General features: G+C 44.0%; 3 protein-coding genes across 7 annotated transcripts; all 3 read left to right on the plus strand.

Moving 5' to 3' along the window:
* The first annotated feature begins 31,521 nt into the window (after positions 1-31,521).
* LOC115184101 (THUMP domain-containing protein 1) lies at positions 31,522-37,793 on the plus strand. 4 transcript variants are annotated; one of them, XM_029745091.1, is made up of 6 exons: positions 31,522-31,624; positions 31,890-32,114; positions 32,448-32,619; positions 33,229-33,314; positions 33,482-33,644; positions 37,329-37,793. In XM_029745091.1, exons 2-6 carry the CDS (start codon positions 31,911-31,913, stop codon positions 37,733-37,735), a joined length of 1,032 nt encoding a protein of 343 aa, XP_029600951.1. In that variant the 5' UTR covers positions 31,522-31,624; positions 31,890-31,910; the 3' UTR covers positions 37,736-37,793. The 4 variants fall into 4 exon arrangements, with proteins under 4 accessions (XP_029600951.1, XP_029600952.1, XP_029600949.1 ...); XM_029745092.1 differs by having other exon boundaries at positions 31,533-31,624; positions 31,874-32,114; XM_029745089.1 differs by having other exon boundaries at positions 31,546-31,735; positions 31,874-32,114.
* Positions 37,794-67,655: 29,862 nt separating this feature from the next.
* On the plus strand, positions 67,656-97,619 carry LOC115184100 (axin-1). 2 transcript variants are annotated; one of them, XM_029745088.1, is made up of 14 exons: positions 67,656-67,791; positions 71,475-72,072; positions 72,473-72,587; positions 74,648-74,844; positions 74,983-75,123; positions 82,694-82,837; positions 82,923-83,019; positions 85,148-85,285; positions 85,405-85,753; positions 88,136-88,346; positions 90,694-90,873; positions 91,165-91,416; positions 92,467-92,628; positions 93,840-97,619. In XM_029745088.1, exons 2-14 carry the CDS (start codon positions 71,552-71,554, stop codon positions 93,964-93,966), a joined length of 2,634 nt encoding a protein of 877 aa, XP_029600948.1. In that variant the 5' UTR covers positions 67,656-67,791; positions 71,475-71,551; the 3' UTR covers positions 93,967-97,619. The 2 variants fall into 2 exon arrangements, with proteins under 2 accessions (XP_029600948.1, XP_029600947.1); XM_029745087.1 differs by lacking the exon at positions 67,656-67,791 and adding an exon at positions 68,491-68,703.
* A 1,037-nt stretch (positions 97,620-98,656) lies between these two features.
* LOC115184103 (general transcription factor 3C polypeptide 1-like) lies at positions 98,657-101,075 on the plus strand. Its single transcript, XM_029745094.1, has 3 exons — positions 98,657-98,899; positions 99,418-99,965; positions 100,596-101,075. Exons 2-3 carry the CDS (start codon positions 99,745-99,747, stop codon positions 100,819-100,821), a joined length of 447 nt encoding a protein of 148 aa, XP_029600954.1. The 5' UTR covers positions 98,657-98,899; positions 99,418-99,744; the 3' UTR covers positions 100,822-101,075.
* The last annotated feature ends 27,743 nt before the right edge of the window (positions 101,076-128,818 follow it).

The following is a 128,818-nucleotide window of genomic DNA, read 5'->3' on the forward strand; positions in this document are numbered from 1 at the left end:
AGCATCCAATCATTCCTTTGTCAAACCCAGACCAGGCCTCCAGAACTCCAACCTCCATGCTACACTGTCAAGATCGCTCACAACAAAAAACCCTGGTAACTCCTTCACATCCATGTCCTCTACTACAAACCTTCCCAATCCTTCCTTCACTAGACCCAAACCAGTTACCACCAGCAGTGATTCTAACCTCTCTGTTTCACAGACACCAAACGGCTCTGCATCCAATCTTTCATTTGCCAGGCCCAGACCTGTCATCCCTAACCCATCGACTTCACGTTCAAGTCTGCACGCAGAGACGCCAAACTCATCTTTCATGATCCACAAGTACTCCTCTTGCCTCTCCTCTGTCTCTCGTCCTTCTGTCGGTGGATCGTCCATCCTCTCCTCGTCCGTTATCCTGGTCCTTGTTGCCTGCCGAACCGCAGCACCAAGATCACGGCCCCGCTGTGTGACTGTGGGCGGCGAGCCAAGCGTCTAACGGTATGTAACGGCGGTCCGAACCAAGGCCGAGCGTTCTACTGCTGCGTGGTGCGTAAACACGGCCCTGGGGGGACCAGGAAGGGAGTGAGTTATTTAAGTGGGAGTCTGCTCTCCTCCAGGCTAAATCACCAGCCTCCGCTGCCGCCTCAATCGCTCTGTGTTTTGGTCTCAACTCCAGTGTTGTTCGTCCCCCTGTCATCATCTAGGATGAGATATCAATTAGCTTGAGGTCATAGGGAGACTCTCAATAGCATTTCCTTCTCATCCAATGGGTTTGTGAGGCGGCGAGGAGAGGACACGAGGAATCAAGGAAATGCAATTGAGATTCTCCTCACAAAGGTCTCATATTTTAAACTGTACTTTATGAAAATGTATGATGTGTGTTTTGAGTATATGATTTATGTCCACATACTAAATCTGGTGCATTCGTTGACCAATATCCTGTACAGTTTCTAAATAGAATTGATCCTCATAATGACGTCATGATGAAATGTAAAATACTTTTTAAGTCGGTATAGTCATAATAAAATATGTCATGAATTTTATTACATGGGTTCTATTGTTGTAAATATAACAGTTGAGGTCGGACCAAAATGGAAATTCTAAATGTTTTGTGTTCTGACATGAGGTTGGAATTGCACATATTGCAAATTGTCCCTCTTGGCGCCCTGTACTAGAGCCACCAATATTTTAAATGCGCAACAATAGTGGAATCGGCGGTAAGCCTTCAAATGAACTGTGAATAATGAGTGAGAAGTTAGTGGGTCAAAGATCATACCACCCAAGACATGCTAACCTCCCGTTATTGGTAATGGTGAGAGGTTAGCATGTCTTTGGGGGTATAATATAATGTTAACCTCCCCTGTTATTGGTAATGGTGAGAGGTTAGCATGTCTTTGGGGGTATGAATATAATGCTAACCTCCCCTGTTATTGGTAATGGTGAGAGGTTAGCATGTCTTTGGGGGTATGATATATAATGCTAACCTCCCCTGTTATTGGTAATGGTGAGAGGTTAGCATGTCTTTGGGGGTATAATATAGTTAACCTCCCCTGTTATTGGTAATGGTGAGAGGTTAGCATGTCTTTGGGGGTATAATATATAATGTTAACCTCCCCTGTTATTGGTAATGGTGAGAGGTTAGCATGTCTTTGGGGGTATGATATATAATGCTAACCTCCCCTGTTATTGGTAATGGTGAGAGGTTAGCATGTCTTTGGGGGTATAATATATAATGCTAACCTCCCCTGTTATTGGTAATGGTGAGAGGTTAGCATGTCTTTGGGGGTATAATATATAATGTTAACCTCCCCTGTTATTGGTAATGGTGAGAGGTTAGCATGTCTTTGGGGGTATAATATAATGTTAACCTCCCCTGTTATTGGTAATGGTGAGAGGTTAGCATGTCTTTGGGGGTATGATATATAATGCTAACCTCCCCTGTTATTGGTAATGGTGAGAGGTTAGCATGTCTTTGGGGGTATAATATATAATGCTAACCTCCCCTGTTATTGGTAATGGTGAGAGGTTAGCATGTCTTTGGGGGTATAATATATAATGTTAACCTCCCCTGTTATTGGTAATGGTGAGAGGTTAGCATGTCTTTGGGGGTATAATATTAATGCTAACCTCCCCTGTTATTGGTAATGGTGAGAGGTTAGCATGTCTTTGGGGGTATAATATAATGCTAACCTCCCCTGTTATTGGTAATGGTGAGAGGTTAGCATGTCTTTGGGGGTATAATATATAATGCTAACCTCCCCTGTTATTGGTAATGGTGAGAGGTTAGCATGTCTTTGGGGGTATAATATATAATGCTAACCTCCCCTGTTATTGGTAATGGTGAGAGGTTAGCATGTCTTTGGGGGTATATATAATGCTAACCTCCCCTGTTAATGGTAATGGTGAGAGGTTACCATGTCTTTGGGGGTATGATATATAATGCTAACCTCCCCTGTTATTGGTAATGGTGAGAGGTTAGCATGTCTTTGGGGGTATAATATATAATGTCAACCTCCCCTGTTAATGGTAATGGTGAGAGGTTAGCATGTCTTGGGGGTATAATATATAATGTTAACCTCCCCTGTTATTGGTAATGGTGAGAGGTTAGCATGTCTTTGGGGGTATGATATATAATGCTAACCTCCCCTGTTATTGGTAATGGTGAGAGGTTAGCATGTCTTTGGGGGTATAATATATAATGTTAACCTCCCCTGTTATTGGTAATGGTGAGAGGTTAGCATGTCTTTGGGGGTATAATATATAATGTTAACCTCCCCTGTTATTGGTAATGGTGAGAGGTTAGCATGTCTTTGGGGGTATAATTATAATGTCAACCTCCCCTGTTAATGGTAATGGTGAGAGGTTAGCATGTCTTGGGGGTATAATATATAATGTTAACCTCCCCTGTTAATGGTAATGGTGAGAGGTTAGCATGTCTTTGGGGGTATGATATATAATGCTAACCTCCCCTGTTATTGGTAATGGTGAGAGGTTAGCATGTCTTGGGGGTATAATATTAATGTTAACCTCCCCTGTTATTGGTAATGGTGAGAGGTTAGCATGTCTTTGGGGGTATGATCTTTGACCCTCTAACTTTCTCACTCATCATTATTCACAATTCATTCAGGATTATCCGTAATCATGGTAGCATCCACATTAATGTTAGTGTTTCTTTTTGTGACTCCAAAATGACACACTGCGTTATTTACCATTAATTTCTATTCGTTATAACATAATCTGAAACACAAAATGCATATGGAATATGATATTTGTAGAGGTGATATAATCATTGCGTGCTAGGAATATGGGACCAAATACTAAACTTCTGACTACTGTATAAGAGTCTTTAGGGGTGTCAATTTGTTGTTGTATTACTTGTTAAACACAATCTTTCTCTGAACGATTGTATAAAATAATAGAAGTTACCCATTTATTTTTTTTGCATACAATATATCTGTGTTTGAATTATTTTATACAGTCATTATTGCTCATCTTTATTAAGGGTGTCAATAATTTCACACCCCACTGTGTATATGGTGTTACTTCATGGTGGACTGAGGTCTATAGGCCCAGAAAGGAAGCACTCAGTAGGGTCTGTAGAATCTATATATATGGTGAACTGAGGTCTATAGGTCTAGAAACACTTTCTACTTCAACCACTCCATTGGTCCCAATGCAATAGACCATATGCCTATAAATTACACATTGGCTTATAGAGAACAAATGATTCCATGTGCCTTAGTAAAAGTGTGGTTGGGATTACTTAGTAGGGTCTGTAGAATCAATGTACGGTTGACTCAGTTGGTAGAGCGTGGTGCTTTCAACACCAGGGTTGTGGGTTCGATTCCCACAGGGGACCAGTAGCCTATGGATATGTATGCACTCACTACCCTAAGTCTCTCTGAATAAGAGCATCTCCTAAATGACTCACTACCCTAAGTCTCTCTGGATAAGTGTCTCCTAAATGACTCACTACCCTAAGTCTCTCTGGATAAGAGCATCTCCTAAATGACTCACTACCCTAAGTCTCTCTGGATAAGAGCATCTCCTAAATGACTCACTACCCTAAGTCTCTCTGGATAAGTGTCTCCTAAATGACTCACTACCGTAAGTCTCTCTGGATAAGTGTCTCCTAAATGACTCACTACCGTAAGTCTCTCTGGATAAGAGCATCTCCTAAATGACTCACTACCCTAAGTCTCTCTGGATAAGTGTCTCCTAAATGACTCACTACCGTAAGTCTCTCTGGATAAGAGCATCTCCTAAATGACTCACTACCCTAAGTCTCACTGGATAAGTGTCTCCTAAATGACTCACTACCCTAAGTCTCTCTGGATAAGAGCATCTCCTAAATGACTCACTACCCTAAGTCTCTCTGGATAAGTGTCTCCTAAATGACTCACTACCCTAAGTCTCTCTGGATAAGAGCATCTCCTAAATGACTCACTACCCTAAGTCTCTCTGGATAAATGACTAACATGTAAATGATAGATGGTCTATGCCTACAGTGTATTGCATTGGAACCAAGTGGGTGGAGTAGAAAGTGCTGCTGGGTATTTAGACCACAGTCCCACAAGAAATAACACCATATACAGATTCTACAGATTCTACAGTAATCCCAACCCAAGCTTTACTTCCACACACACAATTGTTTTTTCTCCCTCTATAAACCAATTTGTAATGTTATAGGCCTACAATGTATTCCAGTGGGTTGGGTAGAAAGTGCTGCTGGGTATTTAGACCACAGTCCCATAAGAAATAACACATTGTATAGATTCTACAGACCCTATACAGTAATCGCCATAGATTCTACAGACCCTTTACAGTAATCACCACAGATTCTACAGACCCTTTACAGTAATCACCACAGATTCTACAGACCCTATACAGTAATCGCCATAGATTCTACAGACCCTATACAGTAATCGCCATAGATTCTACAGACCCTATACAGTAATCGCCATAGATTCTACAGACCCTATACAGTAATCACCACAGATTCTACAGACCCTATACAGTAATCGCCATAGATTCTACAGACCCTATACAGTAATCGCCATAGATTCTACAGACCCTATACAGTAATCACCATAGATTCTACAGACCCTACAGAGTATTCCCAACCCCACATTTATCTCAGCACATAGAATTGTTTTTTTTCTTCTCCACAGCCCAAAATTGTGAATATACCAATCTGAACATTGTATTTTTCGATAGGGGTCTTAACCTGTTATGGACAGGGGTTCCACTCGCCAACAGCCAATGGAATAGCAGGGCGCGAAATACAAAACAGCAAAAATCTCATAATTCAATTTTCTCAAACATACAACTATTATACACAATTTTAAAGAGCATCTTCTCGTTAATCCAACCACATTGTCCGATTTCAAAAAGGCTTTACGGCAAAAGCATAACATTATATTATGTTAGGACATCAACTTCACAAGAAAAACCACACAGCCATTTTCCAAGCAAGGAGAGGCATCACAAAAAACAGAAATACAGCTAAAATGAATCACTAACCTTTGATCTTCATCAGATGACACTCCCAGGACTCAATGTTACACAATACATGTATGTTTTGTTCGATAAAGTTCATATTTGTATAAAAAAATAACATTTTACATTGGCGCGTGGTGTTCAGAAAATGTATTGCCTCCCAAAACTCCCGGTGAATGAGCACATCAATTTACAAAAATTCTCATCATAAACATTGATAAACTTTACCACAGTTATTGAAAGAATTATAGATACACTTCTCCTTAATGCAACCGCTGTGTCAGATTTCAAAATAGCTTTACGACGAAAGCACATTGTTCAATATTCTGAGTACAGAGCTCAGCCATCAAAGCAAGCTATACAGTTACCCGCCAAGTTCTGGAGTCAACTAAACTCAGAAATAGTATTATAAATCTTCACTTACCTTTGCTGATCTTCGTTGGAACGCACTCCCAGCACTCCCAGTTGAAAAACTCCATATTTATGTCCAAATACCTCCTTTTGTTCACACGTTCAGATCACTATCCAAAGGCAAAATGCGCGAGCGTAAAACCAGAGACAAAAAGTCAAAATGTTCCATTACCGTTCGTAGAAACATGTCAAACGATGTTTACAATCAATCCTTAGGTTCTTTTTAACATAAATATTTGATAATATTCCAACCGGACAATAGCGTATTCATTACAGAGGAAAAAGAAGGAGCGGCGTGCCTGAGCAGTAAACAACTCGCTGGTCCCAGGCAGTCCACTGGTTGACTGGGCTCTTATTCTCTGCCCAGTAACAGTAGAAGCATGAAACAAGGTTCTAAAGACTGTTGACATCTAGTGGAAGCCTTAGGAAGTGCAATATGACCCCACAGACACTGTAGTTTGGAAAGGGATTAGATAGAAAAACTACAACCCTCAGATTTCCCACTTCCTGGTTGGATGTTTCTCAGGTTTTTGCCTGCCATATGAGTTATGTTATCACAGACATCATTCAAACAGTTTTAGAAACGTCGGAGTGTTTTCTATCCAAATCTACTAATAATATGCAAATATTTGACTCTGGGCCCGAGGAGCAGGCAGTGTACTCTGGGCACGCTTTTCATCCGAACGTGAAAAACTGCCCCCTATTCCTAACAGGTTTTAAATGTTTTTTGAAGCATGTTTGTAATTGTTTCCATAAAGTACTCCTTGCGTTTGCTTATAAATCACAATAAAAATGGACATAGATTCAAATGTAATATTTTAATGTTTTTGAATGAATTCTACACATTGCAGTGTTTTGAAATGCGGGCTTTTATTTTGAATACTGGTCAGAATAGAGTTTTTGAGAGCTAAAGAAGACCATTATGATAGCCTTAAAATATACTATTTGGTTTGTTGTTGAACACAGCATCATTTGTCCTTGTCTTTAACTTGTCTCGAATTGTCCCTTATCCCGTCTTTCACATCATTTACTAAAGAATCCCGAAGTCTTCCGGCTCTTCTCCCCACCTCCCCGACGTTTTTAGGCAGTCCCGAAGCCTCATGTCGTATCTGGCGAACTGTTTTGAACTTCAGCAGTTTGGTTGTCGCATCTTTTCCGGCAATTTTTGCCTTCATCCAGGCATAAGCGGTGAGCTGTGCGGCCCGTCGTATAGGTCGCAACTCGGCCAGTTTTCCACCACTTGCGCTTTGTTGAGCAGAGCGGATAGAAGACGACTCACACCATGTTACAACGATCTGTTTGGGAACAATACAATAACCTGACTTTATAATGTATGCAATCGGTAGGTATAGAGGAATGTGAAATGAGGATACATGTAAATGCAAGCTACCTTAGCTGTCCCGTTCTGCACTCTGCATTGCTTCTTCTTCGATAGCCCATCTATATGGAATGTGAAAGGTTTTTAGGTCCGTTTCGCCATCTTGTGTCACGGAGGTCCTGAAACATTTCTGAAAAACTCATAAAGGTCGTTCCACTAATTCGGTGCCTTTTGAGATGTGGAGAAAAAAACACTTATATTTCACCTAATTTTAACATTGCCAAAAAGAGCACACGTTCAACTTAAAAAAAAAAAACCCACATCCCATCTCGAGGTTAAATAAGACCTATATTAAGTACCAAAAAAAGTAGCAGGGTTGACGATTTCATCTTAATTCAGACATAAATCCCCATGTGACAGGGGAAATGGAAGCTTGAGTAACCGGGTGGAAGCGTTACGCTCGACCCACTCAGTTTCCACCACAAAACACAAGAAAATGCCCCAAAAGTGCAGAACCAGCTCACCTTCTTTTACACTATGATTTGACTATTACATAGATGGTCAATGTTTTCTTTTTGATATTTATTTTATTAAGGAATAGTTTCTCCATATTAAGACGAGAGTTCAGTTCACGTAACACGGTTGACCTTAACACAAGGGACAGATTATTTTTCTTTACCTTTAAAATTAATCACTTTAATCAAATGAAATGAATAATAATAATAATCAGAAATGACTGTCAAAGCAACAAAATAACGAGGGTTTTTACAATGATGGTGAAAACTTGGGAGCCGTGTGGCTTAAAGGTAAGAGGTCGATACAATCGGTCGTGTGTTAAGGAGGACAGTTTTCTTGTAGTTGGACACTGTCCAGTAACTTTGACATACTCACTGTGTCTGCTGATCTACTGTGAGGCTCAAAAAGTATTTGGACAGACACATGTTTTGTTGTTGTTTTGGCTCTGTACTCCAGCACGTTGGATTTGAAATTATAGTGCGTGATGATATAGTGAACGCAAAAATGTACTTTTTCGATTAAGTTTTCATGTACCGAATAAAAATGTAAAGTTCAGCGTGTTTCCATCGTATTATCAACTCTACCGAAAGTTTAGTCACAAACTGTTGTGTTAAATAGCAAATGTAATTACTCTGGTCTTGGTACGTGCGCTCTCGCCATCAACTCGCAGATACAGTGCGGATAGGCTGTGCGGGTAGGCTAGTCTATGGGATAAGATTATTATGGATAAGAGAATATTTTTATTTGTCAAACAGCAGTCACTCATGTCACCAGAATAAGACCCTTTGATATTTATTGTAAAGGAGCATCAAGATCACCGTGCACTTTCAGCACCTTGTGAAGTAAATTATTTATTTCATCTTTAGCCTAATAAACTGCATGGTTTCCCGACGAGTCGTAGTGTGAGGACCACACACCCATATCATCGAGTGACTTCCAACTTTACTTCGATATGATGGTTATTATATCAATATGTCAATAAAGGCGTTTCCACCGTCTCTCGCATATTCAGTTTTACCGACACAAAAATATCCCACCATGTCGAACTAACACATTCTGTTGGCATTTATAAAATTGTACCGAAACGTAATGTTATTAATTTGTACGGTACGATTTTACTCGCATAAAAACTATGGATGTTAACGTGGTTGAGAGACAATGGGAAGAATTGGAATTAATGTTAACTTCGTGAATTGACTGAATTGAAAATGAATTTACCCCAATTTAGGACCAAGCTCATGAAAAGGGACAACCTGAGAAAAGGACCAGCCGAAAGACATGGAGGTAGGGTTGCCAACTGTCCCGTATTAGCCGGGATGTCCCTTATATTGGGCTAAATTGGTTTGTCCCGTATATTCATCCAAACACAGTAAAGCGTAAACGTGCAAATTCCTGCAAAGCAATTTCTGTTATTGTTCGGTCGGTTTAGCATATCAAGGAAATATGGCTAAACCTGCAAAAAAGATTGCAGCTACAACAAACAATGTGAAGCAAAAAAGACGTGGGTTAAGCCCGTCAGTGGTGACTCGACGAAAGCTTTCTGTACTTTATGCGTCGGGAATTTTCAATTGGCCAAGGAGGGGATAATGACCTCACTCAGCATGCATCCACAGAAATGCACTAGGCCACGCGAGCTAAAGGTGCTAGTAATATCGGTGCATTCTTCTTGACGTCTACTGCGGAAACACCTCTCCGTTTACCAGTTATTGAGCAGTGCCAACAATCGCGTTCGGAAAGCTAATTGCCCAGCTCACATAGCTCATAATGCCTGCAAGCACGCCTGCGATCAGCTGTCAGTGGATATTGAGACAATTGTTTTACAGATCTACAGCCACTTATCAGTATCTGCTTCCCGAAGAGAGGAACTGCGTGCATTTTTTGCCTTAGTTGACATTGAGTGGCGTGAAATTCTGCGACATGTTTGCTCACGATGGCTCTGTCTTGATCCATCTGTCGATCGTCTCCTGCAAAGCTGGCCAGCTCTTACTTCATACTTCAGGTCCCTTGGGGAGACCTGTCCTGTGAGTATATTTGAGTATGAAGAAAAAACAGAATCTGCCGAGATTTATCTGTGCTTTTTCCACAACGTGGGTGTGTTTTTGACCAACTCGTAAAAAGCTGGAGAAAACAACGCTCTGCATCGAGGAAGTCCAAAAGTTCAAAATGAAGATGCTTCAGCTGAAACAGGACCGTTTGTTTTGGATACCAGACCAAGCAGCTGATGGACAAACAATTGTCAGCACAAAGGTCCAAACAGCAACAGGACTTTGAAGTTCTATGACACTGTCATTACATACATTGACAGGTGGTTGATTTCTCACCAGAAAATGTAATGGTGAAACTGATCAGCCTCTATGAGGAGCTCTCCTTCACTGACCTGGAGTGGGTGGTGGTTGCCCTCAAAATGACAGACAGTCAGTATGGACCAACTCTATGAAGAGTTTTGTGCTAGCCTGGAGGAAATACAGAAAGCCAGACAGGAAAACAGAATATGGGGTGGAGGGGGAAACGGAGAGTTGTGAGGGCAGTCGGTAGATAAAGCTGCAGAAACAGAGAAGAAGACAATGAGAAGAAAAGAAAAACCGTGTGAAGAGAATGACGACAGAACCGTGTTTTCACGACATACCCACCTCTGAGTGGTGTAAACACAATGGTTCTCTGACACTACATACCCCACACAACAACAACCAATAGACACCATTTTTGTTGTTAGCCAAATGGAAAATGAAACTGTTTTGAAATGTCTTGCACGTTGGTCAGTCGGTGCATTACTAGTGTGCAATATGGAATTAGTTGAGAAGCTCCCGTATAGTTTGAATAGCGTGCCTTCTTTTGGTTTTAGCTAGTAACAGTACGCCACACTCATGAAGAATGAATGTGGCTTTGGCCACATCACATCCAAGGCTAACGAAGTCTATTCCGTTTTAAAAAACCCTCTTGTAGTTAAAGCAGAACTCGGAACCACGCTACTGTAGATGAACCCAATGAGGCCACAGAAGAAGAGAACCATGTGACCAGAAAACAAACGAAAAGGAGGAACAGAAAAAGAAGTGGATTAAAAGCAATGGTTCTGAAACTAAAACGAGGACAAGCGAAACAGGACGTTGTTTTGAGAGCTTCTACCAAGCCTTATTTATCCAAGATGATAGCGAAACAGAAACGTTGTTTTGAGAGCTTCTACCCAGTCCTATCTATCCAAGAGGACAGCGAAACAGAACGTTGTTTTGAAGCTTCTACCCAGTCCTATCTATCCAAGAGGACTGCGAAACAGAACGTTGTTTTGAGAGCTTCTACCCAGTCCTATCTATCCAAGAGGACCAGGCGAAACAGAACGTTGTTTGAGAGCTTCTACCCAGTCCTATCTATCCAAGAGGACTGCGAAACAGAACGTGTTTGAGAGCTTCTACCCAGTCCTATCTATCCAAGAGGACAGCGAAACAGACTGTTGTTTTGAGAGCTTCTACCCAGTCCTATCTATCCAAGAGGACAGCGAAACAGAACGTGTTTTTTGAGAGCTTCTACCCATCCTATCTATCTTCACCAAAGTATCTTATTAAAGGTGCAATCGCGAGTATAGTAAATGCAGTTTAATGGTCACTTTAGTTAAAGGTTCAATGCATTAAAAAAGTGATTTTTCCTGTGTTTTATGTTTCCCACACTATGAGGTTGGAATAATACTGTGAAATGTGAAAATGATGATAATGCCCTTTTAGTGTTAAGAGCTGTTTTGGTGGGATGGAGTTTTGCCCTAGCTACCATGACAAAGAACAAAGCGGCGGGAAGTATCCGTTGAGGACAGTGGAGTCTATCGCACGTGAAGGACTTTTAAACAAACAAAAATTTTATACAAGCAGTTGTTACAACAACAACCAAATAGGCTTCAAGTGTTTTGTCCAAATACTGGTGGATTCACTAATAAAAGAATGACCTGACCAGAGAGGACCAGGACCTGACCAAGGAGGACCAGGACCTGACCAGAGAGGACCAGGACCTGACAGAGAGGACCAGGGACCTGACCAGAGAGGGACCAGGACCTGACCAGAGAGGACCAGGACCTGACCAGAGAGGTCCAGGACCTGACCAGAGAGGTCCAGGACTTGACCAGAGAGGTCCCAAGACCTGACCAGAGAGGACCAGAGAGGTCCAGGGACCTGACCAGAGAGGACCAGGACCTGCCCAGGACCTGACCAGAGAGGCCCAGGACCCTGACCAGAGAGGACCAGAGAGGTCCAGGACCTGACCAGAGAGGTCCAGGACCTGACCAGAGAGGACCAGGAGGCTGACCAGAGAGGCCCAGGACCTGACCAGAGAGGCCCAGCACCTGACCAGAGAGGACCAGGACCTGACCAGAGAAGTCCAGGACCTGACCAGAGAGGACCAGAGAGGTCCAGGACCTGACCAGAGAGGTCCAGGACCTGACCAGAAGAAGTCCAGGACCTGACCAGAGAGGTCCAGGACCTGACCAGAGAGGACCAGGACCTGACCAGAGAGGTCCAGGACCTGACCAGAGAGGACCAGGACCTGACCAGGACCTGACCAGAGAGGCCCAGGAACCTGACCAGAGAGGTCCAGGACCTGAGCAGAGAAGTCCAGGGACCTGACCAGAGAGGTCCGGACCTGACCAGAGAGGACCAGGACCCTGACCAGAGAGGTCCAGGACCTGACCAGAGAGGACCAGGACTGACCCAGAGAGGCCCAGGACCTGACCAGGACCTGACCAGAGAGGCCCAGGACCTGACCAGAGAGGACCAGAGAGGTCCAGGACCTGACCAAGAGGACCAGGTGCTGACCAGAGAGGCCCAGGATCTGACCCAGACAGTCCTAGCAACATTCTAGCTTGAGAAATTGTTCTTTGCTGAGAAGCAATTTTTGACCATTTGAATTGAAACAATCACAGTACTCATTTGTTACCCAAGAAAATGATTGGATTAGTAAGATAAAAAATTATTGTGGCTTTCAATCATTGTGGCTTTTATCATGTTAATTCAGCCTGTCTCACATGACATATGTAACTGCCAAAATAAAGGAAACACCAACATAGTGTCTTATTATTGGTGTTGGGTCACAACGAGCCAGAACAACTTCAATGCACCTTGGCATAGATTATACAAGTGTCTGAAACTCTATTGGAGGGAGTGTGACACCCATTCTCCATGAGGAAAATCCATAATTTGTTATTTTGTTGATGGGGGTGGTGAAAACGCTGGCTCTGGCCCTGCTCCAGAATCTCCCATAAGTGTTCAATTGGGTTGAGATCTGGTGACTGAGACGCCATGACATATGGTTTACATCGTTTTCATGCTCATCAAACCATTCAGTGACCACTCATGCCTAGTGGATGGGGGCATGTCATCCTGGAAGAGTATAGCCATGGTAGCCAAAATAATTGCCTGGCCAGCATTTATTATACAGTACATGACCCTAAGCATGATGGGATGTTAATTGCTTAATTTAACTGTTATCCCTCATTGACTCACGTGTTCCATTATTTTGGCAGTTACCTGTAACAACCAATACCTTAAGAATGATTCCCACAGAATAATAATTTCTGTACAATGGATGTAAATTCAGAAACTGTTGTCGATAACTTTTCACTAAGACAGATCGGGGAGAGAGGCCAAATGATTCATTTTGACATGTTTTTAACCGTTCATTACAGGGCATCGTAGAACAAATTGTAACATACAAAAATGGAAAGATGACAAAATTGAGGATAATGCATGGGTTGCTGTTATGTTTATTACAATTCTTCTAGACATATAGTTGCAGTTTTGTAAAGGATATATACAATTGGCTGTTTTACAAAGCTAAGAAGTTTGTAATTAAAAAAATAAACATTTTAACAGATTAGATTATTTCATTCAATAAGGAGAATTCAAAATTAACTCATTCAATAGGGATAATTCAAAATTAACTCCATTCAATAGAGATAATTCAAAATTAACTCATTCAATAAGGATAATTCAAAATTAACTCATTCAATAAGGATAATTCAAAATTAACTCATTCAATAAGGATCATTCAAAATGAACTCATTCAATAAGGATCATTCAAAATTAACTCATTCAATAAGGATCATTCAAAATTAACTCATTCAATATGGATCATTCAAAATTAACTCATTCAATATGGAGAATTCAAAATTAACTCATTCAATATGAGAATTCAAAATTAACGCATTCAATAAGGATCATTCAAATTAACTCATTCAATAAGGATCATTCAAATAACTATTCATATGGATCATCAAAATTAACTCATTCAATATGGAGAATTCAAAATTAACTCAAAGAAGCATTTTTTTTGTGTGGAAAAAGTAAGAAGGGGAAAATGTTGTCTAATTTACCCGACAAATACATCTGGTTAGTGTATATCACAAATCCAAAATGACTAGTGCTCTTTCAGAGTGTGGCTGAATATGAGTTTACTGGCACAGGCCCCAGTATTCGACTTCTACACATGTGCCTTTGAGAACTGGGCAGTAGGCATCATCCTCCCCAAAAATTCACCCAATGGAACATTGCCCACTGAGAGATCTGTTACAATAGCATTTTACTCAGCATTTTCCGTCTTCAGCGATGTCCTCGAATCAGACATATTTTATCTCCTCTCAGAAAGTTCTGGATCGTTGCAATAAGACAGCCATGGACAATTGTGCAAGACAAAGAAATGAACATTCATGTCGTACTTATAGGCCTTATTTATGCGACGGGTGGAATAAGGTCTATTGCATTTGAAACATCCTCATTGACATTGGTCTAATTAGGCTAATCTGATAACCTCATCAAAATAGTAAGTTGAAGTCTCCATTCCAAACCGTCTTGGAATGCACCTGTGGCACTTCCCATGGCGTGCTTAATGCTGCTTAAGACAAACGGGAAACTGGGAGCAACGAGTTGAGTACTTCACATGCTTTGAACCAATTTAGAAAACGCCCGATTGGCTGATGGCAAAGCTGTGTCAACCATAAACTGAAGTACAGCAAGCCTGCTCACTAACAACTTGTTTCAAAAAACATATTCATAGATTTATTTATTTTTATGATAATGTTTTGTTGTTGCATTTAACTGCCAAAAATGCTGTTATTAAGGTAATTTCCTTAATTAAATTTCTTTGTCTGGGACGTCAAAGTTCAGCATGTGGCAGAAGTCGGAAGCTCAGAGATGACAGACCAGTTTTCCCCCACTAGTAATTACCAGTTGAGAGGCGTTCAAGTGGATTCTTTTTCACAATCGATTGCTGGTATTCCCAAATTTACCAGATGTATGAACGCAGGGTAAGACCGGAATTATAACATGTCTGAATACTGACAGACCAATAAGAAACTCTTTATCTTAACTCTTGAGCCAAAAGGCAACTAGGAACACCGAGCTTGATGTTGCCTTCAAATCGCCTTTCTGTCTAAAGCCCTTCCCACAAAGCGGACATTTAAAGGCCTCTTCCCCTGTGTGACACATCATGTGCAGTTTTAGATGCTTATGGAGTGGTAAAGCGTACTTGACAAAGAGTACACGCAAATGGCCGCTCTCCCGTATGCAATCAGTCGATGTTGTGTCAGGGTACCCTTACGCTTAAAGGTTTTCCACACAATCCGTGCAAGAGTATGCCCGCTCGTCTTGTGTGCACACCGTCGGGTGATTCCAATGCACTCTGAGATGGGAAATCCTTGCCACACGTATCACATAGATAAGGCCTGTAACTATGACAACGAATATGAAACTTTTAATTGATATGTCCAGCAAACATTTTGCCACAAAAGATACAGGAGAACCCATCTCCTTGTGACATACCATGTGGGATTTCAGTTTCTTTTCGCTTGTGAACTGTTGCAGACAATCGGGGCAAGTGAAGACCGGCGTGTCTTTTGTGGGAACGATTACGGTGGTAAGATTACGGCGCATTGGCCCACAGCCTGATTTGTTGGCCAGGTGAAACTTTAAATCCCTGTTGCGACCAAAGCACCTTGAACATATGGGACACTTAATGGCCCCTCACCGTGACGTCTCAGATGCAAAATCAGGGATTGTTTCCTACGAAAACTCTTGGAGCACACATGACATGTTCTAGAATCTAAATTCACACCAGGGGGCAGCGTGGGGGAAGCGTCGCAGGTTGTTGGGTTCTGGGATTCAGTACTGTGGGGATGGGGAGTCTCTATCCCGTTCCCCCTTGAAGGCTGAGATGTGCTTCCACCTGCTGGGTCAACCTCCCTTAGGGTTGGCTTGCATTGACTTCCTCATTAAAGTCTTGCTGTGTCTGAATGTCCCTCTCATCACACTGGTTGGCTCTTCGGGGTCTAGACCGGCTTCCTGTAAGAGCAGTTCGCTGATCGAAAAAGCACCTTACAAATAAGTTTGATTGATTGACTGATTGGTTTAGCTGGTTTAGCTGGTGTTGCTGAGAGTCATTTGAGAAGTCAACGTCTGTGCTGCTGGACTGTGGGATCTCCATCTCCTTTTCCCCTGTATTTAGTGGCCAGGCTGTCTGGTGTCTTTTAAGGTTCACTTCCTGACTTGTCGTTTCCTGTGCTGCTGCCTATATTGAGAAGTCCTTGTCCTGCACCCGGGACACTTTCTAGAATCTGGAATGTTTTGACCGGAACACTCGTCTGAGTGTTTCTCCTGATCAGATGTGCTTTGGAAACTCTCCCCACATTTGGAAACTCTCTTTGGAAACTCTCTTTGGAAACTCTCTTTGGAAACTCTCCCCACATTTGAAGCACAGATGAGGAAGTACACCATGTTGAAATCTCAGATGTCTTCTCAGGTCATCTCCGTTATCAAAAGCTTCTTTACACAAAAGGCATTTTCTGTATGATTAGCAAGCTGAAAGGGTAGAGCATTGGAGGTGGTTGGGTTTGGGGTGTTTGTGTTTTGAGGGCTGAGGTATCTCTGGTCCGCATTTTCTACTGCTGCTAAAAGCGCCGCTGGCCTCTGGAAGAGCCTTCCTCTGAAGTTGCTGTGGGTTCACGTCCCTCACGCTTGTTTGGCTCAGAGAGATCAAAGGTGTCCCCGCACAGAGAGCAAGAGAGACCTTCTTGGTCTTCAAGCACACTTTTTATGTTTCTTCAAAGTGGAGTTCTCAAAAACCTCCCCACCAGTTGAGGCACAGGAGCTTCCCATGTGTGTATCCATGTGCTTTTCACATGTGGGATGCCTTACTGAAGGTCCTGTCACACAGGGAGCATTTGGTGACTTTGGAAGACTTCTTGGTTTACCCATGTTGGATTGTTCATGTGCCTTCTCTGGGGTAAAGTGTCGTGGGGCCTGGGATATCTCTGTGCAATCCTCCGTAGGATGTCGCAGACGGGTGTTATCCTCTTCTGGTTGAATTGCCACCTTCACACACAGTCTGACGATGTTTCTGTAAGTCCTCATGGTGTTCAACATCTTGTCCTACACATGGTGTACTGGTAAGTCCTCTGCTCAGTGTGAGATGTTATGTGTGCTGTCAAATCCTTTGCTTCCCTGAAAGTTTCCCCACACAAGGAGCATATTTTGACACGCATGCTTCTTTTAGGCGCCCCTTAGTATGGCATGGGCCAGGGACCAGAGAGAATATTGAGGTTGGCTATCGAGGGCTCTACGTCGACATTCCTCTCGCTCTTTTGTGATATGAACCTGTCCTTCTCTCTGTCCTTGGGTTTCCACATTGTCAATCTGAAGCCTCTCTCTGCTCGGCGTGGAAAAACCCTGACACAGGTGACAGCATATCAGTAATGTCAAGTCTGTGCAGCAGCACCGTGGGCTCACGGAGCCGACAAGACGTGGACAATTAGAAACGTCCTGCACTTCCTTTTCGAAGCGGCGGAGCTCCTGGTGGATTTTCGGCCCACTGTCAGCACGAAGGTGAAGAAAAGCATGATCCATTTCACTCTCTTTGATCTCATGATCCATTTCACTCTCTTTGTCAAGAGTTTCTTTGTTTACACACTCTACCTCTTTATTCAAGGCAAAATGTCGACATTTGCAGTGCGGTCTAAATTCATCCCTCGTTGACTCTCCCTGTAATCCAGCGAAGGTGTCATTTCTGACTCAAAGTAATATGATGCAGGGCTTTGAATGTCATAAATGTCTGTATGGGTTCTGATTGGATCTCTGGGTCAGCTTGGTCAGTGAATGACTCTCGGGGAGATTGGAGACAGGATGTTGTTGTCTCCAGATGACAGAGCCGAGGACAAGAGAAGAAGAAAAGGCAATATCAAACATGAATGTCATAAAAAAAACCATTAAAAAAACATTACAATTATCATTCCTTCATTTTCAAAAGTCTTCTTCTCCTACCATTGGCCTCAATATGTGGGACTGGAGAAGGGTTGGTGTTGGTACTGGAGGAGGGTTGGTGTGGTACTGGGAGAAGGGTTGGTGTGGGACTGGAGAAGGGTTGGTGTTGTACTGGAGAAGGGTCCTCAAAGGTTGAGGGTGACGCACCGGACTGCTCACATTCCTCCAGGACAGAGGGGTCAGGTAGAAACCCACGATGCAGTCTGGGGGAAAGAGAACGGCTTGACAATGACAATAGATCCAGTTATTAATATCATAACCTCATTGCCCTAGAAACTCACTTTTTGATGGACTATTATTTGTCTTTTTTTACATGAAAAGAAGTGTTCTGATTTAGATTTGAAAAGCAGGAAAGTAGACTAGGATTTCATACACTACGTTTTTTGTCTAACTTGTTGAGAAAGTAGGTCAAACTGTCAGTTATAAAAATAATAAAAAAGAGAAAATGTATACTGAACAAAAATATAAATGCAACAATTTCAACGATTTTACTGAGTTTAAGGTCATATAAGGAAATCAGTCAATTGAAATAAATTCATTAGGTCCTAATCTATGGATTTCACATGACTGGGCAGGGGCGCAGCCATAGGTGGGCCTGGGAGGGCATAGGCCCACCCACTTGGGAGCCAGGCCCAGCCAATGAGAATGAGTTTTTCCCCACAAAAGGGATTTATTATAGACAGAAATACTCCTCAGTTTCATTAGCTGTTCGGGTGGCTGGTGTCAGACAATCCCGCAGGTGAAGAAGCCGGATGTGGAGGCCCTGGGCTGGCGTGGTTTTACACTTGGTCTGCGGTTGTGAGGCCGGTTGGACGTACTGCTAAATTCTCATTCCTGCAGTCAGCATTCCAATTGCACGCTCCCTCTAAACTTGAGACATCTGTGGCATTGTGTTGAGTGACAAAACTGCACATTTTAGAGTGGCCTTTTTATGGTCCCCAGCACAAGGTGCACCTGTGTAATGATCACGCTGTTTAATCAGCTTCTTGATATGCCACACCTGTCAGGTGGATGGATTACCTTGGCAAAGGAGAAATGCTCACTAACAGGGATGTAACAAAATTGGTGCACACAATTTGAGAGAATAAGCTTTTTGTGAATATGGAAACATTTCTGGGATATTTTATTTCAGCTCATGATACATGGGACCAACACTTTACATGTTGCGTTTATATTTTGTTAAGGTTTAGTTGATGCGATTACTAAACCAGCTGTACTTTTGTTTGGAAGAAGATATTTCTGTTCTGATTTCAGATTTTAATAGCGGAGACTTAAGGCTTGTGGTCTATCGACATGTCTGTAGACAGTTGTCACAGTGACATCATGAACATTCTATTGTCATCTGACAGCATCGTTGTCGTTATGAAAAAATATAAACACAAAACGCCAGGCTGCATGATATCAACAGCATGGTGGTCCAAATAGCATAAATGCTGTATTTTAATTGAACCCATCCGTCTAAAAATGTATTAGTAGATGTCAATATATCAAGCCAGGCAACTAAAAGCAACTTCCCTAAAACAATGTTTGGTTTGTTTGTTAGCTAGCTGCCTAGCCAGTTAAAATAATGACCAGAGCATAGCTTACAAAACGTCTTTAGCTAATTTGTATCCTTCATTACAGGAAGATAAATTACAACAAGATCTAAATAATGTGACGAAATAAAAGCAGGGCATTCTACTTAAGATTTTTAGAACGTGTGCGTTCTGGTTTCTGGTAACCATGACAACGAACGCTGAAACAGGGTCCAAAGTTCAATTTTCTGTCTGCGACATGAACATGGAAACAGGACAGTCGCAGCTACGGTCTACAGACATTCCACCGGAGTATAAAATGAAATGTCGTTTTGACCAACGATACTTGTCGAATTGTAATTGTCTACAAACACGTCGTTAGGTCAAATATAAAACAGCCTTAAGATGTTGTATGCTCTAAGTTTTTGGGAAAGTGGTCAAAGTCGCTGATCAAAAGTGACAATTGCATCAAAGTGACAATGTTTACAGTGAATAGAATGTTAGAAGTTATGGGGAGTATTCAACAACGGAAGCTTTAGAATGTTGAAGAAATTCCATTAAAGTGGATGAAGTTTTATTTATTTAGGAGGAAAAAACATTTAATAGTTTTAAAAGTATAAATGGTTTCAAAAAGGTGTATTTAAGCATACTATTCCAGACCAGTCTGCACGTTTTAAAGTTTTGAATGGCATTTCTCGCTCGAACGTTGTAAAACGAGTAGCATTCCAAAGAATAACTACAAGGTAAAATGAAGTTGTACATTATTTAAAGTGTGGTTGCTGAAGTATACCACATTAATACATCTGAAAAGAAACCGTGTTTATCCAGGACGCTGACAAAAGGCATGAATGGTATAAAACGCACAATGGTATAGAATAAAATATACATTTTATGCATCTATTCATGCACTTAATGGATATTTTTGCATTTGTGTAAAGTCCCCGTTGGGTATAACCCTGATGTATGAAGGCTAGCCTCAGTCCGATGCTGATGAAGGTAGTAAGATGTTATGGTGGTACCTGTTGAAGGGTCGGTGTTGGAAGCAGCTTCTCCAGTCTGGAGAGGAACTCCCACACCAGAGTCTGCAGTGCGGAGTGATACTTTGGGCCGAATTCCTCTGGAAAGACGTTCTGAGAAACAACCAAACAAGTAGAGAATAGGACAGTGCTTGAATCTAAGCATTGAACAACACTACCTTGTCAAAGCATTCAACACCTTGGAGTTATTATCCTCCTCATCACCATCATCATCATCATCAACAGAATCAGCTACTTAGTCACTGACCTGAAAGAAGCGTTCTCTCTCAACTCGGTCTTCCAGCAGCGTTTTAATCAGCTTCAGGAAGTTGGATTCTGATGCCTCCACCTCAGGATCACAAATCTACAGGAAGTATGGATATCACAGTGAATAACAGGAAATACAAATAGCACAGTGACTCACAGGAAGAATGGATAGCAGAGTGAATAACAGGAAGAATGGATAGCAGAGTGAATAACAGGAAATACAAATAGCACAGTGACTAACAGGAAGTATGGATAGCACAGTGACTAACAGGAAGAATGGATAGCAGAGTGAATAACAGGAAGTACGAATAGCACAGTGACTACAGGAAGTATGGATAGCACAGTGACTAACAGGAAGTATGGATAGCACAGTGACTAACAGGAAGAATGGATAGCACAGTGACTAACAGGAAGTATGGATAGCAGAGTGACTAACAGGAAGTATGGATAGCAGAGTGACTACCAGAAGTATGGATAGCACAGTGACTAACAGGAAGTACGAATAGCACAGTGAATAACAGGAAGTACGGATAGCAGAGTGAATAACAGGAATATGGATAGCACAGTGACTAAATCAAAGACCCAGCATCTATAACACCTTGCCTGGTTAACCAGAGCACGTGGCACAATCGCAAGCTGTGTGTATGCCGTTGACGTACCTTTCTTATTTTGCTGTGAGCGTTTGCCCAACTTTTGTAGAAAAATGCATTGAAAGTGTAGGGAACGTTACATTACTACCCATGAATGAGGATCAGCATTTACCCACCTATTTCTCCGTTACATAACTAGTTATCGCAAACCCTTTTCCCCCGAGGGGTTGAGACAGCTGTAATGATTTGAAAACCATAGAGTTAAAATGATGGCTCTGGATGGATTATAACCCATTTTAACATGGATAATGACATTGAAGGCTTCCACCATTTTTAAGTAGTCAACTGGGTGGGGATTCCTATGGGGTTGGGAGCGATCAGCCAATGATCAGAGCGGTGTCTTCTTTTTCATATAGAGTGCTATTGTTTTTAAATGGCTTTATGTTATATGACTGTCATCTTGTGGCCACAATAAATGAATGACACACTAGATTTGGTTCAGGACTCCAGCACTGCAGGTGCTGGTACATCACCAATATTAGCTTTACACTACGAAGAAAATGGACTTCTTTAAAAATGGAGACAGCGCTCAATAGCGCTGTCCATGCTGTCCCAGAAGCCATTATGGCACAGATACAAAAGTGAGCCGTGTTTCTGTCGCTATGGTTTGGTATCAACCACTACAAATAATACCAGCAGAGTTACAATGTCACTGAGTGACACTCACCTGGTTGTCCCTATGGGTGATGCTGCAGGTCTTCATCCTATTCAGGTGTGACTGGATGGTGTCAGAGTCGGCTAGTTGTTCTGAGTGCAACAACTTCAGAACCAGCTGATAGGAGTAAAAGTTAGATTATTTTTTAAAGAAGTCCATTAAATTATACTGGTGCGTGAGCCAGCAAACAAAACCAGTGTATTGACTGCAGCTGAGATGAGCCTGTTTCCTATGGAGCCATTTTAAGCACGGCGGTGTATGCATCATGTCTCAGAAAATATAAAAACTGTGCCTTTGGGAGAATACTTTTTCATGGGACTATATCAATTTCTATAGCAATGCACAGTGGTATAGCCTAGTTCTCAAGCTAATTACTTCATATAGAATTACCCAGATTATAACCAAACAACTACATGCATCTAATAACCTCACCCCCCGGTGTTGAAACAAGGGGTTCTCCTGAGTCTCATCTCTCCTTTACCCTCTCCACCCATCAGCCCCATCTCTCACCTGTGCTCTCAGGCCCATGATGAGTTGGACTTTCTCTCTGTAACTCATCAGATCTGGGACTATGTCCAACACAGTGATGACAAACTCCTCCACCAAGCCGTAGTCCATGATGTCTCTCCGCTGAACAACCTGCCATAGAGCTGCAGACATCAGCCACAGTGGAGGAACCAAAAGACGCAGAGACGCTGGGGGAAGAAAGGGACCTACGGGCACAAATTCAGAAAAGGAGACATCGTTTGTGGGTCATTCCCTGGAGAAGTCAACCTGAGCGTACAGAAAAAAGGTTAGTCATTTCCAAATGATACCATGTTGCTAATTATCCCTGAGGTCTATATGTTAGAGTGCAGACTGAATCAGTGTATGTAGGAGTCTGCATGAATGTTGGCAAGTGTCAAATTATGCATTTCAGTCAATTATATTCCATGGCTTTTGGAAAGGGCTCACAGATCTTTTTTTTCCATTCACAGCTGCCTCACAGTGTTTGTTATGAAGTTGACACTGGCTCTGACGCTCATCGGATGTGGCGGGCTTGTAAACTATTACAGACTACAAAGGAAAACCTAGGCGCGAGCTGCCAGTGCCTACCAGACGGGCAAAATGCCTTTTACGCTCGCTTCGAGGCAAGCAACACTGAAGCATGCATGAGAGCACCAGCTGTTCGGACGACTGTGTGATCATGCTCTTTGTAGCCGATGTGAGTAAGACCTTTTAACAGGTCACATTCACAAGGACGCAGGGCCAGACATTACCAGGACGTGTACTCAGAGCATGCGCGACCAACCGGCAAGTGTCTCATTGACATTTTCAACCTCTCCCTGACCGAGTCTGTAATACCTACATGTTTCAAGCAGACCACCATAGTACTTGTGCCCAAAAAAAGCGAAGGTAACCTGCCTAAATGACTACCGACCCATAGCACTCACATCAGTAGCCATGAAGCTAACAGACTGAATTTCAATATCCACCCTCCAAAGATAATCTGTTCCTGTTTTCATTGCGTTTTTCTGAGACTTTCCCTTTAAATCGCCATAGAAACAGCCATCTCAACGTAGATTGACCGCGATTATAGGCAATTATTATTTTTTGTGGTTATAGGCAATTAAGAGAAGGATCTGGAGATGGCTCTCGAGTGGTGCAGCACTTCATCTCAGAACTTGAGGCGTCACTACAGACCCTGGTTCGATTCCAGGCTGTATCACAACCGGCCGTAATTTGAAGTCCCATAGGGCGGCGCACAATTGGCCCAGCTTCATCCGGGTTAGGCCGTCATTGTAAATAAGAATTTGTTCTTAACTGACTTGCCTAGTTAAATAAAATGTAAAAAATGTTAGCTAAAATTGTATGGTGGTATTTTACATTTTGTGTTGTGGATATGTGGTGGTGTAGGGGATGTCATATGATGTACTGTTTTATCTTTAGTTCATTCAGTACAAACATAGTTCACTGTTTTATACGTAATGTGGGTGCTTTGGTGTGTTTGGACCACAAGAAGAGTAACGTTAGCTGCTGCCTTGGCAGGAACTAATGGGGATCCCTAATAAATACAAATACTGTTCTTGACATAACGTGAGGCTACCACGGCAAATGACAAGATAAAGGTTTTCCTGCCGAATTCATAATAGGCTAGTTTATATAGCTCGCTAGCCTAGCTGTCACTTGATCGCAACTTAAATAACTCACTTTAGCTAGCTAGTTAGTTAGCTATGAGACAGAGGCCAAAGAGAGATCAATCCTAGGAACATTTCTCTGCAGATGCTACCACACTGCAACGATAGCAAACTACTAGCTAGCTACTAGTTACCTTTTTCCTTGAGATGTTGCATTTCAAGCTTTGTTAGCTAGCTACGGTTCTTGCCAGTTGCACTAACAGGTCAAATCCGGGTCACGGAATTAGGGTAATTTCAAAATAAAGTCCCCCATGCAATAGTAGAAAAGTGTCAAACGATTAATATACAGCCACGTCCATAATTGAATCCTACAGACGAAGAACCGTATATGTGACATTTTTCAAAAAAAAGAGATATACATGAAAAATCATTATTGGACACCCCTTTTCTATAGTGGAACCGGTTTCACAAGCTTTCCACGCGCTAATTAAACAATATTTTTTAATTTAAAGATAGGCTCTCGTGGAATAACCGTTATGTGCACCACTCAGAATGGACGGATAAGCGCACACCTTTTCTGTTGCTGATGAAAATCGCCGAAATGTGGGAAAGAAACGTAAAACAAAACTAAAAGAATGGAAAGACAGGCAAAGGAAGATCTACGGAATGCGGGAAAACCCTATACAAATCGTAAGGGGTCAAGAAAAAAATGTGAAAAGCTGTCCAAAAGAGGTATGTGGAAGAACCGTATATCAAACAATCAAGCTAGCTAGCTATAGAGTACAGTAACTAACATGTATGTTCTGGGTTGTCTAATTTGTAACTATAGAGAAAATATATTAGCTAAAGTTCGTTGGCTACTAATTTATACACTATCGTTACAAATGTTATTGCTAGATTATAGAAGAAACATAGCTAGCTACTTTTTGTCCATCCACCGGATGATTCGACATGGCTACAGTAGCTAGCTAGTTATATGTAACGTTACACTGTATCCTGCAGGGAAGAGCGTGTTCCACGACTTGCAGAAGGATTGTGGAAAGTTGACTGATGAGCGCAAGCTGCATCTGTTCAACAGTTTCTACACTGTCCCATACGAGAAACAACAAGCGTTGATTCTCTCCGGCTTAGAACAGGTTAGAAAACAGGACAAAACTCATATTATAATAGCTATATTGAACACTTTGCATAGTTTAACTTTGACAGTAATGATACGTACATTAACGTTAACTCTAAAAGTGCAGTGTTACACAATGGTGGCAATACAAACTCATTCTGTGTATAGGTTGGGAGTGTGTGAAAGATGGGGGTCCTGATCAAGCAATACCCTGAATGTGCTACAGTATATGTTTTACTATCACTAAATGTATATGTTCTACAAAGAGAAGAATACCACATCAACTGCAAAATTCTGGGTTTATAGGGACATTTTCAAACAGCAGTCTCAATTTCGGCCAACCCAGGAGTGACACCTGTGGCAAATGTGACCATTCTTCACTAAGATGTCAGCAGCAACATCTGAAGAGGAGAAGAGGAAGATTGCAGTTGAAAGTGAGTTGCACCATCGAAAAGCCGAAAAGGCCTACACACAGCTTCAAAAGTGACACTGAGTGGGCTAAAGCCAATGCTGACTGCCATGTCATTTCTGTGGATCTATAGGGGGTGATGTACACCCCTAATCTGACCCACTCCAATGTCTACTATCAGCGGCAGCTGTCAAATTTTAACCTTTGCATCCAGGAACTTGGAAAAGAAGATCCTGCATACATGTGTGTTTGGCATGAGGGGATTGCACACCGAGGGTCCATTGAGGTAGCAAGCTGCATATTGAAGTGGGTGAAGACAAAATTCACATCACTCACCAACCAGAGGTGCACAAGTTGATCATCTTCAGTGACAGATGCTGTGGGCAGAATAACAACTGGCGGATGCTCAATCTGATGTCGATGCTCATCTCTATGGGTTACTTTACCCAAGTTGAGCAGAAGTTCATGGTCTCTGGTCATTCTTTTCTTCCTTGTGATCGATCTTTTGCCACCATCGAGAAGAGGTGCAAGGAGTCAGTCCTTCATACACCTGATGATGTTTCAAAGATGATACTTGAAGCACAACCAGCGAAACCATTCAAGGTGATGAGGATGCAATGTGAAGACTTCAGGCACCTTCCAGATTCTGTCCTCAAGCGACCAGCTGGACTACAGATCACCTCAGTGAGGTGGTTAAAAGTCACAGGTATTGCACAGAAAATAGTTTACTAACATCCCATCAACATGCAACATGTTGTTCTAACAATAAAATATCCTAATGATTCCCTTTTTTTATTCATTACAATATACAGTACATCTCTCTGTCACCACATTTAGCATTAACTCTAAGCAGTTAACTTATTTACTGCTGTCACCTCAGTACAGAAGGACATTTCTTGCCTTTAGCATGGGTTTTAACGCAATTCAAAACTTAATTGCTGATCATAGTGTTAAACGCAAAGAGAATGGTTTTCTGAATGTTTTGTAATATTGGACCTTAGGGACCTGCATAATGGACATGCATATTGGCACATCACATTGATCCATATTTGATATGTACAAGTTGTGCTTCTTTTGATTGAATTAATTAATTGTATTCTATTTTTGTAGTTATTCTATGTATGTTCACATTGAGGGTTTCATTTTAAATGAGACTAAGATTTCATGACTCAACTTTTAAGAAAAGTCATCAGTGCTAAAGTTGATAGACCACCTTTAAATGAACCTCCATACAAATGAATTAACTATATATTGCATTTAAGTTATTTACATGAAGGGCATCTGTACTTGAAAGTACTTAAAACATCATATCAGGTGTTAAAAAAGGGACATCTTACAAGTGTCATGCAAAATGTCACATATACTGTTCTTCCACAAACTGAAATCATCGCTGGAGATATACTGTTCTTCCACATTCTAAAAATTAAAACAGCAATAAAATAAGTATTTTTGAAATAACAAAAAATATCAATTGTTGTTGGAAGATATGAGTATGGTGAATTATTTGTCAACCATAAAACACCTAATGTGGTACACACAATTAATAATATAAAAATAACTGATTATCTTAAAATGGAAAAATTGTCACATATATGGTTCTTCGTCTGTAGGATTCAATTATTGGCACCCTTGATAAAGATGATCAAAAAATACTGTATCAAATAAATAATACAAATAATGAGCTATATTGCAGGCTCAAAAAATATTGAAAATTAAATTATTTTATGCCAATACAATTTATCAGAGAAAGAGATTTTGTTTAAAGGTCCAATGCAGCCGTTTTATCTCAATATAAAATCATTTCTGGGTAACAATTAAGACAGGGGTGCACTTTGGTTTTAGAAGAGGGTGGGGGGCATAACCTGGAGGGGGGGTCTGGAGTTCCTGCTCCAGATTTTTCGGATCTAAAGCTCATTTCCTGCCTTTCTACACAATCCAATATGACCCATGGCCCTTCTAGTCATCTCTATTTAGAACACAAAAAGTAAGCAAAAATGCCCACAGTCATCAAGCTAGGTAAGAGATTATTACATATGTATAGGTGATTGATAAGACTGAAGTAGATCAAAGGTAATTCAAAAATCTATATTGTGTTGCACCTTTAACCAAAAAGCCTAACAAATTAACTCTTAAAAAATTACAAAGTACAAAGACTTGATGTCTTTATTAAGACATCCTCTATATCAAATTTCAGCCAGTCAGCCCAAGCTGGCCGCACGCCCAACCCCCACAGTTAGTCAATAACTCAACTCACTCCCAACACAATTTCCTTCCCACCTATTTTTTTTTTTATTCCCAAGGGAAAGGTTTGGAAACCAAAGTAAAAAAAAAAACACAAAAAAACACATGCACCTACACATTATTATAATTATTTAAAAATATATATTTAACCTTTATTTAACTAGGCAAGCCAGTTAAGAACAAATTCTTATTTACAATGACTGCCTACCCCGGCCAAAACCAGACGGCACTGGGCCAATTGTGCGCTGCCCTATGGGACCTCCCAATCACGGCCAGATGTGATACAGCCTGGATTCGAAACCAGGGACTCTAGTGACACCTCTTCCACTGAGATGCAGTGCCTTAGACCTCTACGCCACCCGGGAGCAGCACATTTTCCATATAATTAACCTCATATGCCTAATAGTACTGTAGAGCTCTTTTTACTTGCACCCAATATAGCTGGGTCACCCAGTCCTGCCGCTAGGGGTCCACCACCCTGCCCCTAGGGGTCCACCACCCTGCCCCTAGGGGTCCACCCTCCTGCCCCTAGGAGTCCACCACCCTGCCCCTAGGAGTCCACCCTCCTGCCCCTAGGAGTCCACCACCCTGCCCCTAGGAGTCCACCACCCTGCCCTAGGAGTCCACCACCCTGCCCTAGGGGTCCACCACCCTGCCCCTAGGAGTCCACCACCCTGCTCCTAGGAGTCCACCACCCTGCTCCTAGGGGTCACCCTCCTGCCCCTAGGAGTCCACTCTCCTGCCCCTATGGGTCCCACCCTCCTGCCCCTAAGAGTCCATCATCCTGCTCCTAGGAGTGCACCACCCTGCCCCTAGGAGTCCACCACACCACCCTGCCCCTAGGGGTCCACCACCCTGCCCCTAGGGGTCCATCACCCTGCCCCTAGGGGTCCACCACCCTGCCCTAGGAGTCCACCACCCTGCCCCTAGGGGTCCACCACCCTGCCCCTAGGGGTCCACCACCCTGCCCCTAGGGGTCCACCACCCTGCCTCTAGGAGTCCACCACCCTGCCTCTAGGAGTCCACCACCCTGCCCCTAGGGGTCCACCACCCTGCCCCTAGGAGTCCACCCTCCTGCCCCTAGGAGTCCACCACCCTGCCCCTAGGGGTCCACCACCCTGCCCCTAGGGGTCCACCACCCTGCCCTAGGAGTCCACCACCCTGCCCCTAGGGGTCCCCACCCTGCAGCACACCAACCTAACACACCCCGCTCACCTTAAGGATCTTAGTGAAACATTCATTTTGGTTTCGGGTGTGTTAGGCCAAGGCCAGAGTGACAACACACAGGACGGCAGACCCCCCAGGACCAGGACTGAGTTGCCCAGCAGCTAGGGATTGCCCTAATAGACTTGGTATCTCCCCTGACCTGGGCATGTTTTCAATCCTGACTCCTTTAGTCATACTGTATTCCATATAAGGCATCCAGACCTTATAAAAGTTGCCCAGATACCCTTAAGCTTGTAATAAATCAAATCTAGTGATATATAACTGACATTTCTGCCATCCATTGTGACATTGTGGGTGGATAACCAACATTCCAATTAATGGCAGTGCATTTTCTTAGTGCTAAAAAATGCTTGGTTACACAGTTTCTTCTGATAACAGACTCCAGTATCGTCATTTTCCAAGCAAACAAAAACAGGGAGATAAAAGAACATACTCTTTTCCAGAATTCAGCCAGAATTCAGCCATACATATGACCATAACATATGTAAATATGTCCCCTTTTGTCTTTTACACCTCCAGCAGAGGAATGACATTTCTGAGTGCCTGATATTCAGTTTCACTGGCATATAGTACGTTCTATGAATGGTCTTCAACTGCAGCGATTTGTATTTGAGATGATATGAACATGACTGGGTATTCTAACATATCTGTATTCATTCATCATCATCAATAGCGTCTACCAGGTCTTCCTCACATTTTTGTTTTACATGTTGTGTCATCGGGAGAAGCCTTGATCAACCCTTGAAACAGTTTTGAAATCAACTTTGGAGCATTGTCAGATTGCCTTAAAATAGTTTCAGATAAGAGCTACAATGCTAATATTTGTGTAAACTCTTCAGAATTGTAATCTGTGGGTGTCACTGAGTAAGCTGCCCATCTGGACCTCAGATCCATAGGTAAGGCTGTACATTGCAAGATAAGTATTCCCCAATGTAAGAATGCTGTTCATTGACTACAGCTCAGCATTCAACACCATAGTACCCTCCAAGCTCATCATCAAGCTGGAGGCCCTGTGTCTCAACCCCGCCTTGTGCAATTGGGTCCTGGACTTTCTGACCGGCCGCCCCCAGGTGGTGAAGGTAGGAAACAACATCTCCACTTCTCTGACCTCAACACTGGGGCACCACAAGGGTGCGTGCTCAGCCCCCTCCTGTACTTCCTGTTCACTCACGACTACTTGGCCATGCATGCCTCCAACTCAATCATCAAGTTTGTAGACGACACAACAGTAGTGGGCTTGATAACCAACAATGACGAGACAGCCTATAGGGAGGAGATGAGGGCACTCGGAGTGTGGTGCCAGGAAAACAACCTCTCACTCGACGTCAACTAAACAAAGGAGATGATCATAGACTTCAGGAAACGGCAGAGTGAGCACCCCTATCCACATCAATGAGCCCAATCCAAATCAACAGGACAGCAGTGAGAAGGTGGAAAGTTTTAAGTTCCCTCGGAGTACCATAGTACCCTCCAAGCTCATCATCAAGCTGGAGGCTTGCGACTTCAACTGTACATATTCTCATTCACCCCTTTATATTTGTGTGTATTGGGCAGTTGTTGGGAATTGTTAGATTACTTGTAAGATATTACTGCACTGTAGGAACTAGAAGCACAAGCATTTCGCTATACTTGCATTAATATCTGCTAACCATGTGTATGTGACCAATAAAATTTGATTTGATATTCTGAAGTTCAAATCAAATCAAATTGTATTAGTCACATGCGGCGAATACATTTCACCTTACAGTGAAATGCTTAATTACGAGCCCCTAACCAACAATGCAGTACCAATAAGAATAAGAAATAAAAGTAACAAGTAATTAAAGTGCAGCAGTAAAATAACAATAGCGAGACTATATACAGGGGGGGTAACGGTACAGGGACACCGGTTAGTTGAGGTAATATGTACATGTAGGTAGAGTTATTAAAGTAACTATTAAAGTAAGACTATGCATAGATGATAACAACAGAGAGTGGCAGCGGTGTAAAGGGGGGGGGGGCAATTCAAATAGTCTGGGTAGTCATTTGATTAGATGTTCAGGACCCATGCCAAGTCTTTTCATTCTCCTGAGCGTGAGGAGGTTTTGCTGTGCCCTCTTCACGACTGTCTTGGTGTGCTTGGACCATCATCCCTAAATTTATACATCCACAGTGCGATCAACGGATTTTACATTTTTGTTGTCAAATTGTCTTTTGTTTCATTTTTATAACAACATTCCAAACTTGTTTAGCATTTATAGTCCAATTGTGTCATGATTTCAATATTTGTATTAGTTTGCATGTTTCAACGGGGACTTTTATTTTGAAGGCGATACGCCGATTCCACTTTTGCTGCTCACAACACTCGCTTGTTTGAATGAACGAAGGAGCCCACGAGTACCTTCAGATTCAACTTGAGAAGAGTACGATAAACGTTGACTAGTATTTCTATAACTTAGCAAATTAAACGATACATTGTTAGCATTTAATCCAACGTGTACGGTTACTGATTGAGGTTTAGTACAGTAGCTAAAGTAAGCAATCCCGACTCGTGTCGTTTGTTGTGCTAGCTTGCATGTTAGCTAGCTAGCCAATTCTGCTATACTTGCTAGTGACAAATAAGAAACTAGATAGATAACGTTATCCAGGTAAATGTGTTTTTTTTCTAACAGTTAAACTATTATCCAGGAGTCCTGTATATGATCAAATATGTCCGAAGCACAAGACTTGAGAAAGCGCAGTAAGAAACGCTACGGCGGCGGACACCGGAGTAAGAAGTACAAGGGTTCCCGGGAGCTTGAGGTGGGCATGCAAGGTATTCTCATCACCTGTAATATGAACGAGAGGAAATGCACCGCGGAAGCCTTCAACCTGCTCAACGAATACGCCGATCAACTCTACGGACCTGAGAATGTAAGCAGTACATTTAGCGAGGCCATGTACGAATACGTGAAGAGGTGTTTCCCTTAATTCCTGCCTTGAAGTCATCGCTGGTGAAAAGCCGTTGAGTTGAACGGATAACTGTCCAATCATGTCAATCAAATCCGGGATCAACTGAACGTAAATAGGAGTAGGAGAAAGGAGTCATTTCTGAAGTAACTGCGCCAACTTTACGAAATGTTGAAGTGTGAATTGTTAGTAGATATTATTTGTACTGTACATCTTTATTGGTAGTTATCTTTGTTAATAGTTATTAATGTGTCTTTTTGTTTAAAGTAACTTCTCTAAACTCTCCTGACAACCCAGTTTAAGGAACCCGAGGAGAGCAGTAGTGAGGAAGAGGAGGATGAAGATGTGGAGGCAGCTCTGAAGAAGGAGGTGAAGCAGCTCAAAGCATCGTCAGGGAAACGGGAGCGGCGCTTCCAGGCTATGGACAGTGGAGCCAACAACGTCATCTTCATCAAGACGAAGAACCTCGGTGAGGAAGAGTTTGACAGACAGCATCCCAGCTCCTTAGACAGAGATGAAGCATGTCTCAAGACTCCCAGTATATATTTATATATTTTTTAATTGATCCTTTATTTAACTGGGCAAGTCAGTTAAGAACAAATTCTTATTTACAATGACGGCCAACACCGGCCAAACCCGGACGACGCTGGGCCAATTGTGCGCCGCCCTATGGGACACCCATCACGGCCGGTTGTGATACAGCCTGGATTCGAACCAGGGTGTCTGTAGTGTCACCTCTAGCACTGAGATGCAGTGCCTTAGACCGCTGCGCCACTTGGGAGCCCACTACTTTGAACCAGCGCCCTGAGTGGAGAGTGAGACCACTCATTTAGCAGACACTTTTATCATAGTTCTTTGAAATGATTTGTGCCGTCATGCCACTACTTGGCATGACAAGGAGCTGACATGACAGCAGAAACAGTTCTGGGACCAGGCTAGGTTTTATCCTTAGTTCATTAAAGAACTGCCAACATTAACAGTTATACCTATTCAGAAGTCCTCAAAATAGTCTGTTTGGTTTATAACTAACTAGTCTTTTTATTCTCCCAATCCCCCCTCTTGCTCTGTCTCTCTCCAGACCCTGATAAGCTGGTGCATCACATCCTGTCAGACCTCCACATCACCAAGAAGAACAAGTCACGAGTCATCCTCAGAATGCTGCCGGTGAGCACATGTCATGTGGCTGAGTATCAGGTGGCATGGAGGTTTCCTGACAGTCCAACCAGAAGAGAGAGGGAGAGACTAGCTGGAAGAATTTCTCTTTTTGGGAATGTGTGGGTTTTTTGGGTTGGGGGGGTTCCTTGTCGTTCTGATGGTTCTGTGTGTTCTAGGTGAGTGGAACGTGCAAGGCGTTCCAGGAGGACATGGATAAGTTCCTGAGTGTGTTCTTAGAGCCGTGGTTTAAAGCCCCCAACCAGGGCAGCTACCAGATTGCCTTCAAGGCCCGGAACAGCTCCCACAACAAGAGGGATGACATCATCAAGGCCCTGGCAGGTAGGCTACATGGACACAGTACTGGGAAACATCTCTAGATACAGTGTGTTCAGAGACAAGAGAATAACCCAAAATCAAATCACATTTTATTGATCACGTGCACCGAATACAACTGGTGTACATTGAAATGCTTGCTTACGAACCTTTCTCAACGATGCAGAGTTTAAAAATCAAATGGTAACTAACACGAGGAATACAATAAAATACACAATAATTAAGCTATATACAGGGAGTACCAGTACCAGATCAATGTGGAGCTATATACAGGGAGTACCAGATCAATGTGGAGCTATATACAGGGAGTACCAGTACCAGATCAATGTGGAGCTATATACAGGGAGTACCAGTACCAGATCAATGTGGAGCTATATACAGGGAGTACCAGATCAATGTGCAGCTATATACAGGGAGTACCAGATCAATGTGCAGCTATATACAGGGAGTACCAGATCAATGTGGAGCTATATACAGGGAGTAGCAGTACCAGATCAATGTGCAGCTATATACAGGGAGTACCAGTACCAGATCAATGTGCAGCTATATACAGGGAGTACCAGTACCAGATCAATGTGCAGCTATATACAGGGAGTACCAGTACCAGATCAATGTGGAGCTATATACAGGGAGTACCAGTACCAGATCAATGTGGAGCTATATACAGGGAGTACCAGTACCAGATCAATGTGGAGCTATATACAGGGAGTACCAGTACCAGATCAATGTGGAGCTATATACAGGGAGTACCAGTACCAGATCAATGTGCAGCTATATACAGGGAGTACCAGATCAATGTGGAGCTATATACAGGGAGTACCAGTACCAGATCAATGTGCAGATATATACAGGGAGTACCAGTACCAGATCAATGTGGAGCTATATACAGGGAGTACCAGATCAATGTGGAGCTATATACAGGGAGTACCAGATCAATGTGCAGCTATATACGGGAGTTCCAGTACCAGATCAATGTGGAGCTATATACAGGGAGTACCGTACCAGATCAATGTGGAGCTATATACAGGGAGTACCAGTACCAGATCAATGTGGAGCTATATACAGGGAGTACCAGTACCAGATCAATGTGGAGCTATATACAGAGAGTACCAGTACCAGATCAATGTGCAGAGGTACAAGGTATTTGAGGTAGATATGTACATGAAGGCAGGGTAAAGTGACTAGGCATCAGGATAGATAATAATAAGGTATTTGAGGTAGATATGTACATGAAGGCAGGGTAAAGTGACTAGTCATCAGGATAGATAATAATACAAGTAAAATAAAGAACAGAGTAGCAGCAGCAAATGATGAGTGTAAAAGTGTGTGTGTGTGTGTGTGTGTATACTCCCCTCGTTCTCCTGTAGTCCACTACAGCCCTGTTGATGTGGATGGTTCTCCTGTAGTCCACTACAGCCCTGTTGATGTGGATGGTTCTCCTGTAGTCCACTACAGCCCTGTTCATGTGGATGGGACGGTGCTCTCCCCTCGTTCTCCTGTAGTCCACTACAGCCCTGTTGATGTGGATGGGGGCGGTGCTCTCCCCTCGTTCTCCTGTAGTCCACTACAGCCCTGTTGATGTGGATGGGGACGCTGCTCTCCCCTCGTTCTCCTGTAGTCCACTACAGCCCTGTTGATGTGGATGGTTCTCCTGTAGTCCACTACAGCCCTGTTCATGTGGATGGGACGGTGCTCTCCCCTCGTTCTCCTGTAGTCCACTACAGCCCTGTTGATGTGGATGGGGGCGGTGCTCTCCCCTCGTTCTCCTGTAGTCCACTACAGCCCTGTTGATGTGGATGGGGACGGTGCTCTCCCCTCGTTCTCCTGTAGTCCACTACAGCCCTGTTGATGTGGATGGGGACGGTGCTCTCCCCTCGTTCTCCTGTAGTCCACTACAGCCCTGTTGATGTCGATGGGGACGGTGCTCTCCCCTCGTTCTCCTGTAGTCCACTACAGCCCTGTTGATGTGGATGGGGACGGTGCTCTCCCTTCGTTCTCCTGTAGTCCACTACAGCCCTGTTGATGTGGATGGGGACGGTGCTCTCCTTTCGTTCTCCTGTAGTCCACTACAGCCCTGTTGATGTGGATGGGGACGGTGCTCTCCCCTCGTTCTCCTGTAGTCCACTACAGCCCTGTTGATGTGGATGGGGACGGTGTCTCCCTCGTTCTCCTGTAGTCCACCATCAGCTCCTTGGTCTTATCTACATTGACTGAGAGGTTGTTGTTGTCGTGGCAACACATTGCCAAGTCTCTGACCTCCCTGTAGGCTGACTCATCGGTGTCGGTGATCAGGCATACCAAGCGTTGTGTCGTCGGGTAAATTTGATGACGTCGTTGGAGTCGTGCGCGGCCACACGGTCCTGGGTGAATAGGGAGTACAGGAGGGGACTAAGCATACACCCCTGAGAGGCCCACGTGTTGAGGGTCAGCGTGGCGGAAGTGTGCCTACCCTCACGACCTGGGGGCGGCCCGTCAGGACGTCCAGGAACCAGTTGCAGAGGGAGCGTTTCAGTCCCAGGGTCCCCAGTTCTATGATGAGCTTGGAGGGATCTTTGGTGTTATTTCACCTCTTGTTCAGGTGAGAGAGGGCAGTGTGCATTTCAGATTGCGTCATCTGTGAATCTGTTGGGGTGGTTTGCAATTTGGAGTAGGTGCAGGGTTTCTAGGACGATGGTGTTGATGTGAGTCATAACCAGCCTTTCAAAGCACTTCATAATTACAGATGTGAGTGCTACAGGACGATAGTCGTTTACGCAGGTTACCTTGGAGCTCTTGGGAACAGGGACAATGGTGGTCAGTTTGAAACATGTTGTGATTACAGACTGGGACAAGGAGAGATTGAAAATGCCCTTGAAGACACTTGCCAGCAGGTCTGTGCATGCTTTGAAAAACTTGGTATTCCGTCTGGCCCGGCAGCCTTGCTAGTTTTAACCTGTTTAAAAGTTTTACTTACGTTGGCCATGGAGAGTGAGATCAGAGTCATCCTTAACAACAGGTGCTTTCATACAAGACTCAGTGTTGTATTCATTGAAGCGAGCATAAGAGGCATTTAGCTCATATGGGAGTTCTACATCGCTGGGCAACTCATGGCTGGGTTTCCCTTTGTAAAACGTTATCGTCTGCAAGCCCTGCCACATACGATGAGCATCGGAGCTGGTGTACTAGGATTCCTCCTATATTGTCCTTCTGCATGTTTGATGTCGTAGCTTTCTTGTGTGTGTCCATGTCCCGTTCCTTATAAGTGGTAACTCTAGCCTTTAGCCCAGCGTGGATAGCCCCTTTAGCCCTGCCTGTAATCCATGGTTTTTAGTTTGGATACATTCTTATAGGCACTGTATGCACTTATTGAGGAAGCTCATGACTGTTGTGGATGAATCCCGGAACATATCCCAGTCTGTACTAGCAAAACAGTCTTGTAGCCTCATGTCTGCTTGGTCCGACCACTTCCATCCTAGATGTTTCAGTATATCTCACCGGACCAGTTTCCCCAGACACAGATTAAGCCTAGACCTGGACTGAGACGCATGCTGGATAGAGATTACATGCAGGGAACTGTCTCTATATTGTCCTAGTGTATTCATATCTCACACACCTGTCCTCTGTCCATGGGACAACCCCTGTGTGTGTACTGTGCTCGCTCATATAACCTCTGTACCTGGCCACTCTCATTATGTTTATGTCCCCCTGCAGGCCTGGTAGGGAAGATGAATCCTAAAAACAAGGTTGACCTGACCACCCCTGAGCTCACCATCATCGTCGAGGTCATCAAGAGTGTGTGCTGCGTCAGCGTCGTCAGGGACTACACTCTATACAGGAAGTACAACCTGCAGGAGGTCGCCAAGGAGGAGGGGCCTAAAGACAGGAAACAGGAAGAGATAAAGTCGAACCAGGAAGAGAAGGATGGGAAACAGGAAGAGATCAAGTCGAACCAGGAAGAGAATGATGGAAAGCAGGGAGATGACAAGTCGAACCAGGAAGAGAAGGATGGGAAACAGGAAGAGATCAAGTCGAACCAGGAAGAGAAAGATGGAAAGCAGGAAGAGGGAAAGGATGCCCCAAAAACAGACAAGGAAGGAAAGGGGGATGAAGAGAAGTAGATCCATGTACCAGGAGGGAGAGAAGAAGAGGGGAAGTAGATCCATGTACCAGGAGGGAGAGAAGAAGAGGGAGAAGTAGATCCATGTACCAGGAGGGAGAGAAGAAGAGGGGAAGTAGATCCATGTACCAGGAGGGAGAGAAGAAGAGGAGAAGTAGATCCCTGTATCAGGAGGGAGAGAAGAAGAGGAGAAGTAGATCCATGTACCAGGAGGGAGAGAAGAAGAGGAGAAGTAGATCCATGTACCAGGAGGGGGAGAAGAAGAGGAGAAGTAGATCCATGTACCAGGAAGTGGAGAAGAAGAGGGAGAAGTAGATCCATGTACCAGGAGGGGGAGAAGAAGAGGAGAAGTAGATCCATGTACCAGGAGGGAGAGAAGAAGAGGGAGGGGAATGAGGGAGGAAGTGAAATGGGACTGATAAACGACTCAAAGGCATCTCACAGTGCAGGTGATGCAGTCAATGTGTTTTAGATAACTTTACTGTAGAACAGGTCCCATTCCTATTGTCCGTTCCAAATGGGACCCTAATCCCTACATAGTGCACTACTTTTGACCTGAGGCCTATGGGTCCCGGTCAAAAGTAGTGCACTATAAAGGGAGTAGGGTGCCATTTGGGACATAACCTGTATGTTATTTTTTTTCCTTGTACCTCCAGCTGTATGGTGCATAGTTAACTAGTACCAGGGTTGGGGTCAATTCCCTTTTCAATTCCAGTCAATTCAGAAAGTACACTGAAATTCCATTTCTCTTCGATGTGTTTTCAATTAGGAACCTTTTGGAATTTGGGTTACTTTCTGAATTGACCTCAACCCTGACTACGACAAAATCCTTTGGTCCTCCATTTTGTATTGTCTCCAACATGTCCTCCATTTTGTGTTGTCTCCAACATGTCCTCCATTTTGTGTTGTCTCCAACATGTCGTCCTCATCACTGACAGTCCATTGGTCTCCTCTCCATCACCGAGCAGTCACTGGAAGCTGATGGGTACATTTTTTAATTTCATTAGATTTTTTTAAAAGATTCACTTTTATTTTTTAACATAAAAGGTGTCATATATTGTTTTCGAATATATATTTGTTGGTTTTCCAGAAATCCTGTTCGTAGGGTTCCGAGTTTCTTGCGTTTTCCCTCTTTATTCAGGAAATCCTACATCTGGGATTTCTGTAAAACCAGGGAATTCATTGAAAGTTCACAGAATTTTTCAACCCTAGTCAGCCGACAATCTTTCCTCTGTAAATGAATGTTAGAAGAATCTCTAGTCTTCTAAGTTGACCCAGTTCTTACAGGGCTGGTTTCCTGGACCCAGATGAAGCATAGTCATGGACTAAAACACTTTTTTTCATTGAGAATCTCCATTGAAAGTGCTTCTTAGTCCAGGGGCCGTTATCTATCATGTGTCTCAGAGTAGGAGTGCTGATCTAGGATCAGGTCCCCCTGTCCATATAATTGTATTTGTTATAATCTTAAAGACTGATCCTAGATCAGCTCAGACCATTGATATGGCCCCAGGAATGTAGCCCTGATCTGAGTGCAGGACTCTTATATACTGTTCGATAATGGAGGTGTACTGTAATATACCTTTTTGTTTTGTAGAACAGAGTAACTTCCCAAAAAAACTGCTCCTTGAAATAAAGTGAATTTTTTTTTTGGTGTGTTTTTATATTCTCATTCTCGCTCCACTTTGTTTTCAGAGTAACTCACTAGCTCGGTTTCCATCTAACTGATGAGAGATTTTCCATACGAATATTGTAAAATCAGCATAAAAATAATATGCACATTTTCCCACGAGAGTGATTGTGACGGATACAGGTATCCTGTGTGTGTATCCGGTGTGTGCTTCTTTTCTCTCCTCCTCCTCCTCACAGGTGACAATCATCACTCCCCAATCAGAAGACACCTGTTCCTTTTCCCTCAACCTATCACAGCCCCTTGGTTTAGAAACCCAGTCAGTTGTTTTCTCCCCAGATCAATCTTTGTGTTCATTCTCTCAATCTCTCTCTGTATTGATCTCTTTAGTTTTTTCAACTACATGTCACATTTATCTGGTTATCCTGTGAGTATTGTTTTGTTAGTGTTTTACTGTTTGTTTGTTTGGTGGGAAAAGGGGGTACCAAGACAAGTCGCCCATGGGCATACATTACCCGTAGGAATACTGTGTCTAAGTACCCTAGTTAGAACTGGGCGGACCACCCTCTGTATTTTTGGTTAGTTAGCTAACTGTTCTTGAAGTAGGCTAGTCTATCTTAGGGGTGTTTTGGCTTATTGTTTATTTGCTTGGGTCCAGCTCAGCCCCTTTTCTCACACCCCATTACCGTGTGTTTAGCAATAAACCTTTTGAGTTTGACGGTAGATTTCAGTTGTCTGTGGTTTTTGGTTCTCACTGTTCTTTATCACTATTATAATTTATGTTACGGGTCTCGTGTCCATCCCCCCCTAGACAGCTGGGCCAAAAGGATTCGTAACAGTGATGTTTCCATCAAACTAACTTGTTGCAGATAAAAGACTGTGTGATGACGTAGGGCACATCAAATATATTTTTTTTAGTGTTAAATTACCACGTAGCGAATAAATCTGTTTCCATTGCATTTTCAACTCTTGATAGTTGTCTCACAATATATGTTGCGTGGTATAGCGAGTGATGAGATTTATGTACTAAAGAGAGAAATCATTTTTATTTGTCAAAAGGCAGCCGAGCATCGACGATCATGTCAGCAGAATAAGACCCTCAATATTTATTGTAAAGGAGCATCACTTTTCACCACCCTGTGAAGTTCATATCTTATTTCATCTGTAGGCTAATAAACTGCTTTACCGACGAGTCGTAGGGGAGGACCACTCACCATGTCATCGCGTGACTCCACGGTTACTTCCATATGATGGGTATTATATCAATATCTCTACGCAAAAGCCTTTTCACTGACACAAGAAGATCCCACCTTGTCCGCCGTATTTTGTTTTGTCGACATTTGGAAAGTTTACCGAAAACACATTTTTGTTTCCGTCAGGCCTGTCATGAGATTTTTACTTAACTCAGATAAACAATAATAATTAAAAGTTGGGTGGAAACCTGCTTCTACATCTGCATTGCTTGCTGTTTGGGGTTTTAGGCTGGGTTTCTGTACAGCACTTTGAGATATCAGCTGATGTAAGAAGGGCTATATAAATTTGATTTGACTTATTCCAATTTAATTTTGATGTTTGCCATTACTGCTCTGTAACACAAGGTGGTGCTGTATTGCACGGTAAACCCAGCCAGTAGCACAGGTGACCAAATCCTCTTCATATAGAGAGCTACTGACAGAGCAGGCTTTTGCTCCAGACCTATTTACATTTTTTTTACCCCATTTGTTTTAGTAGTTACGGTCTTGTCCCATTGCTGCAACTCCCGCACGGCGAAGGTCGAGAGCCGTGCGTCCTCTGAAACAACCCAGTCAATCCGCACTGCTTCTTGACAAAATGGCAGTTTAACCCGGAAGCCAGCCGCACCAATGTGTCGGAGGAAACACCATAACCTGGGAACCGCGTCAGCGTGCACTCGAGAGGCCCTGCTCCAGACCTATTTTACACAACACACCTGGTTCAGCTTATCAAGGTTCTGAGTATCAGCTGATTAGTGAAATCAGGTGTCACAGTAAGGCTGGAACAAAACCTTGCTACTGGTGTGTATCTCTGGCCACTCCGACTCCTGGGTCCAATTCATTAGGGGCACACCGTAGCGAAACATATTGCAACGGGGAAAACGAGTATTATTGGGCTAGTGCAGGTAGTCCCTCCCTGTTTTTATACCTGTTATTGACCAAAGTAACTATTCACTGCAAAACAGCTGAAGATGGCCAGGTTCAGTACATCAGCCATCGGTCTCTTCATAACTCTCCTTAATGAGCAGGTTAGGATCATTGTCTGAACACTCACCATCTCAGGAGTGTTAGAATGCTTCCCTAATGGCACCCTATTCCCTATATACTGCCCTACTTTTGACCAGAGCCCTATTCCCTATATACTGCCCTACTTTGGACCAGGGTGCATAGGATAGGGAATAGGGTGCCACTTGAGTGTAATTTGAGCAACAACTCATTGACTTCCATTATGGATCTGTAGGCAGAGTGAAATGACTAAGACAGACAGACAGAGACAGGGGGGATGGCTTGTACTAATTGGCTCATAGACTTCCAGTGATATTGACAGACAAACGGATAGGAGAGACAGGTTGTCAATGTGGAGACAGAGGCTTCCATTAGAATAGAATAGAACAGAATATTTTCATATTGAATTCTGTCTTCCATTTAGGAGGAGCTGCACTTAGGAACAGCTGACTCATTTGTAGAGCTAATTTAGAACACCTCTCTCTCCCCCCTCTCTTTCTCTGCTTCCCGCCCCGTCTCTCTCCCTCTCTCTCCCTCCCCCTCTTTCTCCCTCCCTCTCTCATTTGTATGCCATATTGACCTCTCTCACACACATCTCCCCAAAGTGGCAGTTTTCACTGTCCCTTATTAAAGCTAATTACCTGGGCAGGGAGTGTTTCTAGCGACCCCGTCGATCGTTAGTCCCGACAGCCGGTTCCGTTCCTCCTCGTTGGAAAATGAGCTGCTACCGGCTCGTCTCAAGCGCCCCGGTTTGACATTTTACTGGACAAGGTGAGAATCTCAACAGCGCCCGAGTAGAGGATGATTGGAGCGCGTTTTAAAGCCTAGAAATACAACGGCCATTAAAATTATACCCCATTAGATATCTAATGTCATGATGACCAATTTACAGAACATGAGTCATCGGAATACGGTCTGCCTGTTAGTCTATCCTAACCTGCACCTGATGGGAAGGAATTAACCAGTTAATACTGTTACAATAATATGGTAATTAGGTAACATAAAATGATTCCTCCATCAGGCTACAGGGGATAAACATTGTCGCCATTTGAAGCGGTTAAAGCCTACAATATTATCCATGAATTCAGTTTGTACTTGGTCGTCTCTTAAGAAAACTCACAGGAGTCTCACACACCCTCTTCCTGTCTCTGTTGTTTTAATTGGCCCTCTGGTCCTGTCTAATTGCTCTGTGTTTCTCTGTGGGACCTGAGCCCCCTGCCACTCAGACCTGACACTCACACACCCGTCACTCAGGATTGTCCGATACCCCTCTCGTTTGAGTGGAAAGGTCAGAGGCCCCGGAAACAATGGAACATACAGTACACATACACACTCCTACACACACACACACACTCATGTGCACGTTGTCCCTGAGGACATGGGGATTATCATCCACTAGCATAGCCCTATGGCTGTGTTCCAAATGAGACCTTATTCCCTATGTAGAGCCCTCTGGGCCCTGCTCGTAGCCCTATGGCTGTGTTCCAAACGGGACCTTATTCCCTATATAGAGCCCTCTGGGCACTGCTCGTAGCCCTATGGCTGTGTTCCAAATGGGACCTTATTCCCTATATAGAGCCCTCTGGGCCCTGCTCAATAGTAGTGCACTACCTAGGGTATAGTGTTGCCATTTGGGAGCAAGGCATATCTGACCTTCACCGTCAGATGCTAACTTATCTGTCTCCTGGGCCTCCTTCCAGACATCTGGCCCTGACACACACACACACACACGTACTCTGCATGTAGGCATCACACTGTGCTGAAGAGTTAGCTCGCTAATTATTGAGTTCTGCCATTCAATTCAGCATTTAAAGGATGTCAGACTGCTGCTACAGAGGTCAGAGTTCAACAGGATGTTAGACTGCTGCTACAGAGGTCAGAGTTCAACAGGATGTTAGACTGCCGCTACAGAGGTCAGAGTTGAACAGGACGTCAGACTGCTGCTACAGAGGTCAGAGTTGAACAGGACGTCAGTCAGACTGCTGCTACAGAGGTCAGAGTTCAACAGGATGTTAGACTGCTGCTACAGAGGTCAGAGTTGAACAGGACGTCAGTCAGACTGCTGCTACAGAGGTCAGAGTTGAACAAGACGTTAGACTGCTGCTACAGAGGTCAGAGTTGAACAGGACGTCAGTTAGACTGCTGCTACAGAGGTCAGAGTTGAACAGGAAGAAGTGATATTTCAGGGTGTGATTCTCTAGACTGTTGTGTGCTGAGTGGTTTTGTGATTCTCATGCCACACACACTTTCCCCTTCCCACAGTCGCACACACACACACACACACACACTTCCTGAACTCCTCTCTGTATCACTCACCACAGGTAATATAAAGTCCCACTTGTTATTCACACCTTGTTGGGAGATGTAGTTACATCCATTTACTGGTGAGATTACCTCATAATGACTCTCCCCTTCCCTCTGTATGGGTGCGAGCGTGTGTGTGTGTGTGTGTGTGTGTGTGTGTGTGTGTGTGTGTGTGTGTGTGTGTGTGTGTGTGTGTGTGTGTGTGTGTGTGTGTGTACGGTGTGTAGTGTGAATGAGTCTTATAATGAGAAACTCTTATCATCACTCAGCAGCCTGTCAGCTGAATGCTATTAGCTGTAACCACGGCAACACAGCAAAACACAGCAGGTAGAGCTGTCTCAAGTGGCCCGTGTTGACTCTGAGCACCCATTGGTCCCCTCGGACCCCAAAGCTTCCTGTGGGAATGGAAGTCATCAGACTGATGGAACCCAATCCCCCCTACATAGTGCACTACTTCAGACCAGGGCCCATAGGGAATAGGGTGCACTACTTCAGACCAGGGCCCATAGGGAATAGGGTGCTATTTGGGCCCTAGATATGGAGTAGTTTGAGATGTGATTGGAGGAGATTATAAACCAGGAAGGGAATGGAAATGGGAAGATGTGTTTTTATAATGATGTGTTAATTAGTGATGAGAAATGAGTTTTAACACCTGACTCAGGGTAATCTGTCAATGTTACTCAGTATTTATTACTGTTAGGGGAGAGAGAGAGAGATGAGAGAGAGAGAGAGAGAGAGAGAGAGAGAGAGAGAGAGAGAGAGAGAGAGAGAGAGAGAGAGAGAGAGAGAGAGAGAGAGAGAGAGAGAGAGAGAGAGAGAGAGAGAGAGAGAGAGAGAGAGAGAGAGAGAGAGCAGTATGAATTAAAGAGACAAAGTGAGAGAAGAGGAGGAAAGGGGGAGACTGACAGATTGAGAAAGAGGGAGAGAGGGACTCTGGTCTGGACTAAATGACCTTGACAGCAGTGTTCTAGTTCTTTGTTGTTCTGCTGTCGGCGGTTCTACATGGCTGATTACCATACCGCTACAGAGGTCACATGACTAACTGGACTCTGGAGGACAGGTGGGCTCTAAAGCAGCAGACATATTAAAATGGTAATGTCAGAGGAGGGGATGAGGGGAGAGGAGAGGATGAGGGGAGAGGAGAGGATGAGGGGAGAGGAGGGGAGAGGAGGTGAGAGGAGACGAGGGGAGAGGATGGGAGAGGAGAGGGGAGGAGGGGAGATTGAGGAGGGCTAGTCTGTTGTGGTGTGAACTGTGGAGAGAGAATGAAAGAGACAGGAAGAAGTAGAAGAGGGGAGGAAGGAGCTGCTTCAGAGTATTGAGATATGTCCCATCATGTCTGCTTCGGAGTATTGAGATATGTCCCATCATGTCTGCTTCAGAGTATTGAGATATGTCCCATCATGTCTGCTTCAGAGTATTGAGATATGTCCCATGTCTGCTTCAGAGTATTGAGATATGTCCCATCATGTCTGCTTCAGAGTATTGAGATATGTCCCATGTCTGCTTCAGAGTATTGAGATATGTCCCATCATGTCTGCTTCAGAGTATTGAGATATGTCCCATGTCTGCTTCAGAGTATTGAGATATGTCCCATCATGTCTGCTTCAGAGTATTGAGATATGTCCCATCATGTCTGCTTCAGAGTATTGCGATATGTCCCATCATGTCTGCTTCAGAGTATTGAGATATGCCCCATGTCTGATTCAGAGTATTGAGATATGTCCCATCATGTCTGATTCAGAGTATTGAGATATGTCCCATCATGTCTGATTCAGAGTATTGAGATATGTCCCATCATGTCTGATTCAGAGTATTGAGATATGTCCCATCATGTCTGATTCAGAGTATTGAGATATGTCCCATCATGTCTGCTTCAGAGTATTGAGATATGTCCCATCATGTCTGCTTCAGAGTATTGAGATATGTCCCATCATGTCTGCTTCAGAGTATTGAGATATATCCCATCATGTCTGCTTCAGAGTATTGAGATATGTCCCATCATGTCTGCTTCAGAGTATTGAGATATGTCCCATCATGTCTGCTTCAGAGTATTGAGATATGTCCCATCATGTCTGCTTCAGAGTATTGAGATATGTCCCATCATGTCTGCTTCAGAGTATTGAGATATATCCCATCATGTCTGCTTCAGAGTATTGAGATATATCCCATCATGTCTGCTTCAGAGTATTGAGATATGTCCCATCATGTCTGCTTCAGAGTATTGAGATATGTCCCATCATGTCTGCTTTAGAGTATTGAGATATGTCCCATCATGTCTGATTCAGAGTATTGAGATATGTCCCATCATGTCTGCTTCAGAGTATTGAGATATATCCCATCATGTCTGCTTCGGAGTATTGAGATATGTCCCATCATGTCTGCTTCAGAGTATTGAGATATGTCCCATCATGTCTGCTTCAGAGTATTGAGATATGTCCCATCATGTCTGATTCAGAGTATTGAGATATGTCCCATCATGTCTGATTCAGAGTATTGAGATATGTCCCATCATGTCTGATTCAGAGTATTGAGATATGTCCCATCATGTCTGCTTCAGAGTATTGAGATATATCCCACCATGTCTGCTTCAGAGTATTGAGATATGTCCCATCATGTCTGCTTCAGAGTATTGAGATATGTCCCATCATGTCTGCTTCAGAGTATTGAGATATGTCCCATCATGTCTGCTTCAGAGTATTGAGATATGTCCCATCATGTCTGCTTCAGAGTATTGAGATATATCCCATCATGTCTGCTTCAGAGTATTGAGATATGTCCCATCATGTCTGCTTCAGAGTATTGAGATATGTCCCATCATGTCTGCTTTAGAGTATTGAGATATGTCCCATCATGTCTGATTCAGAGTATTGAGATATGTCCCATCATGTCTGCTTCAGAGTATTGAGATATATCCCATCATATCTGCTTCAGAGTATTGAGATATGTCCCATCATGTCTGCTTCAGAGTATTGAGATATGTCCCATCATGTCTGCTTCAGAGTATTGAGATATGTCCCATCATGTCTGCTTCAGAGTATTGAGATATGTCCCATCATGTCTGCTTCAGAGTATTGAGATATATCCCATCATGTCGGCTTCCAGTGAATGGATCAGATAGACGTTTCCAATATGGCTGCTTTCTGCGGCGTCATCTTCTGCTTTCCCCTTTCCAACTTACCCTCTCTAAAGCAATACATCAAACTATATAGATTAAACACACACACACACACACACACACACACACACACACACACACACACACACACAGATAGCATGTCAACACAACTCTAAAGGGATAAAAAAAATGTTGAAAGGAGGAACATGAATAGTGATTATATATGAAAACTTCAAAGAGAAGCAGCTGCCATGGTTGATGATCTAGACAGAAGGGCTCTCCAACACACACACACTCACACACACACACACACACACACACACACACACCATGCAGCATTAACAGGATTTGAGAAGGTATTGAACATGGAGAGAGTGGGCGAGAAAGAGAGAGAGAGAGGAGAGAGGGAGGGGGGTGAAAGAGAGAGGGGGTGAGAGAGAGAGAGAGAGAGATATGAATGAAGCTGTTAAATACAACATCAAACACAGGGTAAGCCCAGCAGGGGGTCTTCTGTCAGTCTGACGTCCTTTCTACTGAGGGTCTGTCTGGTGTGTGTGTTGGTGGCGGGGCCCCCCTGCAGAACGGAGAAGGCCTTCGTTGCTCCTCCATATCGCTGCAGCGTGATGACATCACAACACGGAAACAAGAGAGGGAGGGAGGGAGGGGTGGGATGAGAAAGAGAGGAGGAGGAGAGAGAGAAGGGCTGATAACCAAGACAACGACACAAAGATGGCGACAGATTCCACTGCGGGACGCCAACAGGAGTCCAGATTAACAGATCGTCCTGCGGAGTACCAGAACCGTGTCCGTTACAACCGTTACAACGGGACGACGACCGGCCTGACACCACGACACCACCACCACCGACCCATCATCGCCACGGTAAGAATCACCATTTACCGTATTACTGCCACCGCCCTCCCACCTTCCATATGCCAACGGAACCTCCAAACAACAAAGCCCGCTGTGCCGTAACATCTCCCCGCGGCGGCGTCGTCGTCGTCCGACCCGTTTGTTGTCGTGTTCGTCTTCTAATCTAATAACAGTTATTTTTTTTCTTCTCTTTCTTTCGCTCCTTTCATCCTGGTCCTTATGTCCCTCCAGAAGCCCTTTATCGACATCAAAGGAAGCACATCAATTGGTTTGACTGCCAGGAGAGTCTCCAGGAAAAAGACCTCGTAGCAAAGATCACCACACGCTTTCCTGACGCATTTATTTACGTCTTCGCCTTGCTGGGGTTTGTCTCCCCATCCTGCTCCATCCTGCCCATTCTGCTCCATCCTGCTCCATCTCTACCCTCCATCTCCTTCCACCCCACCCGCTCTTCCTTGGCTGCGGAATGCCTCAGAACTCTCCACCATTGTTTTACTAACCCACGACGTTCCGATTCCACATTCTCATTCCCCAGTCACATAGAACTCCTTTGTAGATTGTTATAGAGAGGAAATATTTCCCATTTCTAAACTAGGTTTAATGTAGAGTTCTTTTTTTCTCTACTGGGCAGTAGGTAAAGTCTCTATGACTGTTGATGACAATACGTGAAACAATATTTGAATAAGCAGCAGGAGGTAAATCTTTTAATCCAGTGTGGCTAATCCAGCCTTGCAGCAGGAGGAGGAGGAGGCCATTTTGGTCTCTCTATATTCACACTGTCTCAATACACATCAGTAGGAAGCCATGGCAGACATGCTGACACTCCTCTTTATGGGCCCAAGCCGGGCTGAAAAAGAACAGGGGATGAATGAATGGGTTTATACACCTCTCAGACATTGTGGTTCCTATGCTTTTTTCTTTCCATTTTTTTTTCTTTTTCTGGTTATTACTCGGTAATGAGCCTTTGTGGAGCTCTGAGAAGAGAGAGACATATCTCAGCCTTTCTCTCGTTAGCTGTTAGGGTTGTCTGTGTGCTATAGAACCCACAGAATACGGATGATAGCTACTATTCTACTATCTCAAGACAATAAACCAACAAGTCGTGCTCGTCTCCTTAGTTTGATGCTTCGTGACTCTTAACACACATTGTGGGCTGTTTAGCTACGACCCAACCCTCTCCAAACAGCCGTCCTCCATGGCTGTTTAGCTACGACCCAACCCTCTCCAAACAGCCGTCCTCCATGGCTGTTTAGCTACGAACCAACCCTCTCCAAACAGCCGTCCTCCATGGCTGTTTAGCTACGAACCAACCCTCTCCAAACAGCCGTCCTCCATGGCTGTTTAGCTACGACCCAACCCTCTCCAAACAGCCGTCCTCCATGGCTGTTTAGCTACGACCCAACCCTCTCCAAACAGTCGTCCTCCATGGCTGTTTAGCTACGACCCAACCCTCTCCAAACAGCCGTCCTCCATGGCTGTTTAGCTACGACCCAACCCTCTCCAAACAGTCGTCCTCCATGTCTGTTTAGCTACGACCCAACCCTCTCCAAACAGCCGTCCTCCATGGCTGTTTAGCTACGACCCAACCCTCTCCAAACAGCCGTCCTCCATGGCTGTTTAGCTACGACCCAACCCTCTCCAAACAGCCGTCCTCCATGGCTGTTTAGCTACGACCCAACCCTCTCCAAACAGCCGTCCTCCATGGCTGTTTAGCTACGACCCAACCCTCTCCAAACAGCCGTCCTCCATGGCTGTTTAGCTACGACCCAACCCTCTCCAAACAGTCGTCCTCCATGTCTGTTTAGCTACGACCCAACCCTCTCCAAACAGCCGTCCTCCATGGCTGTTTAGCTACGACCCAACCCTCTCCAAACAGCCGTCCTCCATGGCTGTTTAGCTACGAACCAACCCTCTCCAAACAGCCGTCCTCCATGGTTGCATCCCAAATGGTGCCCTATTCCCTACGTAGTGCACTACCACCCTATTGGCTCTGGTCAAAAATAGTGCACTACACACTCAGTGTACAAAACATTAGGAACACCTTCCTAATATTGAGTTGCACAACCCCCTTTGCCCTCAGAACAGCCTCAAGTCGTCGGGGCATGGACTCTACAAGGTGTCGAAAACGTTTCCGCAGGGATGCTGGCCCATGTTGACTCCAATGCTTCCTACAGTTGTGTCAAGTAGGCTGGATGTTCTTTGGGTGGTGGACCATTCTTGATACATTCTTGAGCGTGAATAACCCAGCAGCGTGGCAGTTCTTGGCACACTTAAACCGGTACCCCATTCAAAGGCACTTAAATCTTTTGTCTTTCCCATTCAATGGCACACATACACAATCCATGTCTCAAGTCTTAAAAATCCTTCTTTAACCTGTCTCCTCCCCTTCATCTACACTGACTGAAGTGGATTTAACAAGCGACATCAATAAGGGATCATAGCTTTCACCTGGTCAGTCTATGTCATGGAAAGAGCAGGTGTTCCTAATTATTTGTCCACTCAGTGTATTGGGAATAGGGTGCCATTTGGGACGCAGGCCATATGTTCTCTGAGCCCCGAGGTTCCTCTCTCTTTCTCCGGGTGGTATATAATGAAGATTTCACTCATCCTTTCAGCATTTAAATGGCTCTTTGTGTGAGAGGAGGTAAGCCTGTTTCAGTCAGGCCCGTGCGGACACTTAAATCCGCCATGGCAGCTGCAACAAAGGACCCCTAGACCAGGACACACAGACAAAGGGTGTATCTCAATACTCTTGACTAGACCCTCGTCTAGGACACACAGACAAAGGGTGTATCTCAATAGTCTTACTGGTCCCTAGTCTAGGACAAACAGATAAAGGGTGTATCTATTTGTTAATTTGGACCCCCATTAGCTTCTGCAGAAGCATCAGCTACTCTTCATGGGGTCCACAAAAAACATGACAAGTGACAAAACACTGATACACTGATAGACAAGGACAGTCCCACAACATTCAAATACAACGATATACAATACAACAACAAAAAATGATGTCTGTGTGTGTGTCCCCTCACCATCCCCGTTTTGGACTTGGGAAGAGACCCCTGGTAGCATGTCTTGTGGGGTATGTATGGGTGTCTGAAGAGACCCCTGGTGGCATGTCTTGTGGGGAATGTATGGGTGTGTGAAGAGACCCCTGGTGGTATGTCTTGTGGGGTATGTATGGGTGTGTGAGCTGAATGTGATTTGATTATGCAGACAATTTGGAATTTTTGCCACAGTAATATTTATCATAACTAGAAGAGAAGCAGTACATCTCTGGTCAACCCTCAACCAGGAAAGACTGGCAAACACGTTGTTCATATTCATTTTGGATGTGCAGTTTATTTATTTTATTTATTTCACCTTTATTTAACCAGGTAGGCAAGTTGAGAACAAGTTCTCATTTACAATTGCAACCTGGCCAAGATAAAGCAAAGCAGTTCGACAACATACAAAAACACAGAGTTACACATGGAGTAAAACAACATACAATCAATGAAGTAGAATAAAAAAAAATAAGTCTATATACAATGTGAGCAAATGATGTGAGATAAGGGAGGTAAAGGCAAAAAAAGGCCATGGTGGCAAAGTAAATAAAGTATAGCAAGTAAAACACTGGAATGGTAGATTTGTAGTTTGAAGAAAGTTAAAAGTTAAAATATAAATAATATGGTGCAAAGGAGCAAAATAAATAAAATAAATAAATACAGTAGGGGAAGAGGTAGTAGTTTGGGCTCAATTATAGATGGGCTATGTACAGGTGCAGAGATCTGTGAGCTGCTCTGACAGCTGGTGCTTAAAGCTAGTGAGGGAGATAAGTGTTTCCAGTTTCAGAGATTTTTGTAGTTCGTTCCAATCATTGGCAGCAGAGAACTGGAAGGAGAGACGGCCAAAGGAGGAGTTGGCTTTAGGGGTGACCAGAGAGATATACCTGCTGGAGCGCGTGCTACAGGTGGGTGCTGCTATGGTGACCAGTGAGCGGAGATAAGGGGGGACTTTACCTAGCAGGGTCTTGTAGATGACCTGGAGCCAATGTGTTTGGCGACGATTATGTAGCGACGGCCAGCCAACGAGAGCGTACAGGTCGCAGTGGTGGGTAGTATATGGGGCTTTGGTGACAAAACGGATGGCACTGTGATAGACTGCATCCAGCTTGTTGAGTAGGGTATTGGAGGCTATTTTGTAAATGACATCGCCGAAGTCGAGGATTGGTAGAATGGTCAGTTTTACGAGGGTATGTTTGGCAGCATGAGTGAAGGATGCTTTGTTGCGAAATAGGAAGCCAATTCTAGATTTATCTTTGGATTGGAGATGATTGATGTGAGTCTGGAAGGAGAGTTTACAGTCTAACCAGACACCTAGGTATTTGTAGTTGTCCCCAAATTCTAAGTTAGAACCGTCCAGAGAAGTGATGCTGGACAGGCGGGCAGGTGCAGGCAGCGATCGATTGAAGAGCATGCATTTAGTTTTACTTGTGTTTAGGAGCAGTTGGAGACCACGGAAGGAGAGTTGAATGGCATTGAAGCTCATCTGGAGGGTTGTTAACACAGTGTCCAAAGAAGGGCCAGAAGTATACAGAATGGTGTCGTCTGCGTAGAGGTGGATCAGAGATTCACCAGCAGCAAGAGCGACATCATTGATGTATACAGAGAAAAGAGTTGGCCCAAGAATTGAACCCTGTGGTACCCCCATAGAGACTGCCAGAGGTCCGGACAGCAGGCCCTCCGATTTGACACACTGAACTCTGTCAGAGAAGTAGTTGGTAAACCAGGCGACGCAATCGTTTGAGAAACCAAGGCTACTGAGTCTGAGGATGTGGTGATTAACAGAGTCAAAAGCTTTGGCCAGGTCAATGAAAACGGCAGCACAGTATTGTTTCTTATCGATGGCGGTTACGATGTCGTTTAGGACCTTGAGCGTGGCTGAGGTGCATCCATGACCAGCTCTGAAACCAGATTGCATAGCGGAGAGGGTGCAGTGGGATTCGAAATGGTCGGTAATCTGTTTGTTGACTTGGCTTTCGAAGACCTTAGAAAGGCAGGGTAGGATGGATATAGGTCTGTAGCAATTTGGGTCGAGAGTGTCACCTCCTTTGAAGAGGGGGATGACAGCAGCTGCTTTCCAATCTATGGGGAATCTCAGACGACACGAAAGAGAGGTTGAACAGGCTAGTAATAGGGGTTGCAATAATTTCGGCAGATAATTTTAGAAAGAAAGGGTCCAGATTGTCAAGCCCAGCTGATTTGTAGGGGTCCAGATTTTGCAGCTCTTTCAGAACATCAGCTGAATGGATTTGGGAGAAGGAGAAATGGGGAGGCTTGGGCGAGTAGCTGTGGGGGGTGCAGTGCTGTTGAATGCAGTAGGGGTAGTTAGGTGGAAAGCATGGCCAGCCGTAGAAAAATGCTTATTGAAATTCTCAATTATAGTGGGCTTATCGGTGGTGACAGAGTTTCCTATCCTCAGTGCAGTGGGCAGTTGGGAGGAGGTGTTCTTATTCTCCATGGACTTTACAGTGTCCCAGACCTTTTTAGAGTTCGAGTTGCAGGAAGCAAATTTCTGTTTGAAAAAGCTAACCTTGGCGTTTCTAACTGCCTGTGTGTATTGGTTTCTAACTTCCCTGAAAAGTTGCATATCGCGGGGGCAGTTCGATGCTAATGCAGAACGCCACAGGATATTTTTGTGTTGGTTAAGGGCAGTCAGGTATGGGGAGAACCAAGGGCTATATCTGTTCCTGGTTCTAAATTTCTTGAAAGGGGCATGCTTATTTAAGATGGTGAGGAAGGCATTTTAAAAAAATAACCAGGCATCCTCTACTGACGGGATGAGGTCAATATCCTTCCAGGAGACCAGGGCCAGGTCGATTAGAAAGGCTTGCTCGTTGAAATGTTTCAGGGAGCGTTTGACAGTGATGAGTGGAGGTCGTTTGCCCGCTGACCCATTACGGGTGCAGGCAATGAGGCAGTGATCGCTGAGATCTTGGTTGAAAACAGCAGAGGTGTAATTAGAGGGCACGTTGGTTAGGATGATATCTATGAGGGTGCCAGTGTTTGCGGCTTTGGGGTTGTACCTGGTGGGTTCATTAATATTTTGTGTGAGATTGAGGGCATCAAGCTTGGATTGTAGGATGGCTGGGGTGTTAAGCATGTCCCAGTTTAGGTCACCTAGTAGCACGAGCTCTGAAGATAGATGGGGGGCAATCAGTTCACATATGGTGTCCGGAGCACAGCTAGGGGCCGAGGGGGGTCTATAGCAGGCGGCAACGGTGAGAGACTTGTTTTTGGAGAGGTGGATTTTTAAAAGTAGAAGTTCAAATTGTTTGGGTACAGACTTGGATAGCAGGACAGAGCTCTGCAGGCTATCTCTGCAGTAGATTGCAACACCGCCCCCTTTGGTCGTTCTATCTTGTCTGAAAACGTTGTAGTTAGGGATGAAGATTTCAGAGTTTTTGGTGGACTTCCTAAGCCAAGATTCAGACACAGCTAGGACATCCGGGTTGGCAGAGTGTGCTAAAGCAGTGAATAAAACAAACTTAGGGAGGAGGCTTCTAATGTTAACATGCATGAAACCAAGGTCATTACGGTTACAGAAGTCATCAAAAGAGAGCGCCTGGGGAGTAGGAGTGGAGCCAGGCACTGCAGGGCCTGGATTCACCTCTACATCCCCAGAGGAGCAGAGAAGAATAACTATGAGGGTACGGCTAAAAGCTATAAGAATTGGTCGTCTGTGACGTCCAGAATAGAGAGAAAAAGGAGCAGGTTTCTGGGGGCGATAAAATAGCTTCAAGGTATAATGTACAGACAAAGGGCAAGGCGTGCTGCTCTGTTTTGAGCCAGCTTTGCTCTGTCTTTTTTTTCTGCACCTGACCATATAAACAGACAGTAATCAAGATGGGACAAGACCAGAGTCTGAACAACTAGTACAGTTGATCTTTGTGTCAAAAACACAGACACACCCCTCCCCATCTTCACAACAACTTAGTCAATATGACTTGACCATGATAACTTCACCCCATCTTTACAACAACTTAGTCAATATGACTTGACCATGATAATTGACCATCCAATGTTATACCTAGGAGTTTAGCTTCCTCAGCTTTCTCAATGCTCACACCCTTTATACACCACACCAGTTAAGGTCTTAGAGAATGTTTAGAACCAAATACAATGCTTTTAGTTTTAGATATATTCAAGACCAGTTTATTATTACATCCCCCATTCTGATAGTGACCGTGACCAGTTTATTATTACATCACCCATTCTGATACTGACTGTGACCAGTTTATTATTACATCACTCATTCTGATACTGACTGTGACCAGTTTATTATTACATCACCCATTCTGATACTGACTGTGACCAGTTTATTATTACATCACCCATTCTGATAGTGACTGTGACCCGTTTATTATTACATCACCCATTCTGATACTGACTGTGACCAGTTTATTATTACATCACTCATTCTGATACTGACTGTGACCAGTTTATTATTACATCACCCATTCTGATAGTAACTGTGACCAGTTTATTATTACATCACCCATTCTGATACTGACTGTGACCAGTTTATTATTACATCACCCATTCTGATACTGACTGTGACCAGTTTATTATTACATCACCCATTCTGATACTGACTGTGACCAGTTTATTATTACATCACCCATTCTGATAGTGACCGTGACCAGTTTATTATTACATCACCCATTCTGATACTGACTGTGACCAGTTTATTATTACATCACCCATTCTGATACTGACTGTGACCAGTTTATTATTACATCACCCATTCTGATAGTGACTGTGACCAGTTTATTATTACATCACCCATTCTGATAGTGACCGTGACTACTCATTTAGAATATCAGTGAGCTCACTGGCTTTGGGTGCTGCCATGTAGAGTGTGGAATCATCCGCATGCATAGCCATTCTAGCTTGGTGTAAGACCAGTGGTAAATCATTTATAAACATAGAGAAATGTAACGGCCCAAGGCAACTTGCCTGAGGGACACCGCACTGTACATATCTGATGTTAGAGAAGCTTCCACTGAATAACTCTCTGGGTTCTATTGGTTAAATAGCTCTCCAATCATGTGATGTCAGGTGATGTAAACCCATAGCAAGGTAGTTTCTTCAATAACATTAAAGGCTGCTCTGAAATCTAATGATACAGCTCCAATATCATCCTGTTATCCATTTATTTGAACCAATCATCAGTCATCTGAGTCAGTGCAGTATAAGTTGAGTGCCCTTCTCTATATGCATGCTGAAAGTCAGTAGTTAGGGGCGGCAGGTAGCCTTTCGGGCCAGCAACCGAAAGGTTGATAGATCAAATTCCTGAGCTGATAAGGTACAAATCTGTCATTCTGCCCCTGAACAAGGCAGTTAACCCACTGTTCCTAGGCCGTCATTGAAAATAACAATTTGTTCTTAACTGACTTGCCTGGTTAAATAAACAAAATAGAAACTTGTTCTCTGAAAAATAGAACTGTATTTGGTCATAACAGGCAGCAAACTGATTGGTTGGCTGTTAAAGCCAGTAAAGGGTGCTTTACTATTTTTAGGCAGTGGAATGACTTTAGCTTCCTTCTTCACCTGTGGACACACACACTCCTTTAAGCTTTGGTTAAATATATAGCATATAGCGGTAGAAATACAGTCTGCTTCCATTGTCAATGGTTTCCAATCAAGGTTGTCTATACTTGGTGACTTTTCATTATTGATGGATAACAATAGTTTCTCTACCTCTCCCACACTAACTTGACCAAATACAAAACAGCAATCCTTCTCTTTCACTATTAGATATTTTATATATTAGTATGATGGTTCGCTGTTCAATACTGTCATTTCATTTCTGGGTTTTTCCAGTTTTAGTAGTGAAATATCCATTTGAAATGATTGGCTGTATCAAAAGGTTTTGTTATAGGTGACCTATCAACTTCAAAGAACGATGGAGATGAATTGGGTTTTCTGTCCATTATATCATTTAAGGTACTCCAAAGTCTTTTCCCATTGTGTTTTATGTCATTTATCTTGGTTTGGTAATATAATTTCTTCTTATTTTTGCAAAGTTTAGTCACAAAATGTCTCAATGTACAGTATGTAAACCAATCAGCTGCATCATGTCTTTGAACCATAAAATGTTTCAATTCCTCATCAATCTAACATGGTTCTAACATGGTTCTAACGGGGCTCTAACAGGGTTCTAACAGGGTTCTAACAGGGTTCTAATGGGGTTCTAACAAGATTCTAACAGGGTTCTAACAAGATTCTAACAGGGTTCTAACAGGGTTCTAATGGGGTTCTAACAAGATTCTAACAGGGTTCTAATAAGATTCTAACAGGGTTCTAACAGGGTTCTAACGGGGTTCTAACAGGGTTCTAACAGGGTTCTAACAGGGTTCTAATGGGGGTTCTAACAAGATTCTAACGGGGTTCTAATGGGGTTCTAACAGGGTTCTAATGGGGTTCTAATGGGGTTCTAACAAGATTCTAACAGGGTTCTAATGGGGTTCTAACAGGGTTCTAACGGGGTTCTAACAGCGTTCTAACAGTTGTCACAGTTAAGGTATTAACATGTTTGTCAACAATTGGCATGAATCATTTTACAAATACTTCCAGTGCTGCATCTGGATTTACTTCCTCAAACACATCAGACCAACATGTACATGTTGTACATCTTCAACAAAAGAGTCCTGAGAAAACATATTGTATGATCTCTGATGAATTTACTTTAGGCCCAACCTTTGGCACTTTCCTTGTTATTGACAAAAGGTTATGGTCACTACAGCCAATGGGAACTGATATTAGTTTGGAGAAAAGTTCTTCAGCATTAGTGACTATATGATCAATACAAATGGATGTCACAGATCCAACACTTATTGGTACACACTCTAGCTGGGTGAGTGATAATCTGGGTTATATTACAGGCATTAGTCACAGTTAGAAGATTCCTCTTGAGAGGACAGCTAGTTGCTAACCAGTCACTGTTCAGGTCACCCAGAAAATAGACCTCTCTGTTAACATCACACACACTGTATCAAGCATTGCACACATATTATCCACATACTGACTGTTGGCACTTGGCCTATAGCAACACCCCAAAAGAAGAGTTTAGTCGAGGCAGGTGAACCTGTAGCCATATTACTTCAACAGCATTTGACATGAGATGCTCTTTAAGCTTAACAGGAAGTAGTAGCTGTTGTCTCTGAATATAAACAACTACACCTCCACCATAGGAATTCCTGACTTCTCTGTAGATGTTACAGTATATCCCTGTACTGCTACTGCTGTATCATCAAAATAATTATCTAAGTGAGTTTCAGATGGCCAGTATATGAATTTATCCGATATTAGCAAGTTATTCAATTCATTAACCAGATATAAAGGGTGTATCTCAATAATCTTGACTAGACCCTAGTCTAGGACCCACAGATAAAGGGTGTATCTCAATAATCTTGACTAGACCCTAGTCTAGGACCCACAGATTAAGGGTGTATCTCAATAATCTTGACTAGACCCTAGTCTAGGACCCACAGATTAAGGGTGTATCTCAATAATCTTGACTAGACCCTAGTCTAGGACCCACAGATTAAGGGTGTATCTCAATGATCTTGACTAGACCCTAGTCTAGGACCCACAGATTAAGGGTGTATCTCAATAATCTTGACTAGACCCTAGTCTAGGACCCACAGATTAAGGGTGTATCTCAATAATCTTGACTAGACCCTAGTCTAGGACCCACAGATTAAGGGTGTATCTCAATGATCTTGACTAGACCCTAGTCTAGGACCCACAGAATAAGGGTGTATCTCAATGATCTTGACTAGACCCTAGTCAAGGCCTTTGATCATAAGGAGGAGACAATGACATCATAGATTGTTCAGCATCATCTCTCATGGCAACCGCAAGCCATGGGTCACGTCACGTATCCCGAAGTCGCCACGGTTACCAAGCCAGGCTTTATGACAAAGGAACTGTCCTTGAGTCAGTTTATACAATACCACACACACACACACACACACACACACACACACACACACACACACACACACACACACACACACACACACACACACACACACACACACACCTAGCGCCAGACAGTCTGGGATATGTGGGTCTATATTGTGATTGTTATCTGTCTTGGTTATTATAGTGTGTGTGTGTGTGTGTGTACGTGCATGTGTGCCCGTGTGTGTGTCGTCGGCCCATTCCTTGAGCTCAGCAGGTGTGTGTGTTGTAGAATGTATTTTATTGCGTGCTTTACGTAATCACCATCATGTAGTCCACCTGATCACGGGCGGCAGCTCTAAAACAACCCCCAGCCATAGACCTTATAACACCAGAGAGATTACACAAGACAATGGCAGAGAGAGAGCGTGTGTGGGTGGGGTTACATGCAGAGCAGAAGAGGTGGTGAGAGGGTTGAGGGGGCAGCAAGTGGATTAAACACACACACACACACACACACACACACACACACACACACACACACACACACACACACACATTGACATCCTTAAGGAGCAGGGGAGAGGGGAGGGGAGGGGCAGTTGTGTCTTTGCCCCCCCAGTGAGGTGACCTTTTGTTCAGCTGAGGGCTCAACCGAAGTTCCTTTAGGACACACACACACACACGCACGCACGCACACACACACACGCACACACACACACACACTCCCAGTTCCAGTGGGGTCATTAGTGATTAATAAGTAGCAACATGCCCCAGTAGATATGATAAAGGTCAGACTGATCATCTCTCTATCCTGATACTCTACTGGCTCCACCCTGGGGACTGGCTGGGTGTGTGTGTGTGTGTGTGTGTGTGTGTGTGTGTGTGTGTGTGTGTGTGTGTGTGTGTGTGTGTGTGTGTGTGTACTGTATGTGTGTGTGTACTGTGTGTGTGTGTGTACTGTGTGTGTGTGTGTGTGTGTGTGTGTGTGTGTGTGTGTGTGTGTGTGTGTGTGTGTGTACGTGTGTACTGTGTGTATGCGTGTGTAATGTGTGTGTACTGTGTGAGTGTGTGTGTGTGTGTACTGTGTGTGTAGTGTGTACTGTGTGTGTGGATATGTGTGTGTGGATATGTGCTGTGTGTGTGTGTGTGTGTGTGTGTGTGTGTGTGTGTGTGTGTGTGTACTGTATGTGTGTGTGTACTGTGTGTGTGTGTGTACTGTGTGTGTGTGTGTGTGTACGTGTGTACTGTGTGTATGCGTGTGTAATGTGTGTGTACTGTGTGAGTGTGTGTGTGTGTGTACTGTGTGTGTAGTGTGTACTGTGTGTGTGGATATGTGCTGTGTGTGTGTGTGTGTGTGTGTGTGTGTGTGTGTGTGTGTGTGTGTGTGTGTGTGTGTGTGTGTGTGTGTGTGTGTGTGTGTGTGTGTGTGTGTGTGTGTGTGTGTACTGTGTACGCATAGCGATACATGAAATCTGTAGTGATGGTGATATGTTTGACATGCCAACCATGTAGCCTCCTACCCTGAGAGGAGGACAGAGACCTGGAGGATAAACAACACCAACAGACAGAGACCTGGAGGATAAACAACACCAACAGACAGACAGAGACCTGGAGGATAAACAACACCAACAGACAGACAGAGACCTGGAGGATAAACAACACCAACAGACAGAGACCTGGAGGATAAACAACACCAACAGACAGAGACCTGGAGGATAAACAACACCAACAGACAGAGACCTGGAAGATAAACAACACCAACAGACAGACAGAGACCTGGAGGATAAACAACACCAACAGACAGAGACCTGGAGGATAAACAACACCAACAGACAGACAGAGACCTGGAAGATAAACAACACCAACAGACAGACAGAGACCTGGAGGATAAACAACACCAACAGACAGAGACCTGGAGGATAAACAACACCAACAGACAGACAGAGACCTGGAAGATAAACAACACCAACAGACAGAGACCTGGAGGATAAACAACACCAACAGACAGACAGAGACCTGGAGGTTAAACAACACCAACAGACAGAGACCTGGAGGATAAACAACACCAACAGACAGACAGAGACCTGGAAGATAAACAACACCAACAGACAGACAGAGACCTGGAGGATAAACAACACCAACAGACAGACAGACACCTGGAAGATAAACAACACCAACAGACAGAGACCTGGAGGATAAACAACACCAACAGACAGAGACCTGGAGGATAAACAACACCAACAGACAGACAGAGACCTGGAGGATAAACAACACCAACAGACAGAGACCTGGAGGATAAACAACACCAACAGACAGACACCTGGAGGATAAACAACACCAACAGACAGACAGAGACCTGGAGGATAAACAACACCAACAGACAGACAGAGACCTGGAAGATAAACAACACCAACAGACAGACAGAGACCTGGAGGATAAACAACACCAACAGACAGAGACCTGGAGGATAAACAACACCAACAGACAGAGACCTGGAGGATAAACAACACCAACAGACAGACAGAGACCTGGAGGATAAACAACACCAACAGACAGACAGAGACCTGGAGGATAAACAACACCAACAGACAGACAGAGACCTGGAAGATAAACAACACCAACAGACAGAGACCTGGAGGATAAACAACACCAACAGACAGACAGAGACCTGGAGGATAAACAACACCAACAGACAGAGACCTGGAGGATAAACAACACCAACAGACAGACAGAGACCTGGAGGATAAACAACACCAACAGACAGAGACCTGGAGGATAAACAACACCAACAGACAGACAGAGACCTGGAGGATAAACAACACCAACAGACAGAGACCTGGAGGATAAACAACACCAACAGACAGACAGAGACCTGGAGGATAAACAACACCGACAGACAGAGACCTGGAGGTTAAACAACACCAACAGACAGACAGACACCTGGAGGATAAACAACACCAACAGACAGACAGAGACCTGGAGGATAAACAACACCAACAGACAGACAGAGACCTGGAGGATAAACAACACCAACAGACAGAGACCCGGAGGATAAACAACACCAACAGACAGACAGACACCTGGAGGATAAACAACACCAACAGACAGAGACCCGGAGGATAAACAACACCAACAGACAGATAAGGATAAGGCTCTGGTCTGGACTACAGCAGAGTTATATAGAGTTTACACAGACAGAGATAAGGCTCTGGTTTGGACTACAGCAGAGTTATATAGAGCTTACACAGACAGAGATAAGGCTCTGGTCTGGACTACAGCAGAGTTATATAGAGTTTACACAGACAGAGATAAGGCTCTGGTCTGGACTACAGAAATTGGAGTCTGTCTGTCTCTCTCCTCTCTCTTCTCTGTTCTCTCCAATCCCAATTCTCTCTCCCTATCGATCTCCTTCCCCATTAGTTAAGCTACCTGCTTGACACCCCCCTGTCGCTGTTTCTCTCTACCCCCTCTCCCGCCTCTCTCCCTCCCCTTTCTCCTCCTCTCTCTCCATCACCTCCTCTATCCCATCTCTCTCTCTCTCCCTCTCTCTCCCTCACCTCCTCTCTCTCCCTCCTCTCTCTCCCTTCATTCATCTACTCCCTTCCCTTGTCTACTCCCTCCCCTCCTCTCTCTCCCTTCCCTTGTCTACTCCCTCCCCTCCTCTCTCTCCCTCCCCTCCTCTCTCTCCCTCCCCTCCTCTCTCTCCCTTCCCTTGTCTACTCCCTCCCCTCCTCTCTCTCCCTTCCCTTGTCTACTCCCTCCCCTCCTCTCTCTCCCTCCCCTCCTCTCTCTCCCTCCCCTCCTCTCTCTCCCTTCACTTGTCTACTCCCTTCACTCAGTAAGATATTGGAGGGTATTGTGAGAAGACAAATATGGGAGTACATGAAAAATAATGATCTGATTACAGCCAATCAGCATGCTTATTGCAAAAACCATTGCACTACCACTGCAATGGTTGACATGACATGACAGTGGTTCAATGCTATGGATAATGGCAGGTTTGTGGGTGTATTCTTTTTGTATTTTACTGCAGCGTTTGATTTAGTGGATCATGAAATAATTTTGACAAAATGAATGCATTATGGTTTTAAGGAGGTAGCATTGAATTGGGCACAGTCATATCTAACTGACAGGAAACAGTCCACCTATATCAATGGTTCATTTTCTTCCCCCCATGCTTTAAACTGTGGCATACCGCAGGGCAGCTGCCTTGGGCCACTTCTTTATTTAATATATACCAACGACCTTCCTTATGCCTTATCTGTAACTCAAGCTACTATATTTGCAGATGATACTACAATTTATACAGCAAGACAATCGGTTCAACAGGTACAGCAAGCTTTACAAGGAGATTTTGAGAATATCAGGGAGTTGGTTTGCCGGAACAAACTTGTTTTAACAAGAAAACCAAAGTTATGTTGGTCTGTTCCACTAAGAAAAGGCCACACAGCATGGGGATACAATTAAGTATGGAGGGAGTTCAAATTAAGGAAGTGTCAGAAACTAAACTACCGGGAGTGCAGCTAGACAACTGAGGAAGTGGCAGAAACTAAACTACCGGGAGTGCAGCTAGACAACTGAGGAAGTGGCAGAAACTAAACTACCGGGAGTGCAGCTAGACAACTGAGGAAGTGGCAGAAACTAAACTACCGGGAGTGCAGCTAGACAACTGAGGAAGTGGCAGAAACTAAACTACCGGGAGTGCAGCTGGACAACTGAGGAAGTGGCAGAAACTAAACTACCGGGAGTGCAGCTAGACAACTGAGGAAGTGGCAGAAACTAAACTACCGGGAGTGCAGCTGGACAACTGAGGAAGTGGCAGAAACTAAACTACCGGGAGTGCAGCTGGACAACTGAGGAAGTGGCAGAAACTAAACTACCGGGAGTGCAGCTAGACAACTGAGGAAGTGGCAGAAACTAAACTACCGGGAGTGCAGCTGGACAACTGAGGAAGTGGCAGAAACTAAACTACCGGGAGTGCAGCTAGACAACTGAGGAAGTGTCAGAAACTAAACTACCGGGAGTGCAGCTAGACAACTGCTTATCATGGTCGTCTCAAATAACTCATCTATGTAAAACAAATATTAAAACAGCATGCATGATCAGAAGGATAGCTAAATATTTACCAGGAAAGATTCTTAAGCAAATAACCCAAGCATTATTTGAGAGTCAGGTGAACTACTGTTCTGTGGTCTGGGGAAACGCATCAGCAAGTGAAATTAGGAGGTTACAGATTGCACAGAACAAAGCAGCAAGGATTGTTTTAAGGTGGAGATATGGTTCTTCTGTTGTAGTCATGCGCAATGCTCTTGGTTGGTCATCAATCAACAAGATAATTGAAAAAACATGCTTATTTTATTTCATAATATACACCATTTAAAACAGCCAAACTCTATTCACAACAGTATTCAGTTGGTAAGAGACAGACACTCAGTAAATTCTAGGAATAGATTGTCCACCATCTATGTGTTTTCCAGACAAAAAAGAGAAATAGGCAAAATAACATTTTATTTAGAGCAATATAGAAATTGAATAATTTAACTGAGCGAAACCTCTCAATATATACATTCAAACAATACTTTAAAACCATTTAAATACAATACATAGAAATGTTGTGATGGACTATAGTAGATGAAAAATCAATATATTTTTAGACTGTTAGAGTATTTATCTGGTCAATATGTTAGTGTATTATGTCTGTTTGAAACAGTGTGTTATATGTGAAAATGTGATCGCATTATAAATTGTATTTGAATGTTTAAGGACTCTTCGAAGATTAGTCCAAATGAGGACTAAAAGAGATCCAAATAAAAATCAAATCAAGTCTCTCCCTCCTCTCTCTCTCTCTCTCTCTCTCTCCCCTCCTCTCTCTTCCCCTCTCTCTCTCTCTCTCTCTCCTCCCTCCCCAAAAGAGACACCTGTTTGAACCCTCTCTCTCCCTGTCTCTCTGCCTGTCTCTCTCCCTGTCTCTCTCCCTGTCTCTCTCCCTGTCTCTCTCCCTGTCTCTCTCCCTGTCTCTCTCCCTGTCTCTCTAACTCCCCTCTCTCCCTCCCCTCCTCTCTCTCCCCTCTCTCCCTCCCCTTTCTCCCTCCCCCTCCTCTCCCCCTCTCTCTCCTCCCTCCCCATTAGACACACCTGTTTGAACCCTCTCTCTCTCGCTCTCTCTCTCCCCAGGGCGGTATGGAGAGAGGACCTAGCAGCAGCCAGGTGTGGAACCCCTCCTCTGTTTTCTGTATGGACAGAGCAGAGCCCCCCCTGCTGACCTGGTGGTCCACCTGCAGGTCTGGGATGGGGAGAGGGGGGAAACCCCAGTCCACTGGAGAGGAGTGGCACACCATACAGGACGCTTGGGTGCAGCTGTTTCAAGGTAACGATGATTTACATTTTTGCTATAATAGGCATTTGTAAAACATAGACCTATTTGAATACATTCAGTACCAGTCAAAAGATTGGACACACCTACTCATTCTTTATTTTTACTATTTTCTACATTGTAGAATAATAGTGAAGACATCAAAACTATTTAATATCACATATATCAATATCGCATAATATATCATATCAATATCAGATGGGATGGTTTATCAATATCACATAATGCAGTAACCAAAAAAGTGTTAAACAAATCAAAATATATTTTCTATTTGAGATTCTTCAAAGTAGCCACCCTTTGCCTTGATGACAGCTTTACATACTCTTGGCATTCTCTCAACCAGCTTCATGAGGTAGTCACCTGGAATGCATTTCAATTAACAGGTGTGTCTTGTTAAAAGTTAATTTTAGGGTTGGTATACAGTAGAGGTCGACCGATTAACCGATACTGATTATTGGAGGACCAAAAAAAGCAGATACCGATTAATCGTCTGATTTATATATATTGTAATAATGACAATTACAACAATACTGAATGAACAATGACCACTTTTATTTTAACTTAATATAATGCATAAATAAAATGTATTTAGTCTCAAATAAATAATGCAACATGCTCAATTTGGTTGAAATAATGCAAAAATGAACAGGCACCACATTGATTATATGCAAAGCAGAACAAGCTAGTTAACCTAGTAATATCATCAACCATGTATAGTTAACTAGTGATTATGTTAAGATTGATTGTTTTTTATAAGATAAGTTTAATGCTAGCTAGCAACTTACCTTGGCTCCTTGCTGCACTCGCGTAGCAGGTGGTCAGCCTGCCAAGCAGTTTCCTCATGGAATGCAATGTAATCGGCCATAATCGGCGTTCAAAAATGCCGATTACCGATTGTTATGAACCCTTGAAATCGGCCCTAATTAATCGGCCATGCTGATTAATCGGTCGACCCCTAGTATACAGACAATAACCCTATTTGGTAAAAGACCAAGTCCATATTATGTCAAGAACAGCTCAAATAAGCAAATAGAAACAACAGTTTATTTTAATTTAAAAAAAAATATTTCACCTTTATTTAACCAGGTAGGCCACTTGAGAACAAGTTCTCATTTACAACTTCTCATTTACAATTTGAAGGTCAGTCAATCCAGGAAAATGTAAAGTTTCTTCAAGTGCAATCGCAAAAACCATCAAGCCCTATGATGAAACTGTCTCTCATGAGGACCGCCACAGGAAAGGAAGACCCTCTGCTGCAGAGGATAAGGTCATTAGAGTTACCAGCCTCAGAAATCGGCAATTAACTGCACATCAGATTGCAACCTAAATAAATGCTTCACAGAGTTCAAGTAAAAGACACATCTCAAAATCAACTGTTCAAAGGAGACTGTGTGAATCAGGCCTTCATGGTCGAATTGCTGCAAAGAAACCACTACTAAAGGACACCAATAAGAAGAAGAGACTTGCTTGGGCCAAGAAACACGAGCAATGGATATTAGACCGGTGGAAATCTGTCCTTAGGTCTGATGAGTCCAAATTTGAGATTTTTGGTTCCAACCGCCGTGCCTTTGTCAGACGTGGAGTAGGTGAACGGATGATCTCTAAATGTGTGGTTCCCACAGTGAAGCACGGAGGAGGAGGTGTGATGGTGTGGGGGTGCTTTGCTGGGGAAAATGTCTGTGATTTATTTAGTATTCAAGGCACACTTAACCAGCATGGCTACCACAGCATTCTGCAGCGATAAACCATCCCATCTGGTTTGTGTTTAGTGGGATTACCATTTGTTTTTCAACAGGACAATGACCCAAAACACATCTCCAGGCTATTTGGGCTAAGGGCTATTTGACCAAGAAGGAGAGTGGAGTGCTGCATCAGATGACCTGGTCTCCACAACCACTCGACCTCATCCCAATTGAGATGGTTTGGGATGAGTTGGACCGCAGAGTGAAGGAAAAGCAGCCAGCAAGTGCTCAGCATATGTGGGAACTCCTTCAAGACTGTTGGAAAAGCATTCAGGTGACTAACTCATGAAGCTGGTTGAGAGAATGCCAAGAGTGTTCAAAGCTGTCATCAAGGCAAAGGGTGGCTACTTTGAAGAATCTAAAATATATTTTGATTTGTTTAACACTTTTTTGGTTACTACATGTTTCCATATGTGTTATTTCATAGTTTTGATGTCATCACTATTATTCTACAATGTAGGTGTGTCCAAACTTTTGACTGGTACTGTTTAACTAGAATGACAGTATATTTCTAATGTTTGAATACATAGGCTATGGTTGATTGCACTGGTCAAGTAACTGAGTATAATGACTTGGTTTTACTATTGAGTCTCCCTCCTTCCTTTCCGATCTCTCCCTCCCTCCCTCCTCTCTCTCCCCTCCCTCCCTCCTCTCTCTCCCCTCCATCTCACCCTCCCCCCTTCTCTCCACAGGTCGATGCCTGACTTACTGACTACAGGCGTGTGACTGACAGCTCGGCTGTCGGCGGCATGCTCTCGCGCTGTCCTGCTGTCAGTCACTCTGGAGATGGGTTCTGCGCCAGGCGACCGGAGCAGCGACAGCAGAAAGGTAGATTTATACAGATTTCTTCGTTTATATAATGTATGTTTTGGGCTGTTGTTTCTGTTTTTCTTTTTGTCTATTTAATTGTCGGGATTATCTTTATTTTTGAAATGTTTTAATCGAAGACAATAGGCTACTTTTGCTTTTGGTTAGTCTACCTGGCTGTTTTTATTGAGCACATACTGTCATGTAGAACGTTTGTCTAGAAGCCGACGTCGGACCCTATAACCATTCAAAGGTGCGCGTTAGGCTACGTCATTCTATTCATTTGCCATTCTGTTCACATTGCAAGAAAAGTATTGATTCTGATTCTGCTTATTGATCAGTGGTTTGTAATTGCTTGGTTATTTTCTCGCCATTCTATCTCATATATAATGCAACGGGTGTCATCAGTGTATTCATTGTGTAGCCAAATCGGTGATTTCTTAAAAAGTACCTTATAGCCCTTTACTGTACGAGGACAGAAATTATTTTTCAGGATTGAGATAATTTAACCGATATTCTGTACCATTATCCATCATGTGTTTATTAATTGAGTCAATTCAATACCTACATCATATTTGGTTTCTTATTAATAATTTTTGGGGGGCAATGTTCTGAACATTCGCTCCACGGGACATTCCAATGTTCTCCCCTCTCCCGGTGCAGTGTGTCGTTCCGACCGGACGAGGCGCTGTTAAACACACACTCGATACTAGCGCACACCGACCGTCACATACTCCAGCACGCATTCTCACTCTGCTTGGAGTGTGTTGGAGACCTCCATGGCCACGGGGAGTTGAGAGGGCAAGACAGAGAGGGTTGTTTTTCTTTCACGTTTTAATACTGTCAAGTTGTCCTTATGCCGCGTTTCACACACTACTGTTCTCGCCACTATCCCCGATGCGGTGGAAAACGGGGTGCGGGCTTTCAGATACGGTAGGTTGTATACTTTAAGCCGCTAAATACGGGATGTTTTGGGTTTTTAGGTAGCTTGCTAGCCCCTTAGCCAAGCGGCGGGGTGAAACGTGCCTTCGCTTTCTGCTTGTGTGTTTGATCCTTGATCGAAGGATTGGGGCTGTTGCGCTTTGATCGATCAAACGGCTTCGGGATGTTCGTGTCCGGTACGAGAACGCTCAACTGTGTCCGCCATCCGAGTTAGTTAGCAATCTGGCTAATGTTTACTGTGTCAAGTAGTGTTGCGGGCTACCTCAAGGGGTTTAGTGGAGGAAAGGAAAGGCAGCAGGCCCGTCTTGTGTGGTGGTGTGGAGTTTGTTGCCTTGTACCCCCTCCCCCACCGTCTTTGCGAGAGGCCAAGATGAATGGGATCTCACTTCAAAGTGAGGGAGAGGCTAGCTAGCTAGCTACTACACCTAGCCGGAGTAGAGGAAGCGAGAGGACTGAACTAACGTTGACTAGTTACTGTAGCCATCTTTGAAATACGTTGTTTATTTGCTAGCTAGTTAACGTTAGATAGTTACAGTACACATTAAGTGCAAACTCATTATTATTGACCTGCTGCTAACTAACAGTTACAGAGCTAATGCATCTAGCTGGCTGTGTTTTGTTAAACTGGTAGCTAGCTAACAGAGTTAATACATCTAGCTGGCTGTGTTTTGTTAAACTGGGAGCTAGCTAACTAACAGAGCTAATACATCTAGCTGGCTGTGTTTTGTTTAACTGGCAGCTAGCTAACTGAGTTAATACATCTAGCTGGCTGTGTTTTGTTAAACTGGGAGCTAGCTAACTGAGTTAATGCATCTAGCTGGCTGTGTTTTGTTAAACTGGGAGCTAGCTAACTAACAGAGTTAATACATCTAGCTGGCTGTGTTTTGTTAAACTGGGAGCTAGCTAACTGAGTTAATACATCTAGCTGGCTGTGTTTTGTTAAACTGGGAGCTAGCTAACTGAGTTAATGCATCTAGCTGGCTGTGTTTTGTTAAACTGGTAGCTAACTAACAGAGCTAATACATCTAGCTGGCTGTGTTTTGTTTAACTGGCAGCTAGCTAACTGAGTTAATACATCTAGCTGGCTGTGTTTTGTTAAACTGGGAGCTAGCTAACTGAGTTAATGCATCTAGCTGGCTGTGTTTTGTTAAACTGGTAGCTAACTAACAGAGCTAATACATCTAGCTGGCTGTGTTTTGTTAAACTGGGAGCTAGCTAACTAACAGAGCTAATACATCTAGCTGGCTGTGTTTTGTTAAACTGGGAGCTAGCTAACTAACAGAGTTAATACATCTAGCTGGCTGTGTTTTGTTAAACTGGGAGCTAGCTAACTGAGTTAATACATCTAGCTGGCTGTGTTTTGTTAAACTGGGAGCTAGCTAACTAACAGAGTTAATACATCTAGCTGGCTGTGTTTTGTTTAACTGGCAGCTAGCTAACTGAGTTAATACATCTAGCTGGCTGTGTTTTGTTAAACTGGGAGCTAGCTAACTGAGTTAATACATCTAGCTGGCTGTGTTTTGTTAAACTGGGAGCTAGCTAACTAACAGAGTTAATACATCTAGCTGGCTGTGTTTTGTTTAACTGGCAGCTAGCTAACTGAGTTAATACATCTAGCTGGCTGTGTTTTGTTAAACTGGGAGCTAGCTAACTGAGTTAATACATCTAGCTGGCTGTGTTTTGTTAAACTGGGAGCTAGCTAACTGAGTTAATACATCTAGCTGGCTGTGTTTTGTTTAACTGGCAGCTAGCTAACTGACGCGTACCGGTGACGTTAGGATAACGAAGCTAACTAACTATTAGCTAACGTTGGTTAACCACTGTTACCTTCTTTAACCATAGCTTCTGTTTTGATGAGCTATTACGGCACTACCTAGCTAGCTGGCTAACAACTAACGCTAACCAATGGTTTATAATGACCTTATTTGCTAGCTAGTCTGTGTTGATCATTGCTGATAGCCGTCATTGTGAAAGTTGAAATCAGCACGGCTATGCTAGCAAGGGCCAGGTACAACCTCTTTAATTAGTTAGCTAGTTATTTGTTATTAGCTTCAAAACATGTTCGTTGTGATGGAGGTAACCTTATTCATTGTGTCTGTAGAAGAAGACCATTGGTTCCGTGTCAGGGTAAAAACATATCGCAGCCTATCATCCTGAATCACGTTAACACTACTATACATCCCTCTCTTTTATCCTCTTTCTCTCACTCAGATAGTACGTCATCTTTCAGTTTCACCTTTCCCATTCTCTCTCTCTCTACTCTTCCCCCTCTTTTCTCCCAGGGTCAATCTGTGATCAGTGTGTGTGGGTCTAACCACACCAACACACCAGCTCCTTCCTTCACTCTGTAGTTCAGCTCTGACCCTCTCCTTCCTTCACTCTGTAGTTCAGCTCTGACCCTCTCCTTCCTTCACTCTATAGTTCAGCTCTGACCCTCTCCTTCCTTCACTCTATAGTTCAGCTCTGACCCTCTCCTTCCTTCACTGTGTAGTTCAGCTCTGACCCTCTCCTTCCTTCACTCTATAGTTCAGCTCTGACCCTCTCCTTCCTTCACTCTATAGTTCAGCTCTGACCCTCTCCTTCCTTCACTGTGTAGTTCAGCTCTGACCCTCTCCTTCCTTCACTCTATAGTTCAGCTCTGACCCTCTCATTCCTTCCTCCAGATAGAATTGTTCATGTTTCAGTTCCTCGTTCTCCTGTCTTTTCTGTCAGGTAGGACCATTCCACTCTTTTACTCATCGTCCTCTTCTCCTCCACCACAGGAAGAATCTCTCATCTTCAGCTGTTCTAGAGGTGTGGGTGTGACCAGTGCCCAACCCAGTGGTCCCCAACCAGAGACATGAGTGTGGTCCGAGACCCACAGGGGGCGTACAGGGGGGTGGGAGGGGGCGACCATCTGGGGGGTCTAGGGGTTGGGATGGGGGTGGACCCCCACAGCCACTTCACAGAGCACGCCCCTCGGCCCCCTGTCCCTGGAGAAGAGGGGGGCGACCGTGACCCCCACCACCTCCCCTCCAGCCATGGAGGCCGCCCCCCCACCCAGTCCACTTGCTACCCCCCCTCCAAAACAGACCCCTCCTTCCGTAGTAGCGAGTCCCCATCCTCGGCCACCCCCACCCCCAGGCGACCGGACCTGGACCTAGGGTACGAGCCTGAGGGCAGCGCCTCCCCCACGCCTCCCTACCTGAAGTGGGCCGAGTCGCTCCACTCTCTCCTGGATGACCAGGAGGGCATACAGCTGTTCAGGGGCTTCCTGAGACAGGAGGGCTGTGGGGACCAGCTTGACTTCTGGTTCGCCTGCTCCGGCTTCAGGAAGAGCAGCCAGGAGAAGAGGCCCAAGCTGGCCAAGGCCATTTACAGGTATGGATGTCTTTTCTCTCTCATCTCTCTCTCTTTCTCTCTTCTCTCTCTCTCTTTCTCTCTATCACTGTCTCTCTATTCTCTCTCTCTTTCTCTCTATCACTGTCTCTCTCATCTCTCTCTCTTTCTCTCTATCACTGTCTCTCTATTCTCTCTCTCTTTCTCTCTATCACTGTCTCTCTATTCTCTCTCTCTTTCTCTCTATCACTGTCTCTCTATTCTCTCTCTCTTTCTCTCTATCACTGTCTCTCTATTCTCTCTCTCTTTCTCTCTATCACTGTCTCTCTATTCTCTCTCTGTCACTGTGTCTCTTTTCTCTCCCATCTCTCTATTCTCTCTCTCTTTCTCTCTGTCACTGTGTCTCTATTCTCTCTCATCTCTCTCTTCTCTGTCTGTCCAGGAAGTATATCCAGGACAGTAACGGCATCGTGTCGAGGCAGATTAAACCAGCTACTAAGAGCTTCATCAGAGACTGTGTGGTCAGACTGCATCTGGACCCTGCCATGTTCCAACAGGTAGCAATGCAACAACCAATCATTACCTGATGTTGGAACAGGAAGTAATGCATCAACCAATCATTACGTGATGTTGGAACAGGAAGTAATGCAACAACCAATCATTACGTGATGTTGGAACAGGAAGCTGTTGTTTTATGAATAACCTTTCACTGACCAGGCAGATGGTTGAGACACACTGTTAATATCCTCTCGGTGGCAGGAGACACAGGAATCAGGACAAATATACATTCATTGATGTTTTATTGCAAACATATTTTCATGAACAGTTGTAGACAAGGGGTGGATGTGTTGGTAGCTTGTACATAACCAACAACTGTGTGTTGCTGCTGGTAGAGAACCCAGCTTCCCTCTCTCTGTGTTGCTGCTGGTGAGGAGCCCAGCTTCCCTCTCTCTGTGTTGCTGCTGGTGAGGAGCCCAGCTTCCCTCTCTCTGTGTTGCTGCTGGTGAGGAGCCCAGCTTCCCTCTCTCTGTGTTGCTGCTGGTGAGGAGCCCAGCTTCCCTCTCTCTGTGTTGCTGCTGGTATAGAACCCAGCTTCCCTCTCTCTGTGTTGCTGCTGGTATAGAACCCAGCTTCCCTCTCTCTGTGTTGCTGCTGGTGAGGAACCCAGCTTCCCTCTCTCTGTGTTGCTGCTGGTGAAGAACCCAGCTTCCCTCTCTGTGTTGCTGCTGGTGAGGAGCCCAGCTTCCCTCTCTCTGTGTTGCTGCTGGTATAGAACCCAGCTTCCCTCTCTCTGTGTTGCTGCTGGTATAGAACCCAGCTTCCCTCTCTCTGTGTTGCTGCTGGTGAGGAACCCAGCTTCCCTCTCTCTGTGTTGCTGCTGGTATAGAACCCAGCTTCCCTCTCTCTGTGTTGCTGCTGGTGAGGAGCCCAGCTTCCCTCTCTCTGTGTTGCTGCTGGTGAGGAGCCCAGCTTCCCTCTCTCTGTGTTGCTGCTGGTGAGGAGCCCAGCTTCCCTCTCTCTGTGTTGCTGCTGGTGAGGAGCCCAGCTTCCCTCTCTCTGTGTTGCTGCTGGTGAGGAGCCCAGCTTCCCTCTCTCTGTGTTGCTGCTGGTGAGGAGCCCAGCTTCCCTCTCTCTGTGTTGCTGCTGGTATAGAACCCAGCTTCCCTCTCTCTGTGTTGCTGCTGGTATAGAACCCAGCTTCCCTCTCTCTGTGTTGCTGCTGGTATAGAACCCAGCTTCCCTCTCTCTGTGTTGCTGCTGGTGAGGAACCCAGCTTCCCTCTCTCAGTGTTGCTGCTGGTGAAGAACCCAGCTTCCCTCTTTCTGTGTTGCTGCTGGTGAGGAGCCCAGCTTCCCTCTCTCTGTGTTGCTGCTGGTGTGGAACCCAGCTTCCCTCTCTCTGTGTTGCTGCTGGTATAGAACCCAGCTTCCCTCTCTCTGTGTTGCTGCTGGTGAGGAACCCAGCTTCCCTCTCTCTGTGTTGCTGCTGGTATAGAACCCAGCTTCCCTCTCTCTGTGTTGCTGCTGGTATAGAACCCAGCTTCCCTCTCTGTGTTGCTGCTGGTATAGAACCCAGCTTCCCTCTCTGTGTTGCTGCTGGTGAGGAACCCAGCTTCCCTCTCTGTGTTGCTGCTGGTGAGGAACCCAGCTTCCCTCTCTGTGTTGCTGCTGGTGAGGAACCCAGCTTCCCTCTCTGTGTTGCTGCTGGTGAGGAACCCAGCTTCCCTCTCTGGGATGTGTGTTGCTGCAGGTGAGGACCCAGCTTCCCTCTCTGGGATGTGTGTTGCTGCAGGTGTAGAACCCAGCTTCCCTCTCTGGGATGTGTGTTGCCGCAGGTGTAGAACCCAGCTTCCCTCTTTGGGATGTGTGTTGCTGCAGGTGAAGTCCCAGCTTCCCTCTCTGGGATGTGTGTTGCTGCAGGTGTAGAACCCAGCTTCCCTCTCTGGGATGTGTGTTGCTGCAGGTGAAGAGCCCAGCTTCCCTCTCTGGGATGTGTGTTGCTGCAGGTGAAGAGCCCAGCTTCCCTCGTTTAATCTCACTTTCGTTTTTATTTTATATGCTGAATGAACAATGAAGTTTTGGAACTTTGTACTGAAGCGAAGATGTCCCTCTCCCAGGCCCAGACAGAGATCCAGAGCACCATGGAGGAGAACACCTACCCTCTGTTCCTGAAGTCAGACCCCTACCTGGAGTACACCCAGACAGGGGAGGAGAGCCCCAAACCACCCAGCGACCACAGCTCCTCATCGGGTACTGGTCCTGGGCCGCTGGGGCCTGGCTACCTGCCCACCCTCACAGAGGACGTAGAGTGGAGGTGTGTATGTCTCTCTGTGTATCCAGATCCTGCGTATATTCTGGTCTATATTATGTTCCTGTTGTCAGCACCATGTCACCAGGTCAAACTCCTGGTCCATGTGAATGTACTTGGTGATTTAAGGTGGTTGTGATTCAGGTGCCGGGAGGAAGAGGAGGAGGAGGAAGAAGAGGAGAGCGGGGATACGCAGGCCAGCAGGCTGACCCAGAGGTTGCTAATGGAGACGGCTCCTCACAGAGTGTCAACCAATCGGAGAGCAGGGGAAAGCCGAGAGTACAGGTAGGAGACCAGAGAGAGTGTTTATGGATGTGTGTGGTTGCGCCTGATTGTGGGACATTCATGACAGTGTTTAGTATTTGTCCGAGTGGTTGCTATGCAGTTGTGCCTAGTCTTGTCTGTGTGTCATATATATATTCCCTCATCAATCTACACACAATACCCCATAATGACAAAGCAAAAACAGTTCTATTTTTTTAAACATTTTATAAAAAATAAAAGACTGACATTTACATAAGAATTCAGACCCTTTACTCAGTACTTTGTTGAAGGACCTTTGGCAGCGATTACAGCCTCGAGTCTTCTTGGGTATGACGCTACAAGCTTGACACACCTGTATTTGGGGAGTTGCTCACATTCTTCTCTGCAGATCCTCTCAAGCTCCGTCAGGTTGAATGGGGAGCATCGCTGCACAGCTATTTTCAGGTCTCCAGAGATGTTGGATCTGGTTCAAGTCTGGGCTCTGGTTGGGCCACTCAAGGACATTCAGAGACTTGTCCCAAAGCCACTCCTGCGTTATCTTGGCTGTGTGCTTAGGGTCGTTGTCCTGTTGGAAGGTGAACCTTCACCCCAATCTGAGGTCCTGAGCGCTTTGGAGCAGGTTTTCATCAAGGATCTCTCTGTACTTTGCTCCATTCATCTTTGCCTCGATCCTGACTAGTCTCCCTGTCCCGGCTGCTGAAAAACATCCCCACAGCATGACGCTGCCACCACCATGCTTAACCGTAGGGATGGTGCCAGGTTTTCTCCAGATGTGACGCTCAGTATTCAGGCCAAAGAGTTCAATCTTGGTTTCACCAAACCAGAGAATCTTGTTTCTGATGGTCTGAGAGTCTTTAGGTGCCTTTTGGCAAACTCCAAGTGGGCCGTCGTGCCTTTTACTGAGGAGTGGCTTCTGTCTGGTCATTCAGTACCATTAAGGCCTTCTGGAACGTTCTCCCATCTCCACAGAGGAACTGGAGCTCTGTCAGAGTGATAATTGGGTTCTTGGTCACCTCCCTGACCAAGGCCCTTCTCCCCTGATTGCTCAGTTTGGCCGGGCGGCCAGCTCTAGGAAGAGTCTTGGTGGTTCCAAACTTCTTCCATTTAAGAAAGATGGAGGCCACTGTGTTCTTGGGACCGTCAATGCTGCAGAAATTTTTTGGTACCCTTCCCCAGATCTGTGCCTCGACACAATCGTGTCTCGGAGCTAAATGGACAATTCCTTCGACCTCATGGCTTGGTTTTTGCTCTGACATGCACTGTCAACTGTGGAACCTTATATAGACAGGTGTGTACTTTTCCAAATCATGTCCAATCAATTGAATTTACCACAGGTGGACTCCAATCAAGTTGCAGAAACATCTGAAGGATGATCAATGGAAACAGGATGTACCTGAGCTCAATTTAGAGTTTCATAGCAAAGTGTCCAAATACTTATGTAAATAAGGTATTTTTATTTTTGCAAATATTTCTATAAAAACCTGTTTTCGCTTTTGTCATTATGGGGTATTGTGATGTCATTATGGGGTATTGTGATGTCATTATGGGTATTGTGATGTCATTATGGGGTATTGTGATGTCATTATGGGGTATTGTGTGTAGATTGATGAGAATTTGTTATTTATCAATTTTAGAATAAGGCTGTAACGTAACAAAATGTGGGAAATGTGAAGGGTCTGAATAGTTTCCGTGTGTGTGTGTAACCATCTCTCCTCTCAGACCATGCAGAGAGCTGGTAGTTAACCCCTACTGTGTGTGTGTGTGTGTGTAACCATCTCTCCTCTCAGACCATGCAGAGAGCTGGTAGTTAACCCCTACTGTGTGTGTGTGTGTGTAACCATCTCTCCTCTCAGACCATGCAGAGAGCTGGTAGTTAACCCCTACTGTGTGTGTGTGTGTGTGTAACCATCTCTCCTCTCAGACCATGCAGAGAGCTGGTAGTTAACCCCTACTGTGTGTGTGTGTGTGTAACCATCTCTCCTCTCAGACCATGCAGAGTGCTGGTAGTTAACCCCTACTGTGTGTGTGTGTGTAACCATCTCTCCTCTCAGACCATGCAGAGAGCTGGTAGTTAACCCCTACTGTGTGTGTGTGTGTAACCATCTCTCCTCTCAGACCATGCAGAGAGCTGGTAGTTAACCCCTACTGTGTGTGTGTGTGTGTAACCATCTCTCCTCTCAGACCATGCAGAGAGCTGGTAGTTAACCCCTACTGTGTGTGTGTGTGTAACCATCTCTCCTCTCAGACCATGCAGAGAGCTGGTAGTTAACCCCTACTGTGTGTGTGTGTGTAACCATCTCTCCTCTCAGACCATGCAGAGAGCTGGTAGTTAACCCCTACTGTGTGTGTGTGTGTAACCATCTCTCCTCTCAGACCATGCAGAGAGCTGGTAGTTAACCCCTACTGTGTGTGTGTGTGTGTAACCATCTCTCCTCTCAGACCATGCAGAGAGCTGGTAGTTAACCCCTACTGTGTGTGTGTGTGTAACCATCTCTCCTCTCAGACCATGCAGAGAGCTGGTAGTTAACCCCTACTGTGTGTGTGTGTGTAACCATCTCTCCTCTCAGACCATGCAGAGAGCTGGTAGTTAACCCCTACTGTGTGTGTGTGTAACCACCTCTCCTCTCAGACCATGCAGAGAGCTGGTAGTTAACCCCTACTGTGTGTGTGTGTGTGTAACCATCTCTCCTCTCAGACCATGCAGAGAGCTGGTAGTTAACCCCTACTGTGTGTGTGTGTGTGTAACCATCTCTCCTCTCAGACCATGTTGAGAGCTGGTAGTTAACCCCTACTGTGTGTGTGTGTGTAACCATCTCTCCTCTCAGACCATGCAGAGAGCTGGTAGTTAACCCCTACTGTGTGTGTGTGTGTGTGTAACCATCTCTCCTCTCAGACCATGCAGAGAGCTGGTAGTTAACCCCTACTGTGTGTGTGTGTGTGTGTAACCATCTCTCCTCTCAGACCATGCAGAGAGCTGGTAGTTAACCCCTACTGTGTGTGTGTGTGTAACCATCTCTCCTCTCAGACCATGCAGAGAGCTGGTAGTTAACCCCTACTGTGTGTGTGTGTGTGTAACCATCTCTCCTCTCAGACCATGCAGAGAGCTGGTAGTTAACCCCTACTGTGTGTGTGTGTGTGTAACCATCTCTCCTCTCAGACCATGCAGAGAGCTGGTAGTTAACCCCTACTGTGTGTGTGTGTGTAACCATCTCTCCTCTCAGACCATGCAGAGAGCTGGTAGTTAACCCCTACTGTGTGTGTGTGTGTAACCATCTCTCCTCTCAGACCATGCAGAGAGCTGGTAGTTAACCCCTACTGTGTGTGTGTGTGTAACCATCTCTCCTCTCAGACCATGCAGAGAGCTGGTAGTTAACCCCTACTGTGTGTGTGTGTGTAACCATCTCTCCTCTCAGACCATGCAGAGAGCTGGTAGTTAACCCCTACTGTGTGTGTGTGTAACCATCTCTCCTCTCAGACCATGCAGAGAGCTGGTAGTTAACCCCTACTGTGTGTGTGTGTAACCATCTCTCCTCTCAGACCATGCAGAGAGCTGGTAGTTAACCCCTACTGTGTGTGTGTGTAACCATCTCTCCTCTCAGACCATGCAGAGAGCTGGTAGTTAACCCCTACTGTGTGTGTGTGTGTAACCATCTCTCCTCTCAGACCATGCAGAGAGCTGGTAGTTAACCCCTACTGTGTGTGTGTGTGTGTAACCATCTCTCCTCTCAGACCATGCAGAGAGCTGGTAGTTAACCCCTACTGTGTGTGTGTGTGTGTGTGTGTGTGTGTGTGTGTGTGTGTGTGTGTGTGTGTGTGTGTGTGTAACCATCTCTCCTCTCAGACCATGCAGAGAGCTGGTAGTTAACCCCTACTGTGTGTGTGTGTGTGTGTAACCATCTCTCCTCTCAGACCATGCAGAGAGCTGGTAGTTAACCCCTACTGTGTGTGTGTGTGTAACCATCTCTCCTCTCAGACCATGCAGAGAGCTGGTAGTTAACCCCTACTGTGTGTGTGTGTAACCATCTCTCCTCTCAGACCATGCAGAGAGCTGGTAGTTAACCCCTACTGTGTGTGTGTGTGTAACCATCTCTCCTCTCAGACCATGCAGAGAGCTGGTAGTTAACCCCTACTGTGTGTGTGTGTGTGTGTAACCATCTCTCCTCTCAGACCATGCAGAGAGCTGGTAGTTAACCCCTACTGTGTGTGTGTGTGTAACCATCTCTCCTCTCAGACCATGCAGAGAGCTGGTAGTTAACCCCTACTGTGTGTGTGTGTGTGTAACCATCTCTCCTCTCAGACCATGCAGAGAGCTGGTAGTTAACCCCTACTGTGTGTGTGTGTGTAACCATCTCTCCTCTCAGACCATGCAGAGAGCTGGTAGTTAACCCCTACTGTGTGTGTGTGTGTGTGTGTGTGTGTAACCATCTCTCCTCTCAGACCATGCAGAGAGCTGGTAGTTAACCCCTACTGTGTGTGTGTGTGTGTGTAACCATCTCTCCTCTCAGACCATGCAGAGAGCTGGTAGTTAACCCCTACTGTGTGTGTGTGTGTAACCATCTCTCCTCTCAGACCATGCAGAGAGCTGGTAGTTAACCCCTACTGTGTGTGTGTGTGTAACCATCTCTCCTCTCAGACCATGCAGAGAGCTGGTAGTTAACCCCTACTGTGTGTGTGTGTGTGTAACCATCTCTCCTCTCAGACCATGCAGAGAGCTGGTAGTTAACCCCTACTGTGTGTGTGTGTGTAACCATCTCTCCTCTCAGACCATGCAGAGAGCTGGTAGTTAACCCCTACTGTGTGTGTGTGTGTAACCATCTCTCCTCTCAGACCATGCAGAGAGCTGGTAGTTAACCCCTACTGTGTGTGTGTGTGTAACCATCTCTCCTCTCAGACCATGCAGAGAGCTGGTAGTTAACCCCTACTGTGTGTGTGTGTGTAACCATCTCTCCTCTCAGACCATGCAGAGAGCTGGTAGTTAACCCCTACTGTGTGTGTGTGTAACCACCTCTCCTCTCAGACCATGCAGAGAGCTGGTAGTTAACCCCTACTGTGTGTGTGTGTAACCATCTCTCCTCTCAGACCATGCAGAGAGCTGGTAGTTAACCCCTACTGTGTGTGTGTGTGTAACCATCTCTCCTCTCAGACCATGCAGAGAGCTGGTAGTTAACCCCTACTGTGTGTGTGTGTGTGTAACCATCTCTCCTCTCAGACCATGCAGAGAGCTGGTAGTTAACCCCTACTGTGTGTGTGTGTGTGTGTAACCATCTCTCCTCTCAGACCATGCAGAGAGCTGGTAGTTAACCCCTACTGTGTGTGTGTGTAACCATCTCTCCTCTCAGACCATGCAGAGAGCTGGTAGTTAACCCCTACTGTGTGTGTGTGTGTAACCATCTCTCCTCTCAGACCATGCAGAGAGCTGGTAGTTAACCCCTACTGTGTGTGTGTGTAACCATCTCTCCTCTCAGACCATGCAGAGAGCTGGTAGTTAACCCCTACTGTGTGTGTGTGTGTAACCATCTCTCCTCTCAGACCATGCAGAGAGCTGGTAGTTAACCCCTACTGTGTGTGTGTGTGTGTGTGTGTGTGTGTGTGTGTGTGTAACCATCTCTCCTCTCAGACCATGCAGAGAGCTGGTAGTTAACCCCTACTGTGTGTGTGTGTGTGTGTAACCATCTCTCCTCTCAGACCATGCAGAGAGCTGGTAGTTAACCCCTACTGTGTGTGTGTGTGTAACCATCTCTCCTCTCAGACCATGCAGAGAGCTGGTAGTTAACCCCTACTGTGTGTGTGTGTAACCATCTCTCCTCTCAGACCATGCAGAGAGCTGGTAGTTAACCCCTACTGTGTGTGTGTGTAACCATCTCTCCTCTCAGACCATGCAGAGAGCTGGTAGTTAACCCCTACTGTGTGTGTGTGTGTGTGTGTGTGTGTGTGTGTGTGTGTGTGTGTGTGTGTGTAACCATCTCTCCTCTCAGACCATGCAGAGAGCTGGTAGTTAACCCCTACTGTGTGTGTGTGTGTAACCATCTCTCCTCTCAGACCATGCAGAGAGCTGGTAGTTAACCCCTACTGTGTGTGTGTGTGTGTGTGTGTAACCATCTCTCCTCTCAGACCATGCAGAGAGCTGGTAGTTAACCCCTACTGTGTGTGTGTGTGTAACCATCTCTCCTCTCAGACCATGCAGAGAGCTGGTAGTTAACCCCTACTGTGTGTGTGTGTGTGTGTGTAACCATCTCTCCTCTCAGACCATGCAGAGAGCTGGTAGTTAACCCCTACTGTGTGTGTGTGTGTAACCATCTCTCCTCTCAGACCATGCAGAGAGCTGGTAGTTAACCCCTAGTGTGTGTGTGTAACCATCTCTCCTCTCAGACCATGCAGAGAGCTGGTAGTTAACCCCTACTGTGTGTGTGTGTAACCATCTCTCCTCTCAGACCATGCAGAGAGCTGGTAGTTAACCCCTACTGTGTGTGTGTGTAACCATCTCTCCTCTCAGACCATGCAGAGAGCTGGTAGTTAACCCCTACTGTGTGTGTGTGTAACCATCTCTCCTCTCAGACCATGCAGAGAGCTGGTAGTTAACCCCTAGTGTGTGTGTGTGTAACCATCTCTCCTCTCAGACCATGCAGAGAGCTGGTAGTTAACCCCTACTGTGTGTGTGTGTAACCATCTCTCCTCTCAGACCATGCAGAGAGCTGGTAGTTAACCCCTACTGTGTGTGTGTGTGTGTGTGTGTGTGTGTGTGTGTGTGTGTGTGTGTGTGTGTGTGTGTGTGTGTGTGTGTGTGTGTGTGTGTGTGTAACCATCTCTCCTCTCAGACCATGCAGAGAGCTGGTAGTTAACCCCTACTGTGTGTGTGTGTGTGTGTGTGTGTGTGTGTGTAACCATCTCTCCTCTCAGACCATGCAGAGAGCTGGTAGTTAACCCCTACTGTGTGTGTGTGTGTGTAACCATCTCTCCTCTCAGACCATGCAGAGAGCTGGTAGTTAACCCCTACTGTGTATGTGTGTGTAACCATCTCTCCTCTCAGACCATGCAGAGAGCTGGTAGTTAACCCCTACTGTGTGTGTGTGTGTGTGTGTAACCATCTCTCCTCTCAGACCATGCAGAGAGCTGGTAGTTAACCCCTACTGTGTGTGTGTGTAACCATCTCTCCTCTCAGACCATGCAGAGAGCTGGTAGTTAACCCCTACTGTGTGTGTGTAACCATCTCTCCTCTCAGACCATGCAGAGAGCTGGTAGTTAACCCCTACTGTGTGTGTGTGTGTAACCATCTCTCCTCTCAGACCATGCAGAGAGCTGGTAGTTAACCCCTACTGTGTGTGTGTGTGTAACCATCTCTCCTCTCAGACCATGCAGAGAGCTGGTAGTTAACCCCTACTGTGTGTGTGTAACCATCTCTCCTCTCAGACCATGCAGAGAGCTGGTAGTTAACCCCTAGTGTGTGTGTGTGTGTGTGTGTGTGTGTGTGTGTGTGTGTGTGTAACCATCTCTCCTCTCAGACCATGCAGAGAGCTGGTAGTTAACCCCTACAGTGTGTGTGTGTGTGTGTGTGTGTGTGTGTGTGTGTGTGTGTAACCATCTCTCCTCTCAGACCATGCAGAGAGCTGGTAGTTAACCCCTACTACGTTAACATGGGTTCTGCTCGCGCCCCGGTGACCAGCGCTAACGACAGTGAACAGCAGAGCATGTCCAGCGTCTCCGACGGCGACACACTCTCACTGACCGACAGCAGTGTGTGAGTACACACACAAACATATCCTCTATCTCTCACACACACTGAAACACATTCTTCTGAATTCTAACGTGGGTGTGTTTTGCAGGGATGGTGTTCCACCCTACCGGTATCGTAAACAGCATCGTAGAGAGATGCATGAAAGTGCCAAAGCCAATGGACGTGTGCCCCTACCTCATATACCTGTAAGTAGTATACACACTACACACTACTTTATACCCTACCTCATATACAGTTGAAGTCGGAAGTTTACATACACCTTAGCCAAAGACATTTAAAAACTCAGGTTTTCACAATTCCTGACATTTAATCCTAGTAAAAATTCCCTGTCTTAGGTCAGTTAAGATCACCACTTTCTTTTAAGAATGTGAAATGTCAGAATAATAGTAGAGAGAATGATTTATTTCAGCTTTTATTTCTTTCATCACATTCCCAGTGGGTCAGAAGTTTACATACACTCAATTAGTATTTGGTAGCGTTGCCTTTAAATTGGTTAACTTGGGTCAAATGTTTTGGGCAGCCTTCCACAGGCTTCCCACAATAAATTGGGTGAATTTTGGCCCATTCCTCCTGACAGAGCTGGTGTAACTGAGTCAGGTTTGTAGGCCTCCTTGCTCGCACACGCTTTTTCTGCCCACACATTTTCTATAGGATTGAGGTCGGGGCTTTGTGATGGCCACTCCAATACCTTGACTTTGTTGTCCTTAAGCCATTTTGCCACAACTTTGGAAGTATGCTTGCGGTCATTGTCCATTTGGAAGACCCATTTACGACCAAGCTTTAACTTCCTGACTGATGTCTTGAGATGTTGCTTCAATATATCCACATATTTTTCCTCCCTCATGATGCCATCTATTTTGTGAAGTGCACCAGTCCCTCCTGCAGCAAAGCACCCCCACAACATGATGCTGCCACCCCCATGCTTCATGGTTGGGATGGTGTTCTTCGGCTTGCAAGCCTCCCCCTTTTTCCTCCAAACATAACAATGGTCATTATGGCCAAACAGTTCTATTTTTGTTTCATCAGACCAGAGGACATTTCTCCAAAAAGTACAATCGTTGTCCCCATGTGCAGTTGCAAACTGTAGTCTGGCATTTTTATGGTGGTTTTGGAGCAGTGGCTTCTTCCTTGCTGAGTGGCCTTTCAGGTTATGTCGATATAGGACTTGTTTTACTGTGGATATAGATACCTTTGTACATGTTTCCTCCAGCATCTTCACAAGGTCCTTTGCTGTTGTTCTGGGATTGATTTGCACTTTTCACATCAAAGTAAGTTCATCTCTAGGAGACAGAACGCGTCTCCTTCCTGACCGGTATGACGGCTGTGTGGTCCCATGGTGTTTATACTTGTGTACTATTGTACAAATCAATGTGGTACCTTCAGGCGTTTGGAAATTGCTCCCAAGGATGAACCAGACTTGTGGTCTACAATTTATTTTCTGAGGTCTTGGCTGATTTCTTTTGATTTAACCATGATGTCAAGCAAAGAGGCACTGAGTTTGAAGGTAGGCCTTGAAATACATCTACAGGTACACCTCCAATTGACTCAAATGATGTCAATTAGCCTATCAGAAGCTTCTAAAGCCATGACATAATTTTGTGGAATTTTCCAAGCTGTTTAAAGGCACAGTCAACTTAGTGTATGTAAACTTCTGACCCACTGGAATTGTGATACAGTGTGAAATAATCTGTCTGTAAACAATTGTTGGAAAAATTACTTGTGTCATGCACAAAGTAGATGTCCTCAGTGACTTGCCAAAACTATAGTTTGTAAACAAGACATTTGTGGAGTGGTTGAAAAACGAGTTTTAATGACTCCAACCTAAGTGAATGTAAACTTCTGACTTCAACTGTATATAGATCATATCTGATAGATGTTCTGTGGTCATAACGGTAGACTATGTGTGTGATGTTTATGGTGTCTGATAATGTTCTGTGGTCATAACGGTAGACTATGTATGTGATGTTTATGGTGTCTGATAATGTTCTGTGGTCATAACGGTAGACTGTATGTGATGTTTATGGTGTCTGATAATGTTCTGTGGTCATAACGGTAGACTGTATGTGATGTTTATGGTGTCTGATAATGTTCTGTGGTCAACGGTAGACCATGTATGTGATGTTTATGGTGTCTGATAATGTTCTGTGGTCATAACGGTAGACTGTATGTGATGTTTATGGTATCTGATAATGTTCTGTGGTCATAACGGTAGACTATGTATGTGATGTTTATGGTGTCTGATAATGTTCTGTGGTCATAACGGTAGACCATGCATGTGATGTTTATGGTATCTGATAGATGTTATGTGTGTAGCGTACATACCGTGTGCCAAAGGATGTCCACGTTGAGCCGGAGAGGTTTGCTGTTGACCTCATCAGTCGACTGGAGGGAGTTCTGAGAGAGAGAGAAGCTCAGGAGAGACTGGAGGAGAGACTGAAGAGGGTCAGACTGGTATGTAGTGGTGTGTGTGTGACGTGTGTGTGTGTGTGTTGGACAGTAATCATCCCACACACACTAACCTGCTTCTCCTCTAACCCCGCCCCCTTCTTTCCTCTCCTGCTCTGTGATAGGAGGAGGAGGGTGACGACGCCGACGTCTCCATGGTAAACTCCCTCCCCCCCTCCACCTCGTCCCTCCACCCCCACTACGGGTCCCGTTATTCAGAGACCTCGTACAATGGTGTTCTGGCGCTACAGGACGCGCACGAGGAGAACCCGGAGTCCATCCTAGACGAACACGTGCAGAGAGTGATGAAGACGCCGGGTTGCCAGTCACCAGGCACCGGGAGACACTCCCCCAAGTCCCGCTCCCCCGACGGGGTGTACCCCCCGCCTCACTCTGGGAGAACCCAGGGCCCTCCAGGGGTGAAAGGCCACAAGCCAGGAGCCAAGGGAGGGGACCCAGCGGGGATGGGAGCAGGTATGTTGATGTTATCTTTATTTATCCAGGTTAGTCTCAATTAGGGCAGACCCCATTTAGTCGACTGGTCGATAGGCTGTTGGTCGACCCAAGATTTTTTTGGGTTGAGCAGTGACATATATACTTTTTTTTTAAATGTATGGCACACAAGACACCTGTCTGAGTGGACTGAAGAGGACTGGCCACCCCTCATAGCCTGGTTCCTCTCTAGGTTTCTTCCTAGGTTCTGGCCTTTCTAGGGAGTTTTTCCTAGCCACCGTGCTTCTACACCTGCATTACTTGCTGTTTGGGGTTTTAGGCTGGGTTTCTGTACAGCACTTTGAGATATCAGCTGATGTAAGAAGGGCTTTATAAATACATTTGATTGATTGACTAGTCCATTGCGGAGGCCTGTCTGGGTGGACAGGTCCATTGCGGAGGCCTGTCTGGGTGGACTAGTCCATTGCGGAGGCCTGTCTGGGTGGACTAGTCCATTGCAGAGGCCTGTCTGGGTGGACTAGTCCATTGCGGAGGCCTGTCTGGGTGGACTAGTCCATTGCGGAGGCCTGTCTGGGTGGACTAGTCCATTGCGGAGGCCTGTCTGGGTGGACTAGTCCATTGCGGAGGCCTGTCTGGGTGGACTAGTCACGTAGATGGCACACTAGTATCATCAGTAGTACATTGACCGTTAATTACCCTCATTTCTAATCTACAATGTTTGTTGGTTTACGGAATTCATGCATTCAATATTATTATTCCAGTCTTCCCGATATTATTGTAGGAGTGGACATGTTGTTTACAGAGCGCACAGGCTATACTTATCAGGAAAAAACTTTTTGGATTATTTAGCGATCCTGTCAATCTTGAGTAACGACACATTTTTTACATTTTTCTTTTTTTTTCTCACAGACACGCACCTGATTACACATAGAAGTAGTCCTATAGGCTACCTGGCCTGATTACACATAGAAGTAGTCCTATAGGCTACCTGGCCTGATTACACATAGAAGTAGTCCTATAGGCTACCTGGCCCTGATTACACATAGAAGTAGTCCAAGGCTACCTGGCCCTGATTACACATAGAAGTAGTCCTATAGGCTACCTGGCCCTGATTACACATAGAAGTAGTCCTATAGGCTACCTGGCCCTGATTACACATAGAAGTAGTCCTATAGGCTACCTGGCCCTGATTACACATAGAAGTAGTCCAAGGCTACCTGGCCTATAGGCATATAAATGTGCCCATTTGGGGATGTTACTATTTCTGATTGTCTTAACTCACCGTCACTGTGGAGCTTCTCAAAGTCATTTGTTCTTCGCCTCATTGACTATAGTCCCTCAATGTAGCCTACTCTCCCTTTCAATAACCACTCAGCATGTTGGGGGACTAAATGTAATGCTCTGATCCGGTGGAAACGTCATAACATAGACCTACCTGATTACTTCTTAGCTCGCTGGCGCGGGAAACTCTGATGGGCTGGACTAAGTTAATAGTTGATACAATGTTTCCAGTTCCTTACAGACAGGCCATGCGTAGCCAATGTGATTTATAGGATATTTATTTTTATCAGGATATTTTCCACCTGCAGGCTGGCCATGTTTTTTATTTGTTGGTTTATGTCGGCTATTTTTACATAATGGTCATGGCCATAGAAGTTACTTTATAGATTTGTATCATTTTCATTCAGATAGAATATGTCGATCAACCACATGACATTGATTTTGAGAAATTAAGACTTTATTCTAAATGAAACTGTTCCAAGAAAATATGCATATGAAAACCATAACTGGCATACAGATCAGTAGAAATGGTAGGATAACTTGGCACTCCAAATGGAAAGGGTTGCCGACCGCTGGTTTAGCCTGTTACCAGCAGCTCCAGAAGCATAATGGCAGAATCTGAGAAGACCAGCAGCTGCAGGCAGCGGGAGGGAACAGGTTTTTTTTCTGGTTAGGCTATGATGATATCTAGCTCCCTCTTTAGTCATTTTTGGTGTCTTCATTTTTTTTATCTCAGTGCTTAAAGCATCAGACAAACTCAGTAGTCTACGTATGTATAGTGTTGACGTATGTCTACGTATGTATAGTATTGACGTTGTATAATCAATGTGATGGAGTGTATTCAACCAACAGAGCATCGGAGTAGGAGTGCTGTTCCATATAATCATATTCTTTATGGTTTTGAAGGTCAATCTGATCCTAGATCAGCACTCCTACCCAGAGATGTTTTATGAGTACGGGCCCAGGTATAGAGGTGAAATATATCATAGACCACCTCTAAACCAATCTCTTTTTGAATGTGTCCATAAAGACTGTACCACCACATGGCATGGCTAACACCTCCTTTGTTGGGTTAAGAGGTAGAGTTCTAGTTATTTAACCTATATGTCTCTGTTCCCTCAGGTGTGTACCACCACAAGCATGGCTACCACCACCCCCCAGGGGGCACCAAGCCCAAAGAGCCCCAGATGGATGAGGTGGTGCTGGGTGTAGGAGGTGGAGGCTCCAGGACCCCAGGGAGCGGCCTGTGGAACGGGGAGGCCCACCACTACGCTACCGGGAAGGGACGCAACTACGCAGATGGGGCTGGGACCATGGACGCGATGGGCTATAGGTTAGTACCTGGGGGGGTTATGTGTTATCAGTGTTGTCGTACTTGAGGCTAGGCCTCGAACTAGACTCGGACTCAAGTCACGATTTGCATGACTAGAACAGTGCAGCCTTAATAATGCGGGACACTGTCCACTAGCTAGCCTTACTCATGTGGAAAGCTGTCCACTAGCTAGCCTTACTCATGTGGAACACTGTCCACTAGCTAGCCTTACTCATGTGGAACGCTGTCCACTAGCTAGCCTCACTAATGTGTAACACTGTCCACTAGCTAGCCTTACTCATGTAGAACGCTGTCCACTAGCTAGCCTTAATGTAGAACGCTGTCCACTAGCTAGCCTTAATGTAGAACGCTGTCCACTAGCTAGCCTTAATGTAGAACGCTGTCCACTAGCTAGCCTCACTGTAGAACGCTGTCCACTAGCTAGCCTTAATGTAGAACGCTGTCCACTAGCTAGCCTCAATGTAGAACGCTGTCCACTAGCTAGCCTCACTGTAGAACGCTGTCCACTAGCTAGCCTCACTGTAGAACGCTGTCCACTAGCTAGCCTTAATGTAGAACGCTGTCCACTAGCTAGCCTCACTGTAGAACGCTGTCCACTAGCTAGCCTCACTGTAGAACGCTGTCCACTAGCTAGCCTCACTAATGTAGAACGCTGTCCACTAGCTAGCCTCACTAATGTAGAACGCTGTCCACTAGCTAGCCTCACTAATGTAGAACTCTGTCCACTAACTAGCCTCACTAATGTAGAACGCTGTCCACTAGCTAGCCTCACTAATGTAGAACTCTGTCCACTAGCTAGCCTCACTAATGTAGAACTCTGTCCACTAGCTAGCCTCACTAATGTAGAACTCTGTCCACTAGCTAGCCTCACTAATGTAGAACGCTGTCCACTAGCTAGCCTCACTAATGTAGAACGCTGTCCACTAGCTAGCCTTACTCATGTAGAACTCTGTCCACTAGCTAGCCTTACTCATGTAGAACGCTGTCCACTAGCTAGCCTCACTAATGTAGAACGCTGTCCACTAGCTAGCCTCACTCATGTAGAACTCTGTCCACTAGCTAGCCTCACTCATGTAGAACTCTGTCCACTAGCTAGCCTCACTCATGTAGAACGCTGTCCACTAGCTAGCCTCACTAATGTAGAACGCTGTCCACTAGCTAGCCTCACTAATGTAGAACGCTGTCCACTAGCTAGCCTTACTCATGTAGAACTCTGTCCACTAGCTAACCTCACTAATGTAGAACTCTGTCCACTAGCTAGCCTCACTAATGTAGAACTCTGTCCACTAGCTAGCCTCACTAATGTAGAACTCTGTCCACTAGCTAGCCTCACTAATGTAGAACTCTGTCCACTAGCTAGCCTTACTCATGTAGAACTCTGTCCACTAGCTAGCCTTACTCATGTAGAACTCTGTCCACTAGCTAGCCTTACTCATGTAGAACTCTGTCCACTAGCTAGCCTTACTCATGTAGAACGCTGTCCACTAGCTAGCCTTACTCATGTAGAACGCTGTCCACTAGCTAGCCTCACTCATGTAGAACTCTGTCCACTAGCTAGCCTCACTCATGTAGAACTCTGTCCACTAGCTAGCCTCACTCATGTAGAACTCTGTCCACTAGCTAGCCTCACTCATGTAGAACTCTGTCCACTAGCTAGCCTCACTCATGTAGAACTCTGTCCACTAGCTAGCCTTACTCATGTAGAACTCTGTCCACTAGCTAGCCTTACTCATGTAGAACGCTGTCCACTAGCTAGCCTCACTAATGTAGAACGCTGTCCACTAGCTAGCCTCACTAATGTAGAACTCTGTCCACTAGCTAACCTCACTAATGTAGAACTCTGTCCACTAGCTAGCCTTACTCATGTAGAACTCTGTCCACTAGCTAGCCTTACTCATGTAGAACTCTGTCCACTAGCTAGCCTCACTCATGTAGAACTCTGTCCACTAGCTAGCCTTACTCATGTAGAACTCTGTCCACTAGCTAGCCTTACTCATGTAGAACGCTGTCCACTAGCTAGCCTCACTAATGTAGAACGCTGTCCACTAGCTAGCCTCACTAATGTAGAACTCTGTCCACTAGCTAACCTCACTAATGTAGAACTCTGTCCACTAGCTAGCCTTGCTAAGTAAGATACGATATTCAGTTTAAAAGGTAATTGGACAGAATTCTTTCACCCCTAGAAGGGACTTGGAACCCGACATGGACTGGAAGCCCATCTGTATCACCATACTGACCTGTGTATCGCCATACTGACCTGTGTATCGCCATACTGACCTGTGTATCGCCATACTGACCTGTGTACCGCCATACTGACCTGTGTGTTTGTGTGTTCCCTGCACCCCAGCAGTAAGGGCAGCACCCTATCGAAGCGTGGCTCTAAGAAGGGGGCGGAGCCGACAGGTAAAGGTGATGAGGGGCGTGTCCAGGAGGCCCAGGTACCGCTGGAGGACCTGGAGAGAAACCACAAGATACTGCAGTGGATGATGGAGGGGGAGGCACTACGACACAAAAAGAACACGCACGGGTAACACACACACACACACGGGTAACACAAACAAACACACACACACACACACACACACACACACACACACGGGAGGACGCACTCTCTGTCCCTCACTTACTCCAATGTTAACTAACCTTCTTTCTCTCTCCTCTCCCCCCTCTCTCTCCCTCTTTCTCTCTCCTCTCCCCCCTCTCCCTCCCCCCTCTTTCTCCTCTCCCCCCTCTCTTTCTCTCTCCCCTCTTTCTCTCTTTTTCTCTCCCCCCTCTTGCTCCCCCCCTCTTTCGCTTTCCTTCTCTCTCTCCTATCTAGGAGTACCACAGGCTCCAGGAAGACCCAGGGGAGTGTGGAGCTGTTGAGACCCAGCTCTGTGGAGCGTCCTGGGGCAGTGCACCCTTGGGTGAGCGCCCAGCTGCGGAACAACGTGCAGCCCTCCCACCCCTTCATCCAGGACCCCACCATGCCCCCCAACCCCGCACCCAACCCCCTCACTCAGCTAGAGGAGGCCCGGAGGAGACTGGAGGAGGAGAGGAGGAGGGCCGCCCTGCTGCAGGCTAAACAGAGGTAAGAGGAGGAGGGGTTGAGGTGGGAACGAGGGGTTAGTGTTGAGATTAGGATCAGGGGTTGAGGTGGGAACGAGGGGTTAGCGTTGAGATTAGGATCAGGGGTTGAGGTGGGAACGAGGGGTTAGCGTTGAGATTAGGATCAGGGGTTGAGGTGGGAACGAGGGGTTAGTGTTGAGATTAGGATCAGGGGTTGAGGTGGGAACGAGGGGTTAGCGTTGAGATTAGGATCAGGGGTTGAGGTGGGAACGAGGGGTTAGCGTTGAGATTAGGATCAGGGGTTCGAGCAGGAGAGTTTGGAACCTCTCCAGCGCACTGATAATAAAGAATGATTCATTTAAGATTGACTTCCAGTGTCCCTGTGTAGAATTTCTACTACATGATGTAAAGTTACTGGGACAGGAGGCTGTATTGGGAGAGGAGGGAGACTCCAATATGCTGATGGATCAGTCAGTCTGACAGACATAAACTCTGTTTGTCACCATGTAGTGTCGGTCCCGTGTAGCTCAGTTGGTAGAGCATGGTGTTTGCAACACCAGGGTTGTGGGTTCGATTCCCACGGGGGACCAGTACGGGGGAAAAAATGTATGAAATGTATGCATTCACTACTGTAAGTCGCTCTGGATAAGAGTGTCTGCTAAATGACTAAAAATGTCATGTAAATGTCTCATGTCTCCATCTCTCCTCCAGACAGAAGTCTTTAAGCAGTACTGTCTGTCTCCATCTCTCCTCCAGACAGAAGTCTTTAAGCAGTACTGTCTGTCTCCATCTCTCCTCCAGACAGAAGTACTTTAAGCAGTACTGTCTGTCTCCATCTCTCCTCCAGACAGAAGTCTTTAAGCAGTACTGTCTGTCTCCATCTCTCCTCCAGACAGAAGTCTTTAAGCAGTACTGTCTGTCTCCATCTCTCCTCCAGACAGAAGTCTTTAAGCAGTACTGTCTGTCTCCATCTCTCCTCCAGACAGAAGTCTTTAAGCAGTACTGTCTGTCTCCATCTCTCCTCCAGACAGAAGTCTTTAAGCAGTACTGTCTGTCTCCATCTCTCCTCCAGACAGAAGTCTTTAAGCAGTAAGAAGCAGGTGTCACAGTGTGAGAACGTAACTGTGGCCTACTACTTCTGTGGCGAGCCAATCCCCTACCGCACCACAGTCAAAGGTCGCGTGGTGACCCTGGGACAGTTCAAGGAGCTACTCACCAAGAAGGGCTACTACAGGTGAGAGGTCATCGTCATGGAGATTAAGCTCTGGAGACCACGGGGGGGTGTCCCAAATGGCACCCTGTTCCCTACGCAGTGCACTACTTGTGACCAGAGTCCTATGGGCCCTATGAAGGGAACAGGGTGAATACCTGTGGACGATGAAGTCCTGTCTTCTAACCCTGTTCCCTACATAGGGAACTACTTGTGTGTGTGTTGATTCACTGTGTGTGTGTGTGTGTGTGTTGATTCACTGTGTGTGTGTGTGTGTGTGTTGATTCACTGTGTGTGTGTGTGTGTGTGTGTTGATTCACTGTGTGTGTGTGTGTGTTTGATTTCAACTGTGTGTGTGTGGTTGATTCACTGTGTGTGTGTGTGTGTTGGATTCACTGTGTGTGTGTGTGTTGGATTCACTGTGTGTGTGTGTGTGTGGTTGATGTATGATTCCTGTGTGTGTGGGTTGATTCACTGTGGTGGTGTGTGTTGATTCACTGTGTGTGTGTGTGTGTTGATTCACTGTGTGTGTGGTGTGTGTGTGTTGATTCACTGTGTGTGTGTGTTGATTCACTGTGTGTGTGTGTGTGTGTGTGTGTGTTGATTCACTGTGTGTGTGTGTGTGTGTGTGTGTGTGTGTGTGTGTGTTGATTCACTGTGTGTGTGTGTGTTGATTCACTGTGTGTGTGTGTGTGTGTTGATTCACTGTGTGTGTGTGTGTGTGTTTGATTCACTGTGTGTGTGTGTGTGTGTTGATTCACTGTGTGTGTGTGTGTGTGTTGATTCACTGTGTGTGTGTGTGTTGATTCACTGTGTGTGTGTGTGTGTTGATTCACTGTGTGTGTGTGTGTTGATTCACTGTGTGTGTGTGTTGATTCACTGTGTGTGTGTGTGTGTGTGTGTTGATTCACTGTGTGTGTGTGTGTGTGTGTGATTCACTGTGTGTGTGTGTGTGTGTGTGTGTGTTGATTCACTGTGTGTGTGTGTGTGTGTGTTGATTCACTGTGTGTGTGTGTGTGTGTTGATTCACTGTGTGTGTGTGTGTGTGTTGATTCACTGTGTGTGTGTGTGTTGATTCACTGTGTGTGTGTGTGTTGATTCACTGTGTGTGTGTGTGTGTGTGTGTTGATTCACTGTGTGTGTGTGTGTGTGTGTTGATTCACTGTGTGTGTGTGTGTGTGTTGATTCACTGTGTGTGTGTGTGTGTGTGTGTTGATTCACTGTGTGTGTTCTAGGTTCTACTTTAAGAAGGTGAGTGATGAGTTTGACTGTGGCGTGGTGTTTGAGGAAGTCAAAGAGGACGACGCCGTCTTGCCCATCTACGAGGAGAAGATCATCGGTAAGGTAGAGAAGGTGGACTGAACCAGGAAACAGGAAATGGAGCCGGGAGGAAGTAGGAAGTGGAGGAGGAACAATGACGCAGAGAAAAGACTGAACCGGAACGGAGGAAGAGGAGGAGGAAGAGGAGGAGCGGGGGGGGGATGTAAAGGAGGGTGGGAAAGGATGAGACAGAAGGATGGAATGGTACACAGAATGTCTCTGCCTGGTTGAAGCGTAGAGGAACACGTTTGGAAAGGAGGGATGAACAGGGTGAAAAGCTGATTTCTAAACAGTCTTCCACTCCTGCTCTGGGGGAGTTGTTCTCCTTCCAGAACCAGCTGCTGCTAAGTTGCTATGGAGACGTCATGGTGCTCGGAACAGGATGACGGCTGAGTTCCATTCCGGAATCTCACTCCCTTCAGTCCCTAGACTCGTCACTGAGGGGGCAGAGGGGATGGGTGCGGCCCAAATAGCACCCTAGACCCCAGTGATCATCAACTAGATTCAGCCACAGGCTGATTCATTATTTTTATTTTTTTCTTGAGTGGCTGGTCAGGGGGCCTGAATATAATTACATAGAATTTGTGGACTGCAAATTGAATACAACAAGCCCAAACAGACTATTTGACTAAAACATAATCATTTCAAACCTTGCTTACATTTGTGTATAATCACATATCTCTCTATGCCTGGGAATATTTTTAGAATACCGAAATGTAAAATAATTTGGAGCTGAAAGACAGTGTTTTTACAAGCTTTTATGTTCCAAAATAAAAGCCCTATGGTCCCTGGTCACTATAGGGAATAGGCTGCCGTTTGGGACGTGAGGTGAGGATTTTCATCATGGAGCGGAGCCTTCATCTCCTCAACACGTGGACATCATAATGACGTCATAAAGAACCTTCCCGCTCCATCCTCTGATGTCACCTAGCGATGTCACAGCATTCTGTTCAAACAAACATTGTTCTGTAAAACTGGTTTACTGCAGCTGTATATATTTGATACAACGCTATGCCTACGGACATAAAAGGAAAAGTAGTCTTTTTACCTGTAGACGTTGAGTATTTTTTCTGGGTGGGTAATGTACAGGTACTAGTAGGTTTTAACATGTGTACAGGATGGGGTACAGTCCCTAATGGCACCCTATTCCCTTTCTAGTGCACTACTTTTAACCAGAGCCCTATGGCTAATGGCACCCTATTCCCCAGCTAGTGCACTACTTTTAACCAGAGCCCTATGGCTAATGGCACCCTATTCCCCAGCTAGTGCACTACGTGGGGGGTTAGGGTGTGGTTTGGGACTCCTTGTGTTTTTATATGTAAAGGTATATATTTTAAAGCTAGATGGCTAAGTCTTGTAAGGGCTGAAATCTGTTTTCAGGCAGTCCATGCTTCTCCAGGAGACTCTTTATGTCTATTATCCCGTTCAACTGCCTCTGGCTGTTTGTCCCAAAGGGCACTGTGTTCCCTATATAGTGTGATACGTTTGACCAGGGTTCATAGAGCTCTGGTCAGAAGTAGTGTACTATATAGGGTATAGTGTGCACTTTGGCACATACCCTCTTACTTATGTCCAACCCTAACCCCTTACACCCTAGGTTGAAACCCTAACCCCTACACCCTAGGTTGAACCCTAATCCCTACACCCTAGGTTGAATCCCCTCTACACCCTAGGTTGAAACCCTAACCCCCTACACCCTAGGTTGAAACCCTAACCCCCTACACTCTAGGTTGAAACCCTAACCCCCTACACCCTAGGTTGAAACCCTAACCCCCTACACTCTAGGTTGAAACCCTAACCCCCTACACCCTAGTTTTGGAGTGGGGGCTAGGGATTGGTTTGGAATTTGAAAACTGTCTGTCGATCATTAATGTACTGCAACTCTCCCCAACTTCTCCCCTCAGACACCCAGGGCCTGTATCTGTTTCAGATCAAAGCTGCCCCATAGCAGAGCACAGATCTAGAATCAGCTTACCCCTAACCCTGTGTTGTGTCTCAAGTGACACCCTATTCTCTATATAGTGCACTACTTTTTACCAGGTTTCATAGGGCTGTGGTCAGAAATAGTGCACTATATAGGGAATAAGGTGTCACTCTCTGGAGAGGAAACTGTCTTAGGATCTGTTTTTTACTCCAAGGTTCCTGGACTGTGTGTATTCTATGTACTACATTGTATTTCTACAATGAACTGATCTACGGTGCGTGGATCTATGTAAACAGCCAAAGAAAATCCATAACCTGTCTGTGTTGCGATGTCTGTCTGTCTGTCTGTCTGTCTCTGGGCACTGTCTGTACATCTGTTAAATCCGTCTGTCTGTACAGTTAGTCCCGTTGTGAAATGTATTGTTTTATTGTGTATATGTCTGTATATCAGAAATTCACTTGGTTAATCCCTATTTCCCCCAATAGTCCAGTCTATAATGTGGAGTTAAATGTATTGTTTTATTGTGTATATGTCTGTATGGCAGAAATTCACTTGGTTAATCCCTATTTCCCCCAATAGTCCAGTCTATAATGTGGAGTTAAATGTATTGGGTTTTAAATCAACTTCTGGAGAAACAGTGCCTGAAGTTGACTTGTCCTCAGATCTGGTCGAAGAGGGTAAATACACAATAGGACTATTTCATCCCAAAAAAATCCAAGATTGTGACCCACTATCTCCCCCTCTGAATTATAACGTTTTAGATGAGAGAATGTTGTTTCATGCGACAATATCTGTCCAGTAATCGGCAAGCATGTTCTCATTTTATATAAAATGTATTTTATGATTATACATTGGATTTACCTGATTTTAGTTTTATTTGTAGTTGTAAACTACATTGCCCCTTTTGAATGGTATTTAATGCTGTGTTATTGGAAGTATTGGGGGGGATGTCCTGGATTGCACCCTATTCTCTATATTGTACTCTACTGGCCTTTAAAAGTAGTGCACTACATAGAGAATAGGGTGCCATTTGAGACGTCTCCCTGGAATTCTCATAAATGAATGGGAAAAGCTGTAAGGGTCCTTTTTTAGAATGGTAATAATTATAATGAAGGTCATTTCCATTTAATTTAACTAAGTTCTTACAGGGTCACTACAGAGTATGTGGGACTGATCTATGATTTTATTTTTTTATTTTAAGATCACAATGAATAACATTACATTTATGTCATTTAGCAGACGTTCTTATCCAGAGCGACTTACAGTAGTGAGTGGAATACATTTTCATTGATACTGGTCCCCCCCCCCCCTCGGCGTTGCAAGTTCCAACTGAGCCACACGGGACATTACATGGACGGGGGGGGGGACAACCTGATCCTAGATCCAGCCAACCTACTCTGAGAAGATTTCTGAATACAGGCCCAGATGTCAGTAGTGGTGGGGTGAAAACTGTGCCTTTTTATTCCCATCCTAACTTCAATCACTGATTGTCATAAAACCTGTCATTACATGCATTAGCCTCTAGGTGCTGCTGTTATTTAGTTTATTATTTTCAACCAACATTACGCTGTGTCGGTCTAGACAAGCCTGCTCTTCACTATGTAAATATGTACATTGCCATATTTCCTATGTTTTCAGTCCTCAACCCGCTGACAGCCAGCCAGTCTCTGAGGTTTATAAACTATAGACTACACAGAGATTGCAGAGCGCTGGATTCACTTGTACATTTCTTTTTAAAAAGGTACTTCGTTAATAAATACATTGAATAAAATATGACCCCTGTCCTTGTTGGAGTAGTAGAGCATCGTTCTGTTGCCGTCAGGATTTATGTGAAAAGGATCTATTGACGCTCTAGAAAACCTAAACTGCTTCTGGGCAGTCACTTCTACCAATCTATACATGGAGTCTGCTAAAGGTACCAGTCTGCTAAAGGTACCAATCTATACATGGAGTCTGCTAAAGGTACCAGTCTGCTAAAGGTACCAATCTATACATGGAGTCTGCTAAAGGTACCAATCTATACATGGAGTCTGCTAAAGGTACCAATTAGGGAAGCACGATATATTGGAATCAGCCGATATTAGCTAAAAATACCAGCATCGGCCCGATGTCTAGTTTAACACCGATGTGCAAAACCAATGTCAAAGCTGACGTGCATACCTATATAACGTAGGTACATAACGTAATGATGCCACGTAAAATGTTGCGCTACACGTGCAACACAGCATTCCTAACCTAGCCCACAATGTCTGCTGTGTGGATAGAGCAGTCAACAAGTCGAGCAGTCATTTGAAAGAGTAAGAACATTTCAGAGAGACAATTCAAAGGCGAAGGACATTAACACCAAGATAATGGAATTCATTTTCCTTAACAATCAACCGTTCTCTGTTGTGGATGATGCTGGCTTTCGCCGACTGGTGGAGCACCTCGAGTCCCAGGACACACTACCAAGTAGGCACTATTTTTCAGATGTTGCCCTACCAGAGTTACACAGTATTGTTGAAACGCACATCCATGAGATACTTGCTACGGGCGTCACTGCTATTAGCTTCACGACTGACATTTGGACCAGTGATGTCAGCCCCATGAGCATGCGGAGTCTGACAGCACAGTGTGTCGATGAGGATTTTGCACTGAGGAAAGCCGTATTGCTCAAGAATGTGCTGGTTCACATACCGCTGCTGCCATTTCAATGGCATTTGAGAGCGTTTGAAACATGAACACTCCTAGCTCCATTCGAACAACTGACTCCAGAAATAAGCTCATCAACTGCGTCTGCAGCAGACGTGATACCCTCTGTAATGGCATTGAAGCGCCTGCTCAACAAAACTGCCGACACAGACCGTGGGGTTAACTTGGAAAGTACTCTACAAGAGTCTGCAAACAAGCGATTCGGTTGTGATCTCTCTGAGCCTCTACTGTGTCGCCACCATGCTCGATGCTAGGTACAAGAACCGCTACTTCGATGCAGACAAGAAACAGGGTTTACGTGAAATGTTAGACACAGCTGGACAACATGGAAATAGACACAGTGACATGAAACAGACACAAGTAAGTGAAAGAAATGGGTTTGATTATGTTTTACTGGTAATGGGGACATGCGTAAATGCCCAAAAAACTACTTTGTGGTGTGTGTGTGTGTGTGTTTCAATTATTTAACTGTATTAGAATGCGTAAAAGGCCGCTAACAATTTTATCGGTATCGGGTTTTTTGGCAAGGAAAATATTGGATATCGGCCAAAAATGTCATATCGGTGCATCCCTACTACCAATCTATACATGGTCTGCAAAAGGTTACCAATCTAGGGCCCTATTCCTAGGGTCAGTTTCTCTTGAACATGCTTTTATGTCCAGGACTATACTTAAAATCCCATAATGTATGCAGGCAATCCTCCTGACTATTTGTTCCTTTCAGTTTAGTGCACCCTTTAAGGACAGTCCCAAGCTATTCTGCAACATATTTTAGCTCAGCCCTTTAATAGCAGGAGTTGGATGCAATAACGTTTGTTGATTTCAGTTTATTGCCGTCTACTGTTGTGATGACTATAGTTTCCGTTTTATTTTTCCAGGTAAATGTGAGTAGGCCGCCATCTTGTGGAACTTTGGGAGATGTCCTTCAGTGACGCAAATGACGTACAACACAAGGTCAAAGTTTACATGTGCTACGTAACGACAGGAACACACAGTTGATACGTCAGCTCCTAAAGAAAACATACATTTTTTGCGTGAAATGTGCTTGATTTAACGTTTTAATTTGGCGGTTTTAATTAAACAGGATACAATTCAGATGCTTTGAATGCATATCGAGCCATACAGTAGTACGGCTCGATATATTTTTGAAACTTTGAGTCACGAATTCGCAGCGGAGCTAGCGAGCTAACGTTAGTTTGCTAGCCATGGATCCGCTAGACATAGTAATGGACGAAGTGGCGTTGGAGGGACTGGACGGGGTTACTATCCTCTCTCTGTGGATTCGGTTGGAGAAGAGGAACCCTGCTTTCCCACGGAATCTAGACTCGTATACTAGAGAGTTAATTTGGAAATCCTTGGTCTCGAACCACGAAGTCGACTTTTACGAGCTGCCGCAAGAGAGAGCGGATGTCGTGCTCGTCGACAGGTAGGTTGACGTTTTCTTACGCGTCGATCACACGTACAGTGTCATTACGAAAAATGGGACGGAGCATCATCTGGATATGTGTTCAACATTCACCTTCTGCTACCATTTATGTCAAGCCGTCTACGCATACAGTATGACGCATACTTTATATAAATCCAACGTATTCACTGCAACGCAATGCTGCAAGGCAAACGCAGCGTTCCATTGGAATGAATGTACTTCAGGTGTACCAAAATGCATTGACACTGTCGGCGTGATCGAGCCGTTACTTGTCTAGCTACTTCAGTGCGTTCCAGACGACTGAGAAATTGGAGAGAAAAAACTAGCTCCAACTGCGAAAGTTTATTTTGAACATGGATTTCCCAGTGCCTAACAACAGTCCTACTAAACATTTTCCCTATATCGTACATTTGTAGCGTTATGGCATTGTTTGTTTCAAATTTAGAGGCTATCAAACAATCTAACTAGCTAGTAAAACCATTCAGAAGCCCTGACTCCAAAGCTGACACTAACTAGTTAACTAACCTTGATGGCTAAATATCTAGCCATGCTCAGTGCCAAATGTTCAGTTAGCTGTGTGCATGTTGCCAACGCCACTATCCCTCTCCATGCCATATGTCTGTTCTTCAGGTTTGCAGACATAGATCCAGACACAGGGATTCAGGAAGCATCTTGTTGGGACAGAGTGGACCCCTACCCTGTCCAGATCTTATTGGAGGATAAGAGGGGACTCCAGGGCTTGTGCGTCTTCAAGGAGAGGAGAAACGTCACCCCAATCATCCGCACCACCGACCTGACGCCATGTCTAACGTTAGAGGATGCCTTCAAAAGGTGGGAGAAACTGGCTGAAGATTAATCCGTGTGTGTGTGTGTGTGGGGGGGGGGGGGGGGTAAACTGTCTGACATTCATATCCAGCTGGTCCCAATTTCTCCACCTCTCCTTGGCCGTAACCCTTCAGTGTAGGTTTGGGGTGGTATCCAGATCTTCATACCGTTTCTGTACCATACAGTATACGGTATTATTGGAAGTGCACACAAAGGTGCTATTTGACACACAAAACAATTTAGGCAACAGGGATCTTGATCCATGCGTTGATTAAATTACAAAAATCTCTGAAACTGGAAACACTTATCTCCCTCACTAGCTTTAAGCACCAGCTGTCAGAGCAGCTCACAGATCACTGCACCTGTACATAGCCCATCTATAATTAGCCCAAACAACTACCTCTTCCCCTACTGTATGTATTTATTTTATTTATATTGCTCCTTTGCACCCCATTATTTCTATTTCTACTTTGCACTTTCTTCCACTACAAATCTACCATTCCAGTGTTTTTACTTGCTATATTGTATTTACTTTGCCACCATGGCCTTTTTTGCCTTTACCTCCCTTATCTGACCTCATTTGCTCACATTGTACATATACTTATTTTTCTACTGTATTATTGACTGTATATTTGTTTATTCCATGTGTAACTCTGTGTTGTTGTATGTGTCAAACTGCTTTGCTTTATCTTGGCCAGGTCGCAGTTGTAAATGAGAACTTGTTCTCAACTTGCCTACCTGGTTAAATAAAGGTGAAATAAATAAAATAAAATGTCTCTAGTCTGAGTATCTTTTTAGCTAACATTCCACTCCTTGTCATTGTCAAAGAAATCTCAATGTTCAATATGCAGCTAGATTTACACCGGAGTTGCTCATTGGTTGTTAGAAATGACATTGATATTTTCCATGACAACATGTAGAGCCTAAAGGATATAATTCGAATTATAACAGTCAAAAACAAACATTTAGCTGTTAGCTTGGCAAGCTGTTGTATTTTGTTAGCTAGGCACACAGTTCCATTAGGAACAAGGGGATCATGGGACAGGTGGGGAACCGTGTCTCGTACGCCTGGAGGACACACACAGTTCCATTAGGAACAAGGAGTAGTAATATGGAAAATGGAGTAGTAAAATGGAAATGGAGTAGTAATATGCAGTATTAATATGGAGTAGTAATGTGTTCTTCACCTGATCCAGCCAGTAATGAATATCTGATCTCACACACACACTACTGTATGAAAGAGGGCAGAGCATATTTGTCATTTTGTACATCAGTAGGTCGCCTACAACATACCAGGCCAGCCAAAATACACACACACACACACACACGTCCGTGAAGCTAATACACACACACCTTCTCAGTGTGAAACATGACTCAGGAGTATTGATGACATCACTCACCGCCATCACCATCTCGAACGGGTACTTAGACTCTGACTGGAGACTGGTACTTCTGAACCATCGTCACTCTGCACAGACACACACACACACCAGTACACATGAGGAGCTGTGTGATAGTCTTCACTCTACAAACATAACACAAAGTTAGAACAAATACATTTTTGATCAATGATTTATAAAATAAAAAAACTAAATAAATAAATTGATGATCGATAACCTAAAAAATTATGAAATTATCATTGACTACAAACTGTTAGTATCCCATTGGTTCATATTATCTTCCAGTACAAACTGTTAGTATCCCATTGGTTCATATTATCTTCCAGTACAAACTGTTAGTATCCCATTGGTTCATATTATCTTCCAGTACAAACTGTTAGTATCCCATTGGTTCATATTATCTTCCAGTACAAACTGTTAGTATCCCATTGGTTCATATTATCTTCCAGTACAAACTGTTAGTATCCCATTGGTTCATAATAAACCAACATGAAATTATCATTGACTACAAACTTAGTATCCTCCACTACAAACTGTGAGAGAGAGACATCTCGTGTTGATAGCAAGCCTCAAGCCTGATGGAGAGAAATGTGTGAGTGGATTATGACCCACGGATATATATTTTATCTAATTAATTGGTGCAATTGTTATTTTTAGGATTTTTGCACCTCTTATTATGTAAAGAAACAGCCCAAAAAAGCACTTTGTCTCTAATTGTTTTCATGGAAGATGAACTTGAGATATGTCTTAATTGCAGATTGGACCCCAGGTGTTTCTTTTGTCCTAGTTTAATCTTATTTAGTACCTACAGATTATGGGGGCATGCATTTTTTTTTATGTTGGAACTCTGAGCTAGATTCCACCCCTTTTTTGTTCAGAAAAAGAGCTGTTTGTTCAAGAAAATAAACAAAATTGAGCACTTTAAATGTTTCTAATTGTTTTTGTACTATGTATTCTGCTTAAAATCGTTCTAAAACTGAGCACATATGACTTTTTATTGCTTTATATGAAATTAACGTGAAGAAAAAAAACTGCCGCAAAATCAAGCATTCTTGGCTGCGGAAATCACCAAAGGATTTTGTGAAATCCTGTAGGGACTGAAAGTGTGCTCGATCAATTACATTTCGACATAATACAAAGCATGTTGCTTAGCTTACCAAATATAATAGAGCTGCCACTGCCTGCGAGTAGCCTGCATCTCTTCCGTCGCTACTATACGTTGGCAGTAGCCTGGTGTTGATCTTTCAAACCATTTCCCAAGTCCCCAAGCGCCTGTCACCACCCATCAGACTGCTGTGAGTGACATCAACGGGAGAATCTCAATTGCACACTCCTCGCGTCCTCTCTCCTCCTTCTCATAACCCATTGGAGGAGAAGCTCAGAGGGGCGGGACCTACGGCTTTCTCCAATAGGTTTTGAGGAGGAGACTAGGAGAGAGGACGCGAGGAGAATACAATTGAGATTCTCCCAGGGATTGATGGAGAAAAACACTCCCCCAACTGCTCCTCGGGCACTTGCCAATAAATAGGCCAGGCTACATGGCCTGAACCAGCTAAGAATTTAACATTCTCAACACTGGAGTAAAAGCTATGTCTGAAACGGACAAAAATATAATTGTGACACAATTTGCATTATAAGAAATCTTTATTCAAAATAATTACTTTTCATTTAAAATGATACATAATATGAAGCACAATGGATGTATTTACAGGGCTTGATGAAACCAGGAGAACATCAGTCCTTTACAGTCAAACTATCAAACTAGGAAGAAGAGCAACGGTTCCTTGAATTGAGTCGAGCAAGCGCCTTTTCGCTGTCTGCCAAGGGACGTGTGGTTTCACACCCACCCACACATACGTACGCCTGCAAGAAGCTATATAGCCTTTAAAAAAAACTTCACACATTAGAAGTCATATACACTTTAAAAGGTTGTTCCAAACATTTAATTACTTAGAGGTTTTAACGATTTCTCCCCTAGACTTCCCTCTCAAGGGGCTCAGCCTCTCATCAATCAGAAACCCGACTACAGCGTTATTAGCATAAACACAATTCAACAACAACAAAACACTGTGATGAAACCTAGTGCTCGGCACTAGAAGGTTACTCCAAACATTTAATTACTTATAAGCTTAAAGAGGTTTTAACGATTTCTCCCGTCACCCAGGTAACTCTATGTACTCTGCTTCCAACGTATCACCTACACACACTAGGAAACATCTCCACCTCGCTGATCCTCAACACTGGTTCCCCACAAGGGTGCGTGCTCAGCCCCCTCCTGTACTCCCTGTTCACCCATGACTGCGTGGCCATGCATGCCTCCAACTCAATCATCAAGTTTGTAGACGACACAACAGTAGTGGGCTTGTTTACCAACAACGAGACAGCCTACAGGGAGGAGGAGAGGGCTCTTGGAGTGTTGTGTCAGGAAAACAACCTCTCACTCAACGTCAACAAAACAAAGGAGATGATCGTGGACTTCAGGAAACAGCAGAGGGAGCACTCCCCCATCCACATCAAAGGTACAGTAGTGGAGAAGGTGGAAAGTTTTAAGTTCCTCTGCGTACACATCACGGACAAACTGAAATGGTCCACCCACACAGACAGCATGGTGAAGAAGGCGCAACAGCGCCCCTTCAACCTCAAGAGGCTGAAGAAATGTGTCTTGTCACCTAGAACCCTGACAAACTTTTACAGATGCACAATTGAGAGCATCCTGTATCACCGCCTGGTACGGCAACTGCACCGCCCTCAACCGTAAAGCTCTCCAGAGGGTGGTGCGGTCTGCACAACGCTTCACCGGGGGCAAACACACGCACACACACACACACACACACACACACACGAAATTACACCATGGTTCTTTAAGGGAGAAGAGGCCATTCAAGAGTATTACGGCTGTTGCATCTCTCCTCCTTCGCCTTCCCTCCTCCCTCTCCTTCCCTCGCTCTCCTTCCCTCCCCCCTCTCCTTCCCTCCCCCCTTCAATCCCCCCTCTCCTTCCCTCCCCCCTTCAATCCCCCCTCTCCTTCCCTCCTCCGACACACACGTGCTCCCACACGTAAACAATCTCGCAGGTGCTTATGCGCACACACACGGGCACACACTCACAGAGGCTCAAGCTCGCAGACCCAGACTCACACTGTAACATGTTTCCGTGATGATGAGTCTGTTGTAGGTTTCGTTGTGAACCTTGATGACCAGAGTTCTGTCTCTCCAACTCAGTGTGTTCTTCTGAATGAAGTAGGCATTGTCCAACCCCACAGCCTACAACACACAGTTACAATCCCTCAGTATTATTTATCCACAACGACACACATTGAGAACTATTGAAGAACTTAATCCCAATACCAATCAATGGTTTAGTGTAAGTACGCGTCTGACGTGTGCGTGAGAGATGACCCCTGACCTTCTTGAGGAGTCGGGGTGTGTCCACGCCGAGTTGGCATCACCGCTCTACGACACGGGTCGCCCCGTCATCACTGGTGACGTCACTCAGCACCTCGCTGCCGAGGAACAAGGGGATCATGGGACAGGTTGGGAACCGTCTCTCGTACGCCTGGAGGACACACACAGTTCCATTAGGAACACGGGGATCATGGGACAGATGGAGAACCGTTTCTCGTACGCCTGGAGGACACACACAGTTCCATTAGGAACAAGGGGATCGTGGGACAGGTGGGGAACCGTCTCTCGTACGCCTGGAGGACACACACAGTTCAATTAGGAACACGGGGATCATGGGACAGGTGGGGAACCGTCTCTCATACGCCTGGAGGACACACAAATACAGTGGATTCAGAAAGTATTCAGACCCCTTGACTTTTTCCACATATTATTACATTACAGCCTTATTCTAAAATTTTGTAAATTGTCCCCCCCCCTAAATCTACACACAGTACCCCATAATGACAAAGCAAAATAGGTTTTTAGACATTTTTGCAAAAAACTGATATATAACATTTACATAAGTATTCAGACCCTTTACTCAGTACTTTGTTGAAGCACCTTTGGCAGCGATTACAGCCTTGAGTCTTCTTCGGTATGACACTATAAGTTTGGCACACCTGTATTTGGGGATCTTCTCCCATTCTTCTCTGTAGATCCTCTCAAGCTCTGTCAAGTTGAATGGGGAGCGTCGCTGCACAGCTATTTTCAGGTCTCTCCAGAGACGTTAGATCGGGTTCAAGTCCGGGCTCTGGCTGGGCCACTCAAGGACATTCAGAGACTTGTCCCAAAGCCAATCCTGCGTTGTCTTGGCTGTGTGCTTAGGGTCACTGTTCTGTTGGAAGGTGAACCTTCACCCCAGTCTGAGGTTCTGAGCTCTCTGGAGTAGGTTTTCATCAAATATCTTTCTGTACTTTGCTCCGTCCATCTTTCCCTCAATCCTGACTAGTCTCCCAGTCTCTGCCGCTGAAAAACATCCCCACAGCATGATGCTGCCACCACCATGCTTCACCGTAGGGATGGTGCCAGGTTTCCTCCACACGTGACGCTTGGCATTCAGGCTAAAGAATTCAATCTTGGTTTTATCAGAGCAGAGAATCTTGTTTCTCGTGGTCAGAGTCCTTTAGGTGCCTTTTGGCAAACTCCATGCGGGCTGTCGTGCCTTTTACTGAGGAGTGGCTTCCGTCTGGCCACTCTACCATTAAGGCTTGATTGGTGGAGTGCTGCAGAGATGGTTGTCCTTCTGAAAGGTACCGCCATCTCCACAGAGGAACTCTGGAGCTCTGTCAGAGTGACCATCGGGTTCTTGGTCACCTCCCTGACCAAGCCCCTTCTCCCCCGATTGCTCAGTTTGGCCGGGCGGCCAGCTCTAGGAAGAGTCTTGGTGGTTCCAAACTTCTTCCATTTAAGAATGATGGAGGCCACTGTGTTCTTGGACCTTCAATGCTGCAGAAATGTTTTGGTACCCTTCCCCAGATCTGTGCCTTGACACAATCCTGTCTCAAAGGGTCTGAATACCTATGTAAATAAGGTATTTCTGTTTTTTATTTGTAATAAATTGGCAAACATTTCTAAAAAACAGTTTTTGCTTTGTCATTATGGGGTATTGTGTGTAGATTGAGGAAAATAATTAATGTAATACATTTTAGAATAAGGCTGTAATGTAACAAAATGTGGAAAATGTCAAGAGGTCTGAATACTTTCCAAATGTACTGTCGGTGACACACACACACTGGGCCAGTCTCTGTTGTGAGCTCTGAGTGCTCTACTGTATCAGAGGGAGGCAGCAGTAGTATTATGGAGTAGTAATATGTAATATGGAGTAGTAATATGGAGTAGTAATATGTAATATGGAGTAGTAATATGTAATATGGAGTAGTAATATGTAATATGGAGTAGTAATATGGAGTAGTAATATGTAATATGGACTAGTAATACGGAGTAGTAATATGTAATATGGAGTAGTAATATGGAGTAGTAATATGTAATATGGACTAGTAATATGGAGTAGTAATATGTAATATGGAGTAGTAATATGTAATATGGAGTAGTAATATGTATTATGGAGTAGTAATATGTAATATGGAGTAGTAATATGGAGTAGTAATATGTAATATGGACTAGTAATATGGAGTAGTAATATGTAATATGGAGTAGTAATATGTAATATGGAGTAGTAATATGTATTATGGAGTAGTAATATGTAATATGGAGTAGTAATATGGAGTAGTAATATGTAATATGGACTAGTAATACGGAGTAGTAATATGTAATATGGAGTAGTAATATGGAGTAGTAATATGTAATATGGACTAGTAATATGTAATATGGAGTAGTAATATGTAATATGGACTAGTAATATGGAGTAGTAATATGTAATATGGACTAGTAATACGGAGTAGTAATATGTAATATGGACTAGTAATATGTAATACGGAGTAGTAATATGTAATATGGACTAGTAATACGGAGTAGTAATATGTAATATGGAGTAGTAATACGGAGTAGTAATATGTAATACGGAGTAGTAATATGTAATAAGGAGTAGTAATATGTAATATGGAGTAGTAATATGGAGTAGTAATATGTAATATGGACTAGTAATACGGAGTAGTAATATGTAATATGGAGTAGCAATATGTAATATGGAGTAGTAATATGGAGTAGTAATATGTAATATGGAGTAGTAATATGGAGTAGTAATATGTAATATGGAGTAGTAATATGTAATACGGAGTAGTAATATGTAATACGGAGTAGTAATATGTAATATGGAGTAGTAATATGGAGTAGTAATATGTAATATGGAGTAGTAATATGCGATAGTACCATGCGGTAGTAGCATGCAGTAGTTATATGCAGTAGTAATATGCAGTACAAATATGCAGTTGTAATGTAGAGTAGTGATATGGAGTACTAATATGCAGTAGTAATATGCAGTAGTAATATGGAGTAGTAACATGTAATATGCAGTATTGACATGTAATATGGAGTAGTAACATGTAATATGCAGTATTGACATGTAATATGGAGTAGTAACATGTAATATGCAGTATTAACATGTAATATGCAGTATTAACATGTAATATGTAGTAGTAACATATTATGGAGTAGTAATATGCAGTATTAACGTGTAATATGGAGTAGTAATATGTAATATGGTGTAGTAATATGTAATCTGGAGTAGTAATATGGAATATGGAAAATGGAGTTTGGACATATCATAGTCTACAATACATACTATATTATCTATTTAGTAGTAGTGATTCTAATAGGCCATCCACCCATAGCTCCACAGTCTATCCATGTAGCGTTGTAATTTAAGCAGTGCTGTGGATAAACAGCATGACAACTTAGCCTGGAAACCCGACGTTGAATTGTATTGAATTCTGTCAGGCAGAAATTAGCATTTGAATCAGGAAAGTTTCCTCTCACGACCTCTACAAACCAGAATGTTGAATAAAGTTATATTTTAACGAACTTTACTGGTTGTCCGTGCTGTTAATCCTGTTTGGCGGTAGGAATTTGAGACAATATATCCACAGGAAAGTATAATTATATAAACTGTTCAAAGCGCTTTCAGATTTCTACCGCCTGAAGTACACGCACAAGATACATGCACGAGACGCATTCAGACTTGCCAATCTCTGCACGTTTATTTCGGTTCTGTGCAGTGATTTAGGTGATTTAGGTGATATATATCAGAATGAGCGCAAGTATACATACTTTCCTGTGGATATATATCCAGCAGACACTGGGAGAATAATTCGCCTTTCAGCAGGACAATAACCTTAAACTCAAGGCCAAATCTACACTGGAGTTGGTTACCAAGACGATAGTGAATGTTCCTGAGTGGCCTAGTTACAGTTTGACTTAAATCTGCTTGAAAATCTATGTCAAGACTTGAAAATGGCTGTCTAGTATTGTAATCTTTGGATGAAACAAACTCTCCATTAGCTCAACCAGGTTTGTAAGTAGTGCTGGGCTGGAACGAAAGCCTGCACCGCCTGTATCTCTCCAGGAGCATGACTTACAGCTGTTATCGCTGCCAAAGGTGATGCTAACATGTATTGACTCAGGGGTGTGAATACTTATGTAAATGAGATATTTCTGTATTTGATTTTGAAATAAATCTGCTGAAATATCTAAAAACATGTTTTCACTTTGTCGTTATGGAGTATTGTGTGTAGATGGGTGAGAAAAAAATGAACCAATGAGAGGTGAATACCTTCTGAAGGCACTGTAGGTAGATTCCTAAATATGTTCCTAACCTTAAGTGATCTACAAGATCAGATACCATCATTAGTAGATTTAAAACATGCTAGATACACACAGGCCTATATTTACGTCTTACTTTCTTTCATCTGTAATATTCTGAACCCGCCCCTCTCCATATATTCTAGTGAGTCTGCTGAGAACATTGTCTTTAAAGGTATGTAGTCCTTCCCTGCAGTCAAATGACCAAATGGCCCTCTTGCATCACTGAGAGGCCTCGACCAGGGCTACAACGAACAGGATGTTCAATCAAATCTAGTTTCAGGATATTTTGAGTCAAAAATAACAACTCATCCCTCTTGATTAGAAAGGACCAAAGGAAGCTATCTCACAGCATAGAAGGATACATACACTAGTCTGCACTTTGAAACCAACGCATACTGACGCAGATAACAGTAGACCCCTTTCCTGCAGTCAAATGACCAAATCGCCCTCTAGGAGCCTCATGGGTGGAATGTTATTCATATTTGTCATCGTTTCAAAATGAATAAATATTTCAAAACACCTGCTGAAAATCTGTTGTTTCTATGTCATATGGTTTTATAATATTTCAGTCTTCTGTGGTGTATATAAAGTGTAATATTGGGATGCAAACTCAAAATGTAATACATTTCAACTCTATATCTGACATGGTACAGGTGTCTTCTATTTATAAGCCCATAAACATGTGTGTGAGGTGTAGACTTTGGTTTCAAAGTAGATTTGTTTAAGACGAACCAAGAAACACTCTGTGTGACCCTGATTTAGCCCACTGCAGTAAAAGGTTTTAAAGAGATGGCTTTAGATACATTGTGAGGAAATCTATTGGCCAGCAGGTGGGAGGGTTTCCAGCAGTTTAATTAAATGTATTCAGTAAGGGAGAGACACTCCCAAAGAGCTCGTTGCCCACCTGCATAAGGTAAGTCTGAATACCAAATACTGAGACGGGCTTAAATCAAAATGTGTAGCAAAGGCATACATTTTCTCAGTCTGAATTACAAATACTGAGAAGTGCTTAAATCAAAACGTGTAGCAAAGGCATACATTTTCTCAGTCTGAATCGGGCCCTTTATGAATATGGGCACTGGTCACCTATATAGGTACCATCAACACATTTATTGATTTGGAATAGATAATATTTGATCAGGATGATGATTCGGTCTCATTGATATGGTGAGGAGGAGGAGGAGAGGAAGAGGAAGAGATGGAAATAAATTATGAGTGAAAAGAGGAGAATATAGTGGTAGAGGGAGAGAAGATGAGAGGAGATAAAGGAATGAGAGACACCTGTGGCTTTAACACAACAGTGCTCTCTATAGTAATTATTGGGTAAGTACATATTACTCAAACAGTTCATAGGTGTAGGGTGAAGTTGCCCCTAGACACTGATCTTGGGTCAGTTTAGCATTTTCCCCACTAATGGTTAATGTTAGGATTGGGGCAAGGGAAGCTGGTCCTAGATCTGTACCTAGGGAAAACTAGGAGCAAAATGAATCACACACAGAAGCACCTACGGTGTGTGAGTCCGTGGTGGAACGTTCCGGGAGCGGGGCCGGAGGCCGGGGCGTCTTTGGAATGTTGCGACTCGGCCAGCGTTCCAAGCAGAGCTGACGGCGGAGAGCGGGAAGCCCATGGCGTGCAGCGGAGGGATACCAGGAAGACCTGCTGTAGTTCACTGCAGACACCTCGGAAACCTACAAACAACCAAACCTACAGTGTATGACTTTAAGGTCGAAGCGTACCGTGGTGACCAGCAGGATAAAGCAGCAGGTGGCTGTCCTATCACCTCTGACTACAACATCGGCAGTCAATCACGCCACCATTCAACGGCAGGTGATTTTTCATGCTCCTGGAGAGATACAGGGGTTTCAGGCTTTAGTTCCAGTCAGAGTCATGCTCCTGGAGAGATACAGGGGGAGCAGGCTTTAGTTCCAGTCAGAGTCATGCTCCTGGAGAGATACAGGGGGAGCAGGCTTTAGTTCCAGTCAGAGTCATGCTCCTGGAGAGATACAGGAGGTGCAGGCTTTAGCTCCAGTCAGAGTCATGCTCCTGGAGAGATACAGGGGGAGCAGGGTTTAGTTCCAGTCAGAGTCATGCTCCTGGAGAGATACATGGGGTGCAGGCTTTAGTTCCAGTCAGAGTCATGCTCCTGGAGAGATACAGGGGGTGCAGGCTTTAGTTCCAGTCAGAGACAGAGTCATGCTCCTGGAGAGATACAGGGGGTGCAGGCTTTAGTTCCAGTCAGAGACAGAGTCATGCTCCTGGAGAGATACAGGGGGAGCATGCTTTAGTTCCAGTCAGAGTCATGCTCCTGGAGAGATACAGGGGGAGCAGGCTGTAGTTCCAGTCAGAGACAGAGTCATGCTCCTGGAGAGATACAGGGGTAGCAGGCTTTAGTTCCAGTCAGAGTCATGCTCCTGGAGAGATACAGGGCTAGCAGGCTTTAGCTCCAGTCAGAGTCATGCTCCTGGAGAGATACAGGGGGAGCATGCTTTAGTTCCAGTCAGAGTCATGCTCCTGGAGAGATACAGGGGTAGCAGGCTTTAGCTCCAGTCAGAGTCATGCTCCTGGAGAGATACAGGGGGAGCAGTAGTTAGTTCCAGTCAGAGACAGAGTCATGTTCCTGGAGAGATACAGGGGGTGCAGGCTTTAGCTCCAGCCCTGCACTACTAACAAACCTGGTTGAGCTAATGGAGAGTTTGTTTCATCCATAGAGATAGGTAGAGGACTCAACTTGGATATAATACGTTTCATCATGAACATTGCCATTAAGGGCTTCCACAATTTTTAAGTAGTCAACTGGGTGGGGATTCCTATGGGTTGGGAGCGATCAGCCAATGATCAGAGGAATGTCTTCTTTTTCATAAAGAGTGCTATTGTTTTTAAATGGCTTTATGTTATATGACTGTCATCTTGTGGCCACAATTAATGAATGACACACTAGATTTGGTTCAGGACTCCAGCACTGCAGGGGGTGGTACATCACCAATATTAGCTTTAAACTTTTTTCAAACATCGAAAGAAGAAAATTGACTATGAGCGCTCCAATGAGCGTTACACTACATCAGTTTCAGTTACTCTTCTTCTCCTGTGAGAACTACATCAGTTTCAGTTACTCTTCTCCTGTGAGAACTACATCAGTTTCAGTTACTCTTCTTCTCCTGTGAGAACTACATCAGTTTCAGTTACTCTTCTTCTCCTGTGAGAACTACACTACATCAGTTTCAGTTATTCTTCTTCTCATGTGAGAACTACACTACATCAGTTTCAGTTACTCTTCTTCTCCTGTGAGAACTACATCAGTTTCAGTTACTCTTCTTCTCCTGTGAAAACTACATCAGTTTCAGTTACTCTTCTTCTCCTGTGAGAACTACACTACATCAGTTTCAGTTATTCTTCTTCTCCTATGAGAACTACACTACATCAGTTTCAGTTACTCTTCTTCTCCTATGAGAACTACATCAGTTTCAGTTACTCTTCTTCTCCTATGAGAACTACATCAGTTTCAGTTACTCTTCTTCTCCTATGAGAACTACACTACATCAGTTTCAGTTACTCTTCTTCTCCTGTGAGAACTACATCAGTTTCAGTTACTCTTCTTCTCCTGTGAGAACTACATCAGTTTCAGTTACTCTTCTCCTGTGAGAACTACATCAGTTTCAGTTACTCTTCTTCTCCTGTGAGAACTACATCAGTTTCAGTTACTCTTCTTCTCCTGTGAGAACTACATCAGTTTCAGTTACTCTTCTCCTATGAGAACTACATCAGTTTCAGTTACTCTTCTTCTCCTGTGAGAACTACATCAGTTTCAGTTACTCTTCTTCTCCTATGAGAACTACATCAGTTTCAGTTACTCTTCTTCTCCTATGAGAACTACACTACATCAGTTTCAGTTACTCTTCTTCTCCAATGAGCTCTAAACTACATGAGTTTCATTGTTACTACACGTAAATACATCACTGTAAAAGGACTAGTAGAGAAAGTACTACAGACACAGTGGAATCATTTAACAAAATATGACATTTATTGATAAAATACAATAAAACCACCACATAGGTTTCTTTGAATCAAAGCAAAAATTATTACCTACAAAAAATAAAAAATACAGTAAAACGTCAACTGCGGTGTTCCTCACCTGGCTTACTGTAAAAAGCAAAACAAAGGATTAATTACTGTACTTCTATATTTCCCTCAACCCTGTCTTGTGGATTTGGTCACAGGTTCTCATCCGCGTCACAATGGATGTTTTCATTAGCCAAACATCTTGGGAAGAATCTTCGGGCGAATCCAGGCCTGACACTGGTCTGCTGTGATGTCATTGCATGCGTCATCCATGGTCTGGAGAAGGGTGGCTTGTTCGTGAGGGCGCCTATCATATACCTTCCACCTCCTTTTGGAGAAAAATTCCTCAATCGGGTTAAGGAAAGGAGAGTATGGGGGTAAGTACAGGGTGGTAAATTGTGGATGGGCCTGAAACCATACTTGCACCATTTGAGCATGGTGGAACCTGACATTATCCCACACAGTGACATAGGTCACGCCATCAGCTCTACAGACCTGATTTAGCTCATCAAGGAAGGTTACAAGGAGAGCTGCATTATATGATCCAATAGGAGGTCTGCGTCAGCATCCAGCTCCTCTAAAAATACATTTTGGAAAGAGAATTACTGATTACAATGTAGAATTTTTGGGGAATTTTTCACAACAGACATGTTGAAACTGAACGTACCTGAACATACTCAGTCCTCGGTTGCTTCACTCTGTCTGCATTTCTTTCAGAAGGTACACGGTATAGCTGTTTTAGAGACACCTGGTGCCTTTTCAGCATGCGCGCAATAGTCAGCAAACTTATGGCTTCCACATTGTTGAACATGTTGTCATTGTCCAAGATGTGCTGCCGAATTTCTGTAAGGCGAATATCATTTCTGGCCCGAACCAAGTTGACCACAGCCCGCTCTTGTTGGTCAGTCAGAATTTTTCCTCTGCCTCCCCTATTTGGCCTAGTCTCAATTCTGCAGGGAAAATGACATTAAGAACACATTTAGTCACATCACCTACTCTGTGGTACACATTGGCATGCAGTGTACAGTTATTTGACAGTTGAGAGTAGCCTAATGTTTAGTGCATGCTGAAGACTTACCGGTTCTCATTGAGGAAAGTTCTGATGATTGAAGCCACGGCTGATCTTCTGAGGTTTGGTTGAATAATTGTAGCTGCCTCAGTCGTTCTCATGCCATGATTTACAACATGGTCTACAACTATTGCTCGGATTTCATTGGACACTCTTTGTTGTTGCTGCTGCTGTCTTGGTCCGTGGCCTTGTCCTCTACCACGTTCCTCCCACACCTCTCAAACGAGGCCCACGACCACCTCTCAGAAGGGGTGCTTGTCCCCTGCCATTCCTTTGACCACCACGTCTTCCTCGTCTTCCTCCTCCCACTGCTTGACCTCTATTGTGACGTGGATCACCTGCCGTCTCCATGTCATCGTTATGTTGTTGTAGGTGGATACCACTCATTTCACTATATACTCACTATGTACCACAATGTGAAATCAATCATCAGTAACGAGTTGGCAGTATTGGAAAATCTATTAGAAGGGCCTGCATACATACACTCACTCGGCCACTTTATTAGGTACACCTGCGTGTTATCGCAAATAGCCTGCTCCTTCGAACAGCGAATCATGTGGCTCCCTACAACTCAATATATAGAGTATATAGAGTAGAGAGCTTTATTTGTTGTTCGAGCAAACATTAGAACGGGCAAGATCCGTAACCTAAGCAACTTTGACCGTGGTATGATGGTTGATGCCACACATGGTGGTTCCAGCATCTCAGAAACAGCTGCCCTCCTGTGATTATTCCTCACTACAGTCTCTAGCGTTTACAGAGAATGGTGCGATAAACAAAACACATTCAGCGAGTGGCAGTTCTGTGGGCAAAAACACCTTGTTACTGAGAGAGGTCAGAGGAGAATGTCCAGACACATTCAAGCTAACAGAGAGGCCACAAATGCTCAAATAACAGCTGTTTAAAACAGTGGTGTGCAGAAGGGCATCTCTTGTCGTACAACACCGTGAATAATTCAGGCTGTTGTGGACAAAAAAAGTTGGTCTTACCCAGCACTAGATAGGTGTACCTAATAAAATGGCCAGTGAGTGTACAGTAATGTCAAATCTGAAAACATGGTCTGGAAAAGCTGTATACATGGGACTATAGAAACAGTGTCTGATAAAGAATGATGATGAAATATTACAGCCATAGATAATGTAGTCCAATTGGTTCATGTTCCACGTTAATTGGTGTCAATGGATCTCGTTATCCTGAAACTTTCATGATCTAAACATGGAATATTGTTTGTCAGTTTCCATAAAACTATGCATTAAGAGTAATGCAACAGTTACTCATCATTTTGATCAGTTGTATCAGTTGATAGTTAGATCATTGTAATGACATGAATAGACAGTCATCTCAGATGTAATGTGTGAATTGAATTTTGAAATGGTAATACTTTGATGTTAAGTTGTGTCATTTTGAACAGGTGATTTTAGTTGAATGGACACATGATCTTAGCTTTATGTGTGTTGTATTCAAGCAATTTTGGAAAAAAGTGTTAATAGTTTTGAAAGATTTGCATTTACGATGATGATTGGTTGTGAGTTTTGTGTCTAGAGTTTTGAAAAATGACATCAAGGTTCTGAAACTAGTGCCAAAGTGATTGTAAAAAACTGTATGAGCCTCCTGTGATGGGGCGCTACCCGTCTCATCATCTCCCTGGGCCTTTTTCAGCCTCGTAAATCTAAAAATGTATCAGAGTAGAATAACCGGCGTTCCCTGGTAATGACAGGGAGCAGCGCTATGCTGTGTTTCTATGGTTTCACTATGGGAGAGGGTGGACTGTGTGTGTGTGTGTGTGTGTGTGTGTGTGTGTGTGTGTGTGTGTGTGTGTGTGTGTGTGTGTGTGTGTGTGTGTGTGTGTGTGTGTGTGTGTGTGTGTGTGTGTGTGTGTGTGTGTGTGTGTGTGTGTGTGTGTGTGTGCGTGCGTGTGATATCACCTCAGTGTAATTGTGAGGAGGCTCGAGATAGCAGTAAACCAGGGGGACCGAAGGCGCCTGTTTAAACCAGTTTAATGAATTACCCCGCACGCTCTCTTAATTACAAACGAGGCTTGAGTGCCTGTCTGCCAGCACTCATTAATTAAACTCTTCTCTTCCTCTTAATTAGAGTTCTTTGCAGCCGGAATGATGGGACTATTTCCTTAATTTGTCTGTATTTAGAGTTCTGGAAGGAGAATTATAGGACTACAGTCACCTATAAATGACCTAATGGAAGGACTACAGTCACCTATAAATGACTTAATGGAAGGTCTACATTCACCTATAAATAACCTAATGGAAGGTCTACATTCACCTATAAATGACTTAATGGGAGGTCTACATTCACCTATAAATGACTTAATGGGAGGTCTACATTCACCTATAAATGACCTAATGGAAGGCCTACATTCACCTATAAATGACTTAATGGGAGGTCTACATTCACCTATAAATAACCTAATGGAAGGCCTACATTCACCTATAAATGACTTAATGGGAGGTCTACATTCACCTATAAATGACTTAATGGGAGGTCTACATTCACCTATAAATGACCTAATGGAAGGCCTACATTCACCTATAAATGACTTAATGGAGGCCTACATTCACCTTTAAATGACTTAATGGGAGGTCTACATTCACCTATAAATGACTTAATGGGAGGTCTACATTCACCTATAAATGACTTAATGGAAGGTCTACATTCACCTATAAATGACTTAATGGGAGGTCTACATTCACCTTTAAATGACTTAATGGGAGGTCTACATTCACCTATAAATAACCTAATGGAAGGCCTACATTCACCTATAAATGACTTAATGGGAGGTCTACATTCACCTATAAATGACTTAATGGGAGGTCTACATTCACCTATAAATGACTTAATGGGAGGTCTACATTCACCTATAAATGACCTAATGGGAGGTCTACATTCACCTATAAATAACCTAATGGAAGGCCTACATTCACCTATAATGACTTAATGGAAGGTCTACATTCACCTATAAATGACTTAATGGAAGGTCTACATTCACCTATAAATGACTTAATGGAAGGTCTACATTCACCTATAAATGACTTAATGGAAGGTCTACATTCACCTATAAATGACTTAATGGGAGGTCTACATTCACCTTTAAATGACTTAATGGGAGGTCTACATTCACCTATAAATGACTTAATGGGAGGTCTACATTCACCTATAAATGACCTAATGGGAGGTCTACATTCACCTATAAATAACCTAATGGAAGGCCTACATTCACCTATAATGACTTAATGGAAGGTCTACATTCACCTATAAATGACTTAATGGAAGGTCTACATTCACCTATAAATGACTTAATGGAAGGTCTACATTCACCTATAAATGACTTAATGGAAGGTCTACATTCACCTATAAATGACTTAATGGGAGGTCTACATTCACCTTTAAATGACTTAATGGGAGGTCTACATTCACCTATAAATGACTTAATGGGAGGTCTACATTCACCTATAAATGACTTAATGGGAGGTCTACATTCACCTATAAATGACTTAATGGGAGGTCTACATTCACCTATAAATGACTTAATGGGAGGTCTACATTCACCTATAAATGACTTAATGGAAGGTCTACATTCACCTATAAATGACTTAATGGAAGGTCTACATTCACCTATAAATGACTTAATGGAAGGTCTACATTCACCTATAAATGACTTAATGGAAGGTCTACATTCACCTATAAATGACTTAATGGAAGGTCTACATTCACCTATAAATAACCTAATGGAAGGTCTACATTCACCTATAAATGACTTAATGGAAGGTCTACATTCACCTATAAATGACTTAATGGAAGGCCTACATTCACCTATAAATGACCTAATTGAAGGCCTATATGCTATACAGCGGCTTGCGAAAGTGTTCACCCCCTTTGGCATTTTCCTATTTTGTTGCCTTACAACCTGGAATTAAAATAGATTTTTGGGGGTTTGTATCATTTGATTTACACAACATGCCTACCACTTTGAAGATGCTAAATATTTTTTATTGTGAAACAAACAAGAAATAAGACAAAAAAATGGAAAACTTCAGCGTGCATAACTATTCCCCCCCCCAAGGTCAACACAATGTAGAGCCACCTTTACAGCAATTACAGCTGCAAGTCTCTTGGGGTATGTCTCTATAAGCATGGCACATCTAGCCACTGGGATTTTTGCCCAATATTCAAGGCAAAACTGCTCCAGCCATTTCAAGTAGGATGGGTACTGCTGGTGTACAGCAATCTTTAAGTCATACCACAGATTCTCAATTGGATTGAGGTCTGGGCTTTGACTAGGCCCTTCCAAGACATTTAAATGTTTCCCCTTAAACCACGAGTGTTGCTTTAGCAGAATGCTTAGGGTCATTGTCCTGCTGGAAGGTGAGCCTCCGTCCCAGTCTCAAATCTCCGGAAGACTGAAACAGGTGTCCCTCAAGAATTTTCCTGTATTTAGCGCCATCCATCATTCCTTCAATTCTGACCAGTTTCCCAGTCCCTGCCGATGAAAAACATCCCCACAGCATGATGCTGCCACCACCATGCTTCACTGTGGGGATGGTGTTCTCGGGGTGATAAGAGGTGTTGGGTTTGCGCCAGACATAGCGTTTTCCTTGTAGGCCAAAAAGCTAAATTTCTGTCTCATTTGACCAGAGTACCTTCTTCCATATGTTTGGGAAGTCTCCCACATGCCGTTTGGCAAACACCAAACGAGTTTGCTTATTCTTTTCTTTCAAGTTTTTTTTCTGGACACTCTTCTGTAAAGCCCAGCTCTGTGTAGTGTACGGCTTAAAGTGGTCCTATGGACAGATACTCCAATCTCCACTGTGGAGCTTTTCAGCTCCTTCTGGGTTATCTTTGGTCTCTTTGTTGCCTCTCTGATTAATGTCCTCCTTGCCTGGTCTGTGAGTTTTGGTGGGCGGCCCTCTCTTGGCAGGTTTGTTGTGGTGCCATATTCTTTCAATTTTTTAATAATGGATTTAATGGTGCTCTGTGGGATGTTCAAAGTTTCAGATATTTTTTTATAACCCAACCCTGATCTGTACTTCTCCACAACTTTGTCCCTGACCTGTTTGGAGAGCTCCTTGGTCTTCATGGTGCCGCTTGCTTGGTGGTGCCCCTTGCTTAGTGGTGTTGCAGAGTCTGGGGCCTTTCAGAACAGGTGTATATATATACTGAGATCATGTGACAGATCATGTGACACTTAGATTGCACACAGGTGGACTTTATTTAACTACTTATGTGACTTCTGAAGGTAATTATTATATATATATATTTATTTCACCTTTATTTAACCAGGTAAGCTAGTTGAGAACAAGTTCTCATTTACAACTATGACCTGGCCAAGATAAAGCAAAGCAGTGCGACAGAAACAACAATAAAGTTACACATGGAATAAACAAGCGTACAGTCAATAACACAATAGAAAAAAAAGAAAGTCTATATACAGTGTGTGCAAATGGCATGAGGAGGTAAGGCAATAAATAGGCCATAGTAACAAAGTAATTACAATTTAGCAGATTAACACTGGAGTGATAGATGAGCAGATGATGATGAGCAGATGATGGTGTGTAAGTAGGGATACTGGTGTGCAAAAGAGCAGCAAAGTAAATAAAAACAATATGGGGATGAGGTAGGTGGATTGGGTGGGCTATTTACAGATGGACTATGTACAGCTGCAGCGATCGGTGAGCTGCTCAGATAGCTGATGTATAAAGTTAGTAAGGGAAGTGTATTTTTTTTTGAATTTTTGGAAACATTTTATTTTTTTCATTTCACTTCACCATTTTGGACTATTTTGTATATGTCCATTACATGAAATCCAAATAAAAATCCATTTAAATTACAGGTTGTAATGCAACAAAATAGGAAAAACGCAGAAGGGATGAATACTTTTGCAAGGCAGTGTGGTGTCTTAATATGGAGGCAAGCTTACCTAGGATTTAACCAATGAACAACCATTTAGCTGTCCTTACCTAGGATTTAACCAATGAACAACCATTTAGCTGTCCTTACCTAGGATTTAACCAATGAACAACCATTTAGCTGTCCTTACCTAGGATTTAACCAATGAACAACCATTTAGCTGTCCTTACCTAGGATTTAACCAATGAACAACCATTTAGCTGTCCTTACCTAGGATTTAACCAATGAACAACCATTTAGCTGTCCTTACCTAGGATTTAAACAATGAACAACCATTTAGCTGTCCTTACCTAGGATTTAAACAATGAACAACCATTTAGCTGTACCTTACCTAGGATTTAAACAATGAACAACCATTTAGCTGTCCTTACCTGGGATTTAAACAATGAACAACCATTTAGCTTACCTTACCAAGGATCTGTACAATGAATAACCTTTTTATCAACTTCCACTGTCCTCAAAGAGTTGCTGAATTTCCTCTTCACGTCTATGTACAGAAAGGAGCCAGAATGAGGCAACCATGTACGATCTATAGAGTCCCGAGAGGGGAATTGTAGGCTGTATATTCATGTAGAGAATTGAATCTATTGCACGAGGAACTTAAACAAGTACAAAGGAGAACAGGGACAATCGAGAAAGAACAGAGACAATCGAGAAAGAACAGAGACAATAGAGAAAGAACAGAGACAGTAGAGAAAGAACAGAGACAATAGAGAAAGAACAGAGACAGTAGAGAAAGAACAGAGACAATAGAGAAAGGAGAAAGAACAGAGAAAATAGAGAAAGAACAGAGACAATAGAGAAAGGAGAAAGAACAGAGACAATAGAGAAAGAACAGAGACACTAGAGAAAGAACAGAGACAATAGAGAAAGAACAGAGACAATAGAGAAAGAACAGAGACAATAGAGAAAGGAGAAATAACAGAGACAATAGAGAAAGAACAGAGACAATAGAGAAAGGAGAAAGAACAGAGACAATAGAGAAAGAACAAAGACACTAGAGAAAGGAGAAAGAACAGAGACAATAGAGAAAGAACAGAGACACTAGAGAAAGAACAGAGACAATAGAGAAAGAACAAAGACACTAGAGAAAGGAGAAAGAACAGAGACAATAGAGAAAGAACAGAGACACTAGAGAAAGAACAGAGACAATAGAGAAAGAACAGAGACACTAGAGAAAGAACAGAGACAATAGAGAAAGGAGAAAGACACTAGAGAAATGAGAAAGAACAGAGACAATAGAGAAAGGAGAAAGAACAGAGACACTAGAGAAAGGAGAAAGAACAGAGACAATAGAGAAAGGAGAAAGAACAGAGACAATAGAGAAAGGAGAAAGAACAGAGACACTAGAGAAAGAACAAAGACACTAGAGAAAGGAGAAAGAACAGAGACAATAGAGAAAGGAGAAAGAACAGAGACAATAGAGAAAGGAGAAAGAACAGAGACACTAGAGAAAGAACAGAGACACTAGAGAAAGAACAGAGACACTAGAGAAAGTAGAAAGGCAGTGAGATGTAATATAGGCCTGCTCGTCTGAGAGAAAATGAAATGAGAGAATGATCTCCTGACTTTGTCTGGGTAATACTATCATAATATCATTTCTGACTGAACCATTTAAACGTCTTTAAAACTGTCAAGTTTCATAATGTGTTGTGTATCTTACTGTCGTTTTGCTATTAACCTATTTAAATGTGAACTAAACACACTAGATGTAAACAGTTTTACCTCAGAGCTCTGAGCTATACGAAAAGCATATGACGTTTATGTTAGCCTTTTCCTAATTAAACTAAATCAAAATGAAATTGTTTGTTACTTCCTGGGGAATTTGTTATTTTTCCTATTAATATAAATTACAGATGTCAGATGATGATTGCATCAGATGAAACTAATGAATAAATCCGAGGAAAAACACTTCAAATTTCACTTTAATTGGAATGTTTATTCTAATCTACACCTCCAACTTTAAACTTTTTTTTTATTCCATTAGGTTACATAGTTAAATGTTAAGTGGTGAAAAATGTTTCAGTAATATATAAAAAAAAATGTATTTTCATGAAATAAAACATGAACGTTATTACGTTGCACTACATTAGAACCTTTAGCCATAATAACTTTATTTGCTAATATAATATAATGACTCTATTCTAAATTACAGCGCAATCCAACCAAGTTAATATTAGCAGGTATAAACGTTCACATAAAAACCCTCATCATCGCTCGATCCACCATGAAAGAGAAGCAATGAACTAAGCAGTAAGGAGTCTGAGGGGTTTAGACTTCCACAGACAGGTCATCCCACTGAACATCGCCCATCATCTGGCCCTAAATAAGTGATCAAAGGCCGGATCTGGCTCAGCCCTGCCACAGCCAGACAGACCTGATTACCGCAGCAGCACCAGAGCTGGAAGCTGGTGTATTTGCCAAACCAATTTTTAACACTACAACGTGACATCCGTGCGTAATTGGTCAGTGTGACCTGTCATTCTAACACGCATGTGTGTGTTAACTGCACTTCTGTAATCCTGCACCTGCAGCATCTGTAGAAACGAGAACCTTCACCTGAGAGATGTCAAATGTTATTTCTTTCAATAAAATGTACTGAATATATATCATTTTAATTCATGTGAATAATTTGACTGTTGTGAATCATCCAGGGTCTTTAAAAAGATTAGAAAGTGACGTGTTGGGGAACTTTAGAATGATTAGAATGTGATGTGTTGGGGAACTTTAGAATGATTAGAATGTGATGTGTTGGGGAACTTTAGAATGATTAGAATGTGATGTGTTGGGGAACTTTAGAATGATTAGAATGTGATGTGTTGGGGAACTTTAGAAGGATTAGAATGTGATGTGTTGGGGAACTTTAGAATGATTAGAATGTGATGTGTTGGGGAACTTTAGAAGGATTAGAATGTGATGTGTTGGGGAACTTTAGAATGATTAGAATGTGATGTGTTGTGGAACTTTAGAATGATTAGAATGTGATGTGTTGGGGAACTTTAGAATGATTAGAATGTGATGTGTTGGGGAACTTTAGAATGATTAGAATGTGATGTGTTGGGGAACTTTAGAATGATTAGAATGTGATGTGTTGGGGAACTTTAGAATGATTAGAATGTGATGTGTTGGGGAACTTTAGAATGATTAGAATGTGATGTGTTGGGGAACTTTAGAATGATTAGAATGTGATGTGTTAGGGAACTGTGGAACACAGCGATGATCAAAGAGTTCTGAATCAATCAAGCAGCTCAGATACACTCACCGGACAGTTTATTAGGTACACCCATCTAGCACTGGGTCAGACCCCATTTGCATCCAAAACAGCCTGAATTCTTCAAGACATGGATTCTACAAGGTGTTGGAAACGTTCCACAGGGATGTTGGTCCCTGCTGACACGATGGCATCACGCAGTTGTTGCAGATTGGACTCTGGGGACTGCGCAGGCCACTCAAATAAACAGAACTCGCTGTCATGTTTCAGGTGATGTTTTTCCACTCCTCACTTGCCTAGTGTTGGTGATGGCATGCCCACTGGAGTTGCTTCCTCTTGTTTTTAGCTGATAGGAGTGGAACCCGGTGTGGTCATCTGCTGAAATAGCCCATCCGTGACAAGGACCAACGAGGTGTGTTTTCTGAGATGCTGTTCTGTACACCACTGTTATACTGCGCCATTATTTGTCTGTTTGTGGCCTGCCTGTTAACTTGCATGATTCTTGCCATTCTCACTCAACCTCTCTCATCAAGGAGCTGTTTTCTCCCACAGGACTGTATCTGACTGGATGTTGTTCTGTTTGTCACACCCTTCTCAGTAAACCCTAGACACTGTCGTGTGTGAAACGCCCAGGAGGGCAGACGTTTCTGAGGTAGTGGATCTGGCGCGGCTGGCACTGACGATCATACCACGCTCAGTCGTTTAGATCACTTATTCTGCCCATTTTAACATTCAATCAAACAGTAACTGAATGCCTTGATGCCGGTCTGCCTGCTTTATATAGCAAGCCAAGGCCACATGTCTCACTGTCTGTAGGGGGGATCCATTTTACTGAACCTAATAAACTGTCCGGTGAGTGTATATCCTGTATAGGGGAAGATGTTCAGAAGGTGAGTGTATATCCTGTATAGGGGAAGATGTTCAGAAGGTGAGTGTATATCCTGTATAGGGGAAGATGTTCAGAAGGTGAGTGTATATCCTGCATAGGGGAAGATGTTCAGAAGGCTTTTAACTTCCAACATCATTTACATAATCCAACGATGTCATATTGCTCCGAGACAGAAGCTGCTGCTCCAATTGCACACAACACGCTTTCATATCAGGAATTTAGGAGTGTCAAAAATAATCCCGTTTTCCATCATTTTCATTAATTCTGCACAGTGTATGCTATCCCGAGGAATAGCCGATTTTGAAATCAATGAAACCCGTAGTCTCTACTTTATAGGTTGCTGGTGGCATGCGCCATCAAGATGAAGATGGAAAAGATGGTTTAGATTAAATTGTTTACTCAAAGGCCAATAAAGCTTTCTTGAACTTCTCTGTGTTTGTAGTTGGCCAATCTTACAGTAGTGTGTTGTGAGAATCAGACTGCAGGGTGCTCGATCTACCTGGAGAGGGCGCCAGAGCTCCCGTTTACGTTCTAGAACGAAACCAGCTTTGTTTATTCCCAGGTTGAAGAGACCCAGGTTAGGAGGGCAAGTAATGATTCCAATTGGAAGCTTTAGAAAATAAACAGATTCATGGACCAGCGCCGTTGCTAACTAGCATTGCTGGTTCCTTAGTTTAGAATTCTTCCATTATGCAAAGAGGTATGGGACATTAGAATACTCTTGTTGCAACCGTTCTTATCTTCGAAACTAGGTTTTATTCAAACCACACCGTTCACTCTCAGAGAAGAAGAGAATGGATGGATTCATTTCCATAATCATCATATGACTAACAACACAAAGCACCCACACCAATAACACCGACCATAAACACAACTTTTTAATATTTGAATAGCTCCCAAAGTGCCCAATAAAGCACTCAGAAGCAGCTACCACCCACCCAGCCACTGGGCTATAAACTAGATCCCCCACTTTACCCAGACACTGGAGAGGTTTAACAACGGGAAACAATCTCTCTACAACGATAAGTGCTTTTGACGTGTTTTAATGTATCTATTTATTTGTTCAGTTGATGGAGGAAAGGTCTCTCTATATAGCCTATCAATTCGTGTGTGTGTGTGTGTGTGTGTGTGTGTGTGTGTGTGTGTGTGTGTGTGTGTGTGTGTGTGTGTGTGTCAGGTCTAATTATCTCATTTTTATCCATACATCATTATCATTTAGTTTCAGCCTTCTCTTCGTTTCACGATCAAAACCGAAAAATGTACGTTTTGACATATTTATAGAGGTAAAACATAGATGGTATTTATATATATATATATCCTAGACTTCTGTCAAACATATCAACCTATTTATCATATTCCATTTTAGATGGCGTAATAACCTTGGTTACTATAATTAGGCCTGCCTCAACAACCTGAAGAAATTGATTCTTTTTTAATAGGCCCTGCTCGTCAATTCACCTGACACGAGCTGTGTGATTGTCAATCTGTTAATTATGTGTATTTAATAAAGCTTTAATTTGACATCTTCCACGGAGCTCGAAGTCTGTCTGTGACGTTGTGGTGTTCAGAGTCTGATCGTTGGCTCGAACCCCCTCTCTTCCACGTTCTACAGCGCGTGGATTGCAATTCTCCCTCCTCCCACAGAATTGACTCTGACAATTACAATAGCGGGATAATTGCAATCTGTCGCCGTGTATTCCGTGTTAACATATCACAAAGTTATCCCAACGCGATTCACTGCACATATGCTCTGTTCTACATAGACAGCCCCCTCCATGCAATTATAACCGAATTTCACGGTGTGGGCTTTTAATGCTAATTCATCCCCTTTCTGGCCCATGGGCCAGCCTGAGATGCCAAACCGGCAAGTGACGTTCCATGCACGCATGTGTGTGTGTTTAGATGGGGGGAGAGAGAAAAAACTAGAGAAATATAGAGAGAGAAATGTGTGTGTGTGTGTGTGTGTGTGTGTGTGTGTGTGTGTGTGTGTGTGTGTGTGTGTGTGTGTGTGTGAGAGAGAGAGAAAGAGGGGGGATCAGATATCGGCTGTCTTTGTTTAACCAGCCTCGCGCCTCTCAACCGGGGTAATGGGACAGAAGATATTGGTGTGTGTAGTGGGGTACGGCGCGAGGCCGACAGAAGCGATGAATTAAAAAGGTGTCAATAAATGTGTGTCAGACAATGAGCTAAAACACACACGGGCCTCGAGGGGGACAAAGAAGGACAGATGGAGAGGCTGGGTGCTGTGTGTGTGTGTGGGGGGGGGGGGGGGGGGGGGGTGACAGGGTCCCCATCAGAGAAGGATCAGAGCGGGGAAATGGGAGGACAATGTTCTGGGAATAATTTAAACCGATTTGGGAGCCTGGTCCCTGAAGTGAATAATTTAAACCGTTGATTAACTACACTAAACAAGAGCCAATATTAATTAACTCATTCTGAACGGGAAGGCTTGTGCCGCGCGCCTGAGAACTAGAAGCTTTGTTTTTAGGGAACAGCGTTCTGAAGTTAGTTCATTAAAGGAAAAATACACTCAATATGTCAGTATTTTATTCATCAGTCCACTGTTAATACGGTCCCAAATTGTTTTGCGTGTCAGCAAAATGTCCCTTGCCGCGCATGTGAGACCCCAGCGAGTGTACGTTGAGATGATGGATGTATGAAAAGGCAATTGGCGCACACACACACACACACACACACACACACACACACACACACACACACACACACACACACACACACACACACACACACACACACACACACACTATATGGCCCCAAGGCTACAACTTAAGAAGGTCCCCATAAACACGTCCTTATGAAAATCATCTCTCCATCAGAATAGTTAATGCAACCCAAGGCCTTACACCACCGCTAGGAGGCGCTCTAACGTTACCCACAGTGTCAAGCCCCGCTTCCTCTAATTAAGGTTTAAATTGGGTGAATTTAATTGAGCTAATTAGCCAGGATAACGGCTTTAATTGATAAGTAATTATCTGCCATATGATAGGTTATTTATTCCCCTCACCTCGCGGCTCACTCTCTCAACAACTCAACCCAGCAGCGTGTTTCATCTCGCGCTGATCTGTTAATACATTTACAACATTTGTTTTTTTTATGTCAACAAGCTTTGGGAAATAATTAGGGCTAAATTGTCAGGGAATATTTCATTACGCTTCAATATCATCTGTCCCTCTGGCTCCGTTGCGTATACAGGACTAACACATTTCTACCCAGAAAATATTATCCCAATGCGAAGGGAGCAGGTCTACTAGGACTCTGGAAATAACACTGTGGACACTTACAAACTTTAGGCTGTATATAAATAGACAAGACCCTTACAATAGACTACCCAGACTGTCTTGGACAACGAACCAGTGTGCCTAAACCAGTCACTATTGATATAGACTAAATGGAACTGAACGGTGTTGTAATGAGTGAACGGCATGGGCCTCGCCTCCGAACCATTAGAACTCCTTTGTGTGTCATTCCCAGGTTCTGTTCTGAGCTGGAGCCTCAGCCTGCCTGGGCTGCCTGGCCGTGAACCTGATTCTCCCTAATTAAAACATATTTTCTCGTTTACGGTGCGGCTATAAGCAGGCCTCGAGGGAAACCGGGCTTCCTCCCCTCCAGCAGTCTACCTGGCAGATGGTCAGGCTGCTCGAGCCCACTGGCCGGTCGGGTACGGGCTGATAAAGAGGCTTTCTTTCTTTCTTTCTTTCTTTCTCTCTCTCTCTGTCTCTCTCTCTCTCTCTCTCTCTCTCTCTGTCTCTCTCTGTCT

This window comes from Salmo trutta, unplaced genomic scaffold (assembly GCF_901001165.1).
Source record: "Salmo trutta unplaced genomic scaffold, fSalTru1.1, whole genome shotgun sequence".
NCBI classification, from domain to species: domain Eukaryota; kingdom Metazoa; phylum Chordata; class Actinopteri; order Salmoniformes; family Salmonidae; genus Salmo; species Salmo trutta.

Coding starts and splice junctions, on each gene's coding strand:
- LOC115184101 (XM_029745091.1), top strand. CDS start 31,911: ATGTCCGAAGCACAAGACTTGAGAAAGCGCAGTAAGAAACGCTACGGC. Junction 32,115..32,447: donor AACTCTACGGACCTGAGAAT/GTAAGCAGTACA, acceptor CTGACAACCCAG/TTTAAGGAACCCGAGGAGAG. Junction 33,315..33,481: donor TCATCCTCAGAATGCTGCCG/GTGAGCACATGT, acceptor TGTGTGTTCTAG/GTGAGTGGAACGTGCAAGGC.
- LOC115184100 (XM_029745088.1), top strand. CDS start 71,552: ATGAGTGTGGTCCGAGACCCACAGGGGGCGTACAGGGGGGTGGGAGGG. Junction 72,073..72,472: donor CTGGCCAAGGCCATTTACAG/GTATGGATGTCT, acceptor CTGTCTGTCCAG/GAAGTATATCCAGGACAGTA. Junction 82,838..82,922: donor TCACTGACCGACAGCAGTGT/GTGAGTACACAC, acceptor TGTGTTTTGCAG/GGATGGTGTTCCACCCTACC.
- LOC115184103 (XM_029745094.1), top strand. CDS start 99,745: ATGGATCCGCTAGACATAGTAATGGACGAAGTGGCGTTGGAGGGACTG. Junction 99,966..100,595: donor GATGTCGTGCTCGTCGACAG/GTAGGTTGACGT, acceptor TCTGTTCTTCAG/GTTTGCAGACATAGATCCAG.